This window comes from Diospyros lotus, chromosome 13, assembly GCF_014633365.1.
Source record: "Diospyros lotus cultivar Yz01 chromosome 13, ASM1463336v1, whole genome shotgun sequence".
Taxonomy (NCBI): domain Eukaryota; kingdom Viridiplantae; phylum Streptophyta; class Magnoliopsida; order Ericales; family Ebenaceae; genus Diospyros; species Diospyros lotus.
In genome coordinates, this window is record NC_068350.1 from 17690506 (window position 1) to 17834684 (window position 144179).

The 144179-nt window shown below is 37.7% G+C and overlaps 3 protein-coding genes and 1 long non-coding RNA gene across 4 annotated transcripts; 2 read left to right on the plus strand and 2 right to left on the minus strand.

Moving 5' to 3' along the window:
• Positions 1–3384: 3384 nt before the first annotated feature.
• Positions 3385–19203, minus strand: LOC127788287 (uncharacterized). The gene is made up of 3 exons (XR_008020312.1): positions 19013–19203; positions 16084–16241; positions 3385–4612 (listed from the first exon to the last, which is right to left on the minus strand). It is a non-coding gene; the product is annotated as an uncharacterized LOC127788287 (long non-coding RNA).
• Positions 19204–34236: 15033 nt separating this feature from the next.
• Positions 34237–40420, plus strand: LOC127789345 (ERBB-3 BINDING PROTEIN 1-like). The gene is made up of 10 exons (XM_052318308.1): positions 34237–34383; positions 34523–34640; positions 35169–35253; positions 35363–35512; positions 35603–35756; positions 39038–39253; positions 39344–39480; positions 39578–39669; positions 39814–39993; positions 40105–40420. Exons 2-10 carry the CDS (start codon positions 34550–34552, stop codon positions 40200–40202), a joined length of 1203 nt encoding a protein of 400 aa, XP_052174268.1. The 5' UTR covers positions 34237–34383; positions 34523–34549; the 3' UTR covers positions 40203–40420.
• A 13174-nt stretch (positions 40421–53594) lies between these two features.
• On the minus strand, positions 53595–115097 carry LOC127788817 (uncharacterized). The gene is made up of 24 exons (XM_052317446.1): positions 114651–115097; positions 114416–114525; positions 112464–112536; positions 112158–112219; positions 98821–98962; positions 98039–98257; positions 97891–97957; positions 94999–95398; positions 93205–93352; positions 92921–93081; positions 80993–81092; positions 69617–69691; positions 69387–69521; positions 67907–67996; positions 64358–64534; positions 64149–64253; positions 63908–64066; positions 63547–63591; positions 63215–63436; positions 55119–55225; positions 54970–55026; positions 54811–54871; positions 54470–54728; positions 53595–54004 (listed from the first exon to the last, which is right to left on the minus strand). The coding sequence occupies exons 1-23, from the start codon at positions 114789–114791 to the stop codon at positions 54567–54569; spliced, it is 3018 nt and encodes a 1005-aa protein (XP_052173406.1). The 5' UTR covers positions 114792–115097; the 3' UTR covers positions 53595–54004; positions 54470–54566.
• LOC127788818 (uncharacterized) lies at positions 56146–56361 on the plus strand. Its single transcript, XM_052317447.1, is given in 3 exon segments — positions 56146–56235; positions 56237–56306; positions 56309–56361. Coding segments are annotated over 3 exon segments (213 nt in total).
• Positions 115098–144179: the final 29082 nt, after the last annotated feature.

A 144179-nucleotide genomic window follows, 5' to 3' on the forward strand; every position in this document is an offset into this window, starting at 1 on the left:
ATTTAAGCATCACGACTAGCAAAAACATCTCCTCATAGTCAATACCATGCTTATGATAATATCCTTTCGTCACCAGTTGTGCCTTGAAGGTTTGCACCTTCCCATCAAGACCAATCTTTCTCTTGTAGATCCATTTACACCCTATAGGAACTATTCATTCTGGAGGATCCACCAGAGTCCAAACTTAGTTGGAATACATAGATTCTATTTCTGATTACATAGCCTTTAGCCATTTCTTAGAATTGATGTCTGACATCGCTTCATCGTAGTTAGTAGGATCAACATCTTAACCACTATCTCCATATAGGAACGCTTCTTGTATCTCATCCACGATAAAACCATATCATTTCGAAGGATGAGATACTTTACTAGATCTACGTGCCTCATGTGGAATGACACTACTAGGACCTACTATATTTGGATTGACTTATTCATTGGGCTCGACTTGTGGTTCAGAAGATACTTCTTCTAATTCTATTTTCTTCCCAATTTCATTCCCTTAAAGAAACTCTTTCTCCAAAAACGTGGCATCCCTACTGACCAACACTCTTTGGTTGGTGGGAAAATAGAAGTAATACCCTTTGCAATGCTTAGGGTAGCCCACAAATCTTCCTTTACTAGAACGAGATTCCAACTTATCTGTCTTTAGTTTCTTTACATTGGCAGGACAACCCCATAATCTAACATGCTTAAGACTGGGTTGTCTTCTGGTTCATATCTCATATGGTGTACTCTCAACAGATTTACTGGGAGCCCTGTTATGGAGATAAATAGCTATGCATAAAGCATAGCCCATAATGACAATGGTAGATCGGCAAAAGCGATCATTGAACGTACCATGTCCAACAAGGTATGGTTTCTTCTCTCAAAAATATCATTCAACTGTAGAGTTGTAGAAGGAGTTAACGGGGATAAAATGTCATTGGCCTTGAGATATTCATTAAATTCCGTACTCAAGTATTCACCACCTCAATCCGATCAAAGTATCTTGATACTCTTTCCAGTCTGATTTTCTACTTCAGTCTTAAACTCCTTGAACTTTTCAAAGGATTCAGACATGTACTTCATCAAGTACATATAACCATACCGTGAGAAGTCATCAGTAAAAGTTATGAAGTAGTGATAACCACTTCTTGCCATTACAGAGAATGACCCACATACATCTGTGTGGATTAACCCTAACAACTCACTGGCTTTCCCACTTTGTCCAACAAATGGTGACTTAGCCATTTTCTCGAGGAGACGGGATTCAAAAGTTGGCCCTCGTTCAAAACCTACTGGATCAATTAATCCTCTTTTGGCCAATTCGCTAATCCTTCTCTCGTTTATGTGGCCTAATCTAAGATGCCATAAATCCTTAAGGTCAACATTGTTATCATGAGAACACTTCTCGCTGCTACTAGATGCAACATTTACATCCCCTTATATGACACTTTCATGCAACTCTAAAATATAACGACCATTTACCATAATGCCCATACCAACCACATCATTACAATAATGAATCTAACATACATAAGGAGTAAAAGATAGTTCATAACCATCCCTTACATGTTTAGGAAATGACACTACATTCCGGGAAGCATTAGGTAAATACAAGCAGTCTTCAAGAGTTAATATATGCCTAGAATTAAGAATAATAGAAGTTGTCCCTATTGTTAATGGCACTACTAGAGCTTCATTTTCCACACGGAAGACAACTTCTCGCTTCTCAAGCAGCCTACTCTCAATGAGATCTTGCAAGCAAACACAAATATGAGAAGTGGCAAATGAATCAAGAATCCAAGAAACAGGAGAATGACCAATCGCATTGATCATCTCAATGACATAAAACAAAGATGTACCTGATGCCTAGTTCTCCAAACGCTTGACCTTTAAGCTAGAGAGAAAAGCCAGGTAGTTCCTCTTCCAATGTCCATCTTGTTGGCAATGGAAACACTTTCCTTTTGCCCCCTTTTATTTGTGCTTGCCCTTCAAGATGTCCTTTTACGAGGCCAACTTCTTGATCTTGAAAGAACTCTTATTTCTCTCAAAAGTATTGGAAGAAGCAATAGCGAGAATACCTTCTCTGCTTTTTCCATTCATTTCGGCCTGCACTATGGTTAAACTCTTTAACAACTCAGGAAGTGTGCACACAACATTGTTCATTTGATGTTTTAGAATAAACGAGGCGAATGAATTTGGAAACGATTCGAGAATGAGGTCTACTTGCAGATCAGCAGTCAAGCAGAATCCCAATGAGTCCAATTGATCAATTAAATTGATCATCTTAAGGACATGGTCCTCCACATTCGTGCCTTCTGCCGTTCTAGACCTAAACAATTCCCTAGATATCTCATATTTAGCTCATTCTTCATTCTTTCCATTCATCTCCCTCATTTGCTCTCACTGGCCACAGTCTCCCTTATAAGTGTCTTCAGAAACTAAGGTAAGGATAAACCTCTCCAATGACTCATTATTATGCTCCTTGAATCAACTTTTGATTCACTTAGCCAATCCATATAGCCGGGTCCAATTAAAATGACTTTATCCAATGAGTGCGAGAATGAGTTTGAAAAGTTTGCCTTAATTAAATTGTTGTAGAAATAAATGATTGTTAGTTTGATTTATCTTGCATAAACCATTTAGTTTTAGTCTCAAGCCAAATGGTACCTCCCACTCAATTTTTGGAATCCCACACTTCCCACGGTGGTAAACATGAATCCCAAAGGGGACTCGTGGCAAGTGATCGAGTTCTCTCCTACATGAATACCTCTCAACACTTTGGTGGTAGGTTGGGATACCCACATATTTGAGTAAGCAACTCATGCCTATCACATCTCATGTGAGGTTTGATCCACTAACCCATATGCCACCTATTCTTCAACGCTTTGGTGGTATGTTGGAGAGTGACATACATAGACAAAACCCATTATCTCAGCCAGTGATCCACTTGAAATGTCTATAACCTCAACACTTTGGTGGTATGTTGGCCATATCCGTGTGGGATAACCAGCATCATCTCATGCTTAAATAGGAAATTCAATCAACCCTCATGGAATGCACCCTCAACGCTTTGGTGGTATGTTGGGTACACCCCAATTAGGAGATGAATTCCTACGACGGTGGAGGGTCACGAAAAATCATATTTATCGTATCTAATATTTTGCACGTTTAGGAAGATTTTGGTCTTTATTTTAAAGGTTTCACTTTGCACATACATTTAAGTTTTTCCTTTATCTATCTCATACAAAAATAAACTTCATGCATTCAAAATAAATTCATAATTTATTTTCGAAGAATTTTCGCTTTGAGCATGCATTTAAGTTTTCCCTTTATGTATCTCATACACAAATAAACTCATACATTCAAAAACAAATTCATAATTCATTCTTGAGGTTTCATTTTGCAGATGCATTAAGTTTTCTTTTTATGTATCTCATACATACACTCATGCATTCATACAAAGTGGGGTGATCATGGACTTTTGCTAATTGATTAAATTTGAGCCTCAAGATTTAATCAATAGCATTTTGAGGAACCAAACTCTAAAGTGGGCAGCACCCATCTCATGCGAAAACTCCTTCGCGGCCTTCTTGCTCCCTTGTGTCACTAACTCTTGATGGCTTCTTCATTTTACAAGAAATTTATATTATACACTTTTCCTACTAAAATGAAAATTACAATGAGACTTATGTCTCATTACATTCCCCCAAAACATAATGAAAATTAATATTTACAGATCATTGAATACCTGTAACATTCATCCATTCATTCACACATCCACACAATCACATTGTGAAAATCCATGATCACCCTCCTGATTCAATCTCATTGAATATTATGGCGATTTTTAATTAGTAATCTTGTTAATGTGATATGCATCATTTTTTGAGTCACTGATATCTCATATCATGAGCATTAATCGGTTTTATATCATAGCAATTTCATTGCATCAAAATAATAACTGAAAAACCCAAAACAACAAAACTGTGCTTGAAACTATCGACAGTCTATACTGAAACTGTTAACAGTTTATGGGTTTGCTCTAAACTGTTGATAGTTTCACCATGCTGTCGACAGTTTACTAAGGCAAACGCCTAGAACTATCAATAGTCCCTGCATACACTGTTGACATTTAGATGCTGCAACTTCAAAAATAATTAGCAGACTCACCCGAAACTCATGCAAATCACACAAACAAATGCATAGGACATGGAAACGAGATGAGGCTCTTATACCACTTATGAGGAACACCATTACAAGGTGTACCAATGCAAGGGTTTAGCCATTTTCAAAAACATTCTTTGAAAACATCAAAGATAATAGCGGAAACATAAACAAAATCGACCTTGCGAGACTCGTTTCTCATGTCCATATGCTATATGAAAACTAAACCATGCCATAAGGGGTTTAGTTGGTATACCTTTCAACTCTTGAAGGCCGATGTAGAGGTTGAACTTCACTAGTGGCAGCAACTTCTTGTTCCAAGAACATCTCTTGAATCTCCTTTCGGTTAGATCGAACTGTCCCCCGAAATTACGGAGGGCCTATCAAGTCCACGCTCTAGTGAATGATCGAATCTCACCACTCTCCCTTTGTGTTAGACAGAGAGAATGTGGGAGATTTGGGGCTGAAACGAAATGGGTTCAAAACATAAATAAATGAAACTCCAAAACCGAAAAATAAACTCTATGTTTCAGTTTGTTACTCTAGGTAATGGAGTTAACAAGGAGCATGGATTGGAAGCAATGATTGAGGGCTTTAGTGAGCTCTGGAATGGGAAGAAAAACAAGCCTTGGGTTGAGAGAAATCTCACACAAAACCAAGCCAAAAGTTCTTCTTGTTTTCTTCCACATTCCTATATATATTATACCCATATAAACCCTAGCTGCCCAAAACCCTCATAACGGACAAGGGACATGGAGATTGGACTAGGGAACATAAAGGAGACCACAAGGACACATGTTGTCCTCCCTTCATTCACCCTTGCAACATGCCCTAGCCTTTCTGTTGCATAAGACAACAAAAGATTTTGCAATCTGACAATTTCTGGAAAAGAAACTGTCGACAGTTCCCTCAAGAATGTTGACAGTTTGCACCCATTGATGCCAACTTTTCAAAAATTGCATTTAGGCCTACTATTAACTCTTAATTGCACTTTCACTATCTTATAATGACACTGAGGCCCTCGTTAACTCTTAACGGCATGTCTGTCAACTCTTGACGATTGCTTTTCAATTAATAATCATTTAAACCCAGTCCGTTAACTTTTAACGGTAAACGTCATTAACTCTTAATGACGGTTTCAGCCTTAATCACTTAGTCAACCATTACACTCGGATATGCATGTGACATTCTAGGTTCATTACTAAATAGCAATCAGGAAACGTCAACTGCCTTGACATTGACCAAACACCTTTGGTTTACAACGAGAATTTCTCCATCTCCTCGAAGTACCCTGAAAGACCTTAAATGACAACTAGCATTATGTTAAGGCGATCCTACCAGTAATGAAGTCTTACTTCAGTAAAAAACCTATTTGAGCTTTTGATTCCTGTGTACTATAATCCCTCCATTAGTCATCATCCCGATCGAGTGAGAGTCATGAACTAATCAAACTCACTAACTCGATGACTATGCCAAAATTAGTGTGGTGAGATTGAGATGACACATCAAAACTCTTTCCCACATAGGAACACTTTCCAATCAAGTGTACCCTGGTCAGGGGTTTCTACAATCAAGACCACCACTCATTGCATATGATGTTCACCTCACGCTAGAGGTCGATGGAACCCATTAGTAATCACCTGCCTCCATATGCCACTTCATAGGGACCACACGGTGCATCTCCCACTCGTTAAACGGATGGTTCTTAGCAACGGTAAATCCCTAACACCGACACATGAGACAACTATGTTGCCTCTAGTCAAAGGACCAGTAACACAATCGAAGCCTGTGATAAACCATAGATCTTCTCAGCCATGTGATCTATCACTTACGTCACATTCAGTAAATGTTCTACTAACACCGATCCACATGTATACTATATCCATCTCATGGATTATGGCATGCGACTCACCATCATTTATCATTAGCATCTCATACTAACCAAATGTAGTATCCCATGTGTCAATCTGTACTCAACTAATCATAGTCCTCATATGAGAAGTCTAAGGACTAGGAATTATCATTAAGATATCCTTATTACAAAGGTCAATTATCACATTCTTAAGAATTGAGAATAAGATATTCAACAGGAAATCTAAGAACTCATTCATATATAATAATTTGAGAGTTATGAATGAAGATATGACCTCAAGATATTAAAACACATTTTGTCATATATATATATATTGCAAGAATTACATCATTAGTCCCATAATTATAAATGTTATATGCCATCTAAATCTACCATTAGGGCACCAACACTAACACCGACGACCCTTTGAAACTCACACCAAACCTCACCAAAAGCTCTAGACACACTCAATAAAATACAAGAGACAAAAACCCCTTATCCTTAACCCTCGATTCACACTCTAAAGCCTCAAATTTGAGGTTCAACTTGAAGAAAAACCCTCGGCCATCGACCTCTATTTATACCCAAAATCGAGCCCTCAAACGCCCTTTGCCATCACATTAGAGGTCTTTAATGCCCTAAGTTGCCTCAAATCAACCCAAAACTACCATCATTAGCCCCCAAAATCCGATTACAGAGGCTCAATTTTCTGTCCATGTCACGATCGAAATTTTGATCAAATTGATCGTCAACATGGCCGATCCTTAGCCGTAGACAAGTCCCAATGAAGCTATCCCTAGCCCTGAACCCTCTAAGCCCACCTTGGGAGCCCCCAACAGCCGCAATAGGCGATGGGAGAGGTGGCCGACGGCTAGCAGTGTTCACACTGCCAATTTTTTGAAAATTGCATTTTCGCCCCCCTCAACTTTCAAAATTACATTTTGGGCCCTTCTAAGCAACCCCTTGAGTTTCCAAAAATTCCATAATGAACCCCTAACTTTCCTCTTTCACATTTTATCCCCCAAGTTTCATTTTACTACTTTCGGCCAAGTTTTATAAATTACATTTAGGGCCAAAAGTATGCTTTGATCGTGAATCCCTCTTGTTTCATCCTGAAACCACTTCAGGGATGTTCCTTATGCAAAATTTGAATCTATTCAAGGTTCAATTGACTTTTCAAAAGCCCCTTACGATAATTTGATTTTTTAGTCTGAACCATAGTTGTATCGAAAACCATCTCTGATTCAATTTCTTTCAATGCTATAAATCATGCCTCGAGATGTTCATCAATGACATACCTTTTTCCTTAGACATCTAAGTTTCAGGGCATTCCCTGTAGTTGATTCAGTTACTCATAACTGTGAGAATTTACATTATAACCCCTAATCTTCTATTAATTCCACTTACAGCCCAAGAAAAATTACAATTGAGTCCTTTTAGAAAATTTTGGGTATTACAGCGCCCTCACAAGATCTTTGTTTCATCCCGAAACCACTATAAGGTTGTTCCTTATGTAAAACCTGAACCCCATCAGAGTTTTGTTGACTTTTCGGAAGTCCCTTACGATTATTTAATTTTTTTCAGGCTGTATCTTAGCTGTACCGATAACTATCCCTATTTTGATTGCTTTCATCATCATAAATCTTGTCTCGAGACGCTTGTCAATCATATATCTTTTTTCTTAGATATCTAAGTTCTAGGGAATTCCCTGTAGTTGATTCGGTCACTTATAAATTCAATTCTTATATCAACTCTAGTTTTTTGAACCACTCAAGAGTTAATTGTAAAATCTTATCAATTGAATCTTTTCAGCCCAAAAATTCGTAAAAAAACTTTCAAAATTAATTTATTTTATTTTGGGGTATTACATATCTTCTAGTATTCGTATAGTTCGCTTCGTCTGTCTGTCTGACTGTGGATAAAAGGTAGTACTAAAATTCAATTGAGTTCCCAAAGCCTCATGTAGCACTCCCCATAAATGGGAGGTAAATTCATTGTCTCTATCTAATATATACTGACCAAGATGCCATGTAATTTCACAATCTCTTCAATGTATAGTCTGGCTAATCGATTCAGAGGAAAAGTCTTTTCAATAGGGAGGAAATGAATTGATTTCGTCAATCAATCTACTATCATCCATATTACATTGTACCCTCTCTAAGTCCTAGGTAAGCTGGTGACAAAATCCATGAAAATGTGATCTCATTTCCATTCTGGAATGGGTAATGGCTGTAGCAAGCCAGTGGATTTCACTTGCTGGCATAATTGACACTGAGAAACAGGTTTCGCTACATCATTTTTCATGCCATCCCACCATAACTATCGTCTCAACCCTTGGTACATCTTCATCTTCAGGATCTCCTGTCTTACCTCTTCATTGTTAGGAACACAAATCCTTCCCTAATACAACAATTACTCATTATCCCTCTAACTATATCCCAAGGCACCAAATTTTCCCATATTCAATAAAAAGGTGGCCAACTTTCCATTGGTAGGCTGGGACAGCCAAATTCGCTCGACCCAATCTGTTTACACTTGCATAAAACCATAGGACATAATAGGTCTTAACCTCAGAGGAGGAGATAGTCAAGCTGCTCAACTGCTCCAATAATTGCCATTCTTATACCATTATAGCAGCAACTGAGGCTCCCTACCGATTGAAAGCATCCGTTATAACATTGGCTTTCCCCGAATGATACAAGATATCACAATCATAATCCTTAAACAACTCAATCCACCAACGTTGTCTCATATTCAACTCATTCTTATTCTACTCTATAGCATAAACCTTCTATACTGTAATAGAATAATCAGTAATCTGTGCACCTACTAACACGTGTCAGATCTCCAAGCATAGGCCTCTCTAGAACTTAACCACTTTCTTGGCCTCAATGGATACCAAATCTGAGGCAAACTGGGCTAGAGATATGAACTTGGACTCATACTGCGCTACCGTATTACTCACTTGTGACAACTTTATGAACTCATAGACTTTCTGCTCTCTCATCTAATTTGGAAAGAAATACCCATTAAAGGCTTCTTGAAATTTTGTTTGTGTGGGTTCCCTACCACAGTACTGTTGTCTCACTATCTCCCACTATCGCTCTGCATCACCCCTCAATAAGAAAAAGGCCAACCATACCCTCTAAGTGTCATCATTTCCCATTGAACGCAAATGCTTTTCCACAGATAACATCCAATTCTCAGATGCTGAAACATCCACTCCTCCATAAAATTTAGGGGGTCGGGGTGCTAGGAAGTCCTTAAGCAACTGCCCACCTATACCACTCTCCACCACCTGCACCATAGGATTAGAGGTCTGACCTACCTCCTGCTCAATCAAATTTCCTCTAGCTTCATGAGCTACCTGATCTCACCCCACACAGTCGGTTGTAACCATCTCCATAACTCTCTGCATCCTTGCTAGAGCTCCCCGCAACTCTGTCATCTCCTAGCGCCAATCTTTAATCGGCTCTCCTATAGACTCAAAGGCGGCATAAAGTATGGGTGTGGATTGTCCATGACCCCAACTCCGAGTCGGTGGCCTTCATCGTCGAGCACTCACGATCCTGCACAATCAACATACCCAACTTAAGTCCACATTCAAACCCATATACTTACTCATAATGCATACCCTTATCAAGACGTACATCAAACCATAAGACACATGATCCTACCCCCCACACCTATGTGTACAGGGACTCACCCTAAACCAACCTACTCTGATACCAAACTGTAAAAAATTGAGCCCTTCTCTTATATAAATATATATATATATTCATGCTTCCTCCAAATCACCTAAGTGCCCTTGGTGCCAAAACACTTAAATGAGAATTCCATATGTTTAAATAATAGTTTAAACATTAAATCAACACTATACAACATTTCCACACATACCTTAAGCCATTGTGGGTCCCACTACCATTTAAGTCAAATCTTTGATTTTTTCCACTTCCATTGCACATCACCTAAAAATATCATATATAATTCACCAAATTATTGCTCTAATAAAATAAAGATCTCATTCCAATATATACATCACTTGGACCCACCAACGGGTCATTAAACCAAATGATAACCAATACTCTCACCCATGCACGTAGGAAAGGGTGGAATCAAGCCATGAGTATAGTGAACGCAAAACACATGTATCTATGCTAAGCTTGTAATACCCCAGATTTGTAAATTCAAATATGAAGTGATACTTGAGGTTGTTAGGTTCTAATACTTGAGGAAATATGTCATTTCGAAGGATTATAGAAGCCTTGAGGGAAAAATTCAGTTTCTAAACCAGTGGCAAAATCATAAATATTGAAATTCGGGTAAAAGTGTTATTTACCTAAAATTATAGGGTATTGGCGTAATAAGTCCATTTTTCGAGGACCAAAAAGTACAATTAAAAATAGACCAGGGACCAAGTTGCAAAGGGTCTAAGTGCAATTACGTGAAAAGTTTGAGCCAAAACGTCGTTTCTTAAAACCTTAAAAATATCTCATCAAAATATCTTTTCTTTGCTTAGCCTCCAAGTGGGACACATGGCGCATTTTGGTTAGATACACATGGGCGGCAATGATGAAACCTTAACACTTCGCAACACGTGGCGGATTTTGATTCGTCAAGAAACTCTATAAATATAAAGCCTTTGTAACCTTTATTTGGACATTCTTCAATAGGGGAAAGAAAGAGATTTTGGAGAGGGGAAATGCTACAAAAATAGAGGGAATGTTCTGCCAAAATCGGGAGAAAATCGGAAGGAAACAAGGCTCGTCGGAAAGTTCATGTCTCTACTATTAAGCATGCCAAACATCATCAAAACTGCAAGGTAAGTTTGATTTCTTACCCTAATTAGGTATAGGAATGAAAGAGAAGCATGTAGGAAAAAATGGGGGTCAAATCGGAGTTAAAACGAGAAAGTTATGGTCAAAATACCAAAAAAAGGCGGAGCTGGCCAATTTTTAAGGGATGCGCGTGCAGCTCAAGCACCGACAAGGGGCTACGCGTGTGAACGCATTAGCCACCTTCCAGCAGCGCGTGAAGACGCGTCCAACCTTCATTTGACCTGAAATTTTCACTATTCTTTTCCTATTTTAAGTATCTACAACCCCATATAAAAATATTTGAGGTTTGGTTCACTAAAATGCGTGATTTCTGCAAAAACAACCCCTAGTGCTCGAAACCATGCTGAGAACAGTATTATCAAAGGGAAAACAATCAAAGTGAGTGTTTCTTGCATCCTTTTGCTACATCCCGATCATTTTGGCTTCATTGGATGTGGGTGTTGACTTGCATATCATGCATTTGAGGCTTACATGTCATATTTTCCCTTGGTTATGCATATTCCTTCTACTTTGTCATATATCATGTTTGTGTTAGTGATTGTGGTTAGTTGTTGGGACATCATGGAAGATCTCGTGCTCTTGCGGTGAGCTAAGGAGTGACTATGATGATCGCGGGGATGATTGCAATATCTTGGCATTGCTACCACAATGGTGGATTTCATAATGACATTATTGCATTTGCACGCATGTACTCCATTGTTTGATTCACTCATTTAAATGTAATATCTAACTTGGGTTGATACCCCTAGAACGTTCCACGTTCCAAGTTTATCAGAAGTATCAAGTGTTTCAAGTTCCAGTTCAAGCGTGGGCAAGGCGGTTGTGCTTGGCTAGCCTTAGGGTTTTTGATTTATTACGTACCCATGTAATTGTACCATAATGATGTGTTGTAATAGCAGCTAGGGTACTCAAGGTTGTAAGAGGTGTGTGTATGTGGGTGTCTTACAACTGTACCTACGGTTATGAGTTGAGTTATTTTTGGAGTATTGGAAGTCGTGAACATTTCTTGTACTTGTAAAGAAAATCTAATGGAAACCCCTTTATTTAACTTTGGTTAAGTTTGCAAGTTCAATACAGTGCTTCTATTAGTAAGGGCTTCCATAACACCCGTAGGTGATGTCTTCTTATATTTTACGTTGTTGTGTATTTGGAAAAGCGGGGCGTTATAAAGCTAATAACAAATCACAATGAACATGTATAATATAAGGCTTAATGCATTTTTTCGTCCCTGGACTAATCAAAAAAAGTGTATAAGTCAGGAACTAAAAGTGTATAAAATTATTTTGTCTAGGGATGAATTGTGCATGAATAGTGAGCACAATTTAGTTGATATCCTTAAAGCCATTTTTTTTATTAGTCCAGGGACTAAAAAATGCATTAAGCTGTGTGTGTATATGTGGTGACGTGGCAGCGTGATGGGGTAAAATTAACGTCTCAATTAACGTCGGTTAATTTAGAGACTAAAAGTGTATAAAATTATTTTATCCAAGGATAAATAGTGAACACAATTTAGTTGATATCCTTAAAGCTAATTTTTTTACTAATCCAGGGACTAAAAAATGCATTAAGCCTAGATATAAAGATGCATGTTCCCACATAACCATTATACATAGTCATTCAAATGGGGAATCTAAGTCCCACATGAGTACAGCCCTTGTGGCCCACTCGAGCTTGACACGAGTCTGGCTTTATAGCCAACCCGAGCTTTGGTTTAACACCGTAAGGGATATCTTAGCGGATCCAGTTTGCAGCATGCAACACATATCACATGTAATTCGCAAGACCATGCTATGCATCACAAAATATCATGCTCCCCACTCATCCCATGCATAAAATCCCTCATAATTTACATGTATAAGGCCAATCAAACTCTTATAATTATGGTTAACATGCATGAAAAACATCTAAGAGTAGGGAAACTTGAACCGAGAGGGAGAAGAGGGTAATTTAAACTTATAAGAGGCTTTTGAGCCAAACAAGGGAAATTTGATCGATAGATGCCTTGGCATGTATCGATAAATTACCCTTAAAAAAGCAATCTATCAACAAATTGCTTCCAATCTATCGACTAACATAAGCCAAATTCACCCGACTCCTCTACTTTTCTCACTCGAACCATGGCAAAGAGAATCAAACTCTTGCCAAAACCTCAATTTATCGAAAAGGCATTATTCCTAAGCAAAAATAGGGAGAACAAGTCCCTTTGGAAGCATTAACAAGGGGTTTAAACAAAGAGAAGCAAGTAAATTACAATCATGTAGGGGTTTTGCTCTCAAAACAAAGAGTTGGACAAAAACCTACTCAAAGGTTGAGATCCAAGATTTAAAACCATGAGAAAGGATTAGAACTTACCTTAGATTCCCTCTTTGACAATCCCCATCCTTTCTTTACCCTTAACACCACTTTTTGGCTATCAACATAGAGATTTTCATCTTTTTTTAGCCACAAAACAGAGGGTAAACAGAGTTCTAAGCTAAAGAAGAGTTAGGGGATGAGTTCTTTACCTTGAAACCCTTCCTTGACTGTCAAGCCCTTGAATTAGGGCGTGCAATTTGGTGATATGAGAATGCTAAAATTGATAGAAAAGAGAGAACAGAAAGAAAGAAGAATGATAAAGAGAATCAATAGAGAAAGACTTTGATTATTCATTTTCAAGATATCGCTCAAAGTGCCATAGGTCTATCTTTTATAGGACCTCTAGCTACCTCAACTACCTTCTACCTCCCCAACGGCTTCCATTAGCCGCTTATAGTATTTCTACTACTTTTTTATTTCCTTATTTAGACCCTAACATTCTACAATATTACACACTACTCCCTAGGGTCGTGACAATCCCAACCCCTTCAAACAATTCTTGTCCCCAAGAATTAACAATGAAGGCTATGGTTCAACCAATCCCTACCTTCTATACTTGTTGCCTTCGTCTCTTCTCCTTACTATTTTGTTTTTCCCTTTTGAGTATTAGAAGTGTAGCAGCGTCTGCCTCTAATTGTTGTGCTGCTGCTTCAGCCTTCCCTTCAAACACTTCAACCTGTTGTGATTCCTCTCTGATTATCACCCTGCACTCCCCTATTTTTGCTTGGGAAATATCTTCTTCTTCATTTTCCTTTTCCCCATCATAACCTTCCATATTCATTAGTTGTCTTGTGCCCTGATGACCAGGGCTATATTTGTCTCCACACTTGAAACATACCCCCAATTGCCTTCTTTGTTCCATCCAACCTCCTTTACCGCCATTATTATTTGTTGTTGTCTTTACTACTAGTTGATCAGGCCCTGTAAGCAAGGCCCCCGAACTCCCTCCCCCATATTGTCCGACCAACAGACTTGGCTCGTAGGGCACATTATGCTTCTTAAAAATGGCCTCTAAGGTCATTTCTTGCGGCCTCGCTTTTTCGGCAGCCTGCCCTACCGTCTTGGGTGTCAGCATCTTGACCATGGGTTGTAACTCCTCCTTCAACCCGCTAACAAAGCTTAATACCAGGTACTGTTCAGTGAGCCCTGGTTGTATGGTACATACCATGGATCTTAGCTCCTCGAATTTGGCTTGGTACTCCATTACAGTACCTTCTTGCTTCAGCTTGTTGAATTCTTCGATAACATCTATCATTTTCTTTTCCTCGAAACGCTCACGGAGCGCTTCCGAAAAAACTCTCCAACCCCCTTGTAGCCCTTCATTTTAGACCCACCCTTGGTACCAAGAATCTGCCACTTCATTCAAATAGCTAGCTGCTATAGTCACATTTTGTTCCTCGAAAATCTGGTAGAATTAAAAGAACCTTTCGCACCTCCTTAGCCACCACCTTGGGTTCTTTCCCTTGAACATGGGTATCTCTAGTTTTGGAATGGGTGCATGGCCGTGCGTTAACTGTTGCAAGTTTCTTCTCAGATTTTATTGAACTATCTGTTGTTCCACTTCTTCCAAAACTCTGACTGTTCCCAATTGATTGCCTTGATGCGGCAAGATCATCTCCGACGCTAGCCTTGGCAGAAATTCCAGCGACAACCGTAATTGGGGCAAAGAGGCCAACATATTTAACATATTGTTGATCATCTGCCCTTGTTGCTCTACCGTTTCTTGACACCTTTGAACCGATTCTTGGCATCTTCCGACTGCTTCTTGTTGCTTTTCTGATGTTGCTTGCATGGCTTCCTTCCACTCAGCTAGTTCTGCCCGCATTTAGCGCATGGCATCTTGGGTATGGGTCATACCAAATTCTAGGGCTTCCAACCTAACCTCCAGTTGCTTCAATCTTGTACCTTCTGCCATCTGCCCAGACTTCAATTCACCGCTTTATGCCACCTCAAGATTTAACCCACGCCATGCCTTCACTCTCGCCTACCCCAGCTATGGCCCACTTGATGCGTTGCTGCATAGGACGCAGGAATTTCCTTCAAGAATTACACCACTTCAAGATTTGATCGAGAACTGTTGTCCGTGCTTGCCTACCCAAGGCCAAGCTCCTCGCTTCCGAATTTCAGTCCAGACTGCTTGCATCCATCAGTTCCGCCTCCTCTTGGGTCGCGTCTTGCCGGGTCGTGAGTCTATCTACCCTTTGATCGCTTGCGACTACCACTTCGCCTTTAACTACCGTGACTGCGCTGGAGTTGCTACTGCTAGCAAGTTCTGATGTTGGTCCTCACCTTGATGGCTTCCGCCGATTACCCCGCAGCTGGTTCGTCCCAGCTCTGATACCACTTGTCAAGCCCTTGAATTAGGGCTTGCAATTTGGCAATATGAGAATGCTAGAATTGATAGAAAAGAGATAACAGAAAGAAAGAAGAATGATAGAGAGAATCAATAGAGAGAGAGACTTTGATTATTCATTTTCAAGATATCCCTCAAAGTGCCATAGGTCTATCTTTTATAGGACCTCTAGCTACCTCAACTACCTTCTACCTCCCCAACGGCTTCCATTAGCCGCTTACAGTATTTCTACTACTTCTTTATTTCCTTATTTAGACCCTAACATTCTACAATATTACACACTACTCCCTAGGGTCATGACATTGACCTCCCTAGCTGCCACTAGAGGAAGAGGACTGAAGAGAGGAAGAACCCTAGTTACTGGAAGAGGTCTCTCCCAAAGCTCCACCGCCTCAAAATGACGCTCTCTTTAACTTTGCTCCTTTTATACTTTCTAAACATTTTAACTTAATTTTATTCCCAAATTTCCAGCCCACTTAAGCCACTTAATCCCCCCTACTTATCCCTTAATTTTCCTTTTATTAATGGCCATTTACCTTATTTTTCAACATTTCCACGTTAGCCCCTTATGTTAACTTGTGGCTCCTCCATTTGACTTTGACTATTTAACCCCATTTGCTTGCTCTTTCTTTGGCTTGTCAACACTTCCACTTTGACTTCTTGACTTCCCTTAGTTTTTCAAGCCACCTTGCACCTAGCAAAATAATTCTTTAAGTTATTTGACATGATAGGTAATTCCTAAAAGTAATAACGTAACCATATCATATTAACAAGGCATTACAGGTAAGTACTAATGAACATGACAATGAGAATAATGTATGATTGTGTATAACATTTTCATAGCATAGTTGGGGCATATGGTCATGTGTGGATGGATGTGTTGCATGACATTGTTATTATTCTGTGCAATTATTATTGCCAATGGGCATGTATGCATGTGTACATTTTGATATGTGGTGGCGAGGCATGATTCGAAAGGCTAAGGTCAGGAGGTTACAAAATTGTTATTGGGAGTTTATTCCACTCCATTCTTGTTATTCACGCTTCTAATTCCTATTGCTTTTATTACCTTGTTATATGCTTGCTGAGCCTTGTGGCTTATTCTCTTGCTTTGCATCATTCTAGGTAAAGGCAAAGATAAGGCTGAGAATGAGTCTAGCAGGGGCTGATCTTTTATCAATAGATGTGTACAAAGCTCACCTAAAGAAAAACTCCTGGGGTATTTTGTGTTGAATTGCCGAAGTCATTGGGCTCTTATGCCTTTATGGTATATGTATGTTTTGAGATATGACTTGATGTATTAAAGTCAAAGGATGTATCTTTTGTTCCAGTGGAATGTATATGCATAATTATTACGTTATGATAATGTTTTCAAATGAAAGTTGATGTGGTATGTAACAACCCAAAGTTTTTAGACAAAGGGCAAGGCAGTTTCAATGGTTGTTCTTGGGGAAAATATGAGACTTAAGTGTGGTTTGGAGGAATTTCAGGCAAAAAAGCTAGTCCAGAGAGGCTTAAAGTTCAAAAGAGGTTTAAGTTAGGGGATTTTGAGTTGGCACGGGATGAATTTGGATGTGAGAAGCTGGGCATTCAGATATGTGCAGCCCCATTTAGATAGCATAAAGCCTCATCCAGATATGTGAGGCTATGTATTCAGATATAGGAAGCTTATTCGGATATGATTAAAGAGAAGAAGAGGAAGGCGTATTCGGATATGCCAAAGGTCAAGAAAAGTGCACATCCGAATGGTGGGAATGGCATTCGGATATGCCAAACTCCTTATTCGAACATAGGGAGTTGTATTCGAATATGTGAGATAGGGAAGGAGGAGCCGCATTCGGATATGGGGGAATCTATTCGGATACGCCAAGGGAGAATGAAAGACATCTGGATACCTCAAATCCATATTCGGATATCACTCACGAGGGAAGCAAGATAATATTTGGATGGCCTAAAAGAATCAAGATATGGGCCATGCGTCTCATTTTCTCACAATTCTTCCTCTTGCAGACTTTCATGGTGGCCAAGTAATGACGTAATGAGGTGTATTGATGGGGTGCCAGGGCATGAAAAATCTAAGAGGGCTAGTAAAATTAATGATGAAGTGAATTAATTAGAAGGATGGTGCGAGAAGGTGTGCGAGATCGTGAGGTGCAGTCGTGAGGAGGTTCTGGCAATTATAAATAGAAGCAGGAGGCTCGGCCAGGGAAGGGAATTACAGAAGAAGTCTCGTTGAGGAAGTGGGAAGAGAAGCCAGAAGAAATTCGAGGAAGAATAAGGCCCAGCCAGTGACGGCGATTAACCTTGTGCAATTAATTCACACAAACACATAGAAACAAAAGAAGAAAACTCGTCAATGTATAAGTGTGCATTGCAGCACAAATTTATTTACTAGATGGAAGTCTCGGTCAATTCACTGGGAGATGTTCATTAAAATAGAAATAAATGTCGTGATACAAGATGATTTGTCAAACCAATTCGTTTATTTATATACGAGAAATGAAAGTATAGAAAATTGAAATGGTGAGTGTGTGTGGATCAAGTCAGATCAATTAATATTGAAAAATTACTAAATTGGTACTAAAAACGAAACGTCTCAGATCAAGACAATTTCAGTGCCAAACCAAATATTTCCCAAGACTCACAAAAAAAGGTATCATCGAGTTAAATTAATTTTAAGATCTTTGCTATTGATTACGTTTCAGGATGGTGATAATTCTAATTCTAGCAACCGACATACATGGTATGTCGACTTTAACTTAAGTAACCACCATAAATCAAAATGTATATAAAGTACACTTAGACTTAGGGGTGATGATATTTTTAAGTTGGGCAACCCACATACATGGCATGAGGGTTTCGGGTTAGGCATATATCCCAATCCAAATTCAAGTGGTTGGCAAAAATCTAAAAATTAATTTTAATACCTCAACTTTCAATGAAGTTTAGCTAACTCGGGAAATTTTGGCATCAAACACTATCATTGCCTTGACTTGAGAATTATTAACCACACATCTTCATTTTTTAATGCAGGAAAATAAGTGTGGAAAAAATTAACTAACAAAAATTAAATGACGGGAATTTAAATAACAAAAATTAAATGATAGAAATTAAAATAGTTAAAATTATATTGTAAAAATTAAATGATGGTATTTAAAGGGCAGAAATTAATTACGATAAATTAAAATAGTAAAGCATCAACAGAAATTAATAACATGTAATGTACAACATAAAATAAAAGCATCAGAAATAATAACAAAATAGAATGTAAAACATCATCATAACTCTAATACAGAAATTTTTAACAGAATATAAGCAACCACAGAAAATAAAAACAGGAACAGTAACCTTAATACAACCATTAATAATAGAAACAAAAACAAAACAGAATTCTTCAAACTGGAAAGCAAACTTCATTCTACCAAAAATTAATCCCTGTCATGCGAAAATCAAAATCCATACTACCGTGCGTAAATTAAAAACCTTCCTATTCCGTGTGCTGTACGCTGCCCTCCTTACTATGCAAAAATCCCTGGCTGTGCGATACCTCCAGCCTTGCTGTCCGAACATTCCAGCCTTCCCAGCGCACTGTGCGTTCCATTCCCTCCTGCTGTCCGAGCCTTCTCCCCATGGTGTCCAAAGCTTCTCCCAGCGCTCCAGCGGCCCCCTCAATTTCCAGCGCACTGCTCATATATATACAAAGTTAACATCCCATATTGCCCTTGGATTTGAGTGAAATTACACCCTAGGGACCGCATATACGGCCACTGAAATGCTCCTTCAATTTCCATTTAATTACCAAAGTGACACTACATGCTTTAAGGCCACTGACGCATGGAACGTGCCCAAACTTCTGTTCTTTTAAGTCCAATTTCTGATTTTTTTTGGGCGCATGGGATGCTGGACTTTAATTCCAATTTAATTGTTGGGCTGCCTCAATTTGGGCTTTAAATGGGCATGCGGTTGGGCCCTTAAATGGGCTTCAATTTCTTCATTCAATTTGGGTTTGCACATGTGGGCTTTAAGATATTAAATTAGGCCTCCAAGTCCACTGCTTCCCTGCATCTTCAATTACATGCGGAACTCCAAGTTGTCTTCCTTTGATTTGGACTTCACGCATGGCTGCCAAAATTAATTATATGTATTTTAATGGATATATCGAATGTTCCTGAAGAAGCCAAATACTAGAACAATTTACCAAACTCATCAAATATGTCACTCCCATCGAACATGTCACTCCATGCTACTACATCTCAACTACTCCCAAGTTTCAACTAGAATGTTTGAATGTTTCACGGGCATAACCCAATTAAAAGATGAATCTTCTAATAATGGTTTAAAAACAAATACATGAATGCATGATGTAAATACATGAACAACATATGCCCTAGTGTAACTTTCCTGACCCATCAGCTAGGCACAGAACCCTAGGTAGCAAGGTAGTTAAAATCGAAATTTTAAATGGGATCGAAAAATGGTCTATAGAATTGGATTGTAAAATCGAATCGTAAAATCGTAAGATTTTAAAGATAATTAAAAATACCCTTTAATTTTTATAAATATATATTTATAATAATATAATTTTATAAAAAATAAATTAATATCATTTAATAACCCGATTATTCCTTATTATATCTCAAAAGATGATATTTCCAAAATATAACTCAAAAACTAGCATGTTGGTATATGCAATTTAGAGACAAAACATAAGCAATTTGGAGGTAAAATATAACTTAAAATTCTTTAGAGGATACTTCCAATGTCTTCTATCATATTTAAGTTACAATTTTTACTTGATTTAACATTGATTAAATCAAGTAAAAACTCAATTTGGGGTTGGGTGGTCCATTAATTAATTACTTGTATGTCTTGATTTACTTATACAATCAATATTAAATCATGTTCCAATTTAGAGGCAAAATATAGTTATTCGTTGCATAAGTTTCAATGTCAGATGCTGTATGACATTCACACGTTGGAAGCATCCTCTAAATTGCAACTTAAATCAATGGAGGTTTCTAAATCGTAAAATCGTTTGGGGGTCTTTGAAGCGTAAAATCGTAAAATCGTACACGTAAAATCAAGATTTTATAGGATTTTACCCCAAATTAGATTTTACATGGGATTTGAATCGTTTGGGGGTTTTCAAAGCGTAAAATCATAAAATCGTATACATAAAATCGGGATTTTAACAACAATGCTAGGTAGAATCCCTACTTGCTTCTAGGATAATCTTAACGTTGTTTCATTAATTGCCCTTGAAGAATTACGGCTATACTATCAGGGCGACATCCCATCCCGACACAAGTATTGATATGCCAATAATATCATGCCGAATGAAATATCATAACCATCGATGCAACAATATATGTACAGATATGACAAGATGTGCATAAAAATACATATAACTTAGCCACTTTCATGACTATCATGCTCAATATAGGCAAAATATAACATGTGTAACTTTTTGGGGAAAACCACTCACCTGTTGCACCAAGTTCAGAATACCTCGAAAAATGTGCAAAGCCTCGATTTGTGTGTCTGATCTCAATTTTCATGCCGAACTTAGAAATCACTTCACATCAAGTCCTAAAGCACCCTATCAATTCTTTTTATTCAAACAATCATTAAAATCTATTTTTCCATAATTTCATCTATTTTTCTCCCATTTTACTCTCTAATATTCCAAATAAATATTTTCTTAACTATTTTCCCAAATATTTTACCACAACAATTCATAATATTCTAAGAATTTTTAAAGAAAATTCCATAACTTACCTCGATGCTTTGATTTCACGCATAACGAGGTTGGTTTGCGCTGAATCTAAGAAACCCGAAAGGCAAACACAAAAAATTTTTGCACAAACCTCTTCTCCTTATTTTTTTATGATTTTTGGAATTTTTTTTGAATTTTTCCACCGCCGGACGTGCCCCCACACGCTCTGCCACGCGCCTCCTACGCATACTGCTGGCTAGCGAGTGTATCACACTCGCCAGTCTTCTTCCTTTCGCAATTCATCTGCAACCACGACTCGCTTTGATTTTTTGGCTTTTCCTTCTTCGTTTTAGCTCTGTTTCGCCTCCCATTTGAACCTACGCCTTCCTCTTTACATCTTCTATAGGATTATAGCTTCAAACTGCTCGATCTGAGCCATTTTTTAATTGGTTCAACACAGATTCCTACGAAACCCAATTTTTCGATGAAGCTTTGTATCTCCTTCAATTCTTGACGAAAATTGCTCAATTTTTTCAAAAATTATCCTCTGGACATGATGAACAAAAGCCCCTTATTCACTTCCCTCAATTTTTTTCTCAAACCCTCAGATTTGAGAGATTAATTTTTTCACACAATTCGGTCATTTCTTAAACCCTCTATTTATAAGCAACCCCGAGCCTCCAAATGCTCATGGCTGGCCAACCTAGCACCCTTAGCATTTCCACCTCCCCTAGATCGACCCAAAAAATCATCATTTGACCCCCAAAACCTAAATTCAAAATACCAAAATTTTAGCCAATAAATAGCCAAAAATCACGAAAAATCAACTACTATTGTGGCTAATGTTGGCCTAGGCCCAACCCAAGAGCATCCCCAACCACTTTCCTTGAGACCCCGTGGCCGAAAGCAACGGTCGATGGCCAGCAAGGTGGCTGGTCGGCCATGACAGTGTTTTCATGGCAAGATTTTACAAAATTACACTTTGACCCCTTAACAATTTTCACTTTTCACTTTACACTTTGGTCTTTTCCTTGAAGCCCCTAAGCTTCCCAATAGTGCCATTAAGATCCACAAGCTCTAAACCTTTTATTTCATCTCCGAACATTTAGGAATAACGTCATTTTGACTTTCCTCGAGCAAAATTAAGAAATTGCACTTAGGCCTGAATGTATGTTTTGACCATAAACCCCTTTGTTTTCTCCATAAATCACCTAAGGGTTGTTTCTTATACAAAATATGAATCTATTCGGGGTTCCGTTGACTTCCCGGAAGTCTCATACGACAATTCAATTTTTCAACTCGAATTACAATTGTATTTTAGTTGTAACGAAAATTGTCTCGGTCCTGATTTCTTTTAATTCTATAAATCTTGTCTCAAAACGCTCGTCAATACCATATTATTTTTCTTAGATATCTTGATTTCAGGGCATTCTCTATAGTCGATTCAGTGACTTTTTTAGGCTATTTAGATACCAATATTTCCCGAATTTACTTGAAAACTTCACTTACGGCTCAAGGTAAATTACACTTGAATCCTTTGAAAATTCTCAAGTATTACATCTAACCCATTTCAGAGATAATGAAATTGGCTTCCAGAAAGAAATTAAGATTTCTTTCGGGGAGGTGTTTTGATGGACCCAGAAAGGGCTTAAATCCTCTCGGGGAAAGGAGTTTGGCTTCTGGGAAAGGCTGTCACACAAAACAAAAGGTTTAAAGGCTTGTGGGGATGTTTACCCACAAAGGCCCTCTGATGCTCAAGTCAATATCTTAAAGAAAAGTCTCGCGAAAAGAATAAATTAAGTGTTTCAGAAAGAAAATTAGGGTTGGATTTTTCGATGGTTTCAAAAGTCCTCTTCTCATCACTGTAGCTTAGCTTTTATAGGGGCTTGAATCTTGAGATTTCATTGTGACACATGTTGAAAAGTCAAGTCGAGCACATATGCTCTCTATTGTCTTTTTCGGGAAGACCTGTCCTCGGAAGGATCATTCGGTTGCTCTCCCAAAAGGATTGTTTCAGGTGTTCTCCGTAACATCTCTTTCCGAGAGAAGCCACCCTTAACTTCATTAAGCTTAAATCTTCGATTTAGACAACTTGTTTCCGAAGGGATCATTTTTGCAACAAATCTCTCCGAGAGGGATGGTATAGCACATACATTCTTTTCTAACCTACATACAACATTTTCAAAACATATCTTTTATTCTTCATTAAGCACTTATAAGAAATATTCTCTAATGCCATATATGTTTTAGTATTTTCATAACTTTCATAAAAAGTTTTTTAAACATTAGTTTCACTGCATATAAGAACTTATTTGAAATTTTCTAACTGCATAGTCATTTCTCATTGCATACGTTTATTTCATATGTTTCAAACTAATTTCTATCTTTTCAAAAATGTCTCTTATATATTCTTTCTTAAATGCATACATCTTCATATTAATATTTTCATATATAAAATTACCAAATGTCTAAAGTTTTCTCAAATCATTTTTATAAAAAAATCTTATATATTGCATATACATTCATATGCCTATTCCATCTGCTACTACATCTGATATGCCCTACAAACTTGGAGAATCGCAAGACCTAAAAGTGTCGCGAGACATGAACATGAAGCCTAAAGGCCCAGCAGGTTGTAGGGGATCAAGGAAACAAGCCGAAGGAGCAAGAGGTCGAGCCGAGACCAAGTGAAGAGGACCCACTCGGTTATGCTAAGTGGGTATGACACTACTTTGGTTTTTTAGGCATAACTCTATCATACGAGCTCCGATTGAGCTAATTTAAAAGTCCTATGGAAAGATAAGAGAATTATCTACAACTTTCATGTTTTGAGTTTTGAGAGATTCATACTTCATCAAGGTTGAAATTAGGCTCTAAATTGATGCACCTGCATTATTAAGGCTCAGAGTCAAGTATTGAAGGAAGATGGATCTGAACCAAGACAAAAGGGAAAAAGAAGGCATGAACGAGTGGCCCCCCACTTGGTCATGGGGAGACCAATTTCCCCTCACTTTTCATGACCCATTCGGTTATGCCGAGTAGGTACGATACTGCTTTTCTTTTTCGGTCATAACTTTCTCATATGAACTCCGATTCAACTTATTCAAAGTCCTATGGAAAGCTAAGAGAATTATCTACAACTTTTGTGTTTTGAGTTTTGAGAGATTCGAGCAGAATCAAGGTGTAAATCGGGCATGAAGTTGAGGTATGAGAATCACTCAAAACTGAACCAAGGAAAAGGGCAAAAGAAGACATGATCGAGTGGCCCCCCACTCGGTCATGACCGAGTGGGCTTGGGCCAATCTCTCCTCTTTTCCTTCTCAGATGGGCCACGAAATCGTCGAAATGGGCCGCGAGATTCTTGCCTCGATTGTCGCACGTCTCCTCTCTCTCATCTGCTATAAATAGGAGACAATGCCTTCATCACAAGGTACGCACTCTTGAGTTATTGAAGTACTATTTCGCATTTTCTCTCGAGATCTGACTTAAGCATTGGAGGGTTTGTGCGGGGACCCCCACCCGCGTCCTAACAGTGCTCTCGTTTTATAGGCCACTCGTCACCTCAGGTCACTCGGTTATCCAAGGCCACTCGTCACCTCAGGTCACTCAGTTATCCAAGGCCACTCGTCACCTCAAGTCACTCGGTTATCCAAGACCACTCGTCACCTCAAGTCACTCGTCGCCTCAGGTTACTCGGTTATCCAAGGCCACTCGGTCACCTCAGGTCACTCAGTTATCTTTGGCCATCTAATTATCAGTCCACCAAATCATCAGATCTACCAGATCCACCAAGCCAGTAGCCCACCAGATCATCAGCCCTGTCAGACCATCAGCTCTATAGGATCACCAGATCTGCTCGTCTACCAAATCTAGTTGCTCGTTAAGATTCTCATCATTGAAGGCACGACTCCCAAGACTTTTACATCTACCCATAAGTAAAAATAGATTGTTGTATTTTGGCAACAACAATTGGCACCGTCTGTGAAAAATGTAAGACAAAAAGTCAACTTAAGAATGGAAAACACCCGTGGACATCGATGAACTCTCTCTCAAGGCGTAGAAACACCCCTACCACCACAGAACTCTCAACAACAGGGAGCACCTCCCATTATTCCCGATTCTCACCCACAAGGAGCACCTCCACCCCCTCATAATGCTCAATCCCAAGGAGGTGATCGCTCCGTTTCCCCGAGCCAGTAGGTGGGGAACCAATCAGCCCCACCTCCACTTAACATCGGCTCAGGGCCACTTCCTACTGATTAAGTTGGGACTTCACGACAGCCATCGCGTACGGTCCCGTGGGAAGAGTATGAAGCATTGAGATAGCAACACGTTGAGGGCATGCAGGCACTTCGAGACATGGCTGGTATACTCCAAGGTATGATGCCTGGAGGGACGTTACCCGATACTTTGAAAAAGGTTATGCCACCACCTGAGCCTCAGCCCGAGGTGGGAGCTGATTTCTATCAAGAGGCCACTCCCGATTCTCATTCCCGATCCCACTCCTCTTCGAGATGATAGATCACCACCACCAAGGAAGAATCCTCATTCCACGCCCCGAAGAAATGAGAGCCCACGAAAGGAAAACAGGGTTAGAAGCGCCCAAAGACAGAGATACCATGAAACTAGGGCCGGCAGGCCAACAAGACATGATAACCAAACAGCAACAAGTATACGAGATGACATGAAAATGGTAGTTGAAGAAGTGCTTGAATAAAAGAAATTAATCCTAGCCATGGAGGAGCAACAACGCAGAAAATGTCTATTTACTGCAGATATATTGGAGAAGCCACTGCCCAGAAAATTCAAAATGCCTCAAATCACCCCCTATTCCAACAAAGATGATCCCTATGATCACATTCAAAACTATGAGTTGTTGATGATATTGCACGGATGGGACGATAACATAATGTGCTTAGCCTTCTCCTTAACTCTATCAAGGCATGCCCGAACATGGTTCAACAATTTACCTGAGGCCTCTATCTCTTCATTCGGTCAGCTTAGAATGGAATTTGTTAAGGCATTTATGATTAATAGTCGAAGAAAAAAGGATGCCACATACTTGCTCAGTATTTGACAGGGGAACAAAGAAACTCTACGTCAGTATGTGGATAGATTTCGGAATGCCACCCTCAAAGTTCATGATTTACCAATTACAATGGCAGTGTCTGCTATGTTACACGGAATACGACTAACTCCCCTACAAGAATCATTATCTTTGGACCCACCAATATCCCTAGCAGATTTGTTTACAAAAGCAAATAAATACGTGCTCCATACGGAAGTTATGAGAGCTGTAGGTGGGAATGAGGACAGAAAGCGAAAAAGGAAGGAAAGCGATGTTAAAGAGGACTCTAGACGGGTTAGGGGATCAGATATCCCTTAGCCCCAGTTCCACCATTACACCAAACTTCTCCAACCTCAGTCGACCATACTTGCAGCCATCGAAGGGTTAGGTCTCATTAGTCTCCCGAAAAAGGTTGACCATCCCATGGGGAAGAATAGAGAAGAATATTGTAGATATCAAAGGACACGTGGTCATCCCATTGACCAGTGCTGAGAATTGAAAAATCAGATTGAGATACTCGTCCGAGAAAGGCATCTATAAAGATATGTATGGAATGAAGAAGAAGAAGGTAGGGAATCCCGACAAAGAGAAGACAGGCATAAAGGGCGAGAAAGGGAAAACCCAAGACAACAAGAGAGAGGGAGGGATCATAGCCAAGACCCTCCTCTAGATAACGACCTAATTCACCAAGCCATCCAGATTATTTCTGGACGTGAAACTATGGCAGGAGACTCATCATTTTCCCCTAAGACAAGCTACGAAGGGGCAAGCTCTTGGGGGAAGGTGGTCAATGATCATTGAAGCCCTCAAAGAGAAAACTGGGAGCAAAATTTAGACACATTCAAGAGAGCCTATGTTGAAGATCGAAAAACTAAACTGCTCAAAATTTTGCATAACCTGTGTATTTCGGGATCATAGGCAACAACATGACCCCAAAATAAAACAGTGGATGTACTCACGTATTTACTAAACCATTCAACTTTTTCATTGCATATTGCTTTATGAAAGTTTGTTTGCTATGTTTTGCTTCTAGGAAATAAAAACAAACTCAAGCTTGTTGTCCGGCTTATAGCCCAGCAACGAGGTAAAAGTACATTCAAACTCATTGCCCCGCTCACGGCCGGACAATGAGGTAAAAGTACATTTAAGCCCGTTGTCCCGCTTATAGCCCGATAACGAGGTAAAAGTACATTTAAGCCCATTGTCCTACTTACGGCCCATCAATAAGGTAAAAGGACATTCAAGCCCATTGTCCCGCTTATAGCCCGGCAACAAGGTAAAAGTACATTCAAACCCATTGCCCTACTCACGACCTGGCAATGAGATAAAAATACATTTAAACCCATTGCCCCGCTCACGGCCCGGCAATGAGGTAAAAGTACATTCAAGCCCATTGCCCTGCTCACGGCCCGGCAATGAGGTAAAAGTACATTCAAGCCCATTGCCCTGGGAACGGCTCGACAATGAGGTTAAAATACATTCAAGCTCGTTGTCCCGCTCATAGCCCGGCAACGAGGTAAAAGTACATTCAAACTCATTGCCCCGCTCATAGCCTGGTAATGAGGTAAAAGTACATTCAAGCCCATTGCCCCGCTCACGGCCCGACAATGAGGTAAAAGTACATTCAAGCTTGTTGTCTTGTTAATAGCCCAGCAACGAGGTAAAAGTACATCCAAACCCATTACCCCACTCATACCCGGTAATGAAGTAAAAGTATAATCTAGCCTGTTGCCCTGCTCATAGCCCGGCAACGAGGTAAAAGTACATTCAAGCCCGTTGTCCCGCTCATAGCTCGACAACGAGGTAAAAGCACATTCAAGCCCATTGTCCTACTTACAGCCCGATAATGAGAAAAAAAAAAAAAACCAACGCGACCTTGTTGTCCTACTCATAGCCCGACAACGAGGGAAAAATGAACTCAAGCCCATTGTCTTACTCATCGCCCGGCAACAAGTGAAAAGAAAGTGCAAACCTATTTTCCTACACACAACACCATAACTGGGAGCAGAATCAAACTCATTGTTCAGTGCATAGTTCGATATCTATGGAAAGCGAACTTACTAGTATATCTACCTCATACTTCTATAAAGGAATTGAAAATCACTAAAGCCCCGAAATTTAAAAGCACGGTGTGCAAACAGGCTCAAGAGGATGTGTAGAAGATGAAACAGCTAAAAGAAAAGTAATGTTCAAAAGTTTACAGGACAAGATACTTTTTCACCTGGAGCTCCCAACTAAAAGAGTAGGAAGCAATTGATATGCCTTGCAAACTTGGAGAATCGCAAGACCTAAAAGTGTCGCGAGACAGACATGAAGCCTAAAGGCCCAATGGGTTGTAGGAGATCAAGGAAACAAGCCAAAGGAGCAAGAGGTCGAGCTGAGACCAAGTGGGGAGGACCCATTCGGTTATGCTGAGTGGGTACGACACTACTTTGGTTTTTCAAGCATAAATCTCTCATATGAGCTCCGATTGAGCTAATTCAAAGTCCTATGGAAATATAAGAGAATTATCTACAACTTTCATGTTTTAATTTTTGAGAGATTCATACTTTATCAAGGCTGAAATTAGGCTCTAATTTGATGCACCTGCACTATTAAGGCTCAGAGTCAAGTATTGAAGGAAGATGGATCCGAACCAAGACAAAAGGGAAAAAGAAGGCATGAATGAGTGGCCCCCCACTCGGTCATGGGGAGACCAATTTCCCCTCACTTTTCATGACCCACTCGGTTATGTCGAGTAGGTACGACACTGCTTTGGTTTTTCGGCCATAGCTTTCTCATATGAACTACGATTGAGCTTATTCAAAGTCGTATGGAAAAGCTAAGAGAATTATCTACAACTTTTATGTTTTGAGTTTTGAGAGATTTGAGCTGAATCAAGGTGTAAATCGGGCATGAAGTTGAGGTACGAGAATCACTCAAAACAGAACCAAGGAAAAGGGCAAAAGAAGACATGATCGAGTGGCCCCCCACTCGGTCATGACCGAGTGGGCTTGGGCCAATCTCTCTTCTTTTCCCTCTCAGATGGACCACGAAATCGTCGAAATGGGCCGCAAGATTCTCGCCCCAATTGTCGCACGTCTCCTCTCTCTCCTCTGCTATAAATAGGAGACAATGCCTTCATCACAAAGTACGCACTCTTGAGTTATTGAAATACTATTTTGCATTTTCTCTCAAGATCTGACTTAAGCATCGGAGTGTTTGTGCGGGGACCCCCACCCGCGTCCTAACGGTGCTCTCGTTTTGTAGGCCACTCATCACCTCAGGTCACTCGGTTATCCAAGGCCACTCGTCACCTCAAGTCACTCAATTATCCAAGGCTACTCGTCACCACAGGTCACTTGTCACCTCAGGTCACTCGGTTATCCAAGGCCACTCGTCACCTCAGGTCACTCGGTTATCCAAGGCCACTCGGTCATCTCAGGTCACTCGGTAATCTTAAGCCACTTGATCATCAGCCCACCAGATCATCAAATCTACCAGATCCACCAAGCCAGCAGCCCACCAGATCATCAGCCCTGTCAGACCATCAGCTCTATAGGATCACCAGATCTGCTCGTCTACCAGATCCAGTTGCTCCTTAAGATTCTCATCATTGAAGGCACGACTCCCAAGAATTTTACATCTGCCCATAAGTAAAAATAGATTGTTGTATTTTGACAACAACAGCATCTATTTGTAGTTTAAGAAAATTATTTTCTTTAAATAATTTTATTGTATCATATTCTCATGATATTTTCATTATTTTTGAAAAATAGTCAAAACACCCAGTTCACCCCCTCTTGAGTAATCTTTCAATAATAATAATAATAATAATTACAAGTTGCAAATCCCAAGATCCAACCATAAAAAGGTTGTCGGAGACAGCCTAAGCATCTTTAGAAATGCCACCACCGATGTAACATCCTGCTCCATCCGAGGGGCGTTATAAATGCAGAATAAATAACTCATAAATTTTGGGGATATATTTTTTTTTCCACAAATATACTAGAATAGTGTCTGTACGTGAATAGTACACCAGATAAGTTTCAAAGAAAGAGATGTGGGTCACAAAGAGACACACTTAAATATCAAGTCTTTGCTTAGATAGAACTTTCCTAGACATGCACTTTCACTACACAATACTTCAATCCATAACTTCCTCGACAATCCCAATTACCTTCTCAGCACATCAAACTTAAAATCATCAAACTAAGACAGGTAATATCATCATAAAACAAATACGGAAGCTAGATCGAAACTTGATATGGTACATAATCGAAATCATCTTATACATAACATCAAAATCGTACCATCATCTAACATGACATCATCAAATGAAATACATATAATCTAAAATACATGCTACGATCCACCTACAAGTTGCCGTCAATCCTCGGCAATTCCTTTCCCTTTGGAATCGTTGCTTCCACCTGGAATGTTAGAATATTCTAGGGACAAAGTCCAACATAAGATGATGAATCATCTAAGTGAGAGTTCAAAAACATTTTCATGAATGTATGCAAAACATGAAACAACAGAAAATCATGACAAAACCCGGCCCAAGAGAATCCCACAACACTTAAGCCTAACCAAGGAAAATGCAATATCTCTAAAGGTAACATAACCACTTCGACATATTAGCAAAACACAGTCCTAGTCTAAGAAGGGCAACATCAATGCATGAACCCAGGAACCACCGCGTCATCATTACGTTCCCACTCAGAAGCTTCTGAAGCACGTCAACACAAATCTTGCCCACATGATGATCAACACCATCTCGGGAATCCACGTCCACCTCGGAAACAATACTATCGCGTAAGGCATCTGGGGTGGTGTCCGCTCGTAGCCCCGCCACTTACCTGTCCGGGATGGTGTACACTCTCAGCCCCGTCACTTGTCAACTCGCAAGGGTGGTGTTCACTCTCTGCCCCCGTCACAAATGGGCATTTTCCCTTGGCATGGTTCCTTAGCGCTATCACTTCAAGTGCCACATCATAAGTTGACATCCCATCCCATCCCATAAAAAAAACACGCTAATGCCACATACCATGATTCAATGCATCATATGAAACAACATTTCATGTACATAATTTATCGCACTAAATTCAATACACATACATAAAACATTTCGGGACATACTTGAACAAAACCAACCATCATAGGTTAAAACCATTCACATGTAACAAAACTTTGTATGGATCAAATCAAGTTTATAAGAGAATCAAAACCAAGTATTTTAGGGTAACACAACTCACAATAAACAAATTTTGGGGTTAGAATTGCTTATCTTTAACAAAATTCAGGGTACCTCGAAAAGCGTGCACTGTCTCGATTTGCGTGTCCGATCTCGATTTTTGTGTCAAGCTCAAAAGTCGCACCAATACTCAACCCTAGGGCTCAAAGCACCCTAATCATCATTTAAATATAAAAATATGATTTTTCTCACAATTTCTTTATTTTCTCCCATTTTTCTATTCAAAAATTCCAAATAAATATCTCCCAAACTGTTTTCTCCAATCTTTCTTCACAACAAATCATAATAACCTAATAACTTCAAAATAAAATTACTGAACTTACCTAGATGTTGCGATTTCATGCAAAACGAGATTGATTGATGCGAAAATCGGGAAAATAGAAACTCCAAATCCAAAACTTTTTACACCAACACCTAGATAATGATTTTCTTGGATTTTAGCAATTTTTTCCATGATTTTTCTCCCCTGAACGCGCCCTCACACGTTGCTTCAAGGACCGGCCACGCGCCCCCACTCGCGGTTTAGGCTGGCATGTGTAAGATATGCGTCAGTCATCTTCTTCATTTAGCTTCCAGCGAGCTGCATTCTGGCCTGGTTTTTTCGCGATTTCTCCCTCGTCCGAACTTCGTTTTGCCCCTCGTTTGAACCTACACCTTCATTTCTTTGCCTTCTACAGATTATAACTTTAAATCCCTCAAATGAAGCCATTTTCTGACTGCTCCAAGCTATTTTTCAAACGAGGTTTCGAATCTCCCTCAACTCTCAACCAAAATAGTTCAAATTGTACAGGAATGAAGCTCAAGACATGGGCAACAAAAGCCCTTTATCCACTGCTCTCAATTTTTACACAAATTTACAGATCTAAGAAATTAATTTTTTTAAGGATTTTGGCCACTTCTATTTATAGGCCTTCTCGAGCTTCCAAACGCTTATGGCTTGCTCAAGCGACCCCTTTGAGGCTTGTACCGCCCCTGGATCGACCTAATTGCTACAAAAAATTGATCAAAATGATGACTTTTGTTTCTTTCAAAATTCGGCCAAGAATTTGGTCGAAAATCTTCCAAATCCGGCCAGCTCAAGCTCCCTTGTCAGCCCAGAGCCAACCCTGATGCATTCCGGACCCATTTGGCTCGATTCCCCATGGTCGGTAGGCGTTGGTTGGCAACCAGAAGCTACTGGTCGTCCATGGCAGGAAGCTTCTAGCTTCAAGTTTGAAATATTGCACTTTTACCCCCACATATTTTGTCTCTTATGCCTTGGCCCATTTTCACAAAGTTCCTGAACTTTCTGAAATTGCCATTGAGTTCCTCAAGTCCTAAAACTTCCATTTCACCCCTAAAGATTCCAAAAAGTCATCATCTCGACCTCCTTCCAGCAAATTCAAAAAATTATACTTTGGCCCGAATCTTTGTTTTGGCCGCAAATCTTTTTGTTTCTTCCAAAAATCACTGAAGGGTTGCTCTACACACAAAATATGAATACCCTCAAGGTTCTGTTGACTTTCCGGAAGCCCCTTACAATTATTCGATTTTTCAGCCTATTCCATAACTGTATTTTTGTTGTATCAAAAACTAATTCTAATCCAACTTCTTTCAATGCCATAAATCATATCTCAAAATACTCAATACTGCCATATCATTTTTTTTAAGCATCTCGGCTCTAGGGTACTCCCTACAGTCGATTCGATCAATTTCTCGGGCTATTCTAATACCTATTTTTCCTCAAATCCATTTTTCTAACAAAATTCTTATTTCTTAATTAACCCAAAGTTCTTGAGTATTACAACCTGTAATACCCCGAGAGTCTAGAGAAGTTAGTATATATCGAGGATAGTGTAAGAAAGGAAACAATATCAGCTGGATACCTTTTAGGCTGAATGTTGGTAAAGAACTCCCAAGTTAAACGTACTTAACCTGGGGTAATCCAAGGATGGGTGACCCCCTTGAAAAGTTCGCGTAGGCCCATCATGGTAAGTTGTTCCGATCCTTCCTATCGCTCAATCGGGTCGTTACACAACCGATGTTGGGTTTGCCATTTTTAGCATTGTTAAACAACACATGCACAACATCGTCCAACTATAATTATCTTCAGCCTCCAATCATTATCAACCGAAGGCTTACCCATCAATCATAACAAAACTAACACCATGAAATCCAAGGCTAGAGAATACAACATAATGAATGCACCCACACTTCTTAGTCAAGCTGTACAATACCACTAATATTCAGTCTTAAACTGGACACTCGACCCCAAACCAAATGAATTCTAGCAATGTGTCAAGTGCTTAGGGCTCAAATCATTATCAAAGTATCAAAAAGATCAATGATAGTCAAATTTAGGGGTTGGCGGTATACCTGAAACAAAATTTTAATAAGTATCAAGTCCAACATTTTTTATGGCTCGTAGATTCCCTATGATGGTGCAAAGTTTATCGAGCGGTGTCGTTGTCCAAACGACTCACTACGTGAGAAAAGACTGGAAAAGAATAAAAATTTTACTTCTTATCGTCCAATGTTCTAAAGTAAATATTTGTAAATAATTTTAAAAATCATAATAAAATAAAATATATCTAAGTGCTTTTGAAATTTTAAATAACATGAAATAAAACAAAAAAACAAATACTATTTAAATATTAAAAAAGAAAGAAAGAAAAGCAAAACCCTAATAAGGCAAAGAGTGAGCGGCGCGAGTCCCTTATATATAAACACTGCCGAGAGGCGACCTGGAACGCTCGCATTTCGCTGAGCAGTATTCGCGGTGGTGTCGAAATCGTGACCTAAAACCCTACATATCTCCTCTACGTTCAAGTTTTCTGGTAAGTGGAATCTTTTTCCGCATCTGTGCTGCTTAATTGTTCTAAATTTTCAATCTTCTTTTGTGTCTTTGATAGGCTTCACTTTCCATTTCTGTGAATGATTTAATACAAAGTGTTTTGCTTTTTGGTACCGTCGTAGTGCGAGCGGTATACTGAGCTTGAACCGATGTCGGACGAGGAAAGGGAGGAGAAGGAGTTGGATCTCTCCTCTCCTGAAGTTGTCACCAAATACAAGAACGCCGCCGAGATCGTGAACAGTTAGTCTCTCACTACCACAGTTACTTTGTAATTTGTATCAGTATAGATAAGTTTGATTAAGTTTTGTAAGTACGCGTATGTATGTATGTTCGAGTATGTTTAGCTTAAAACTAACATGTTTTTGGATGTGGAGGGGGAGGAAAAAGAAATTGGGAATGGAATGTAGGTTCAGTGGTGTTCACTACTGTTATATTTGGAACTAGAGTTTACTGATGGATGAAAGTATATGGGATTTAGAATAACTTTAATTCTTTGTAATACAGAAGAGAGGGCTTTGATATTTCTCCCCCCCAAAAAACTTGGTTTTATTATGACCAGTAAAATCTGTATGAATCTCTCTTTTTCTCTGGATAAATAGCCCTGGCATGAATACAACTTGTTTCCATGTTCATTTTGGTTGGTTGCCCAGGCCTGCGTATACATACGTATATAAACAAGTTCATATATGTATTTTTTTCATGTGGCATGCAGCTTGATTTTTGATTAACAAATTTGAGAAGTTTATGAAATTTGTGATAATCATGCAGGGGCGTTGCAGTTAGTAATATCAGAATGCAAGCCTAAGGCCAAGATTGTTGATATTTGTGAGAAGGGTGATTCATTTATCAGAGAGTAAGTTCCTTTTCTTATTTAACATACACGGAGACATAGTTGAGTTTGTATCTCATGTTTTGGTGGCTTCTTGTGGTATTAATCTTTCATAAACATGTATAATTCACAGGCAAACTAGCAATACATACAAAAATGTCAAGAAGAAGATTGAAAGGGGTGTTGCATTTCCCACATGTATTTCTGTAAACAACACCGTTTGTCATTTCTCTCCACTTGCCAGTGATGAGACTGTGTTGGAGGAAGGTGATAAGGTGAAGATGTAAGTTCTCTTTGACACTAATTACTGAGTAGTGTGATTGAAGACTTAATGCTAGCGTACTGATAATGTTGTATTTTCTATTGGATGCAGTGACATGGGGTGCCACATTGATGGCTTCATTGCTGTTGTTGCTCATACCCATGTCCTTCAAGAAGGACCAGTAACAGGGAGGCAGGCTGATGTTATTGCTGCTGCAGTTACTGCTGCTGAGGTTGCTCTTCGGCTTGTAAGGCCAGGAAAAAAGGTAAATTATGTTTTAGGCCTGGTTTTGATTTTGCCCCAACTGATATGCTGATCTTTTTAGTTTTAATTATTGAATATTGAGGATCAATGATTGATTATTCGTCATATAAGATAAAGAAGTCTGTTGACTTGATTGAATTTGTAACCGTCTGTTTGTATTTAGATATTACTTGTAAATATTATATCTTTTACTTGGGTAAAGGTAGTGGATTTTATATGTCAGTGATCTTTTGTTTTTTAGATGATCATGATACTGCAATCATATTATTCTCTATGTAGTGTCCCTAGTTTTAAATGGTCTAGCCCCATTCTATTACTTTACACTTTCTGAACCATGGATTAATTGATGAGCAATTATAGGTTAGAACATTGAGTGTTGATGTTGGCAAATTTTTAATGACGCAGATAACAATTTTGTCAGAAACATTTGTGGACCCTGCAATTATATCATTTTTTATTTAATTTGCCTTCTAAATTTGGAAGAAGATGGTTTAATTTGTTATGCAATTATTGTTAAAAAGTTTATCAGCGTTCTATTATAAATTGTATATTCATTCACACACTATCTGAACCCTGGGTGGGGAAAAAAATTAATTTAAACAATAAACAATAATAAATTATGGTTTAGAACATTGATGGGTGTTGATGCTGGCATGGTAACGGAGATGGCCTTGAGTAGTAAATTTTTATCAGAAACATTTATGGATGATGGTCTTTGGATAGAAATCCATATCTCCTGCAATTTTTAGCCTCGTCCAAGTGTGTTATTTGACTTTTTTTTTAATCTTATTCAGTGTTTTTAAGTTATTTTAAGTTATAAGCTTGCCTTCTTGTTTGTATGGGTAAATATTAATTGGCATTGTTTGTATTCTCCTTTATGTGATTTCCTTATCCTTAAAAGACCAGCACGTGTTATCTCTGAGTATATCCAAGCACTAGGGTGTCTTATGCAAATCGTCCAAACCACTAGACCTGGTGAAGAAGAAAAAGAAAAAAATTTGGCAAAGACAACGAAAAATCAATGAAAATGCAAAAATATGAGTGCTCACTTAAGAAGTGAGTGAATTAGGTGTTTCAAAACTTTTTCGGTTTGAAAGTATTTTACACAAAAAAATTTGCAACGATAAGGGCTTTCCCATCGCTTAATGACTGCTAAATAAAGCTTGGCTAGTAGCTAGAGCAATAGGTAAAAGAACAGTTCTGCGTGTGAGCATCTTGAAGGTTAACTATTTATGGGTGTGGGACTATGTTGTTCTATTGAACCATGCCATATGTGATCCTTTTTTTTTTTTGTGTGTGTGTGTGATGGATACTAAGGGCCCATTTGATTTTATTGTCATTTTTAGTTTTTTGTTTACATATACTTTTTTGGAAAGACATTTGGTGCATTGTTTTCGTTTCCAAAAAAGTGAACACGGTTTGCATTTTTCTTGGAAAAAAATGGAAATACCATTTTGGTGTTTGTGTATATATATTTGTTTCCTGTCTATTAAGGAACCGCCCTCTTTATCATCACAATCTCCAATACCAGCCACACCCTCTTCATCAACCCGACATCCATCAACCTGCCATCTGTTTTTTAGGTGAGGGATGGTTACTAATTTAAAACATTTAATTATCTAAAACGTACACAACATTTTTAGTAACCATCATTTTTGGTTTTTATTTTTATTTAAATAGAAAATGAAAATGAATATAAAACAAACAAAAATGAACACAGGAAAATTGATAGCAAAATCAATCAAGTGCAAAATGTTTATTCTTGAATTTATTATTGGTTCTTATATACACTGGATAAAGTTGTATTGATGCTATTGGCTCCATAGTTTGTCAGATATTAGAATTAAGGTGTCTTAGCATGGATGTGGCTTTTTGCCTTATTATTCTTACAAATCTTACCACCTTCCCCTAAATGATGAAAATATGAATAAGTTATGGACTAATTTCCAGTGAAGCTTATAGTCATAGTTACTCTGATAGGGGGCATAAGTTTTATGTGATTATTTCATTATTTTGTGGCTTGTGCAATTTAATATGATACCTTCAATCTTTTCTGCTATTTTCAATGTGGAAACTGGAAAGACATTATATTCGTTCTTTATTTTCGCAACTTGTAAGTATGATAGGCTTCTAATTGTGAAGAGATTATAACATTTTGTAGGCATCTGCTTGAGGATTGTGGTTTTGTTTATAGAACTAGCACTGCAATATATAATTGAGGCAACTTTGCTGAGGTGATCAATCGTATGTTGATTTCCTCCTTTCCCTGTTGCCTATATACGCATGGCCGTGTTTGGGATATTTTGGGTTCATCTTATTGATGTTGATGCCTACTTCAGCATCTGCCGTAATCATGTTAAATGAAAAAAACTAAAAAAATCTGAGTCAACAAAGTTCTTTTTGGTCTTTCTCTAAGCATTCTCTACCATTGTGATGCAACTGAGAATAAGAATTGTGGAATGATTCCATAATTGCCTTAATATGCACCTCAGACTTTCAGTGCTACTATATGATGAATACTTGCCAGAAGCTATGGAGGACATTCCAAGTGAGGCTTTTGTCATAGTTACTGGTATCTTGCAACTTCTTTGATAGGATTTACATGAATAAAGCCTAATGAAGCAATTAAATGTTAGTTTTTTGGTTAGGGTCTGGCAGCTTGCTGATTATCATTGTTAATAAAGATTCAGTTGTTATGTGTCATCTAGCCTTATCAAAATGAATCTGCTGTTACCATTCCTGCCTTTCCTTTGGTCAAAATGTTTATGATATTATGTAATATTTTGCTTCATTAGGTGCTTATTCTTGGATGAATTATATTATTGATTGTGATTCGGTGTGGTATGCCTGCTGCTGTTTTTGTTTGTGTATTTTTATTTTATTTTCTTTGGAAAATACCCCCCCTGGGGGGGGGGGGGGGGGGATCTTTTCTTACTAGATTATGACTAAATGCAGAATTGTACAATTGAAGAGTTTATAGGAGGCACAATTCACAGGACAATTGCTTCATGGTTTGTGTCTTTGTTGGTTCTTTAATTTGTTTGTGCCTTTGTTGGTAAACAACTACTATATCGTGCTTGTGCCTCTATTTCTTAAGTCTGTTGACTGATATTTGACTTCTTAGTAAACATTAGTAGTTGTTGACCATGATGTGAGTTTATTTGGTTTTGTTGATCTTGCTTGTATTATTGTGGTTTCCAGTTGTGTTAATTGGTAAGAACTTTTCTTCTTATAGTGTTTTGTCATATCATTTAATTCAGCCACTGAATTTCTTATTGGCAGAACAAAGATGTAACAGAAGCACTTCAGAAGGTTGCTGCTGCCTATGACTGCAAAATTGTTGAAGGTGTCCTCAGTCACCAGCTGAAACAATTTGTGATTGATGGAAACAAGGTTGTACTCAGTGTTTCAGGCCCTGAGACAAGAATTGATGATGCAGAGTTTGAGGAAAATGAAGTCTATGCAATCGATATAGTAACAAGCACTGGCGAAGGCAAGGCAAGTAAAGATTATCCTTGTAGACCCGGAGATAAAAGCCTTAATATTTTTTGCCTTTTGTCCTCATTTTTTGGGTTATTGAACTTGCAGCCTAAGCTATTAGATGGGAAGCAGACAACTATCTACAAAAGAGCTGTTGACAAGAACTATCACTTGAAGATGAAGGCATCTAGGTTCATATTCAGTGAGATAAGCCAGAAATTCCCTATCATGCCATTTACAGCAAGGTGTGTTTCTTTTCTACATGTTCCTGTTAAATACTTGTCTACCCATTTTTCCTTTGTCATTTTCCCTAATTATATTGGCAAACTTCTTGAATGACAGGGCTTTGCAGGAAAAGCGAGCTAGACTGGGGTTGGTGGAATGTGTAAATCATGACCTCTTGCAACCATATCCCATTCTTCATGAGAAGCCTGGTAAGAACCTTGTGGGAGGATTAAGATATGCAGGGAACTAAATCATTCTACTGAAATCCAGCTTCCAGTGTTTTTTTCTTGGGGGGGTTTGGGTTGTCGATCTTCAAATTAGTGTTTCGTTTAGAAAGTTGGATGTTTATGCAGGTGATTATGTTGCACATATCAAATTCACCGTTCTACTAATGCCAAATGGTTCGGATCGCATCACCTCCCATCCCCTTCAGGAGTTCCATCCTACTAAAACAATAGATGACCCCGAAATCAAAGCCTGGTTAGCTCTAGGGACTAAAACAAAGAAAAAGGGTGGAGGGAAGAAGAAAAAAGGTAAGACTGACGGCTAACCAACCGCATTTTCTTGTACAAATTTGGTATCTGCTGCTGCTGCTGCTTCTGCTGCATCTTTTATATGAATGCAAATCTTTCTATACATTGCAGGTAAGAAAGGCGAGAAGGCAGAGGAGTCTGCAGAAGCTGCTGAAGAAGCAGCTATGGATGCAACAACGACAAACGGGGCAGAAGCCTCACAAGGATGAGAATCTAAATTTTGTGACCTTTTTATTGTTTTTGGGTTTTCAATTTTGGTTACGTGTATTCTGTTTGGTTATGATTTCAATCTATCAGAAGGTCGTGGCTAAATGATGTTGGATTCTAAGTGGGCGTTTACCAAATGCGTCGCCCCATGTACACAGCATGTAACCGAAACTCTATATGGCATCATTCTCAAAATAGAAAAAATTTGTTTACTGAAGAATTGGAAGTCGTAAATTATCAATTTGATTGGTAAAGATTCCTCAAACATGAATGTGGATGGAAGCCAGCAGCCAGCCAGCCAGCTATGGTTCGGGTTAACTTACTTGCATGTTCTATTTATTGGATTAAGCTATTTGTCGAGAAAGCTTCAGAGAAAGCTTTACAGATTTTTTTAATTTAATTTTTTATCTTTTTATGTTTCTGAATTCGGCCCATTTGACTCTCTCTTTCACTATTTCTCCCACTCTCTCTTCCAAATGGAGATGTCAAAAGGGTCAACTTGAGTTAACCCACGAGTCTTTTAAACGGGTTGGGCCTGATTTAGCTTTTTTTGTCGTGGGTAGGGCTCGGTCTGATTTACTCACCGCCTCCTGTAAAAGGTCGGGCCGTGTCGGGCCAGCCTAACGAGCCTACGGGCCTTAGCCCACAAGGCCTAGTGGGCTAAGCTCTGTGGGCCAACCCACAGGCCTTGGTAAGTCGAGCTCATTGAGCCCAACCTTTTTTCTTTTAAATAATTTTTTTAAAAAATAATATATATATATATAAATATCAAAATAATACATATATAAAAATTATTTTTTTTAAATAATTTTTTATCTTAAATTTTAAATATTATTTCATCATTTTATATTTCAAAATTTTATGTCTAGTAATTTTTCTTGTAAATAGATATGAAAAATAATGCACATATAAAAAGAAAAATATTTATTTATAATTTAAGTATATAAAAAATTTAACTTGAAAATTTTAAATATATTGATAATTATTATTTATATATATTGCGAAATGTAAAATTTTTAACATTCAATATCAATAACTAATAAATAGTAATATAGTTAAAAAAAATAAATAAATAAGAGATGTTGGGCATAACATAAAGTCCTAGCAGGCCGGGCCCATAAAGGCCTCATGGGCCCGGCCCATGAGGTCCCAACGGGTCGAGTCAGGCTAGGCCCTTAGATGGGCCAGGCTAGGCCAGGTCGTGGGCCCAAATTCTTTGGCCTGGCATGGCCTTCCCATGGGGCCCGGGCTCAAGTCGACCCGTTTGAACAGTGATGGGTCTGGCTATAGCTCAAGCTATCCCGAGCTGGGACGGGCGGCCTAGCCCTTTTGACATTTCTACTCTCAAATCCACCACACACATTCTCTCTCTCTCTTTCACTCTCTCAAACCCAACACTCTCTTTCTCAAACCATCGCCCCCCTCACCCCACCACCGCTGCGAGCATCGTTGTCACCATTTTTCCACCGTCGCGAGCAGCGTTTGTCGTCTATCGCCCCATTGCAAGCACCGTCTGTCGTGTCTCTCCCTCGGTCGCTTGCACCTCTTCGCTTGGTCTCCCTCACCATCGGCCACAGACGGTTGTTGCCCTCTTCTTCCCCTCACCGCCTCTTGGACTGCCATCGCCCCCCCGCTAGCCGCTCGCAGTGCCTCGCCCATCCCTCCCTCTACCGCTGCCGCACCTGCCGACCCCCCACTCGTCCTGCCCCTTCTCCCCCAATCTACCGTCCCCTTTGCCTTCATTTTTTTTATTTACTTTGTTATTTTTTTTTTCTATTTACTTTGTTATTTTTGTTATGCGGTGGTGATGATGTTGATGCTAATTTGGTGATCAGCATGATTTACTTTATGTAGTAAAAAAATTTATGTAATTAATTTTATATTGTGAAATTTATGTAATATAATTAATTTTATATTATAATTTACATTACATAATATAAAATTAATTATATTACATAAAATATCATGAATGATAATTTTTTAAATATATTACACAATATAAAATTAATTATATTACATAAATTTCACAATATAAAATTAATTACATAAATTTTTGTACTACATAAAGTAAATCATGCTGATCACCAAATTATAATGTAAATTATAATTTATGAAATTTAAAGAAAGGTTTTAAAGTTTACTCCACATCTTGATAGAATCACAATCTAACTGTTGTCGTTAAAAAAGTTTAAAACAATTTTATTTTCATAAGCTCATTTAATTTTGAAATATTCTCAATTTCACCTCCCAACCCAAATAAATCATTCTAATCTTCTTTGTGATATCATGATGCACAATCACAAAAAACAGATCTATGCCAGCTTATGGGTAAGGAGAAAATTTAAAGTAAAATTCTAATCTATCTTAATCATGTATTGACATTTGATATGATAGGACAAGAGAGTGGAAACAGTAATCCTTGTTCTTGAATGAAGATTAGAATTTATCATTAAAAATATTAAATTAAAAAAATTAACATACACAAAAATATATTAAATTTAACGGCTAATTTTTTTATTTTTTATTTTATTTTTAGCCAACACTAAAAAAAGCACTAAGCCATCAGCCACCATTGATTTGAGAAGAAAAGGATTAAAACGTACTAAAATAATTACAAACAAAATAATATTTAGACATTTCCATTTTCACGGTCTTCAATCATTTTTCGATAACATTCACTAGTGGGTAAATTGCGTTCCCCAGCCACATTATATAAACCTGATATTTCATAAGCCCAAACCCCAAACTCCTCACACAATCAAATAAACTCAAAATAAATCATATTCTTTATTTTGACGGCGTTGGGTGCGGGCTGAGGGGGCGACAGCGGTGTGGTGTGAGCGGCGGTAGAGGACGAATCGGTGGGGGTGTTGGGGGGGGGGGGGGGGGGCGCGCAACAGGCAGGGGTAAACAACAATGGGGGGGAGGGGCGAGGCAATCTTCGAGTGGCGACAATTGGCTGGAGGGGCCAACGGGTGGGGGCCAGCGATAGGTGTTGCGAACGGCTGGGGAGCGACAAAGAGGGGCGACACCGACCGGTGCTCGCGGCTGTGGAGGGCGCGACAGCCGGCGGCGATGCTCGCGGCGACCCGGGGGGGGGGGGGGCGGCGGATGGTGATATTTGGGCGGTGGGTTTGAGCAAGAGAGTATGGGAGAGATAGTGAAAGTGGGAGAGAGAAAATGGGGGAGAGAGAATGGGTGGGCATCTTGACAAAAATTTTAAAAAATAAATTAAATAAAATTCGGGAAGCCTTTCTCTAAAGGCTTCTCTTCCTATTTATTTAGGGTAAATTATATGAATCAAGTGATCATCATCATGCAAATAAAATAAAATAAAATTCCCACATATTAAACTCATTATAATGATGCTATCGAGGAAAATTCTAGTTTACCACTTCAGACACTATAATAAATGGCTCAATGCTTTCCTTTAATGAATGATCCTCTCTCTGTATTTATATCAAATTTGATTTTTAGTGGGTATTGAACTTATATTTTATGGTTTAAGTGGGTTCATCAAAATCATAGGACCGACGAAGCAAAAATCATAATTCCTATCTAATCTTCAATCTATATATAACAATCTTTTTAACATTACATTTTATCATTATTTTACCATACCAGCTGGTAAATCTCTCTACTCGTAGAGATGCTCACCCAGCTTGAATTTGAAGGCTACATCGATCGAGCCCGCAAAGTACTCTTACCTGGGAATCAGCAGAAGAAGAAGTGACCACAACTTTGCTTTGATCAGTTGGTGAGAACTGTAGAGCAAAGATATAACACAGTAGTCTTTATTTAAGCCTACAAAAGACATCTATTGACCAAGGAGTTGGATGAAAGAAGTCATGTAATTGCTCTTAATTTGCTAGCTAGATGAAATAAAACCAGCATTAGAGAAGAGAAAGCAAGGAGCACTTCCCTGAAAGCCGCCGGTTATCCTCTACTACAAATTAGGTAACTTCTTTTCCCCTTGTAGAGATAGATAGATATTTGAGCATCCAACTGCCGCAACTGATTATCTGTCCCAAGCAATACGCGACAGTACATCTTCAGTCAATTACAAGAAGATTAAGATGATAAATGCAACATGTATCATTCCCCCCCCCCCTCTCTCTCCTTTTCTCTTACACTTTTACAATCAGTTACAAGTTATTAAAATTTTACATAATAATTTACATACCAAATATAAAATTCTACCTATAGAATTCTAATATAATGAAAGAAATATAAAATTTTACATTAGTCAATCAATAGATTGTACAAAATTATGTAAAATTTTAATAATTTGTGACTGATTGTAAAATTTAAAAAATATGAGAGAATTTTTTAATGCAATTAAAAGTACAAGAGATAAGTTACACATAACCTAAGTGGAGGGGAATTTTATATAATTTACTCATTTATTTATGGTTATGGATGCATGCAGGCCAATGCAGATAACTAAGTGATTAGCTCTAACAATGCACAAACTTGGAAGGCAGCCAAACAAGGCCCAACAAGTACTATTTGTTGGTGTTTACATCTCCGTGCAAATCAATGCCCGCGTCCAAACCCTCTTCCACTAGAATGGGTAGATCCAAAAATTTATATAGGGAAAAGAATATAAAAATAATTTTAATTGTAAGCTTCTCAAGAAAGCTCATACATGATCAACCCCTGACTCGAACGGAGAGTCCTCTTCTAGTAGTGTTATAAAATTCTTGGTCATAATAATAATTATTTTTTTTGTAAAAAATATTTTTTAAAAAATAATTTAGCATTTTGTCAAATAATCTAATAAATGTTTTTAGTTTTTATAGGTGTTTGATGAATAATGAATATCAAAAATACTAAAAAAAGTGTAATTAGTACTCTTTGATTTTTAAATGTAAAGTAATTTTTTTTTTAATTCTACTCTTATCTCTTATATTTGATATTATTGTGTATTTAAAAGACTTAACTTTTTATCAAAAGTTTAAAAAAAAATGGTATTTGGTAAAAGACATTCATCTAAAAAGCTTATTAAGATGATTTAAAATGATTATAAGAGATCTCTTGCTTTCTATAAAAAAGCAAAATAGCATATGGTGACCTACAATGTTCAAAAGTTAATTTATTTTTACAGCCATTCTATCTTTAAATATTCAAGGATTATCTACTTTATGAGACAACCTAATATTTCCTAAGTGGAAATTGCAAAAAATAACACCCCCCCCCCCAAATATAAAATTCCTTTTTAGCCCCTTTTTACAAAAAAATATTTTTATCCCTTACAAACAAATAGTTGTAAAAAATAGCCACTTTCCCACTTTTGATCCCAATCTTTGACTTTTCAACTCCACAGTTTAATTAAAAATTAAAAATAAAAACAAAGATAATAAATTACCAAACTATCCTCAATACAAAACAAACAAAATGATTGAATTTCTATTTAACCCTCACAGACCCGAGAAACCCCGTATAATTATAATAATAAATTTTTAACTATTAAAGTATTATTATTATTTCTCAATACTAATCCTTATTTTTTAATAATTTAATAATTGGGTGGGTTACCCTTTTTTAATATTAAATATATATGTATTATTACGTATAAATAAAATTAATAAAATAATAATTGAAAATTATAAATATATATGTATTATTAAAAAAATAATTGAAAAATTGTTATTCAATGATTATTATTTTATTTTTCAATTGTAATAATAATTACAAATCATAATTATAAAAATAATTTTTCAACTATTAAATTATTATTATTTTCTAATAATTACTATTATTTTTAATAATTATTATTTTTTTAATAATTTAATAACTACTTGCGTCTCCAACGCACGTTCGGTACCCTCCCCTCGTTTTTTTATTATTAAACATATATATGTAATTATATTATATTGCATATATAATAAATAAAATTAATTAAATAATAATAATTGAAAAATTGAAATATATATTTATTATTACATAATTGAAAAAAAGTTATTAGTTATTATTATTTTACTTTTAAATTATAATAATAAATGCAAATCATAATTTTTTGCTAAAAATGGATTATTACAAAAGTCCCATAGTCCAAAAAACAAAAATTAAAAAATTCATTTTTCTCAAAAAATCAGATTTTGTGGGCCACAAAACCCGGAGCCAAGTTTGGATGCCCACAAAACTCGATTTTTTTTTATTAAAATGATTTTTTTTATCTTTTTTTTTCTTTTCTTGGCCATGGGAATTTTCCAAGTATCCAATAGTTCAAAAGATAAATTAATGTTTAAAAATTATATTTTTATTTTTGGGTAAATTTTATAATCATTACATCAATTTAATCCAATATTGTTAGTAGTTAGAACCATTAATCATCTATTGATTGTGTTTTATTATCATTCCATTATTTTTTATTGTGAAGTATAAATTTAATTAACCCAAAAAATGTAAAAAGACATCATTTTCCATTATGCAACTTTTATCAAACCCATGACCCCAAAAAAATTAAAAAAAGATCAAAAAATCTAATTTTTTAAAAAATCAGGTTTTGTGGGCCACAAAACTCGGAGCCGGGTTTGGTTGCTCACAAAACCCAATTTTTTTTATTAAAATGGTTTTTTTTATTTTCTTCGCCATGGAATTTTTCCAAGTTATCCAACAGACCAAAAGATAAATTATGGTTTAAAAATTATACTTTTATTTTTGGGTAAATTTTATAATCATTACATCAATTTAATCTAATATTTTTAGTAGTTAGAACCATTAATCATGTATTATTGTGTTTTATTATCATTTCATTATTTTTTATTGTGAAATATAAATTTAATTAAGTCAAAAAATATAAAAAGACATCATTTTCTATTGGGTAACTTTTAAAAAACCCATGACCCAAAAAAAAAATTAAAAAAAGATCAAGTTTTTTTTTTTTTTAAATCAGGTTTTGTGGGCCACAAAACTCAAAGCCGGGTTTTGTTGGCTCACAAAACCCGGAGCCGGGTTTGGTTGACCACAAAACTCGATTTTTTTTTATTAAAATGATTTTTTATATCTTTTTTTTTTCTTTTCTTAGCCATGCGATTTTTCCAAGTTATCCAATAGTTTAAAAAATAAATTATTATTTAAAAATTATACTTTTATTTTGGGTAAATTTTATAATCATTACATCAATTTAATCCAATATTGTTAGTAGTTAGAACCATTAATCATGTATTGGTTGTGTTTTATTATCATTCTATTATTTTTTATTGTAAAGAATAAATTTAATTAAACCAAAAAATGTAAAAAGACATCATTTTCATTTTCTACCGGGTATTACATTCCACCCCCTTAAAGAATGTAATACTCGGTATTACATAGTATTAAAAATAAATAAATTTGGATTATTTTGACAGGACCTCGGGTGGTCCAGTAAGGAAAAAAATCGATTTCGAGATATTAATTAATAAATTACCTAATTGACCGTAGGGATTGCCTTGGGACTTGGATGTCCAAGGAAAAGCGCATGAGATTGGTGATCGTCTCGAGATAAGGTTACTGATGCTGGAAGCAATCCGATCGGGAATAATTTTGGAAATAAATTTTGTATAAACTTGAATGGGTGTCGATACCGAATGGTTGCCGATATCAAATGGTTACAGGGGACCTCTGGGAAGTTGAGGGGACTCTAAGGGTGGTCCGATTTTGTGAATAAAACAACCCTTAGGTGTTTTTGGGTAAAATAAAGGTCCCGTGCAGGCACAGGGAAGAAATCGATATTCCCAAGTAAATGTTGACAACTAATTTTTGAGAAATCAAGTTATTGTGTGGCTTTGATGATAATTAATTAAAACTTGGAAGGTCCAAGTGTAAATATAAAATCTCCCAAGTGCAATTATTAATTTCTAAAGTGATTTTATTAAGAAATTTAGGGGTTAAATGTGTAATTTATATATATATATATATATATAACCGTGAGCTGCTACCAAGATTTCAAATTTTGAAATCAAAACAAAGAGGGAGAAGTGAAATCGGGGAAGAGAGAGCTTGGGAGAGCAATCGAGAGATCGAGAGAATGAGAGAGATGTTGAGAGAGTGAGATAAGGCCGGTGGCTGGAAGAAGAACCAGCGGTGAAGATGGCCATGGCCGACGCGGGGCATGCAAGGCGAAGCAGCGGGCTGCTGTGGCTCGCCTGGAGGCTCATGTCGGTGCTGATTAGAGCTTCAAGCAGCGCAGAGGTAGCCTAAAGTCGACAATAATAGCAGCTAGAAGCAAGGTCGATGCTAGGTGCGCTGGAGGTCAGCGATGGCAGCCATGACAGCTCAAGCGGCACGCTAGGCAGAGCTGGAGAGGTCGCGAGGAAGCTGGTGGCGACCATGGCAGAGGCCGGCGAGCTCGTTGGAGGCCAACGTGGCTGCTGGCTAGGTCGAAGGTGACCCGGTATGGTTGAGCTGCAAGCTCCCAGGCACGGCCATGGCGGATGCGCCGAAGCTACAACGCGCAGGGGGCAACTCACGGTGGCTATGGCAGTGCGCGACGGTGCTGGAACCGATGGCAGCGAGTGATGATGGCAGCTCCAGCGGGGGTGGCGATGGCACTGGAAGGCCAAGTGGTGGCTGGCGGGAGGCGCGGGCAGGTCGGCCGCGCAAGGAAGAAGAAGCATGAACAGTAACCGCGCGCAGGAGAAAGAAACAGGGAAGAAGAAAGAAAAGAAAAGAAAAGAAAATAAATGAGAAAATAAGGAAAATTCTGAAAAATTTCAAAACAACGGGGGAAAGTTTTGGAAATTTAATTGGGGCTAGAGGAGCGTGTCAGAAGTTTGGAAATAAAATTTTAGGCGCAAATGGCAGCTCGGGAGATAACGTCGGTGGACGTTTTTTTTCGAATTTCTCTCCAGATGAGTCGAGGTAAATTAATATTTTTCTTCCCAAATTATTTGCATTAAGCGAGTTAATGTAGATTAGTTATTTATTGGATTAAACCCTATGTCGGGGTTGTTTGGAAAATTATTGACGGCTGGTGTATGCCGTGGTTAGTGTTGTTTGGAGATAGTGTTGATGCGTGATTTTGCGGTGTAAGCAAAAAACGAAAGCGTTGGTTAATGCTTGATATGGTGGGGTTTTGCCTGTTTGTCTCTAGGTTCGACCTGGAAGGCAGTGATCCTAGAGGAACTTGAGATTCATGCTGGAATTCATGTCAAGGCAGGGATGAAGCTTCGAGCCAGGTAAGGGACAACCCTATGTAGAGGTGGCCTTGCAAGTTGGTAAATGTGTTTGATAATGTTTTTATATTGTATTTTCATGTAGTGATTAACAGTTGCGTGATGCGAGATCTAGTGGATCTATGGCCATAAGAAGGACTAGTGTTGTAAGGACTGATAGGTTAATGCCTCAAACCTTGGAGGGTTGTGAGGATGAGTGAGCCTAACCTCATTTGTATGCATTGACATATATAAACATGGTTATATTCATATTTACATGCATTATACCCTTACTGAGTCTTTGTGACTCATGAGATTTTACCTCATGTGTAGATATTGCAAGTCCAGATGCAAGCAGGGATGGCGCCAGGAGGCGGTTGTGGCAATTAGCCTTGTTGCCTGAGATGTGTTGTTGTGTATTCCCCTGAAATTTTTATATGTATTCATGTAATTGAATGTAAGCGATATTGAGCACTAGATGTATTTAATTGTTGAAATCATCGTAGTGTGATAAATGATTGTGAGATTGTTCGTGGTATATGGCTCAGTTGGAGAAGCCGAGTTTCGGACCGAGTAATCACAGCGAGGTATGTTCTCATAAATCCCCAATACTCAGTGAAGTGTTTGTTATGCTATCTTTATGCTTGGGTCACCTCTGGCTGGCTATGAGGCGAGCTGAAGAGAGGTGAAGCTTACTCAGGTTTTGGGTCTTGGTCCGCTGAGTTTTTCTTGTTTGAGTTGGGACCGATTCCTGAGTGGAGCGAAGGGAAAGACGAAGCCTAGTTCCCACCTAAGGCGTTTGCTGTTGAAACATAGTCCAACCCTTCAGTTGTGATTCGTCAGGTGAGTAATCCGGTCGATTATTTACCGGTGGTGCCCGTAAGTGGGAGCAAGTCGTTACAGTTGGTATCAAAGCCGAACCTTAAGCCTCTGAGCGCGATGGTGGGGCAAGCCTCAGCAAGGAGGCTGAGTCCCGAGGGGGGTGTGTGTAGGCCCCTATGGGGGGTGCGTGTAGGCACCTTAGGCGAATCCCACATCGGTCATGCAAGGGGGGAGATCTGGGACCGGTTATAAGGTCGCATGACGAGAACGTCATGTGCTTAAGGGGGGAGAATGTAATACCCCGAGAGCCCAGAAAAGTTAGTATATATTGAGGATAGTGTAAGAAATGAAACAACACCAGCTGAATACCTTTTGGGCTGAATGTTAGCAAAGAACTCTCAAGTTAAGCGTGTTTAACCTGGGGTAATCTAGGGATGGGTGACCCCCTGAGAAGTTCGCGTAGGCCCATGAAGGTAAGTTGTTCCGGTCCTTCCTATTCCTTGAACGAGATGTTATAGCAACTTTTATCAAACCCATGGTCCAAAAAAAAGAAAAATTTAAAAATATCAAAAAATTCATTTTTTAAAAAAAAATCAAGTTTTGTGGCCCACAAAACCCGGAGCTGGGTTTGGTTGCCCACAAAACCCGATTTTTTTTTATTAAAATAGTTTTTTTGATTTTTTTTTCTTTTCTTGGCCATGGGAATTTTTCAAGTTATCCAATAGTCCAAATGATAAATTATTGTTTAAAAATTATATTTTTATTTTTGGGTAAATTTTATAATCATTACATCAATTTAATCTAATATTGTTAGTAGTTAGAACCATTAATCATGTATTGGTTGTGTTTTATTTTCATTCCATTATTTTTTATTGTGAAGTATAAATTTAATTAAGTCAAAAAATGTAAAAAGATATCATTTTCTATTAGGTAACCTTTAAAAAACCCATGGCCCAAAAAAAATTAAAAAAAATCATAAAATTCATTGTTTTTAAAAAATCAAGTTTTATGGGCTACAAAACCTAATTTGTTTTTATTAAATTTTGTTTTTATTTTTTTTTCTTGGCCATGGAAATTTTCCAAGTTATCCAATAGTCCAAAAGATAAATTATTATTTAAAAATTATACTTTTGTTTTTGGGTAAATTTAATAATCATTACATCAATTTAATCCAATATTGTTAGTAGTTAGAACCCTTAATCATATATTGGTTGTGTTTTATTATCATTCCATTATTTTTTATTGTGAAGTATAAATTTAATTAAGCCAAAAAATATAAAAAGACATCATTTTCTATTGGGTAACTTTTAAAAAACCCATTGCCCAAAAAAATTAAAAAAAAAATCAAAAAATTCATTTTTTTTAAAAAAAATCAGGTTTTGTGGGCCACAAAATCCGATTTTTTTTTATTAAAATGGTTTTTTGATTTTTTTTCTTTTCTTGACCATGAGAATTTTCCAAGTTATCTAGTAGTCCAAAAGATAAATTATTGTTTAAAAATTATACTTTATTTTTGGGTAAATTTTATAATCATTATATCAATTTAATCCAATATTGTTAGTAGTTAAAAGACTTAATCATGTATTGGTTGTATTTTATTATCATTCTATTATTTTTTATTGTGAAGTATAAATTCAATTAAGTCAAAAATGTAAAAAAATATCATTTTTTATCGGATAACTTTTATTAAACCCATGGCCCAAAAAAAATTAAAAAAAGATCAAAAAGTTCATTTTTTTTAAAAAAATCAGATTTTGTGGGCCACAAAACTCGGAACCGGGTTTAGTTGCCCACAAAACTCGATTTTTTTTTTAAATAATTTTTTTGATCTTTTTTTTTTCTTTTCTTTGCATGGGATTTTTTCAAGTTATTTAATACTCCAAAATATGTTATACTCACGACAACAATTAGCCTTTATATGCAATGTGAACACAAAATAAAACAAATAAAAATCAAATCAATCCCTAGAGATTCAGTTAGTGAAATTGTTTGTTAGAGAGAGAATCTTGTTGAATGAGATTTCAATGAGATCGCTATGAATGATGGAGAATGTTGATTGACCCAACAAGCAAAAAAAATGAATGTATAATACATGACTGAGTTTGGATGGTTTAATAATGGAAAGAAAGAGAGTAACGTAAACGTTGGGAGATGAGAGAGAAATGAAAGGCAATATGAAAGAGACAAGGGTATTTTGATAAATGAGGCTAAGGGCAATGTGTGTTTTTTATTTTAAAATCTCATTAAGGGTATTTTTGGTATTTAACAGAAAAGTAGCTATAGAGCATAATTAGTTAGTTTGGATGATCAAAAACGTTTTTTTTCTATAAAGTGGATAAAAACGATTTTATACATTAGATCTAGGTTAATTATGAATTCCTCCCCCATTTTGATTCTTATAAAACTTTCATTTTGTTTATTTATTATTTTATCAATTTAAAATTAATTCTTTATTTATGAATGAAAGGCGGACAACGCTACACAAAAAAAAAAAAAAAAACTTTCAAATAAAAATTCATTTCAAGGATGTTGCTTTGGGGTTTTCAATTTAATTCTATTTTTAAATCAAATTTTAATCAATAATGATTGTTAGTATAATTATAAGATTATCTAAGTTGTTCATTTTAATTCACAAGATAAAGTTCTGAAAAGATGATTTTTAATCATGTTTTCTTAGCAAAATATATAAAGCCATTTTCGAAAAAAAATAAAAAACTTCAAACATTAAATTTAGTTTTTTCTTAAATAATAGAATAAATATGAATTCATTTATTTATTTCAAATAGATGAAATGATATTAATAACTCAGGCTCTGTTGGGAAGAGAAATATTTTAAATTTAAAACAAAAATTATATGTAAAGAGTTTTGCTCTAAAAAATTATTTTTATCTTATTTTGCTGTGAAATAATGCTTTTTAGTCCTTTGCTATGTTAAACTTACATTTTAAGTCTATTTTTAGAAAAAGAAAAAATCTAATTTTCAAATACGTACTGAATTACTAATACTAGCCTTGCATTTGCATGATATTTTACATACATTAAGTAAAGAAATATTTCATACAAAAAATGGTTTTCATTTTATTATTATATAAAATATTTTCTATAAATAAAAGCCAAATTACTGGGAGTTGTTTATCGCTATGTAAATTTTACATTTTAATATAAACCAAATGGAGTCTTAATTTAAAATATTTGTTTGAAATTATTGATTGATATAACAGTATTGTTTTAGTTATGTTGCATATCCATTAACCAAATGCGTTACTTGCTTTTAATGTTCATTAAAACCCAATCCCATTCCCAAGCTTAGTTACTAAACATTACTTTCATTAGCAACACATTCACCAAGCACCAGCAATAAAACACCACAGAGAGCATAGCAGCAGCAGCAGCAGCACGAGACAGGCCCGTAACCTCCTCGCAGGCTCAGATAGATACACGACGACAAAGGTAGTATCCATCTATCGGTGCTTTTTTAACTTGTACGTTTGAGGAGGATTCACAGTGCAAAACACAAATGCACCATCAAAATCTTTTTTCTTTTGGTTGGATTAACAAAGCTCAACAAGTCTCTCTTTTCCCTCTCTCTCTCCTCTCTCTTTATCACTCACTCACTCACTCACTCACTGCAATGCCTGGGTGCTTTTAGAAGTTGTCAAGCCCTGTGCCACACTGTCATATGGGATCCCGCTATTTACAGTTTGTGGCGCCAGGAAACATTTACTTACAACACTTGACAATTCATTCTTAACTACTAATGTAAGAATTGAAAAAGAAAACAAAATGAAAGAATTCAAAATTCCACCGCCAACACCAAATGTCAACCAAGGAAGCTTCAAAATCACCTGCAACACAACAAAACAATTACTTAGAATACATTTAAAAAAAAGCATGGTGGTATGGTGGTATCTTTCCCTTTTAAACAAAGCATACATACGGGACTGCAATCTGCCTTAGATCTAGCCACATGCATCACTTAAGGAAAAAGTTCCAACTATCCTTCACACATTAACATTATTATGTTTGAAACAGGAACTTTTAACAGACTTTATAGAGAGAATAAAAATAAAATTATTTAACGTATATATACGCATTGACATGCAAATAAAAATATTAACCTTGCCTATCTAAAGTTTTTCTTCCAAGATTCCTAGTGCCAAACATGGCTAAGAAGCATATCTTTCCCTAACTACTACACCATACAAGTGCACGACTGCAAATTGCATAAACTCTAGCCACATGCACCAAACCATGCAAAACCAAGTTTTGACACCATAAAAGCTATCATCAGAAATATGATGGAAACTTACCCCTATATATTCTCTTTCTGTAATATAGAAAATGGATAAATCGGAAAATTGGAGCATGGGCTGGCACCACCAGAAGATTTGGATACAGCAATCCAGCCTACGGCATTTTCAATGCCTGCTTTAGCTGGGTGAATGCCGCAGGATGCATTCTACCAATGGCCGAATTGAAAGAGTCCCCATGAAGAGCAGCACAAGTTTGAAGATTCTCTCTCACTGAGTTCTCTAAAGACAACTTGTTTATAGGGTCTGACAGCTTGATCTAATAAAAGAAATAAAATTTTCAATCATAATTTATTCTAATGTGATCATCTCAAATTCTGGATACTCCCAAGGATGCTCACCTGTCTTTTCTGGAACTCTTTGCTCGGAAGATGGGGTCTTCTGGGGCTTGAATTATCACTACTGTTATTTTATTAGGAAAGATGAGAGTTGTCAGTTCTATGGTAACCAGAAGTAAGCAGAAAGCATTGAAGAAGTTCGAACATCATATATGATCTAACCTGGACTCTTCCTCAGTATACTCTTCATTTCCACCCAATATTACACTTGTGCATGCACTAATGTACAAACGAAAATATGTTAGCTGCGGAGATTATCTGATGCATATTTATGAATGGACCACCAAACCAAAGTAAAGTGTAAGATATACCTTAGGATTTGATCCAGTTTATCGAGAACTTGAGGCAACCTCAATGTCAAAATTATGGAAAGGGCTAAACCAAATGCCTTTCTTTGGATAGAAGTTACATTATCAACCTGTGACCAAGCCAGAAAAGGAGAGTTTACTACCACCGCTACTACAAAACAACAATCACAAATCTTAATCTCATTAGTTGGGGTCAACAAGAGGGATAGTTGACCAAACAAAGAAAAAACACAAAACAATCAGCTTGAAGCAGATAATGAAACCAGAATTTGTTACTTTCATTGATGACTACTTTGTTGTACATGGCTCTGCTCAATAAAAGATCGCAGTGAATTGTTCTCTTTCCACTACATTTTGCAATCAGTTTAATTGTTCTGTGCATATTCTTCATAGTGATGTGCTAAAGAATATTTTTCTACAGCTTTACAAGCTTTTATATCTTCTTGGGGTATTGTTCACCAATCATCATACCCTTGTATCCCACAACAAACTAGGGTAGCTGAACCTAAGAATCGACGTCTCATTGAGACTGCTTGCACTCTTTTGTTACATATGCATGTTCCTCCTTTCCAGGATGCTGCAGTTCTCACATCATGTTATTTGATCAATGACATTCCCTCTACTGTACTTAATGGTGTCATTCCTCATACTTTGTTTTTCCTTGTGATCCATTGTTTACCCTCATTTGTCTTCCATACATTCTGCTTTTGTTTCTGCTTTTTCTTCTCTCTTCTAAAACAGATAACAAAGCCCTTTCTCATCCTAGGTGGCATCAAGCTATGGAAGAGGAGATGTCTACCTTATTGGATAATAGCATGTGGGACCTTGTTTCGCATCCTCTGGGGAAGTCCACTGTTGGCTGTCGTTGGGTGTTTACTGTCAGGGTTGGCCTTGATGGATCTATTGATCGGTTAAAGGTTCCATTGGTTGCTAAGGGCTATACCTAGATTTTTGGTTTGGATTATGGTGATTCATCATTTTTTATCTACATAAGCCAAAACCAATGTCACTGGCGATATCTCCAGCATAAATGTAAGGAGTATGCATAGCTGATATAGGATCTTCTGGAAAAGGATTTGATTCTGCAAGCGGTTCAGTACGAATGAAGTAATTTCGAACAGAAAGGATCAGAACTCGCTGATAGGAAAGGAGAGAAAAACAAAGCAATCCCAAGGGCTCCCTCAACCCACTGTTGATTGATAGGCAAAGCTCTTTATCATCACGTGCCAAATGCAACAAAGGATAAGTCCATTTTCCTTCTCACAAACAACAGGAGCCCCTCTCACCAGTTGCCAAGATTGTTTTAGTATGTTTCTTTCTATTGCTGCTATTGTCAGTGGCCTCTCTAGTAGCTGGACACAAAAAAAGACTTCGTGGTGATTTTCAGGAGGTATCTATGAACCTCATGGGTTTGTTGCTCAAGGGGAGTCTAGATTGGTGTGTGATCTTCAGAAGTCATTGTAAGGACTGAAGCAATCTCTTTGGTGCTGGTATGGTCGCTTCAGTACTGTGGTGCAGTCTTTTGGCATAACATCATATATAGTGATTACAGGTGGTGATGAGATTGGAATTTCACAAATGAAGAACCACTTGCATTCTCATTTTCAGACTAAAGGATTTCAGCAGGTTGAGATATTTCCTTGGTATTGAGATGGCTCAATTGATGTATGGCATTTGCACATCTCAGTGCAAATGTGCCTTTGATATCTTGGAGAAGACTAGCATGCTTGGTTCTAGACCTGTAGACACTCTTATGGATCCTAATGTGAAGCTAGTTCCTCATCAGGGGGAGCCCATATCGAATCTTGGAAGATATAGATGGTTGGTTGGGAAGCTTAATTACCTCACTGCCACCCAGCCTAATATTAACTTTGTAGTCAGTGTGCTTAGTCAGTTCTTAAGACATACTTTGTGACAGTCGTGGATATTTTGGTTCACATTGAGGATATCAAGGGCTCTGTTAGTATAAATTTGCGAAGAAAAAGATGATTTATTTTCTTACCGATAGCTGTACATCGTAGATACATATATATACAAGCAAGAAATCTCATCTAATCCCTGACTGAGTTGAATCTCCTACAAATCATCAATCAACCAAAAAGGAAACAAGGAAAACAGAGAAGATTGCCTAATTGTACATTCCCTAACTATACATTGCCTAAATAGAGAAGATTCGTGGCATTGATGCTGAAATATCCGTAAATCTACACTCCCACTCAAGCTGGGGTGAAGATATTGTTCATCCCAAGCTTGGAAGCATTTCTGTGATATCTACAACCTGAGAACTTGTGGGTGTAGACTAGCTTGATGACATTCTCTTCAAGTTTCTCTTTGATGAAGTGAGATAAATTTTCACATGCTTAGTCCTGTCATGGTGCATAGGGTTCTTGGCAATACTAATAGCAGATTGATTGTCACAACAGAGTTTCATAGGGCCTTCGGTCTTGACTTCAAGTTCTTCAAGTAATCTTTTTATCCAAATCCCTTCACACATACCATGTGCCATGGCGCAAAATTTTGCTTTTGCACTACTCCTATAGACAACTGATTATTTCTTGCTTCTCCAAGTGACAAGATTTCCCCACACAGGTGCAGTACCTGAATGTAGACCTTCGATTTGTGATTGAACCAACCCAGTTTGCATCACTATAGATTTCTACCTTTTGGTTGGAGCCTTTCCTAAAGAAGAGACCCTTACCAGGAGTTAGTTTCAAGTATTTTAAGATTTTGTAAATTGCCTCCATATATTCTCTTGGATCGCTCATAAATTGGCTCACAACACTAACTAAAAACCAGATGTTAGGTATGGTGTGAGAAATATATATAAGTCTACCAACTAACTTTTGATACCAGCCCTTATCCACTAGAGCACCCTTCTCTCCTTTTTCGAGCTTGGTGGTTGCTTCCATTGGGCTGTCAGCAAGCTTATACCCTAGCATCCCACATTCCCCCAGATCTAAGACATATTTTCTCTAAGACACAGAAATTCCATTGCTAGATCTAGCCATATCCATTCCTAGGAAATATCAAAGATTTCCTAAGTCTTTGATCTCAAACTCCTTGGCAAGCGCTCTCTTTAGACCAATCATTTCTTCTATGAAATCACCAGTGAGAATGATATCATCAACATATACAAATAAGATGGATATTTTACCTTCAGGAGACCTCTTCACGGAGAGGGTATAGTCAGCTTGACCTTGGGAATAGCCGTGAAGCTTCACCACTCTTGTAAACCTCTCAAACCATGCTCTTGGTGATTACTTGAGATCATATGGCGATCTTTTAAACTTGCACACTTGGTTGTTTGTAGTCTCAAAACCTAGGGAATCTTCTTCATATACACTTTTTTTTTTAAGTTACCATTTAAGAATGCATTTTTCACATCAAGTTGAAACAGTGGCCAGTATAGGTTTGTTGCTAGGGACAAGAGAATCTGAATAGAATTGAGTTTAGCCACAGGAGCAAAGGTCTCTTGGTAGTTAATACCATAAGACTATGTGAACCCTTTCGCAACAAGGCAAGCTTTACATTGTAATATCTCTCATTTTCCTTATATTTAATTGCAAAAATCCATTTGCATCCAACTAGATTTTTCCTTGAAGGCAAATTAGTGATCTCCCAAGTCTAATTCTTCTCTGAGGCACGCATCTCATCCAAAACTGCTGACTTCCATGAGGGGTCTTTGAGTGTCTCTTGGATGTTGGTGGGGACTTGAATTGTATCCAAATTGCTAACAACTACGTGGAAATTTGGTCAGATATTCTTGTAAGAGATGTAATTATGAAAGAGATGTTGAGTGCATGATCTCACTCCCTTCCTTAGTGCAATTGGCCAATTCAAATCATTCTCAAGTGCCTCACCAGGAATATTTTCAGAAAATGTGTTGCCTTCATTCATTGAATCCAAATTGGTCTCATGGTCAGGTTCGATTAGTGATCATTGTTTTCCTTGATTTTGAGGATTTGTTCTCCTAGAGTAGACATGAAGCTCTTTATTTGTTGGCAAGTCTACTGCAATAGGATTAGACTCGAGAAGATTTGTCTCAAATTGAGACGGAAGCTGGACTATTGTGAGAGGTTTAGTGACACCAGAAATGGCAGACAAGGATGTAAGAAGTGTACTAAGTAGAGAAAGTCTCAACATCCCAAGATTGACATTTATTTGTTGACTCACTCTCCTCCTAAATGGTAGGATTGGGATAAAAGATTGATTTTCAAAGAAAGTAATATCCAATGAATGGTAGTACCATCTAGTGAAAGGTGAGAAACACTTATAACCTTTTTGATTTGGTGAGTATCTCAAAAGAATACACTTAAGGGACTAAGGGTCTAACTTTCCACGATTATGAGGATCAATGTGGACAAAAATTGAACAATTGAAGACTTTAAGTGGAATGGTGGGCACAAATCGAGAATGTGGGTATACAATGAGGAGTGCTTGGAGTGGAGTTTGGAATTCAAGGACTCAAGAAGGCATCTGATTAATCAAGTAGATGGTTGTGAGAATGGCATCCCCCAAAAAATGTTTTGGGACATTGGTCAAAAGGATGAGAGATTGAGCAACTTCAAGGAGGTGTCTATTTTTCTGTTCGGCAATACCATTTTGTTGAGGGGTGCCAACACAAGAGCTTTGATGGATGATTCCTTGGATCAAAAAATAATCACCCAAGATAGAGTTGAAGTATTCATTTGCATTGTTTGTTCTCAGAATTTGAATTTTTGTATAAAACTAAGTTTAAATCATGATGATGAAGTTTTTGACGACTTGATCAACCTTAGATTTTTCCTTCAGAAGGAATATTCATGTTGATCTAGTGTGGTCATCAATTAAGGACACAAACCATTAATACCCCAAAAGATGTTTTGTGTGAGAGGGACCCTATTCATCATTGTGAATCATAGCAAATGGACGAGACGGTTTGTATAACTTCTTTCAAAACGAACTACGAGTATGCTTTGAAAGTTGACACACCTCACATTGAAACAAATTGGATTTTTATTCTTAAACAACGAAGGGAACAACTTTTCAAGGTATGCAAAATTTGGATGCCCTAAGCGAAAATGCCATAGCATGGCTTGATTGTTTGAATTTGGAATAGAAGCATTGATGGAAGAACTCTAAAAATCTAGATTACCAACTTATAGAGCTTGTCCACTAGGAGAGTTATTGCTTGTTACTAGGTACAACCCTAAACACTAGCTAGCACTGCCAATCATCCTCTCCAAATCCAAATCCTGAAATTCAAACAAATTTTTGAAAAAATTAGGGACACAATTATAATCCTGAGTAAATTTGTTGATGGATAATAGATTACAATCTAAATTGGGAACAAACAACATCGAGTGAAGGAAAAAATTCTCAATCAACTTCATTGTTCCTTCTCGATCAACTTCACTGTTCCTATTCTGAGCACTTGGGATTGTTCCATCAGCAATCCAAACAATCCACTTCTCTCGACAAGGACTGATTTTAGTGAAAAGTCTTGAGTCTCCAGTCATATGGTCTGAAGCTCCAGAATCTACAATCCACACATTTGAATGCCTTCTTTTAACATTTAGGGCATGAATGACATTACCTTTATGAGCCATAGTTCCTATTGCAATGATCGAGGAGGAGGGACTGCTTTGTGGCTGGCTAAAGAGTTTCTGAAGCAACTCCATTTGTTCTTTGCTAAAGAGAGACATCCCAGTCCTTTCTTCCAAATTCACCATGCTCCCCCTGCTTTCTCTTCAATTTGTTGGCTTCATGTCCTCTAGTTTTCCATGTAAATCCTAGCACTTATCCTTCATGTGGCCAAGTTTATGGCAGTGCTCACATTTTGGTCGATCCATCTTCCAGGCACTTTGTGCTCCTCAACCTTATCCAACTGGTGCCAATGTTGGTAAAGGATGTTGAAGTATTGAGTGACAATGAGGTCTCCTTGCCCTTGATCATGAAGAACCCACTCAATTTCGAACAACTCAAATGTGTTCTCGATGTGCAAGTACGACTCCCTTACAGCTTTCCAAATCTCTACAGCTATTTCGTAAAGGAGAGAATTTTCTCCAATCTCATTCATCATGGAATTGAGGAGCCATGACATCACCAGGTTGTTTTCCATCTTCCACAGCCGATACTTTGGATCTTCCTTCTTTAGCTGCACAACTTCACCAACCTTTCCTAGAAATAAAGATTAAGACTAAGTGGGACTGTTGAAGGTAGTTTTGGACATTCAGTTTATGGCTGGTGATGGTGAATGATGTGTTATCACCGGCTCCCATATGACTCGGGATGATTTCCAACGATGAGGAACCCTTCTCATCGGCCATACTATTGCTGGACGAAAGGCTTTCAAAGGTGGCTCAAAGACTAGCAATAGTGGAGGAGGCTGCACGATGTTGGATAGGGGCTAGAATGAACAAGAACAATGATGGTGGACAATGCCGGAGATGAGCAATGGACTTGGGAACAGTCTCTGGCTGACCAGTTTCTTTATATTGATTGGGGACGGAGGGGATGCTAGTGATTAAGGCCAAAAAAGACAAAGGAACAAGAAACCTAAACCTGATTTGATACCATGAAGAAAAAGATGATTTTTTCTTACCAATAGCTGTACATTGTAGATACATATATATACAAGCAAGGAATCTCATTTAATCCCTAACTGATTTGAATCTCCTACAAATCATCAATCAACCAAAAAGGAAACAAGGAAAACAGAGAAGATTGCCTAACTGTACATTCCCTAACTAAACATTGCCTAAATAGAGAAGATTTGTGGCATTAATGCTGAAATATCCGTAAATCTACAGTTTGTTATTTGAGAATTGTGTTCACATACAGATTACTAGTTGTACAAATGCAGACTGGGTCGGCAGTCCTCAAGATAGGGGTTCTACTTCAGGCAACTGTGTTCTTGTTGGAGGCAATCTAGTATCCATGGAAGAGCAAGAAATAGACAGCTGTGACAAGGTCCAGTGAGAAGTCAAGCATTGGGCTATGGCTCTTGCTACATCGAGCTTATTTGGCTTAAGCAACTCCTTAAGGAGTTAAGATTTGGAGATCTAGGGCCTATGAATCTCATATGTGATGAACAAGTGGATCTATTGCATCCAAGCCAGTCTTTCATGAAATAACTAAACATATTGAGATAGATTGTCATTTCTTGAGGGAAAAGCTGCTTTCTAGAGAGATCACAACACTTCTTTACTCAGATCAAATGATCAGTTAGCTGATTTGTTTATTGAGTCACTTTGAGGATGAAGGGTTGACTATATATGTAACAAGCTAGGCACATATGATATGCATGTGCTTGCTTGAGGGAAGTGTTGAAGAATAGAATATTGTACATAAGTAGCATAGAATTAGTGTTCTTCACAAGTAGTGTTAGGGTCTTTATATGTAATATGACCTAACTAACAATTGATCCATTTCCCATCCATTCTCCCTTTCTCTTCCTCTCTTTCCCTTCCTCTCTTTCTGTGCTTCTTCATTAACATAGCTTGGCAATGCTCAACTAGCTAACCCTATTTCCGAGATCACATATTTCTAATTTCGCCTGCTAGTTTCCTAAACTATATCAAGTGAGCCTTAAATAAGGACATATATCCATACACTCATCTATTGCATAATATTTCACCAATATGGTCCTATGGAAACAGATGATCTCGAGTCGAGCATCTGTCCCTATTTTATTTTTAACAGATGGCAGAAAGGGCCCACTGCTTCCTAAAAAGTTCAAAATTTGTGTTTTAAGCAGAAGAAAGGTAACATATTAACCATTTAGTTTTGTGAAGAATAATATTCTCATTTGATTAAAATTAAAGCAGAAAGTCATCAAGCAAAGCAGGTTGTACTGATGTGGTATAACATGCATACAAATCAGGTGCCTTCCAAAACCAGACCAACTATAGAAGACCCTTCTTTGTGAGTAAACTATATATCTATTAATATCTTATAATCACAGAGGTCTAATGTGATATTGCATGTGATTAACATAACCCCCCTCATATGCAACACCACACTTTTACATACAAGTAGAAACTGAAGCAAACATAAACACAAAGCACTGTCATTAAGTCTCAAAAGTAATCTTGCTAGCGTAAACACATTCTACTAACCTTGTCTAGCCATATGTCAACCAGACAAAGAAGTATGTTTTCATCAATTGAGAATCCTGCCTTCTGGAGGAGTAACAATAGTGATGGCTCTGATGTTATCTGGGCTAGAAAATTGGTATTTGTTACCAAAATCCTAGCCAGGATGGCTGCTGAAGATGCCTTCACAGCTGTCTTTGAAGGATCACGGTCATCACCTCCAGCCAAGCATATAACAATTAATTTCTAAAAATATCAACCAAACAAAAAAAAATTAAACTTCCAGTGATAATGCCAGGTAATGAGCATCAATATTAAGAACTTTTGAAAGAAAGCAAGCAAAAAACATAATTAACCTGAATAGTGCTGCTAATCAAGGAAGGCACCTCCATCGGGAAACACTGTAAATAGTGAAGAACACATTTAAGTTTGTTTTGAACAAATAAAAGCCTGCTGCTGCTACATCTTTTGTTTTAACCTCAAAAGAAACCGCATGAAGGGGAAAAAATATAATGATGTTATGCAGTCTATCATACTATCATTATAAATAATACATTTTCAAGCACAGTCTAGAAAAGTGAACAATCCTCCGTGAAAAACGGTGAAACTTAATGCAGTGTATAATAAATGAATCCATAGTGTCACTTTCCATTCTATATCGAAATGTGCAAAAGGTCAAATTTCAGTACTCGTAATTGCAAGTCAGAAGATAATTACCTGAATAAGAATTTCAATGACAGGAAGAATTGAAAGCAAGCCCCTATCATTAACATTGCCAACAACCAGATCAAGAAGCTTAGCAACGCCAGAAGCATGCAAACCGAGAAAATTATTTCCACCCAGAATGATGTAGCTTTCAATGATATTTGCAGCAACCTATACTTTGAATTGCTTAAATGTCAAATTATATAGAGTGCAAAGATAAAACTGGATAATTAAGTAAGGTACTTGTGTAGACCTTCAAGTGATCAAAACTTCTTTCCAGAATTTCCAGCAGGCAAGGGAAATAACCTAATAGCTCAGGCACCATTGAAGGGGCATGAGAAAGTGTGGCTTCCCATAACTGCACGACTATCACAAAGCATTAGCACACATATCTAGAGATATGAAAGTGATCTTTTATATTCTCTTAACAAGAGGAAAGCAGAAGAAGACTGAATTATTGACCAGCATGCTGTCTTCCACAAGTTCATCTGGGCTATCCACATCAATCCCACTTCGCAGAATGGGCAGCAGCATGTTGTAACAAATGGGTGACTGGTAACCAAGTGTGACCACAAAGTTCTTTAGAGCACTGAGTAGCTGAATTTGCAGAAGGCTCTCTCCAGATGATTCCTCCCAGGCCTACGTTAAAAGGTACTTATAATCAAATTCAAAGTGAGAACAGTTTGTAAAACCAGTGTTTACCAGAAAATATAATGACTAAATGGAACAGCAGTTCTGAAACATGGTACCAAAATGGTGAATTTAGTGATCCATGACAATCCTAAACAATATATCAAAGCCTTTATCCCATTATGTGGGGTCTAGGTGATATAAAGTTCATAGATTTATTTCCTTAAAAGTTTTCTTAGGAGCAAAAGAATCAAATACCATGAACTAAAATGTAGGGAAGGTTTTTGACAACAAATTTTAAGAGAAAAACTTGTCCATGTTTTGAGAAGTGTGTTTTAATATTATTAATTTAAACACAGAAAATATACTAATTTGTATTATTTCATTAGATGTTTAACTGCTAAAAAAGATACTTCAGAAATATGCTAAATTCTAATAGTAATAAGTACAACCATAGCTATCAGTACCATACCACAAAAAAAGGTACCAGATTTGTCAATGGTACGAAATGATACCAATAGGAAAGAATAATGCTAGGAGTCATGACTGATGACGGTGACATCAGATGCCATTGTCTCCTTTGCCTAACACTTCCTTCAATGAGAATACGACACATGATTGATGACACCGTCATTAATTATGACTCCTAGCATTACTCAATAGGAAATGGTATTGCAGTTTCAGACATATTGCTGTAATAAATTAATAAAATATATCATAGTTATCCGTATCATACTAAATAAGGTACCCATTTTGACAATTGGATAAGAAATAAATAACATTCGCAAAATTAAGAATATTAACTATGGGAAATTTTTTATAGTAAATAAGTTATAGACTAAATGAAATATGCTTTGTCATATCAACAAAATAACATAATTCAAACTAAAATATACTTAATGTGTAAATTTGATATATTATATATACATATATTTGTAATATATATGTATGCGTGTGCAAATATAAAGTTGCACTTTATAAACTCTCATACTGCTCACTGCAGAAACTCTAAATATAATATATTTAAAACTTTGGCAATCCAAAGTCTCAAGAAATACTCTGTGCAGTCAGACTACAGAGAAAAGAAATATCTCTGCATTATACAGAGTTCAAACACAAAAACAGTATATAATACTGGTAGATACTGTTCAGTAGTGCCAATACTGACATTTTGACCACAATATCATGGCAGAAATTTTGTTTTTCATTTATTTCGGAAATGTAGATAATAGTCATTACCAAATGGAATTCATAGGCATGCATACAACATTATTCCTAGACTTCTACATCTTAGAAGAATATAGGACTGCATTCCTGGTTCCTGTAACATGTAGTGAACTGATCTATGTTCTAGGTAACAAAAGGTAACAAACACTCTTCTTCCAATTTAAATGGTCCCATTTGAAGGAAAGAACCTAGGGAAGTAGAATTTTCCTCTTAGACCATTAACAGCATACTACCTCTGTATACCTTAACTCTCCAAGCTCTCTATGTCACGCCCCACTAATTTTGGCATGCCATGATTCTATAAAGCAATGAAGCTGGGAGGTTATTTTGGAAGATTCCAGAAGTTTCTAGTTCCTTCAAGGGTATTTTGCTATTTCCTGGGCATTCCAAGGGGGTTTAGGTCTTCTAGAAGATTCTAGGTAATTCTCCTAAGCTCCACACATTTTGGTAACACTTGTTTTTGTATCTTAGTTCTGTTGTATTTTCCTATGTTTTGGATTATTCTTGTATTCGCTAGAATGTCAATAGCATTGGAGGGAAAATGGTAGTTGGTAGAATGTTCTAGAGTATAATTAATGAGGTAGGCCGGGAGATGCGTTTAATGTATTGAGCTCTATATAAAGAGCCAAGTTCTTCATTTGTATTCATTTGGAAATTGAATCAAAATCCAAAGCTTCTCTCTCTAAAAGTTTCCTTTCAGGTTTTGTTTTCTAACTTGTCTTCTAAACACGTGTGGGCGAAGGTAGGCTGACATAGATGTGGGAGCGAACAAGTGAGGTGTCGGTCTTGGGTAGCTATGGTGTTTTAAGTCTGGGCCCATGACATCTCACTATCATAAACAAGCCTCCATAATTTTAATTACTTATCACTATTCAAAATGAAGAATTATTTTCTTTACTACCCCTGTTGTGGCAGTCAAACAAAATTCTACTGATGTATTAATCTATACCATTTCCTATCAATTGCAATAAATTTGTCATTAGTTGCTACTTGTATTATGTATTCAGTCATCCTGCCAGGTCATCTTGTGCCTGGTTTTATGGTTTGCAAACTGCAACATTCTTGCAAAGCAAGAAGCTCAAGTAAAATAGTGATATAGGACCTAACGTCACCATGCCACATTGTTTCCAATAATTTGTTAACTTAGTGGATTCTGTAGGATTAAATTGATAGGGTAATGAGATTACATAAATATAAGATGATTTTGTATTTTGAATATTTCTTGAAGGTAACTTAAAAACCATTTCAAAATTCAAAGCCAACCATCTTCCACTCCCTCTCTTCACAATGAGAAAGGTAAATAGGTAAACTATAAGCCGTTTTTATAGTTTTAAATGCTACATTATTTATTTCTAAACTTAAATATGTCATATACTTTTATCGCAATAAAACAATAAAATGGATCATCTCATGGGATTCTAGTCTACATATTTTAGAAATTTCTCCCTATATGTTGTCCATTTACTAAAATAAATGGAATAATATCATAGCATGAACATCCATCCATGACTTATGCTTAAAAGCATAACTCACTGTGATTTTGGGATTACTTAGTGTAGGTTCGAGTCTTGTTGATCGCATGTGGAAAGCATTTTCCAACTTCTCTTGAGGGACACACCCACCATGATGCGTGGCGGGATCTATGGCCTTGCATGCTATGTGTGGTTGATGCAGTGCTTTGCCCATCATACATTATGGTGGGGTTTGTGTAGGCACTGTGTGCCTCTTGTGGCTGTTGTGAGGCTCCGCCTGCCACGTGGTGGAGCTTTGCCTGGCTCATATGGATGGGGTGGTTTGCATGGGCCCACAAAGATTAGTTAGGTTGAAGGTTCGGACACCCCATGTTACAAATAAAAAAGAAAAAAAAAAAAGAGTTATGCATAAATGGCCTCTCGCTATATTTGTTTTGCAGTAGCCAAAACTTCCATGGTCCAAGGTTGAGATTGGCCATACAAAAGGTAAGCCAATGAGTCACTATAGGCTTAATTACAAGTTCACCATCTATTGTTATATAGACTTGTACATCATGCTCCATCATTGTGATAAATCAAACTGATTTAAATCTTTTCATAGGAATGTCCACGTCACCCCTAATTTCATAAATTAATTTGCACAAAAAGTACAAGAAACCATGCATGAATTTTCAAACAATACCTTCTGAAAAAATTGCACCAACTTGTTTGCATATGGAATGATTTCACCAATATGTGCAGTAAGAATCGATATTGAATTTAAAACTTGAACCTGAAAATAAGAAATGAGAATAAGTAAGTCAAAGTTGTCAAAACAATAAAAAATCTGGTCATTTCCAATTTACAAGAATAAAGGAGATGTTCATGGTTGAAAAAATTATAGAGAAATTAAGCTAATGAGCCACAATATGAAACTTTGCAAAAGGATAATTGACCGAAGATTTAAAGAATAAAATCAATTTCATTTTATGCCTGGTAGGCCAACAATAGAAGCTTACTTCTAACTAAAAAGTCTAATAGAAAGGTCTAAAACAAGAAGATTTACGTATGGTCCTTATGGACTTTGAAAATGCTCCGACATAGTCCCAAAGAAGTTATGTGAAAGGTATTGGAGAAGAAAAGTGTTTGGATTGCTTATATACAATTAGACATGTATTATTAAGTAGAAATATGTGATAGAACTTTTGGAGGAGATATTGAGGCTTCTCCAATTACAATTGGATTTACATCAACAATCTGCATTGAGTCGTTCTCTTTGTTATTGTGATGAAATCACAAAACACATCCAACAAGAAGTGTCTTGGTGTATCTTGTTTGCAAATGATATCTTCTTTGTGAATGAGACTACTACCGACATGAATAGTAAACATTAATCAAGGAGAAACACAAATATTTACGGATAATAGTAAATAACTTAATGACTAAAACAACATATCAAGCCTTTAACCCATTATGCAGGATTGACTAATCTAATGACTACATCGACTAATTTTGTTAACCAAAAAATGCCATCTCCTATGCTTTTCCATGTTTGTCATGATATTATCTAGTCCAACTACTTTAATATTTTTCATCTTTTTCATAGCTCAATATATTTTCGTTTGGACACATATCTTTGAAGTAAATAATTTAATGACTATTTGGAATAATTTTATTAACCCAAAAATGTTATCTCCCATGCATTTCCATGTTTCTATCGGGATATTATTCAATCCAACTGCTTAACTATTTTTTATCTTTTTAATAGCTCAATATATTTCATTTTGACGCATACATTTATAGAATATGAAATTCCTATCATCTTCAAAGTAATTAAGATGCCCAAAATAAGATTTGTTTCTCCACCTTCATTGAATAACTTTAAGAAACAATACTTCCATCTCTCTTTCATTGCCCCCTTATTTATTAGCAACTTTTGATTTTTGTCCTTCCTTGCCTTTCAATTAGTTCAAATCCATTGTTTTTTATCTCTTGCTTTAGCTCGACTTATATATATATATATATGTTTATATATCTTTTCTGATATTTTGTAGCAAGTCGACAATACAAATTTTCATAAACTTTTGACTTTGCTTCAACTGCCTTATTTATTTCCTTTTTTGACAAAATATAAATATTCAAAAACTCATGAACTAGGATGTGAAACATTAGTAACAATTAACCTTCGAGTCAAATTCCTGGACTTCCTCCACTAGTTTAAAACATAAATCCCAACATATAGGAAGAAGATCAGAAAAGTCTGTCTCTGAGAAGTTTGCATCTTCAACCAGAAAGCATAGAGAACGAGATGCTGCCAGCTGCAATATAAATGAACAACTTTGGTGATTAAACAGGAGTGAGAAATGAATGCAAATATAGAATGCTGAACAGCAATCGTTTCATATGATTTTACCCTGACACAGAGGTCTGAGTCCTGAAGCAATTTGATCACGGCACAGTATACCGGTCTCCTGGTGTCATCTTTAATCTGCAAAGGAAGTAAACATAAAACGTAAAATAAAGCATACATTTTGTATGAACTAGCAGTGTTGGCAAAAAGACTTGCATTTGATTCAACATTGAGGATTACAACGAAAATGTTACATATAAATATCAGAAAACTCGGCCCTATTGGCAACAATTGGACGGATGCTTATAGGAGTTAACAAAACAATAAATGATGTGTATTGAAAGCTTTATCAACAAAAATATATAATACGTATATATTTCAATTTAACACTGTAATACCCCAAACCCAAATCATATGGTGGATATATCATCAGCAAAACATCCTAAATTCTTGCATAGCAAGAACATGATAAACCTCATAAAATAAAATGTGGGTGTGCATGATCAAAACTCTTGATCTGCATCATGTGCGCAGAAAAACATTCATAAAAGCCATATTAAGTCCACAGCAATGTCTTAAGCACTCTACAAGTCAATGATTCTGTTGAGCTTAAATTAATTAATTTTTTGCTCCTTCCGATTATTCTTCACGTTCTCCATCCAAGCATGGACCAAATACCATTGAACAAGAAGTTTCCTCTTCCCAGTTGATGTGATTCTTTACTGTTATCCCCCTCCCAACACCCCCCCTCCCCCAACAAAAAAAAAAAAAGAAGAAGATGGTAGTAGAATTAAAAATTTAATCTTTAAACTAAAGTTATGATGATGTCTTTTGATTTTAGATGAAGGGGGCTCATTTGATTGAGAAGATGAAAATATGCCTCCACCACTCTTTAGATCTCCCTGTTCCATGTTTTCCATTCACGTTATGCCACATGGGCCTAGAAAATTGGTACACAACAGTAGTTAACCGATTAATCAAGGACCAAAAGTCCTCAACCTAATGAAATAGGATCTGGCCTGTAAATGGCTAGGCCATCTTTATAGCAGGAAAGAGGTTAGCTTGGCTAGAGGCGACTCTTGTATCAGGCCAAATATTCACAATCCTGGTTTGAATTCATAATGGAGCTAGCTAACACATTCTACAAATTTCTAGCAGCAAACAATTGTGAAGCAGCTTGAAGATGCCAGAGGTGGAAACACATGCAAAGATGACACGGGGAAACAGTATTACTGCACCAAACTTTGGTTCAGCGAAACATGGGAAGTTAGACCTTAAAGAGTTAAGGTCACAACCAGGATTTAATTTCCAACATTATAACAGCTACAAGTACAAATTCTATAGCAGAATTGACTGCACTTCTCCGCACAAATCAGAGAACATTAACAATCTTCTTTCTTTGTTATAACAGTTCACTTAGGATCTTGCACTTTGCACCATCTTAAATTAAGCTATTTCAGTTTGCAGTTTTACCATTTCCCTTCAGTTCACATTTTCAGTTTTTAACTTTTGTAACTAGTGTCTAGCATTGGGTATTCTAGGAACACGGTAATGCAATAAAGCTTTGCTCATGTTTACTAAAGTAACTATTAATTTCAACCAGACAATAATAAATACTAAATAAATCCAAACCACGAAGTCCTTGAGAATAGAAATACACATCAGACTCCCATTGACAGATATAACTTAAAAGAGGAAATTTAAGGCAGTTGTTGATAGTAAAAAAAGAATTATGTAAAAAATATAATACCCTTCTCTCTAAAACTAAAGGTTTTAAATGAGAGAGATGGCAAACCATTCAACATGATATCAAAGCAGGAAAAAGGTGTTGTGTTCAAACTTTACAACAAACCTAATATTTAAGTAGTTGCACATATTTGACCCAGTTATTTAGTGAACTATAGCCACATGTGAGGGGGCATGTTGAGAGAAAAATAATAATAATATAAAGCATAAAATTACCCATCTAAGATTTTAGTTGAGTTGGTAGTTTATATCTCAACATTTGATCAAGCAGGAAAAAAGTCCTTGCTGGAACCTCACCACTAATTAAAACAACATATCAAGTCCTAATCCCACTATGTGGGGTCAGCTACATAAACTCTAGCTCACCAATTATTTCTATCTATGGAACTATCTTATATACCCTTAGAACACATACCATACTTAGAGTCTCTCAACAAGTTTTTCTTTCTCCTCTTTTTCTAAAGATCTGTTCAACTCCATTCAACGTCCTCCTAGGAGCCTCTATCAATCTTCTTCTCACAAGACCAATGCAAGACCCCTCACCTTAATTCTCAATTAAACATTTGTTTCTCTTAATAATATAGTGAAAAAGTTTTCTTTTAGTAATCTAATTTATTCACAAACTGTGCCGGTAACTCAACTGGATAATACTGCACAATGGAAGTCAGAGATGGAGAATCCTGTGGTTCCCCGTCATCCAGTCATCAGAATGTATTCGAGTTGTGTAAGTCTGATTACGAAAAGCTAAAAACAGTCTAAATACATTAATATGAATTAAATATGATCGAGTCAATACAATAGGAGATATTTGAAAACTCAGTCAACCAGACCCTCAAGATTCTGAATTTCTTCTAAATCCAGGAAATCAACCCATATAACTGGAGGTATACTTACTTCCATTTTGGACAACAATTTTCCGATATCTCGATATCTCAAAGACGTGTTCTAAAAGAGTTCTTAAGGAATATTTGGCAAATTGGGACCTCACATCTTTAAAGTTAACGATAACTTGAAAATTCCCAAATTTGTCCTTGAAACCAAATTCCAACTTTACATTCTCAAGGATTTTTTTTTAAATATTTTTATTCAATCTGAATAGGGGTACTTCCTTATTTCCATTTATGTATTAAGTAGATGCCCACGTTAATGTACAAAAGCTACACAACCAAACACTCTAGGAATAAGGCCATTGGAGATGGAAAAATGGGAAAAGAATTGTGAAAGGATTTGCAGTGGACTTTGTGAATTAAGATTTCTTGAAGGTAACCTATTTAGGAGATGAGCAGCAATCAAAATAGTTTCCCCCCATTACTGTTTTAGAACATTTTTCTGAAATAGAAAGGCTCTTGTGATGGTAAGAAGGTGACCATTTTTCCTAACAGCCACCCCATTTTGTTGAGGGGTGTTGACACAAGGATCCATGAATTATACCTCTTGCTTGAAAATAGGGAGAAAGGAATTGATTGAAATGATCCTTACCAACACCGAATTGGGTTCCAACCATATTATAGAAAACTGGAAATATGGAGCTCATTTCTGATTTATTTTTCAAGAGGTAAATTCAAGTGACACAAGTGCAATCATCAATAAAAGACACAAACCACTGAGTCCCAATGATATTAGAAATAACTATGAATAAGAGAAAATGGAGAAGAATTCCTTTTCATGTTAGGTGGAAAAGTCTTATCACAAGGATCCATGAATTATACCTCTTGCTTGAAAATAAGGAGAAAGGAATTGATTGAAATAATCCTTACCAACACCGAATTGGGTTCCAACCATATTATAGAAAACTGGAAATATGGAGCTCATTTCAGATTTATTTTTCAAGAGGTAAATTCAAGTGACAGAAGTACAATCATCAATAAAAGACACAAACCAGTGAGCCCCAATGATATTAGAAATAACTATGAATAAGAGCAAATGGAGAAGAATTCTTTTTCATCTTAGGTGGAAAAGATGCTCTTTTATGTTTTGCAAGTTCACATATATCATAATCAAAATCCTCTCCAACTAATCCTTTGAACAATAAAGGAAACATTAGTCTAAAAACACTAAAAGATGGATGACCAAAATGAAAATTCTGTAACCAGATTCTTTCTGTACATGACTTGGAAGACTTGAACAAAAAAGATAAAGGTGAAAACTTAGTTGTCCTAACTTGCCCACTAGATTTCTCAAGATAGTAAAGACCATCTCTCTCTCTAGCACGTCCAATCATCTTCCTCGTGCCCACTTCCTAAAGCTCACAATAAGAAGGATGAAAAATCACACTGCAGTTAGTGTCTGTGGTGAGTTTTTGGATTGAGACAAGGTTAGTAAACAATTTTGGTACATGTAGGACATTTCATAGTATGAGAAAATCATTGATGTAAGCATCTCCTTGGCTGGCTACTGTTGTTCTCATGCAATCAGCAATGATTATCTTTTTATTACTAGGACATGGTGTATATGAAATAAATTTCTGAGAGGAACACGTCATGTGGTTTGTGGCCCTAAATCAATGATCCAAAAACTTGGGAGGGTCATATCTGAGGCATTTAGAGCATGAGAGAAGGAAGAAATACTTGAAAAGGTTAAGGTACAAGTACCAATTCCAGTTAGCTTCTCTAGGGACCCAAGTAACTATTTTAACTTTGTAATTTCTTTCTTATTAAAATCAGCCAATGATTCTTGAGAATCCTCTTCCCCAGTTTGCCATGTGTTTGCCACAAACACATGCTCCTGTCTTCTCGATTTTCCTGATGATCCTTTGTTCTCAACTTGAGGCTTACCACGGAGCTTCCAACATTTTTCTATGGTATGTCTAGGCTTTTTACAATAAGTACACCATAGGGTGTCTTTGTTTGACCAAGATCCATCTATTTCCTTTCTAACCTCACCTAATTGTTGTTTTGAACTAGGATGATTCATAATCACTCTTCTTGTCATTCGAGTTGAACCATCTGTTGTAGGAGTCTCAAGCATAACTCCCTTCTTCCTTCCTCAGCACGACCAATAGTTATGGTCTCATTTAGAGATTGCAAGTCTCTTTTTCCAAGTATTTGTACCATCACTCATCAAACTCAATGTTCATTCCAGTGAGAAATTCATAAATTATATCCTTCTCAACAAACCTCTTGAGAAGAGATGCATCCTCATTGCATTTCATTTGAATACACTGATAATGATCCATCTGCATTTCTCTTGATATAATATTTGCAAAAGATTGGAGTATTCAGAGATTAATCGGTTCTCCTGCTTTGTATCTGAGATTTTGGTTTTAATCTCATAAATCTGGGTAGCATCCCTGTTGAAAACTATAAAGAAAAACAAGAACACGGCTGGGATTGGGAAATCTTGGAAGAAAACTGTATTTCTGTATATTTCATTGAATACTCCATGAGGAGTTTAAATAAACAAAGGTTTCTAAAATCCAAGAATTTAAAATACAAACAAAACTATTTAAAATACAAATACAACAATAGATTTAAGATATAACAAATATCCTAAATTTTAGAGGTAGATAAGATCCTATCTCCTCCTATAATTTAGGGAAGCTAGAGCTTTATCTTAATCATAAATTGGGGTGTTATCTCGACCATGATATCATCGTATTTCAACACTCTCCCTCAAGCTGGGAATGGATATCTACCATTCCAAGCTTACATATTAGATCCTGAAACCTCTTAACTGCCAGACCTTTTGTGAATACATCAACTACCTGTTCCTCGGATGGAACATAAGGAATATGGATTAGTTCTGCATCCAATTTTTCTTTTATAAAGTGTCGATCTATCTCAACGTGTTTTGTCATATCATGCTGAACAGGATTGTTTGCAATACTTATAGCATATTTGTTATCACAAAATAACCCAATTGCTCCTTGAACTTTTATCTTCAAATCTTCTAAGATAATCTTGAGCCGTTGCAACTCACATATTCGAAGGGCCATAGCCCTAAATTCTAATTTTGCACTTGATCTGGCCACAATACTCTGTTTCTTACTCTTCCAGGACACTAAATTCTCACCTAGGAATACACAATACCCTGTGGTTGATCTTCTATCAGTAATAGACCCTGCATAATCAGCATTAGTAAAGCCTTTAACATCTAATTCCCTTCCTCTTCTAAACAATAAACCCCTACCTGGATTAGTCTTGAGATAGCCAAGTATCTTCCTTATAGCTTACATGTGCTCCTTGATTGGGTTATGCATGAATTGGCTCACAAGACTAACAACAAAGGTAATATCAAGTCTAGTATGAGAAAGATATATCAATCGGCCCACTAACCTTTGATATCTCCCTTTTTCAATTGGTTGACTATCAAGATTCTGCCATAGTTTTCTATTAGGTTCCACTGGAACACCAGAACCTTTGCCTCCAGTAAGCCCTGTTTCAGCAAGTAGATCCAAAAAATATTTACGTTGAGACAAGAAGATACCATCCTTAGAGTAGGCCACTTCAATGCCAAAGAAATATCTGCGGATACCAAGATCCTTGATTTCAAACTCTTGGGCTAGATTCCATTTTAGCAACATTTGTTCCTCCTCATCATCTCTAGTCATGATTATGTCATCCGCATATACTAGCAAGGCTGTAATTTTCTTTCCCTTGAGTGCTTCATGAAGAGTGTATGATCACCCCGGCTTTAACTGTATCCCATAGTCTTCATAGCCTTATAGAACCTGTCAAATCAGGCCCTTGAGGACTATTTGAGCCCATAGAGGACTTTCTTGAACCTGCATACTTTTCCTTTTTCTTCTTCTAGAAATCCAGGAGGCAACTCCATGAAAACTTCCTCGTCTAGGTCTTCGTGCAAAAAAGCGCTCTTAACATCAAACTGTTGCAATGTCCATCCAAAAAATGTAGCCAAAGAGATTAGAATTCTCATTGTTGCCATCTTTGCCACTAGAGCAAATGTTTCAAAATAGTCTATGCCATAGGATTGGGAATATCCTTTGGCTACTAACCTAGCCTTGTACCTTTCCAATGTTCTATCAGCCTTGCATTTTACATTGAATACCCATTTGCAGCCTACTGGCAAAACCCCTCTTGGTCGTGACACAATTTCCCAAGTCTGATTTTTCTTTAAGGCTCTCATCTCTTCCATCATGGCTTGCTTCCAATTCTAATCTCTTAGGGCCTCTTCTACTAAGTTAGGAATGACAATTGAATCCAAAAATGCTAGGAATCCTTTGTGTTTTGGGGACAATCGGTGGTAAGACGAGAAATTAGTTAAGGGATGTTGGGTACAGCTTTTGATCCCCTTCCTAATAGCAATAGGAAGATCCAAATCATCATAACTTGGGTTAGAAGGGTTAAAACAGTCTAAAATAGAAAGTAGGGAGTCATTTTCTGGGATAGAAGGTTGTATAAATTCCTTACCATGACTAGGATCAGATGGTGGTGCTTGTTATGGATCCAAAATAGGCTGTCTTCTTTTGAAAACATAGGGAGATCCCTTGAAACGACTTGGAGGCTGCTGGCTGGACTGCAAGTTGTGAGATTCAAGAACAATCTTCTCACTACTGCTGTTTGGCTAAGATGAGAGAGGCCTAGAGTTGGATGGAGGACAAGAAGAGAGCTGAAAGTTAGGAAGTTGTGCTTGAGGGATATCAATCAGTTGAAAAATATCCCCAACCGCCTGGTCACCATCCAAATACTCCTCCTGGTGACCAATTTGGTGTGAAGGAAAAAAAGGTTGGGATTCAGCAAATGTAACATCCTTGGAAATATAAAATTTCTTTGTAGTTGGATAATAGCATTTGTACCCCTTTTGGGTAGGAGAATAGCCTAGGAAAACACACTTTAGGGCCCTAGGATCAAGTTTGTCTCTATTTTGCTTGGGAATATGAACAAAAGAAACACACCCAAAGACCCTAAATGGAAGAGGAGAATGCAGACTTAGATCTGCGTAATGAGTAGATAGGAGCTGAAATGGGGTTTGATGGTTTAGGATTTTTGAGGGTACTCAGTTTATCAAGTAGACTGCTATAATAATAGCTTCCGCCCAAAAATTCTTAGGCAAATTATGATGATGTAGGAGACTTCTAGCAACATTAAGAAGGTGTCTCATCTTCCGTTCTGCCACTCCATTTTGTTGTGGAGTGTGGACACAAGAAAACTCATGAACTATCCCTTCTTGTTGAAAGAATTGGTGCAAATGATTATTAACATAATCCTTTGCATTATCAGTTCGGAATTTCTGAATTGAGCAATTGAATTGAGTGGAAATTAGCTTATAGAAATATAGCAAAATGGTGCTAAATGCAACCTTATCTTTCAATAAGAAAACCCAAATCATTCGAGTACAATCATCAATAAATAAAATAAACCATTGAGCCCCCGAACAATTTGGTGTTTTAGAGGGTCCCCAAAGATCGGAATGAACCAAAGAAAAAGGTTTAGATGACCTCTTATTACTAGGTGGATAGGACACTCGGTAATACTTGAAAATAACATAGACATCACACTGAAATCACTAAGGTCTAGAGACTGAAACAAGGAAGGAAACATGGTTTTTAGAAGAGGAAACGGAGAATGGCCAAGCCTGTAATGTTGTAGCTAAACATGTGCAGTGGGATTAGATGTAAACTGAGAGAATCCAGCAGCCTTAAAAGATCAATTTCCAGCCGAAGGATAGTCTCCCTTTTTCTCTAGAAAATACAGCCCATATTGTTCCCTAGCTGTACCAATCATCTTCCCGGTCTTCAAGGCCTGAAATTCACACACATTAGGAGAGAAATTGGCATGGCAGTTTAGATCATTAGTAAGCCGATGGATAAACACAAGATTGGTGGATAGGTTTGGCAAATGTAGGACCTTTTGAAGGGTAATATTTGGGCTGAGGATAACTATTCCTTGACCTTTAATGAAAACTGAAGTTCCATTAGCAATGGTAATCTATTTAGAGGTTACAATAGGCTCATAAGTGTCAAAAACCAATGGATCAGGGGTCATATGGTCAGTGGCTCCTGAATCTAGGATCCAAATGTCATTCTTATCAGTTTTAGACGCATTAAGAGAGACCGAATGTAAACAATTACCTTACTGGGCAAAAACACAGCTTCCATCATTGATGGTCTTAAGGAAAGCCTTAAGTTTGTTAATTTCCTCACCATCAAGTTGACCAAGATTAGTACCTAGCGCTGATTCTGCCTTACAAGTTGTCCCTCCTTCCTCATGCTCCTTGGCTAATATGTAGGCCTACTTTTGTGCTACCATATTTTTAAAACCTCCCATCTTCTTTAACACAGCCTCCATGCCATGGAGTTTGAAGCAATGATCCCGACTATGCCTAGGCTTGTTGCAGAAACTACACCAAAGCCCTCCACGATTTTTGGCCTCTGTTTTTCCCATTCTGAACCGTGTCCCATCCTGTTTTGCAATGACCATGGCTGATTCTTCTGTTCCAATGCCACTAAAAATGACTCCCCTTCAATTTTCTTCACTCCTCACCATAGCAAAAACTTCATTCAAGGAGAGTAGCTTCTCCCTACCAAAAATCTAAATCCTCACTTGATCAAACTCATCATTCAATCCAATTAGAAATTCCATAATCCCGTCTCTTTCAATAATCCGGCTAATAGTGGCAGCATCAGTACTGCATACCATCTTGATCTCTTGATATTGATCTAGCCCCAACCAAAGCCCATTCATCTTGTTAAAATACTCGGTAACAGTTAGAGATGCTTGTTGAGTACTATTAATCTTTGTTTTGATATCAAAGATTACCGAAGCATTATGTACTTTGGAATAGGTCTACTTAATGGTGTCCCAAATAGCCTTAGCATAATTTAAAAACATATAGTTTTTATTGACCTCAAGTTGCATGGCATTCCACAGCTATGACATGATAAGGGAGTCCTCGATATCCCATACCAAAAAAAGCTAGATCAGTAGTCTTCGGAGGTGAAGCAGTGAGGTGTCCCAACTTCCCTCGTCCTTTGAGGAAGGTTCGAACAAGCTGTGCCCATTGGAGGTAATTTTTACCATCCAATCTGTAGGAAACGTGCACTCCAGGCAGTTCTCCACTGCCAAATCCAGAGCCGATGCCGGCACTTCCATTTGTACCGGTAATCAAATCCGGTTCTGACTCACCAGTGGTTAGGCAGGGATTAACTTCTGAGATTTCTGACATCCTTAGTAATGAAGGAACCAAGAGAAGGCAATAAAGGCCTAGGAGAGGAAACAAAGAAGGAGAGAAAAGAGTGCAATGAAGGCACGGTCAGGATCTAAGAGCAGAATGAAGGCTCTGATACCATGTTGAAACTTGTAAAGAACAACAAGAACACAGCTTGGATGGGGAAATCTCGGAAGAAAATTGTACTTCCATATATTTCATTGAATACTCTAGGAGGAGTTTAAATAAACAAAGGTTCGTAAAATATAGGAATTTAAAATACAAACAAAACTATTTAAAATACAAATACAACAATATATTTAAGATATAACCAATCTCCTAAATTTTAGAGGTGGATAAGATCCTATCTCCTCCTAAAATTTAGGGAAGCCGGAGCTTTATCTTAATCATAAATTAATGCTTTATCTCGACCATGATATCATCGTAATTCAACAATCCCAAACTTTAGAATATGTCCATTTAACGGCATCCCAAATCTCTTGAGCTGTACTTAACAACATGACCGTGTCACTTATTTCCGACAACATAGAGTTCCATAACTAAGACATTACCATAGAATCTTTTTCATCCCAAGCCTCAAAGGTAGGATCCCCTTGCTTAGGCCCAATACCAATTAAATGACTCAACTTGCCTCTTCCCTTCAAGAATGTGTGAACCAACTAAGACCATTTCAAATAGTTTTTACCATTCAGCCTATAGGCTACTTAAATATTTTGCAATTCCCTAGTTGGAATTGTGATCTTGTTATCTTCACCAAAAGGTGCTGATGTAGGTGCCTCAAAAGCACCACTAGATTCAGTTGACATGGACATCGTCACTTGATATAGATCACTTGATCTCTCAGGTGATTATGTAGTAGAATATTGTCCTTGCAATAGTACAAATTTGCAAGACTCAAAGCACGAAGAAGAAGAAGAAGAATGCTCGATTCCCAAAAAAAAACCTACAACCCTGATACCATGATAGAATTTGAGTAGAAAACTTATCCATTTTATTCCAAGGATAAGTCTAAATATATGCAATTTTGGAGAGTTAACAAACCACTTCCCTAAAAATAAGACACTAACTTAACCACCAAAACTGAAACCTTGGAATTAGGGATAAGAGGATAAGTCCACTAATGGATCAGCAACTAGCCACTAAACTACGAGTCAATTTGACAATTTTGACTGCAACCTCTTGCTCAAAGATAAGATAGGAAGATAGGATAGGATTACACACTTATCTCTCAACAATTTTCTATAGGAATTGTCCTTGTTTCCTTTATCTTTTGGCCAGAGGAAGATATCTTTTTTTTCTTGGTTTCTTTTATTCATTTTCTTGATAAACAGTGTATGGTTGTACATATGTACAAAGCTTTGCTTTTGTTGTCCTCTCCCTATATGAACTCTAGATCAAACTAGAGAGAGAGAGAGAGAGAGAGAGAGACCTTTATAACTTTAAAAGGCAACAAGTCACTTATACACAATGAAAGAACAAGACAGAGAAAAAGAATAGGTTACCACTTCATATGAGAGTTCCAACAAATAGAACTTTAACAATACTATAGCCTATCAAGGTACATACCTCAGAAACCCATTGGCCGAGAATTAGTGCAACTTTCCTATGGATGATTCTCATATTTGGATTATCATTTGTGAGTTCTAGCGATAGAGCACCATTGAACCTACAAGATAGTTCCAATAAAATAAGTGACAAACCAAAAAGTTACCAAGAGAACAACGTTAACATAAATGGGGATCCAATTAAGCATCCGCCATAAATAAACATATGTAATCACGGCAATCATTTGCCCAGGTTAACACTACAAACTGCCATTTTATTTAAGATATGGGACCAGTGTTTTGAAAAGCATTAAGCACAATTAAGCGTTGAAGGCCTATGGAGCTTAAGCGTAAAGTTCAAAGCGAAGCATATGCTTAATCAAAGTGAAGCATATATAATAAAATAAGGAGTATAAACTTTTATAAGCATCAAAATATAAACTACTAAAAAAGCAATCATTAAAAGAAACTAAGCATAAATAAGAGCTGCAAATTTAACAAAAGATGAGATACCATTTTTCATTTATATTCTATACCAATTTACAAGTTCACGCAACCATAACAAAAACACATAGGGGACATATAGAAGGATACAATTGGGCAGCTGCTAGTCCTGATGGACCTTGGAAGACAAACTAGTTTGATTCTTGATTGAACAGATCTGAATATGTTTGTAGAGAGCAGTAGTTCTATTTGTCTTGTACAAAGGAATATTAGCCGCAGTTCTGTCAAATGTAGTTATAGTTTTGTTAAGTTTGTTAGTTAGGACTTGTTCACTTGTCTTCGTACAGCTGTCAATGTTACTTGTAACCCTAACAGAATCAATTGAGTTCACAATCTATAAATACTCAATTGATTTTATGTTTCTAATGACAATAATCATTTTTAGCAAATCTCAATTTCAGTTCTCTTTTCAATTTTTCTTTTTCTTCATAGAAGCCCTCGCTTCATGATATTAGAGCCAACAACCCATGTCAATGGCTGGAAATCAGGAACAATCAGGTTCTTCTCAAAGTCAAACCTGCTCCTTTTCTTCTACCTTGAAATATCATCCATTTGAATAGTCAATGAACCAAAAAAGTGTACAGGCAAGCTTTAACCAAATTAAGAATGAGACTCACCCATACAGGTCCACTACTTTCATTGCACTTCTTTCCTAATTCCATCATTACTTTCTAAAAGATTGATCAAGCTTAAAATTACAGGGCTGTCTTGCAACACTACTCACAACAATAGGATAGTACACATTTCAGATTAGTTTCATGAAAATGCTATCCAAAGAAGGGGAAATGGATCTAACTTGATTCAGCATCTAGTAGAAGAAAACACTAATATCTGCATCTGTCAATTGAACATTCAATCTTATCAGCTGACCCAAACCAAGAACTAAGGGATAAAATATGGGAAAAGAATTGTAGAAAAAGATGAAACAAGCTGGAAAAAAACTGCAGATTCTTGTGTATGTATTCTCGAGTAGTGTGAGGTATTTATACACAACACCCAAATGATCTCCTACATTCTAGGAACATATTTGAATATGTTTAAAAAAAGATAAAATACAACAATAATAATTAAATAAAGAAAAAAAAAAAACTACAGAGATGTCTTGAATTATTTGTTGCCTCAGTGTTTTCTAATCTCCAAATCAGTTTATCACTTTATCATTTTCATCTCTTATTTTTTGGCCATAAGATTAGGAGACAGATCCAGCTGTTACTCGAGTCATCCTTCAAGTAAACTGTTCATAATTTATTTATTTTCACAATATCAATATCTTTGTGATATTTTCAACACTCCCTCTCAAGCTAGTGAGTGAATATTCTTTATTCCCATCTTATATGTAATTTCTTCAAGTTTAGTTGTAAGAAGACCTTTTGTAAAGACATGTGCCCATTGATTATCTAAAGAGACAGTATGGTGATGAGACCATTGTCTAATTTCTCTTTGATGAAATGTCGATCAATCACTATATGTTTAGTTCGATTATGCTACACTAGGTTATGTGCTATACTTATTGTTGGCTTGTTGTTACAATATAACCTCATAGATTCTGCTCCTTTTAATACCAAATCATTGAGAATGATTCTCAACCACAATAACTCACAAATTCCATGAGTCATTGCTCTTAGTTCTGCCTCAACACTAGATCTGGATACTACATGCTGTTTTTTACTCCTTCATAAAACAATGTTTGCTCCAAGAAATATACAACAACCTATAGTAGATCTCATACCCTTAACCCTCGATCTGCAACTATAGGGTTAATTCCAAGCCCTCTTAACGTGAACACTAACCTTAGCGCAACAAGAAATCCAACCCTAGGGCAAAGGAGACAACTTGGATTATGCTACAAGTGTGGGGATAGGTTTAACCCCGGCCATCAGGGTAAGAGGCAGTTGTTGAATATGGAGGGGTCAGATGGGGAAAAAGAAGAAGAAGAGATGATGGTGGAGGAAACAAAAAATGTCCAAGAAGAAGTACATGGGGATAAAGGTAGAGAGATCTCCTTCCATGCATTAAAAGGAGGCCCAGCAAGAAAATCATCAAGGTGAAAGGACAGGCGAGGAGGCTCATGTTGTTGATCGATAGTGGTAGCACTCATAGCTTCTTAAATAAGGCCACTGCCACAGAGTTAAGAGTGTAGATTAACAGCCACTAACCCCTTTCGATGATTGTAGCAAACGGAAGCAAAATTGTCAATTCCTAAGGGTACGATAGTCCACAATTTTGTAAGTTGCTAGGAGTTATACCTAAGCAGTTGGTAGCATCTCCTAGTGTACATTCCAAAACATTAGAAGCAGCCGAACGATTATACATGTATTGTGGCCTTAGCCACCGAGCATGCATGAAAAAGAATTTGATCTGATTTCTCTCCCCCCCCCCCCCCCCCCCCTTCGAATTCCCTCAGGATTCTCTCATCAGAATCCTAAAATACCCCTTCTCAACTCTAAGATGTTGACAACTGGTACTAGAGCTAGGCGGTCATTGGCTGAGATAGATTTACAGGCAAGCAAATTGGACCCCATTTCGATCGAAAATATCAACCAATCGAGTTGGGAAGGATTCCGACTGATGGAGGCAAGTAGGACCGAAGCCAGGGAATCCAACAGCCTAGGCGAACGAATTAAACACCCACCGATTGGAAATATTAATGAATCAAATTGGCTAGGGGTCAAACCAACGAAGGAGGAGACAAGGTGAGCAACCGAGAAAAAGATGGCAGAAAGCACACCAATGAAACAGTTGGAATCGAGATTGGATACCTTGGAATTAGGCCTCCGACAAAACCATGAGCGAGTAGACGAGAGGCTAGAAACGATTGAAGTAGAAATTTGACACACCCAAGAGGAAGTAAGCCACATCTGAGCAGATGTGTCGATGATGGAGAGGAACATTCGAAAAGAGTTTTCGGGGTTGAGCCAGCAGTCGAGTGCTACCCACAAAAAATGCTTTCCTAACAGCCTAACGCAAGCTTGCCAGTGGATTTCCCTCCACGAACCACGAAAGCACCCATCTTTCCTGGACCAAGGGGTCGGCCAAAAATGGACAAGTGAATGGAGTATGCTATCGAAGGGTCTCTTCGAGGATGCCTGACAAACTAGAATAATCCTCCTACACTGAGACTCGAAATCCTAATGTTTTAAGGGGATAAACCTCGGTGGTGGATCAAACAATGTGCACATTTTTTTTTACCACTACCGAATAGCAGAAGGGAACAAGGTAAATATGACAGCTGCCTATTTGTATGATGTGGCAGATTCATGGTTTTAAGGGTGGAGTGAACAGAGAGCGGAATGGAGATGGTGTAACGTCCCAGCCTATTCAGGGCGTCGTATTTTATGCTATGATTTTTTTTTTTTTTTTTTTTACATATACGAATCATGCTAAAATCCTTAACATATCTTATAAGAATAACACTCCCAAAATAGAACTAAGGAAATGAAATACTTAAACATAAGCGGAAGCAAGATCAGAACCTTAAGAAGTCTTGAAAATCATAACATACATTAGTTCATACATATTGTTCACCCAACAGGTAAAACCATATGACAAACAGTTATAAACTAAATACAAAATCATTTGATTAACTGGTCCTAGCCCTGGCATAGGGCCCACAAAACCTCCATCATACTCATGCCTCGATCACCTCTTTGCCGCCCTTCCGGCCGCTAGTCTTGCCTGGAACGTGGAATATTCCAGGGACAAATGTCCAACATTAGAAGATGAATCTTTTAAGAAAGGATTAAAATAATCATGAATGAGTGATACATTGACATGAACAAACATATGCCCTAGTGTAATTTCTCTGGCCCATCAGCTCGGCACGGAACCCTAGGCAGTAATCCCGACTTGCTTACGGGTACGCTTAACGTTGTTCCATCAATTGCCTTTGGGAAATTCTGGCTACACTATCAGGGCGACATTCCATCCCGACACAATTATCGATATGCCAATAATATCATGCCGAATAAAATATCACGAATAACGATGCAACAATAGATGCATAGATATGACAAAATGCTCATACAACTTAGCCACTTTCGTGACTATCGTGCTCCACATAGGCAATCATATCATATATATATGCTTTTGGAAAAAATCACTCACCTTTTAAACTAGATTCGAAACACTTTGAAAAGCATGCACTACCTTGGTTTGCGTGCTAAGCCTCAAAAGTCGCACAATCACTCAATCTTGAGCCACAAAGCACCCTATTAATCATATTTATTTAAATAAATATCAAACCCTATTTTTTCACAATTTATTTCTATTTTTCTCCATTTTTTCTTCTCTAATATTCAAGATTAAATATCTACTCAATTATTTTCCCAAATATTTTTTCACCAAAAATCCTAAAATATTTTTCTAAGAATTTTAAAAAAAAATTCGAAATTACCTGGCTGCCACGCGCCCTCACGCACCTAGGGCATGAGCCGCGAGTGAGGACTAGCGCGTGTAACCCACGCACCGAACGTCTTCTCCAGTGCCGATACACCAGCGATGCTGGTTGATCTTCCTGGCTTGTTTTATCTTCTTAGTCGATCACTATGATGTGTTTGGATGCTTGAATGGACCATCGGAGGTGCCTCAACTGGAGGTTTAAAGGTTCGGCCAAGGCTACCGCCCCCTTTTCCGACGAAGCCTCGAAACTTCACGAAAACCCTCCAAATTTTTCAAAAATGATCCTCAACAACTCAAGAACAAAAGCCCCTTATCCCTACCCCTCGATTCATCCCAAAATGAGAGCAATTTGAGTCCTAATTTTCTGAAAACACTTGACCGAACTCTTCCCTATTTATAGTCGAATTCGAGCCTCCAACGATCACTCTCATTTAACCCAAGACAACTAACACATCCACTTGCCCAAGATCGATCCAAAAACCCTCAAAAACAACCCCCCAAAAACCCGGTTACAGTGGCCCGATTTTCTAGCCATTTTTCGACCATGTTTTCCATCAATATGGCCGGTTTGTCGGGCAAAGAACGGCCTAGGCCCAACCTTGAGGCCCCTCAGCCCATTCTCTCGAGCTTCCTGTGGCCGAAATCGGGGGTGTGGCCAGCAACTTGGTCGGCCATGGTTGCTCCAAGTTTTGGAAATTGCACTACAACCCCCTCTAAATATTTGAAATTGCATTTGGAACCCCTCTGAGCAACCCCTTAAGTTTCCAAAAATTCCATAATGACCTACATGTTCTAAACTTCTCATTTGACCCCCGAAAATTCAGAAATAACATCATTTCAACCTCCCTCAGGCAATTTTAAGAAATTACATTTTGGCCCGAATTTACGCATTGATTGCAAAACCCCCTTGTTTCATCCTGAGACCATTTAAAGGTTATTCCTTATATATTATTTGACTTCTTTGAAGGTTCCGTTGACTTTTCGAAAGCCGCTTACGTTAATTTGATTTTTCAGCCTAACCCGAAACTATACCAAAAACTGTTTCTGATCCGATTTCTTTCGATATTAAAAATCATTCCTCGATATGTTCGTCGACCCCGTACCCTTTTTCGTTGGTATCTAAGCCCTAGAGTATACCCTGCAGTGGATTCAATTAAATTTTCGAACTTTTTAAATACTAATCTTCCATGAAACTCACTACTTTTCTCAAATTAACCATTCCCGAGGCAACCCAAACTTTCTAGGTGTTACAAATGGCCTAAGTTTGTAGAGGAACTTTGCCTCGTTTTGAGGAACAAAACATAACTGATATTGTGGAAGAATTTAACAAATTAAAGCAGGAAGGAGTTAAAGCAGGAAGGAACAACAAAAGAGTATCTAGAAAGGTATGAGCAGCTTAAGTCAATAATAAGACAAGCTCACCAGACGTTGGATAAGCATTATTTGGTGTCTAGTTTCCTCAATGGACTGAGTGATGAGCTAAGGCCGATGGACAAAATCTGACCTATTTCAGTAAGACAAGTGGCTGAGAAGGCTTGTTTGCATGAATTATCATTGGAAACATTTGTTAAGAACAAGATAACATCAAAGGGATACGGGGGAAGTAATTGGCAGGGCAGTGTAAGGGGAAATTTGAAGGGCAACAACTTACCAATTGTCATAACCCAAGGACATAATAGCAATTAAATAATAGATGAATTTCTTTTAGTAGTATTGTAACAGCCTCCAACTGTATTGATTTGAATAATTGGCAACCCTAATGGTGCCAAACTTAGCAACCGGATCAGTATATAAGATTGATCCAATCTTATTCAAAAGACAACCATATTATTAAATGAAGTCTGATTTTCAAACTCTCTCAATTCCCCCCCCCCCCTTCTCTCTCTCTCTCTCTCTTTATGTGTGTGTGTTTTTGTTCTTCCCTAATTTCCTTGCCATTTCTTCTGATTACCTTCCCCATTCCCTTCCAATTATCTCTTAAACCCTAGGTTGAACCCTAAGTACGCGACAATTTGGTATCAGAGCAGTCATTCCTCGGCTGTGAGTTCGAAAATTCAATAGTTGTCCGATCCAATTTTGAAGTAATCAAGCCAGATTTGAAGCAGAGCAAATCAGTCATCTAAAGCAAATTTAGGCTACCCTTAGCGGAAGCAATTGAGTTATGGATTTTGGTGATTCCGGTAGATACAAGTGAGCAAGTAATTCTCACTAGGCTACACTTAGATCCGGCCGTCTTCTTCCTAGCCGGCCCAAATCTCGCTCCAACGCCAATATCTCATATCTAGTTTCAGATCTTGTCATCTGCTCACGACCCCTCGCTATCAATCTGTCCCTTCGACACCGTTATTGGCCTGTTCTTTTCATCATCGGGCTAGCTCCTCTGTCAGTGTCATCTCCTTAGTTGATCAACGATCTCTCTTCAGTGTCGAAGCATCACCATAGTCGGTACGACCTCAGATCTTGCGCTTGTTTCTCCTTCCAGCACGGCTCTCGGATCAGTGCACCCTCAAGTCTCACGCTTGTTTCTCCTTCCAGAGCGGCTTTCAAATCTCGTAGCCTCTTCTTCGGATATGGTGCATCACCCAGATTTCGCATCGCCGCTACATCGCTGATTTATCATCGTCGTCACCGTTATCGCCTCCTTTCTCGCGGTCGTCTTCTACAGCAACGGCCCACATGCTCTCGGAATAAACTACATTTGTAACAAGCTTGGCACATATGATATATATGTTCCACCTTGAGGGGGAGTTTGAGATTTAGCTTATGTCATGACACATGGCTTATGGCATGACCCATTGAGTTTTTGTATATATATAGGTGTACAATCTATATGTTTGATGAGGAATGAAATTTCCTCCAACTAGGATTTCTCTCTCTAACAGTTATCAAGGAGGAGCAAAACTTGGTCACAAACTCTGATGCCATCCAACTCCTTACTGAGGTACAATTTCCTAATGCCTTGCACTTACTTTCTAGGCCTAATTCCCTACCAACCCCAAGACCACTTAACCATTCCATACACCTCAAACCAAATTCAGAACCTACGAATATCAGATCTTATAGATATATCCCCCCGATATGAAAAACAAAAATAGAGAAGCAAGACAAGAACATGATAGCCACATCCATAATACAGCCCAACCAAAGCCCATTTGCTTCACCCATTCTCCTTGTCAAAAAGAAAGTTAGCACATGGCAGTTTTGTGTTAACTACCACCAACTCAATGCCAACACTATTAAAAACAAATTTCCTATACCCATTATTAAGGACTTGCTTGATGAGCTATCCAGTGTCACAATTTTTTCCAAATTAGACCCAAGGGCCGAATATCACCAAATTTGTATGAAACCCTCTGACATTCCAAAAACAACCTTTAGAACACATCAAGGGCTCCACGAATTTACCATTATGCCCTTTGGGTTCACGAATGGCACGACCACCTTTCAAGCCTTGATGAACCAAATTTTCAACCCTTATTTGAGGAAGTTCATACTCATTTTCTTTGATGACATCCTCATCTACAACCCAAATTTTGAGCAACAACAATCCCACCTAAGAACAGCCTTTGAGATCCTTAAATCTAATCATCTATATGTCAAGTTATCGAAATGTATTTTTGCTGAGCAAGTGGAATATTTGGTCTATGTGATATCGGGTAACAAAGTCAGCACTGATCCCAAAAAAATAGCAGCCATGGTGGAGTGGCTTAGACCTGCAGCAATCAAGGAGTTAAGGAGGTTTTTTGGGCTAATAGGGTATTACAAAAGATTTATACAGCACTATGGTGTGCTTAGCAAACCCCTAACAGAACTGCTCAATCAAGACAATTTCCATTGAAACCCTAAGGCTGAAGTCGCTTTCTCGGCACTAAAAAAGGCTATGAACCAAGCCCCAATTTTATTGCTGCCAGATTTTTCTAAACCCTTTGCAGTATAGACATATGCTTGTGACAATGGTGAGGGGACTGTACTAATGCAAGAGGGGAAGCCATTGACTTATATCAGCCAGGCTTTGGCCACAAAACAATTAGGGTTGAGTGTATATGACAAGGAACTCATTGCTGTGTTGGTGGCAGTCGAAAAGTGGAGACACTAACCGGAACCCCTTTGTCATCAAGATAGCTCATGAAAGCCTCTGATTCTTATTACAGCAAAGGTTACAAACTCAACTACAGAGGAAAGGACTTTCAAAGCTATTAGGGTTGGATTATACCATTCACTACCGGAAGAGGAAAGAGCTGCCAATGCTCTCTCAAGAAGGGAAGAAAAGGGAAACTGTCAGGCCATCACTGCTGTTGTGCCAGATTGGATGAAGGATATCGCCGAAAGCAATGAGCAAACAGATTGGCTAAAGGACCTACTAACTCAATTAACTATCCAGCCAGCTGGGAACCTAGGATATAAACTCTCAAATGGGCTGATCAAGTTCAAGGGAAGGTTGGTAGTGGGAGATGACAACCTGCAAAAGGAAAGAATCTTAAAAACATTGCATGGCTCACCTTTGGGAGGCCACTTAGGAGTAAGAGCAACCTACTACAAAGTGAGACAAATATTTTTTTGGCCCGAACAAAAGAAGGATGTGGTGGAGTTTGTGCTATCTTGTGCAACCTGCCAACACTGTAAGCATGAGCATGTTGCCTATCCGAGTTTACTACAACCATTGGCCCTTCCCGAACAGGCCTGGGAAGGAATCTCAATGGACTTTGTAGAGGGACTACCCAAATCTAAAGGGAATGACGTGATTTTGGTGGTGGTGGACAGGTTAACCAAATTAGCCCACTTCCTCAGTTTAACTCAGCCCTTTACAGCTCAAGAGGTGGCCCAGCTATTCCTAGATTCAGTAGCAAAAATCCATGGGGCTCCAAAGTCTATTGTGCCCGACATAAATAAAATTTTCATGAGTACTTTATGGCAGGAGTTATTTAAGAATTTGGGGGTTGGGCTACACATGTCTACAACATACCACCCAGAAACCGATGGCCAAACAAAGAGTGTTAATCAATGTCTAGAAGCCTACTTGAGGTACATGTGTTTTGCCAAGCTGAAAAGCTGGAACAAATGGCTATCATTGGCACAATGGTAGTACAACTCCAACTACCACAGTGCTATTAAGAGGTTCCCCCCCCCCCCCCCCCCCCCCCCCCCCCGCGCTGACCAGCTATGACCAACTCCCGAAGCTCTATAGCTACAGTGGAACAATACTTGCAGCAAAGGTAGGAAATTTTGACAGTGCTCAAAAAGGAACTTGCTATAGCCTAAAATCGGATAAGCAAACTGCTAACAGGAGAAGTAGTGACAGAACATTCAATGTAGGAGACAAGGTATATCTAAAGGTCAAAAGATTCCTACAGCATTCATTTTCAGCCACCCCAACTTCCAAGCTTAGTCCTAAATATTTTGGGCCATATCCCATCAAGGCCAAGGTGAGAAAAGTTGCTTACAGGTTGCAACTCCCAGCAAGGGTAAATACTCATCCAGTGTTCCATGTATCCGTATTGAAGAAGTAAGTGGAACCTAATGCAACTACCAGCCCCAGTCTACCACATGTAGATGAAGATCTTGAGGAAGTGGTTGAATCTCAGGCCATTGTGGACAAAAAGGTGATATACCAAGTCACGGTAACCTTGACCCAAGTGCTAGTACAGTGGACACATTTGCATCTAGACCATACTACTAGGAGTATCTGCCAAATATACTACAACAGTTCCCAAGGGCAGCCCATCTGCTATAATTTCTTGGGGACGAGATTTTTCAAAGGGAGAGGAATGTTACGACCTTAGGGGCAAATTTGTCTTTTGGTTGTTAGTGCATAGACTACTTGTAACTGTTAGTTACTGCTATACTTGATTGTACCCTTTCAGTTATGCTTCACAACTGAAAGGAAGAGCCTATAAAAGGCCCATGTAAGAGGATGGGAATTATGTTGAGACTAATAACAAATTCTTTCCCTCTCAAATCTCTTTCCCTCCCTTTTCTCTCTCTGAAATTCTCCCTCCTTTCTTTCAAACTCTCCCTCCAATTCTAATTCTCTTCCTTAATTCCCATAAACACCAAGCCTCAGCCTAGAGGCTTAACAGGTGCATGGGATGCCTACAAATTACACATGAACCAAGAGAATAAAATCCTAGTTGATGCATCCACATTCCAAAAAGTTGGTTGAGAATTGTCAAAATAGGGCATGCATCATAAATAACCAAACAAATCAAGTTACAACTTACAAGTTATACCCATTCGTGCCAAGGCAACACATAATTTGAAGTAGGACAGATCTGGTATTCTGAGAATACTCACAGATTAAACGCTTATTTAGTGTTAGAAGACTAGGGGAAAATTTTGAAAAGGTTATGGTTTGGATATATAATAGGTTGGTACTTGGTAGGCAAATTAGAGGCAAAATATGGCTAAAAAGATAAACTTTGACAGATGAAAACAGGTCTGGAAGGAGGCTTACGAAATAAGAATCAGAAATTGATTTTTTCTCCTTTTTTTTTTTTTTTTTGGTTTGGGGGTGGGGGGGGGGGAGTTCCATTAGCATCAAACCCAGGGTTAGAATTCAATCACACAATTTATATAAGCATAACATGCTTGGAGAAAACTGCAGTAATTATTCCATTCACTAATGAAAAAGAGAGATTAGATTGGTATTTATAGAGTTCTAGTAATGCTACTCCTACTGGGTTAGGAAAATCCTTTTCCGCAAAATTAAGTCTACAAATAATAAAACTAGGAAAATACTATAAATAAAACCAAAACACTGTAAACAAAACCTAAACAAATAAATAGAGCTAACACCCTAGAAAACATTATGTAGAATGACAAAATTACCCCCAATGCATAAAACCTCAAAACTAGGCTTAATGAAGCTCCCGTGAGGGTCCTTTGTCAACCAAAATGTCCCAAATCAATGTCTGGGCCTAAGAACCAGTTTTAGGGTGCCTTTTATATGTCATAAGAGGTTGTAGCCAACATCCTCCATCACAACAACAGAAAGCTGAGTAAGACAATAAATTCATAAATATGGCAAGTAGAAGCATAGAGAAGAACACACCATTCTTTGAAGCTCAGGTAATTTGAAAGCTCATAATAAACATATGCAGCAGCACCATAAGCAGCATCCTTAAGAAGTAATCCTGGAGTGATTTCAGTGACTGAAGAAGGGCAACTATTCATTGCCTCCTGAAGAATTGAAACCACAACAGGTCCTAGCAGCTGAAGAATACAATGAAAAATCAGATGGGTACACCTTTCTCCATCAAGGAAACCTTTAATGGATATATTAGATTAGAACGTCACTGAGAACCATACAAATTAACTACTAGAGAGAACATCTACCTGACTATGATTTTCAAACAAAACAATGTATAGAGCTTCAGCACAAGGCCTCAATTTTTCTGCCCACAACATCGAATCCTGCTCATGGTGAAAAGATTCAGGGTTCTCGTACCATGCCTCCAAATCAGTTGCTGTTAAGACAAAATACCTGTTTTGGCATAAAAATGTAGGCTTAGCAATTTGATGATCTCATAAAATAAAATGAAAAGAAAAATGATGAACCCTTAAATTTCAGAGGATGAAGACACTATCCACCCAGAATTAATAGTTTTTACAGCACAGTAAAACTTTATGACACTGAGTAATCAAACTGGACACCTAAATTCAAACTAACACTTAGCAAAGGTGCCATGGTGTATGCTATTTGCAGACGACATAGTGTTGGTGGATGAAACAAAAGAAGAAGTGAACACTAAGCTTGAGTTGTGGAGAAACAATTTAGAATCTAAGGGATTTAAATTAAGTAGAAAGAAAACAGAATACATGGAATGTAAATTTAGTAAAAATGCAAGAGTGGATGATGTTATAATAAAATTAGAAGACCAAATCTTACAAAAAAAAGACCATTTTCGATATTTGGGATCAGTGATTCAAAAAGATGGAGAAATTCACGAGAAAGTCGCACATAGAATTAAGACAGGTTAGCTAAAATGGAGAAATGCGTCGGGGGTGTTATGTGATGGTAAAATCCCATTAAAACTGAAAGGAAAATTTTATAGGACAGCTATAAGACCAGTCTTGATGTATGGCTCAGAATGTTGGGCAGTCAAATACCAGCATGAGCAAAAGACGAGGGTAGCGGAGATAAGGATGTTAAGATGGATGTGCAGCCATACAAGAAAGAATAAAATTAGAAATGAAATTATTCGTAATAAGGTAAGAGTAGTGCTAATCGAGGAAAAGATGAGAGAGACTAGACTAAGATGGTTTGGTCATGTGAGAAGAAGACCAAGAGACGCTCCTGTGAGGAGAGTTAATGAAATGGAACAATTAGTCAAAAAAAGAGGTAGAGGCAGACCCAGGAAGATTTTGGGAGAGACATTAAAGTTTGATATGAAGTGTATGGATCTAAATGAAGATATGACAAAAGACAGAAATACATGGAAGTCTAGAATTTATGTAGCCAACCCCACATAGTGGGATAAATGCTAGATATGTTGTTGTTGTTGTTATGTTGGAACTCTTGGAAAATGTATGGCAAACCACTCCAAGAACTGTTGCAGTAAGAACAACTGAATATCTCCAAAACAATGGGTTACTCATATGTGGCTACAGATATTTCTTTTGCATTAGAATTGGAGTTGCAAATCTTAACAAAATCAAAACTTTGAAACCATGAAAAAGATTAAAAAAATTCTAGAAGTCCAATCTTTTGCCACAAATATAAACCAATTTATATCATAATAAGGATTTTATGGTACCTGACAGGGGAGAACCTCCAAAAGCACAAGAAAACATATTCATTGGAAAACAAGAGTGAAGGCTCATGCAGTGACAGGGAACTGACTTTGGAAAGACAAGACCAATGATAAGATAGAAGCAACTTTTGGGCCAATCATTGACATAACGCAAGAAACATGGGAAACCAAGAATGTGGACTTGAGAGATGGATAATGTCTGAAGTTTTGTGAGCAATCTAAGCCTTCCAAGCAGAATAAACACACTGGGGATAATGGCCTTCTAAGATTCAATTAGCATGCATTTGATCCTTCTTACTGATGTCTAAAGCAATACACACAGATATCTAGTTCATGAATAAATGAATAAACCAATAATAGGTCAGCTTTCTATTACCTCCTTATCAGCACATTGCACAATAGTACTATACGATCACTAGGCAAAAGGGAAGTAACAACACCAGCAACAACACTAGAAACATTTTTCTTCATCTGCTCAAGGGTAATTCCATTTTCATCCATCACACGACCAGTCAAACTTGGCTTGTATTCTTTACATTCCAGTACAGATTTAACCAACTTCATGCACTGAATGAGGAATTGTTCAAATGAGACTATATCCGGTTCAGGGTCTGTGATCTTATTCAAACAAAAGTCCATAACGGGCGGAAGAACACTTTTATCACCAAAGGAATAAGGATGTCTGCTCTGCACTGCAACTAAAATTTTCATCATTTTAGTGCATGCCCTCGTCAAGAATTCCCAAAATTTAGGATTATGTTCCTTGAAAGATGAATCTGCAGTTTAAGATATAAGATTAGAAGATTGCAAATTTCTGCAACATAGCTTAGTAGCAACCTTCCTATCATGATTCTTTACATAAAAAATAAAGCAAGCATTGAAAGAGACGAAGACCTATAAAGCAGTTAGACCAAATAAAATACCAATAGAAGCATGGCATTCATATGCATTGGAGAAGAGGGAATTTATTGGCTAACGAAATTATTTAATGTGATGTTTATATGAAAAAAGAATGTCAAATGAGTAGAGGAAGAGCGCTTTAGTGCCTATTTACAAGAATAAAGAAGAGGCTCAAAGTTGTGGAATTATAGAGAAACCCAACTAATGAGCCACACTCCAAGACTTTGAAGGTGAGTGATCGAGCAAAGATTAAGCAAAGAAGCCAAGGTATCTAAAACCAATTTGGTTCATGATAGTTGCTTAACAATGGAAGCTATATACTTGTTAAGACACCTAATAGAAGGTATAGAGACAAACTAAATTATTTACATATGGTGTTTATGGATTTAGAAAAAGAATATGACAATTCCTAGAGAAGTCTTATAAATGGTTTGAGAGGAAAAACATAGTCTAAATAGCTTATATATAGGTTATTAAAGACATGTATCATAGAGCAAGACTATGAGTCAAAACATATGGAGGAAATACTAAAGCTTTTCAAATTACAATTGGATTACATCAAGGATTTGCATTAAGTCCTTATTTCTTTGCCCCACTAATGGATAACTCACTAAACATATCTAGGGAAAGGTGCCTTCATGTATGCTATATGCTAATGACATTGTGTTTGTAGAGATATAGAGATATGGAGATATGAAGGCGTGACATTAAGCTTGAAATATGAAAGAACACTTTAGAATCTGAAGGTTTTAAGTTAAAGTACATTGAAAGTGAATATTTGAAATTTAACTTTAGTAAAAATAAATAAATAAATAAGTGTGAATAATGTTACGATAAAATTGGAATATCAAGTCATACAGATTAAAAAAAAAAGACAGTTCAAGATATCTTTGATCAATCATCCAAAAAAATGGAGAGATTAATGAAGATGTTATCCATAAAATTAAGGCTGGATTATTAAAATGGGAAAATACATCCAGTGTTTTATGTAATAGTAAGATTCCATCAATTAAAAGAAAAATTTTATAAGAAAGCTATAAGACCAATTCTTTTGTATTGCATAAAATTTTGGGCAATAAAGCAGCCATATGCAAAATATGAACATAATGGAGATGAGGATATTCAAATGATATGTAACCATACAAGAAAAGGATAAAATTAAAAATGAGGTTATTCATAATAAAGTTGGAGTGGCTCCTCTTGAAGATAAGATGTAGGAGACACAATTAAAGTTGTTTGGCCATGTGAGAATAGGACCAATAGAGATCCCTATGACGAGAGTCAATGTAATGGAACATGTATTTAGTAAAAGAAGTGGAGGAAGACGAAGGAAAACTTGAGGGGACACTCTATGGCATGTTATGAATTGAAAGGGCCTTATAAAGATAAGGCCATAGATAGAAATAATTGGCGAGTCAGAATTCATGTAGTCAACTGCACATAGTGGGATTAAGGTTTGATTGGTTGATGTTGTCGTTGTATATGAGTATATACATAATATATATCAATGTATTTAACTCCTTAAACATGGAAGTTCCACTTTCAAAACATACAAACTTAGCCAAATGCTTTACAAGTAAGGATGGGTATTATCCGATGTGGCCTTTGTTAAAAAAGAATCTTGGGTGGGTAAGACTGGTAAAGAACAAATCTTCAGTGTTATTGGTATACATTTCTCGCAGGCTCAAACCCCATATTCACTAGGCACTAAGACCCTCATCATGGATAGCAACAAACCAATTAAAAAATAACCTCTTTTTTTTTTTTTTTAATCAGGACAAGTTGCACCAAGCAATAACCTTGTTTTATAGAGAAACAGCAAGTGATAATTTTCAATCAGGAGTCAAGACAAGTGCAGAACGTTTGGATGAAACTGTTAGTTGACTGCTAAGCTAGGACTTGCACTCAATGGAGATTCAAGAATCTACGTCAGATTAATACTCTCATCTTTTAAGAGAACAAACTCAGCAGCCCCTAGAAGTAAATCTTTTACTTGAAGGTGCAGCTTAAAAATGTTAAGAGCCAATTCACGTACAAGAGAATGACATAGCAGAACTGAAAAATCAATTTCAGCAATTTTGAAGTACCATTTACCAAAAACTGTCAGATGTGGTCATTAAAAATTTTGTTAAGGGTGATCCCCATAATAATAAAAAAAAAAAAAAAAACACTTAACAGGTGAGAAAGGAAGTGGGGATGAAGGATACTGAAATGTTTACTGCTTTTTTTTATATATTAACAAAACAAAGGAATAAATAAATATTGCCCATGTATATCAATTGAACATTGAAAGCCAAGTAAAATAATGAGAAAAGACTGCAGAATAGAATCCCGAAACATAGAAACAAAACCAGGACAGGGATCTCACAATATGGAAGAAATGACTGAATGGCACTCAAAAGAACAGGAGACACCTCCTTGACTGGCCGTACCTCCTGAAAATAGATTCATTAAGCTCCAGAGCACAAGAAACCTAAACCCCAAGAATCTAAAAGCAGAATTAACCAAATGGATACCTGTATTGATTTAGCATCACTTGGAAACCCAGAAAGTATCAATTGTCGTATTATTTTTGCACATAAAAGCCATCTTTCACATTTAAGGTAAAGATCATCATGACGCAGCTCTGAAGTATTCGAACTCAAGTTCTGAGCAAGTAGGGAGAAACCATGCAGAATGGTCTGCAGATCACTCTGCCAGAGGCGCCAACTATAATCAAAGAACTGAGATGATATCTGCCAAAAGAACATAAATTAAAAACTTGGAGTGCAAATGATTATGATTAAAGATGAACTACACAATAAACTTGTGTCTCAAGCATATATATCTTGTTGGATAATTCAGGTCTGAACACATGCATGGTGCCAAAAACTCCATAGACCAGGATGTATAGGAATATTATTCCCAAATATTTTGAAATTAGCTCTATAACTATCATGAGAATATTATGCCCTAAATTTTGAGATTCACTAAAGCTATCATTCTAATCTAAAGATATCAGTTATAAAGAAGGAACTTAGTTAAGTTGAATAGCATATCAGGCACAATATTCATTGCACATGCATCAAAGATGAGCGTACAAATTTTGAACTGAGACACTAATAGTCAGAATGAAGTTCTATGGCAGAAGTTAGAATGTTGGAATTATTAATAAGTATAACAAGATGAAAATTTTCCACAACATAGAAGACCTCCCTACATCACCACTTGATGGTAAATTCTATGAGAACCTGCATAAAATATATGAAAAGGAAAAATATAGAATTAAATTTAACAAAAATGTGGCAAAGGCCTATACCTCAGCAAAATTTTTTTGATCAGAAGTAAGACGTTTAGTAGACAACTCCTTCAACGTTCGGAAGAGAATCATAAAGATCCTGTGGGAAGTAAGAGTATCCGCCGGCTGAAGCTGTTGAGCTAAAACTGAAAAGAGATCCGGCCTGAACAAGGTACCAAGTTGGGAGATCAGCATGCATAACCAAAATAAATTAAAATAGTATTAAGCTCAAGAAATGGAAGAAATAAGCAAAATAAAAATTATCAAAACAAATTCCATATATAAAAAGGAAGAAGACCCAATAACTATACAGGTAATCAAGTTTACTACAATAAACTCCCATGCCAACAGAAATTTAAGAATAAAAGAGAACGTTAAACTCCCAAAAATGAAAATCAGCATCAAACTTGCTCATCAAGTTTAACTCTTTCTAAACCTATAGGAAAAGAAAAATCCACATTTTAAGATCAGCAGCTCCAAAAAAATCATATTTTATAAACAGATGCACAATCTCATCCACTCCATCTGTTGCCAATCATATCAATGCCTTAATCATTTTTATTGTTTTGAGCAATCAAAGTATATAAACTAAAAGGTACCAAGCCATGCCATCCTTTACAAACAAGAGAATGACATTAATGAAAAGAACTGAATAATTCTTGCTTACTTTCATATGTGCACGAACATGTGCTCTTATAGAGGAGAAAAGCTACAACATAAGGAAAACTACAACACATAAGAAAGGAAAAAATACATATATACATTCTTAGGAAAGTTTCCTAAGTCTGAATTAGGAAAGTATCCTATTCCAGATTTAAAAACTTCTAAAAACGTTTTCTTTGACCAGCGTGATTTCTTTGATAATCCTTTGAGAACCAACACTCCCCCTCAAGCTGGTGAATGAATATCTATCATACTCAGCTTGCCTATTTATAAAGTGCCAATCGATTTCTATATGTTTTGTCATGTCATGCTGAACAGGATTATAAGCAATACTAATGGTTGATTGATTATCACAAAACAATTCAATTGGACCTTGAATCTTGATTTTCAAATCCTCTAGGACAATCCTTAGCCATAGTAACTCACATAGACTAAGGGTCATAGCCCTAAATTCTGCCTCTGCACTGGACCTTACCACAATGCTTTGCTTCTTACTCCTCCAAGACACAAGATTTTCACCTAAGAACACACAATACCCGGTTGCAGATCTCCTATCAGTGAGAGACCCTACACAGTCTGCATCTGTGAAGCCTTTAATATCCAATTCAGCCCTTATTTAACAAGATACCCTTGCCTAGTGTTGCTTTTAGATAGCTCAAAATCTTTCTTACTACCAGCATATGCTCCTCAGCTGAGCTGTGCATGAACTGGCTTACTAGACTGATAGAAAAAACAATGTCAAGCCGAGTATGAGAGAGAAATTAACCAGCCAACCAGCCGCTGGTACCTTCCCTTATCCACTGGTTGACTGCTAGGGCTTTCCGTAATTTGTTGTCAGGTTCCACTGGTATGCTAGCTCCTTTTCCTTCTAGCAACCTTGTTTCAGCCAACAAATCCAATACATACTTGCGTTGGGATAGAAAAATTCTAACCTTAGAGTAAGCTACCTCTATTCCTAAAAAGTATTTGAGGGCACCAAGGTCTTTAATCTCGAATTCCTGAGCCAAATTTTCCTTTAGAACTTTTTGTTCTTCTTTATCATTCCCAATAATAATTATGTCATCCACATACACCAGCAAGGCAATTACCTTCTCTTCTCCTGAGTGCTTAATGAAGAGGATATGATCATCACTGCTTTGATAGTATCCCATAAACCTCATGGCCTTAGAAAATCTGTCAAACCAAACTCGTGGGGACTGCTTGAGTCCACAGAGAGCCTTCTTAAGCCTGCATACTTTCCCTAAATCTTCTTTCTGGAATCCTAGAGGTAATTCCATGAATACTTCCTCCTCTAAATCTTCGTGTAAGAAGGCATTCTTCACATCTAGCTGTTGTAACTTCCATCCAAAATAAGCTATTAGTGATTGGAGCATTCTCACAATTGTCATCTTTGCCACAGGAGCAAAGGTCTCAAGATAGTCTATGCCATAGGACTGAGTATAACCCTTAGCCACCAACCTAACTTTATACCTCTCCAGGGTTCCATTAGCATTATATTTCAAATTAAAGATCCACCTACAGTCTACTAGATTGACTCCCTTTTATCTAGGGAAAATGCTATTGGTACACCTTTGTGTACTCCTTAGGCTATATAAAGGTGTACCAATGACAAAAAAGCCCCCCATGAGGCGCATGTGAGGCACAAGGTATTTTAGTCATAATACCCCCTTATGTAGCCCAAGATGTACAAAATGGTTGTACATCTAGCATGATTCTTTATCTAGGTACCAACTCCCTTGTTTGATTCTTATTTAATGCTCTCATCTCCTCCAGCATAGCTTGTTTCCAATTCTTATCTTTTAGAGCCTCATCAACTGACTTAGGAATAACAATAGCATCCAATGCTGTTAGGAAGCTTTTGTGTTTTTAGGACAGATGGTGGCAAGAAAGAAAATTAGCCAATGGATATTCAGTACAGCTTCTAACCTCTTTTCTAACAACAATAGGGAGGTCCAAATCATTAGGAATAGGGTTAGATGGAATTGAAACTGATGGTTGAGTGAATGCTATACCTAGACTGAGGTCTGATGCTTATGCAGGTTGAGGATTCAGAATGGGTTGTCTTCGCTTGAATACATAAGGAGAGCCCTTAAACTTGACCGGAGATAGTAGTTGTTGAGTTGCTTGCTCATTGCAGCTTCAGGAGTGGGTAGGAGGTTGAGGAGAGGGCGTAGGAGTGGATGTGATAGGTTGAGGGATAGGCTAATCAATCTCTAATAGCTCACTGGAGCTTGATAGTACTAATCCTAAGTTAGTAAAGACATCACCAACACTCTGGTCACCATACTCCACAGTCTACTCCTGGGGACCAACCTGAAAGGGGCCAAAAAAGGGTTTAAATTCAACAAATGTTACACCTTTAACACAGAGAATTTCCTAGTGGAAGGGTGATAACATTTGTAACCTTTTTTAGTAGGAGAGTAACCAAGGAAGACACACCTTAAGAGCTCTAAGGTCAAGCATATCTCGGTAATGTTTGGAAATGTGAACAAAGGGCACACAGCCAAACACCTTAAGAGGAAGAGGAGCATGCAAACTTAGGTTTGGAAAATAGGAAGATAAGCATTGGAAATGACTCTGGTGGTTTAATATTTTAGAGGGTACTCGGTTAATTAAATAGGTTGTTGTTAGGACTGTCTCTCCCCAGAAATGCTTGGGAACATGATGATGGTGGGAGAAGGGCTATAGCAACATTAAGGATATGCCCCATCTTCCATTTAGCTACTCCATTTTGTTGTGGAGTGTCACGGATCGGGTCTTATTACAGCAATTTTGTTTTTCTTAGTGGCTGTAGCTCCTTTATATTTCCTTTGCATTTCCTTTACTATTTGTAATTTCGATAATTCCTTTTCTTTTACTACGATAATTGGGAATATTTTTGTTAGAGAATGTAAGAGAGAGAGAGAGAGCACATGTTGGGTTAGAATAGGACAAAGGAGACGGTTGCAACCGTTTTGGGGAGTGATCTGTTGTGGCAGCATCACCCTAAGGTCCTGTAAATACTCCCCAAGGCCTCGGGGAAGGATTATCGAAAATCAAGGAAGATATCTTAGTTCTCTCTCAATTTCTCTCCTCTCTTCCCTCTATTCAACTCCTTTCTCCCTATTCTTCTTCTTATTTCCTACCGTGGACTACTGATTCACACTGAACCAAGAAGTCCGCCATTGTGTCTGCTTGGCAATGACAATATTGGTATCAGAGCACTGGTCTTGGCTGGAGTTATTAGAGGATTCTTCGATGGCAGAAGGTACTCGCATGAAGAACTATGAGTCGCAACTACAGCAGTTTAGCTCAACCTTGTCCGAATTCCAGAGTCAAGCAGATCGACTAGAGCAGGGTTCGAAGCACAACCACGAAGCAATCCTGACCATGGATTGCAAGGTGGAGAGCTCAATCGAAGGACTAGAGAGGAGGCTCAATGGTGCTCTATCTCAAATGCGTGAGGATAACGCAGAAATGAGAGCAGAGTTGGGGGCTCAATTACAACAGTTTACGGTCATATTCACTTGCCAGAACACGATAAGATTGGCTCCTGATTTTCCTCCAAGAGATAGAATATAGCCCATATTACCAAAAAATAGAAGAGATAGAGTAGTTGGGAATAATGAGATTGGAATTGAACTAGAGGAAGATGTAGATAATATGATAGAATGAGGTAGAGAAGGACAGAATCACCCACAACAACCGGGATTCCCTATGCCCCGGTTGGAGATTTCGATATTTGACGAGAATAACCCCCGATGGTGGATCAGCAAATGCGAGCGTATGTTTGATTGGTATAATGTGCCAAGGGGAAGAAGGGTAGCATTGGCCTCCATCTACTTCAATGACCTAGTAGACGCTTGGTACCAGGGGTGGACTAGGGTCAGGGATAACCCTGCATGGGAAGAGTTTGCTGATAGGCTGTGTAAGAGATTTGGTGAGAGGAGTATGTCGAACATTATTGAGAAGTTCAACAAATTAAAACAAGTGGGGGAGGTGAATACCTAATTGAGGAGGTTTGAGAAGTTAAGGTCCTTGATGATCAACAACGATCCCCATCTCTCAGAAGCCTACTTTGTCTAGCTTTCTGAGTGGTCTTAGTGATGAATTGAGGCCTACGATGGAGATGATTAGGCCTAGGACAGTGGAACAAGCAGCGGAGAGTGCAAGACTACAAGAAATGGTGGTGGAAGCCTTAATAAGGAAGCAAAGGCAGTAGCATCAAACTCTAACTATGGGGACCTCGAGTTCAAGGGTGAAGAACTACAACCAAGAATGGAATAGAGGCAACCAGGGGGTAAAGAATCCCATAGGATTCAATGCTGGTGGGAGGTATAACGACACGAGAAGGCAACCCCGCCTTTGTTATAAGTGTGGGGATAACTATTACCTCGAGCATTAGTATAAGCACGAGTTACTGTTATTAGAAGGGGATATCGGGGGAGCTGGAAGAAGAAGGAGACGGAATTGAAGAAAGTGGAGAATTTGGGGAAGAAGATAATGGGGATATCTCATTACATGCATTAAAGGGAATGACTAATAACAAGATAATCAAGGTGGAGGGTAGGGTTAAGGAAAGTAACTTGTCGATTCTCATTGACTGTGGAAGCACTCACAACTTCCTAGACGAATGCACTACTAAGAAACTGAAATGTCCACTCACGGGCACTCAGCCCTTGAGTGTGACCGTGGCAAATGGGAGTAGGGTGTTGAGTAATTCAGCTCCTGGTTTCTGTTGGGAAATGCAAGGAGAGAAGTTTGAGGCAGACCTTAGGCCACTACAACTAGGAGGCTGCGATGTGGTTCTAGGAGTTGATTGGATGAAAGGGGTGAGTCCAATAAGCTCTGACTTCAATAGGATGGAAGTGTCTTTCAATAAAGAAGGGAGGAGAATGACTCTTACGAGGGGAAGAGAGATCAGGGCTTGTAAACTGATGATTGAGAAGAGGTTACACAAGCTATTCAGGAACAAGTGGTGCCAATTGGCACAACTATTTTCAATTGTGGCATTAGATGAAGGCTTGAAACAGGTGATGCAAGGAGAATTACAACTCACTGTCAGCCACCAACAAAGGAAGATTGAATAGGTACAACCTCAGCACCTTGTTGATGAATTGTTGTTAGAATTTAAGGACCTCTTTACTGAACCTACCACATTACCTCCTACCCGATCCTTGGACCACCTTATCAACCTTAAGCCTAACTCCGAACCCATAAACATTAGATCATACCGTTACTCCCCAATTCAAAAAACAAAGATTGAGAAAATGGGGAAAGACATACTTAACCAATCATTCATAAGACCTAGCCAAAGTCCTTTCACCTCACCCGTCCTATTAGTCAAAAAGGAAGACGAAACATGGCGCTTCTGTGTTGATTACCGGCAATTAAACGCCTTGACTATCAAGGACAAATTCCCCATACCCCTAGTGGAAGACCTAATTGATGAATTACACAATGCCAAGTATTTTTTCGAACTAGACCTTCGCTCAGGCTACCATCAGATCAAAATGAAGCCTGAGGACATCCATAAAACTGCCTTTAGAACACACCATGGGCACTTTGAATTCTTGGTGATGCCCTTTGGGCTCACCAATGCTCCTACAACCTTTCAATCCCTAATGAACCAAATTTTTGAACCTTATTTAAGGAAATTTATACTTGTATTCTTTGATGATATTCTTATGTATAGCCCCTCCTTAGACCAACACCTTACTCACCTAAGAACCACCTTTGAGGTCCTTAGAGCTACCTAGTTTTTCATCAAAAGGTCAAAATGTGTCTTTGTTCAAAGTCAGGTGGAGTACTTAGGGCATTTGATCTTGAGAGAAGGAGTGAGCACTAATCTGAGAAAGGTGGAAGCCATGTTGGCATGACCCAAACCTACCACAGTGAGAGGATTGAGGGGGTTCCTGGGCTTGACAGGTTATTATCGCAGGTTTGTGAGGGGATGTGGGGTCATTAGTAAGCCATTAACAGACCGCCTAAAGAAGGGAAATTCTAGTTGGGGAAGGGAAGCAGAGGAAGCATTTGAAAGACTAAACAAGGCCATAAGTAGAGTGCCTATCCTGGGATTACCCAATTTGAGCCAACCTTTTGTGTTGGAAACTGATACGTGTGGAACGGGAATAGGTGTTGTATTGACGCAGGGTGGTAGGCCAATAGCATTTTTTAGCCAAGCCTTAAACAAAAGGCATCTCGGTCTTAGTATATATGAGAAGGAATTTTTTAGCAGTTCTATTAGCAGTGGATAAATGGCAGCACTACCTAGAAAATGGGAGATTCATAATCAAAACTGACCGTGAGAGTTTGAAATTTTTACTACTACAAAAATTACATACTCAATTACAAAAGAACGGGATGGCCAAAATGATGGGTTTGGACTATTCGATACAATACAAAAGGGGGAAGGAGAATGTGACCGTAGATGCCCTTTCGAGGTGCCATGAGGAGGGAAGTACTGCAGCCATCACCACAGTAATTCTGGAATGGTATCATGAGATGATAGAGAGCTATGAAGGGGATAACAGGTTAAAGTAATTCTAGAGAGACTGATTGTAGACCCTAAGGGGGTAGAGGGGATATACACTGGTGGAAGGGATGCTGAGGAACAATGGAAGGATTGTCATTGGGAACCATGAAGGACTCAAGAGGAGAATTCTACAAACCTTGCACGAATCTCCCTTAGGAGGACATTCTAGAGTTCAGAACACTTACAACCAAGTGAAGCAATTGTTCCATTGGACAAGGCTAAAGGCAGAGGTGAGGGACTTTGTGTTACCTTCTGACACCTACAAGAGGCGTAAACACGAAAACGTGGCCTATCCCAGTCTGTTACAACCGCTGCCTATACCTAATCAAGCTTGGAAAAGTGTATCTATGAATTTCATCGAGAGGCTACCTAAGTCAGAAGGTAAGGATAGTATTCTTGTTGTGGTTGATCATCTAACTAAATTTGCCCATTTTACAGGGCTGGCTCATCCCTATACAACCCAAGAAGTCGCCAGAGTATTCATGGACCAAGTGGTAGCAGTGCATGGGGTTCCAAAAGCCATCATTTATGACAGAGATAAGATATTCACAACCTCTTTTGGCAGGAGCTTATGAAGACCTTGGGTACTAAACTAAAAATGTTGACTACCTATCACCCCCAATCGGATGGGCAAACTGAAAGGGTGAATCAAGTTATGAAGACATACCTAAGATGCATTTGTATTTTACAGCCAAAGAGTTGGCATAGGTGGGTAGCCTTAGCTCAATGGTGGTATAACTCCAACCACCACTCCTCTTTGAAAATGTCCCCATTTGAAGCAGTATTCGGATACAAACCTCCCCTCTTGCCGGCAATAGGAGGGCAACCTACCACAGCCTCGGTTGAAGAGTATTTACAGCAAAGGAGGGTGGTCCTACAACAACTCAAGCAAAAGCTAGAGTCAGCCCAGAATAGGATGAAGCAATGTGCCGATAAGAGGAGGAGTGACCGGGAGTTTGAAGTATGAGAGAAGGTATATCCAAAGCTAAGGTACCCTCATCTGAAATCCATCGTCCCAGGGTCTATATCTAAGCTTAGCCCAAGGTATTTCAGGTCGTATCCTATAATAGCTAGAGTGGGAAAGGTTGCCTATTGTCTGCAATTACTCGAAGGAACACACATGCATCCAATGTTCCATGTATCAAGGTTGAAGAAATCAGCAGGGGCAGAATAGGTGAGTCCTGCATTACCCTCTCTCCCTAAGGAAGTGAATCAAGGCAATGAACCAAAGGCCTGGCCATATTGAATAGAAGGGTGGTTTACAACCAAGCAGCTCCTCTTATACAAGTCTTGGTAAAATGGAAAAATGGTCCACTACAAGGTATGGGACTTGTCCCACATTGGAAGTTTAGGCTCCTAGTGTGGGGTTTATAACCTCTTGGGCATCCTCCCCTTAGCAGCTACCTTTTGAGGATAAGTTCTACCCGAGGGTTGTAACAGTGGTATCAAAATCGGCCCCATGGCTACTAATGCAAGCGAGCAGTGGCGGAGGTGATGCCAGCATTACAGTGTTTGCCCGAGACTAATAGTGGCTAGTGCACAGCCTGTCGTCGTGGGCGCCGACTTGTGGACCGTGGTGCAGGATATAGGACTTGTCCTACATTGGAAGTTCAAGCTCCTGGAGTGGGGTTTATAACCTTTAGGACACCCTCCCCTTAACAGCTAGCTTTTGAGGGTGAGTTCTACCCGAGAGTTATAACAAACTATGGGAAGCAACACTTGGGAATACTTGCCTAGTCTCCTTCAGCAATTTCCAAGAGTTGACAGTCTCCTTAGCATCTCTTGAGGACAAGAGGCTGCTAAGGGAGGGGGAATTGTCACAGACCGGGTCTTATTACAGCAATTTTGTTTTTCTTAGTAGTTGTAGTTGCTTTATATTTCCTTTGTATTTCCTTTACTATTCGTAGTTTTATTGTTGTAATTGAGAATATTTCTGTTAGAGAATTAGTACGAGAGAGAGAGAGAGAGCACATGTTGGGTTAGAATAGAACAAAGGAGACGGTTGCAACCATTTTGGGGAGTGATCTGTTGTGGCAGCTCACCCTAAGGTCCTGTAAATACTACCCAAGGCCTCAAGGAAGGATTATCGAAAATCAAGGAAGATATCTTACTTCTCTCTCAATTTCTCTCTTCTCTCTTCCCTCTATTCAACTCCTTTCTCCCTATTCTTCTTCTTATTTCCTACCGTGGATTACTAATTCACACCGAACCAGGAAGTCCGCCATTGTCTCTGCTTGGCAGTGACATAGAGTATCTATGCAAGAAGATTCATACACAATGCCTTCTTGTTGGAAAACTAATGCAAGTGATGATTAAAATAATCTCTTGCATTATCAGTACAAAATTTCTATATAAGGGAGCCAAATTGAGTGGAAATCATTTTATAGAAATAGGGTAAGAGACAGTTCCAATAGCAATTTTATCTTTTAACAAGAAGATCCAAGTCATTCGAGTACAATCGTCTATAAAGGAAATAAACCATCTAGCCCCAAAACAGTTAGGTATCTTCGATAATCTCCAAACATCAAAGTGAACTAAGGAAAAAGGTCTAGAAGACAATTTATTGCTAACTGGATAGGACACAAGAGCGTAGCGGAGATGAGGATACTAAGATAGATGCGCGGCCATACAAGAAAAGATAAAATTAGAAATGAGGTTATTCGTAATAAGGTAGAAGTAGTGTCAATCGAGGAGAAGATGAGAGAAACTAGACTAAGATGGTTTGGTCATATGAAAAGAAGACCAAGAGACGCTCATGTAAGGAGAGTTGATGAAATGGAACAATTAATCAAAAAAAGAGGTAGAGGCAGACCCAAGAAGACTTTGGAAGAGACATTAAATATGAAGTGTATGGGCCTAAATGAAGATATGACAACAGACAAAAATACATGGAAGTCTAGAATTCATGTAGCCAACCCCACATAAGTGGGATAAAGGCTGGATATGTTGTTTTTTGGATAGGACACACGATGATGCTTACAAATTACACACACGTCACACTGAAAATTACTTCGATCTAGAGTCCTAAATAAGGTAGGAAATATGCTCTTTAACAAGGCAAGAGGAGGATGACCAAGCCTATAATGATGCAGCCAAATGTTGGCAAGATCTGAGGTAGACTGGGATGAACAAGCAACCTTTAGCTAACTCCTTTTAGGACAATCACTCTCCCTCTTCAAGTAATATAGCCCGTTCAGAGGTTGGCAAGATCTGAGGTAGACTGGGAAGAACAAGCAACCTTTAGTTAACTCCTTTTAGGACAATCACTCTCCCTCTTCAAGTAATATAGCTCATTTTGTTCCTCAGCAACACCAATCATCTTCCCCGTATTCATAGCCTAAAATTCACACATATGAAGAGAAAAGATAACACAGCAATTCAAATCCTTAGCGAGCTGATGAACAAAAACAAGATTAGTAGACAAGTTAGGTACATTAAGTACCTGTTTGATAGGAAGAATGGGGCTAAGGTTGACCCTAGCCCTATCCTGTGATGGGAACCAAGGTTCCATTGGCTATGGTTATCCGTTTAAAGGTTTCTAGAGGCTTATAAGTTTCAAAAACATTCAGGCTAGGGGTCATATGATCAATGGCTCTTGAATATAGGATCCATATGTTATTCCTATTAGTTTTTGAGGTAGAAAAAGACACAAAATGTAGACAAGTACCTTGTTGAGCAAGAGAGCAAGTTCCATCCTGAATTATCCTTAGGAAATTATTGAGTTTGTTGATTTCATCTACATTCAACTGATTAAGATCAGATCCAGTGGTGGATTTTGTCTTATCAGTGGAGCCTCCTTCCTCCTGCTCCTTGTTCGAGAGATAGGCCTAGTTCTTTGAAGCTAGATTCTTGAAACTTCCTATCTTGCTTAGAACAGCCTCCTTCCCATGGAGTTTAAAGTATGTATCTCAATTGTGCCTAGGTTTCTTACAGTAAGTGCACTACAGCCCTTCACGATTTGAATTCTTTGTTTGCACTTTTGATTTCCCTATTCTAGGTCTTGCTCCCTCTCCTTTATTGGACACTATGGCTGAACCTTCTAAACTAGGTTCACTGAGCATGGCTATCCTTTGGTTTTCTTCACTCGAACAATTGCAAACACTTCATTAAGAGAAGGCAATCTCTCTCTACCAAGAATCTGTACTCTCACTTGATCATATTCTGTATTAAGGCCTGCTAGAAACTCCATAATTCTATCTCGCTCAAGTATTTGATTAAGGGTGGTAGCATCCTCACTACACACCATTTTGATGTCTTGGTGTTATCCTAGTCTTCCGTCTCACTTATTCAAACACTCAACCCTCAAGAATAATAGGAAACTCTCCACACGTGAAAGAGAAAACAAAACATGAAAACAATAGAAAATAGATGAACACACACACAAGAAGACACAGAATTTATCGTCGTTCAGTTCCCTTGAAAGGAAACCTACATCCAGACTGCCTTAAGTCTCTTCTCCACTATCTTGAATCACAGGAACAATTTCATGAACTACAGAACACTCTCTCACAGCCCTATCCTCAAGCAACACAGAGTTAACACGAGATTACAAAGCACTCAACAGCTTTTCTCTCACACAGCACATACTCACATAACTCTCTCAAGATAGGATGAAAACCCAAATGATAAAAGAGACCTCACAATCCCCTATTTATAAAACATAAGGGGCAAACCAAACAAGCCATAACCGGCTATTACAACCTTGGCTATTACAACTAACTAACTAACTAATAGAAAAAACTAACTAATGAAATATTGAATACATCCTTAACATAAATGGCCTCCTGAGACTCTCTAGCTAATCTAATACAAATGATTTAACACTTGGTAATGATCAACTTCTAACCACAAGCAATTCATCTTATTATTCATCTTATTATAGAATTCTATTACAGTCAAAGACCCCTATCTAGTGCTAATCTTAGTCTTAATTTCAAATATCACTGAGGTATCTTGAACCTTAAAATAGATTTGTTTCACTATATCCCAAATCTCCTTTGTTGAGGTCAAAAACATATAACTTTTACTTACCTCAGGCTGCATAGCACTCCATAACCATGACATAATTAGGGAGTCTTCAATATCCCATGCAATGAAAGTCAGATCAAACACCTTTGGAGGGGGTGCAGTCAAGTGACCAATCTTCCCTCGGCTTTTGAGAAAATTTCTCACTAACTGGGCCCATTGTAAGCAGTTCCTACTGTTTAGGCGGTAGGAATGATGCATTCCAGGCAGCTCTCCGGCTCCGGTTGACTTATCAACTAGAGTTGATTCTCCAGTTATCATGGAAGGAACAACTTCAGAAATTTCAAACATGTTCACTAGAATAATCGGCTGAACAAAAAGGGAGCAATGAAGGCTTAATCAGAGAGGATGGGAGAAAGAGCAAGAACGTGCAATGAAGGCACACAAGGGTTTAGGAACAATAGGAAGGTATCGTTGGCTCTAATACCATGTAACGAATTGAATAATTCTTGCTTACTTTCATATGTACACAAGCATGTCCTCTTATAGAGGAGAAAAGCTACAACATAAGGAAAACTACAACACATAAGAAAGGAAAAAATACATGTATACATTCTTAGGAAAGTTTCCTAAGTCTGTGTGGAATTATAAGAGCTACCGATTTGTTAAAGATAAGGAAGGCGAAATTCTAGGAAAGATAAAGCAAAGAAGATAAGGCAATTTGAATATGATTAAGTTTAAATTTGTATTCCTAAAAATTAGAGATAGTTAGTTTGTATTTTAAATAGTTTAAGTATCTTGTAAATAGAATAGACTTCTATAGAGAGTAAGTGTCTTATATCCATGTATTTATACACCCTTTGCCGAGAGAATGAAGTTAAGTTATTCTTTTCTCTCAAATATTTTCTATAGTCTGAATTAGGAAAGTATCCTATTCCAGATTTAGAAACTTCTAAAAACGTTTTCTTTGACCAGCGTGACTTCTTTGATAATCCTTCGGGAACCAACAATTAATGCTACCCCAATTTGAGAAAGATGAAATGTTGGCAAAAGAAAGATTAATAGATCACTAGAATGGTTGCTCACAAGCCTAAAATGCAATAGAAGTTTCCCTAACAAATGAACTTAATCTCAATTTAAGCTACAAAGGTGTGTTGATCATATGCAAACCAAAAAGTGCAACTTAACAGCAATGACAAAGAAAGTGAAAGCATACCATTCTCTGGGATAATCAATCCGAGCAATTTTTGAGATGAGCACAGCCAATGTAAGTGCAATCTGTATTCAGAGAAAGTGCAAGATACAGGAAATTAGCCAATCTAACTTCCAGGCTTAAGTAGGTTGATTAACACCCTCCTTTTAGGTGGAATATAATGAAAATTGAACCATTCCCATCAATTCCATCAAACAATAGTCATATTTGTTGACCAAAGCCAACAAATAGTTATCTCCTTCCTACTCTATCAAGGTGTCAACATGAATAAGAACAATTGAACTTTCAACAAAATTTAATTAGGCACACCTGATAGTTCTCCTCTCTCAAGTATGACAGAAGTTTTTGTCTCAAATGTATTTTCTCTTCATTGCTGATTCCCCTGCACAGGCATAAAGAAGACTGCAACTTAGAAATTGATGACTTTTGGATGCCAAGATGTGTTTTTAGAAAAAAGAAAACTAAATGTTGAATATAATAGGGAATAGAAGTAGATTGTGAATACCCCACATAAATTGAGAATTAAAGAAAGACCCCATGCAACAAGTTCAAGATACAAATAAAAAATAAATACTCCGTCCATCCGAAAAGGATAGTTTAGTTAGACAAAACACACAAATCAATGAAACATAATTAATACTAGGGCTAACTACCCTTTCTGGTATACCAAATTCCCCCTAGTACACACAATTACTTTACAACCCATATACATAAAAACAAGAGTAAATTGATTATTTAATGAGTTTAGATCATTTAAATGTGTATACAATTAACTAAGGGTAGAATGGGAAGTATAAAATTGAATATTCTTTGAATTTCATAAATTGGACACTATTTTCTTTTCTTTTTTTTCTGTAAATAATTGGACACTATTTTCGTCAAAATAAAAAAATAGAAACTTGGACTATTATTTTGGTTTGAGTGAGTAAAAATATAAGCAGTAAAAATCAGAAGATTCAATGATTATCAATTGTATAAGCTTTAAAGGGACGGGACCTGTTAAACACCAACAAGTAATGTGGTTTGAGTTGAAACTAAGATTGACACATCTGCTACATTGTTACAGGCACCGTTTGATCAAATCATTTCCCTCTTCAGTAGTAACCCCATGGCATACCTGCATGTCCTATTTGGAGCATTTCCTTGAAAAATACTGTGATTACTTTCTTACTTATCCAAGTAAAAGAAAGATGAAAAATAAAAGACAAGGCCATTACCTGCTTAAGGAAATCAACAAATTCACTTCATCTGAAATTAGTTAGTTTCTTAGACAAATATGATTTCCTAAATTCATTAGAATGTAAGCCTAGACAACAACATATCATCCTTCCACACCACTATGTGTGGTTAGCTATCATTTAAATCTAGAACAGTACTATTCAGGGATATATTCCTTTCAAAATTCTTTTTCTTACTTGTAGATGACTTCAGTAATTAGTTAGGCAATTTATTTTACTCTGATAAATTGTGCAAGCAATAACTTTTTATGCTTTTCTCTCTGTATATTCAACATAGTTTTGAGAGTGAAAGTGGGATCAAGGTACTGGCTTGGTTATGGGAGCTAGTAATCTAACTGATATACAATGATAAAATTGGGGGCAGTTCTGCTTGAACAATACACCTCCAAACTACCCACAAATTAGCATTAGATTTTTGCTTTTTTGGATACATCACACTTTGCAGGAAGCAAACAAAAGTTATCTTATTCCAACGCCAGATCAGTTTATTCCTTTGCAGCTAAAATTCAAGCAGGTCCATCCCACTCCATTGAAAATTTAACAACAACCAAGTCAGCGATTATTTGCAATTTCCCCAAATAAAATCACAGTTTCTACTGGACTATAAACAGTTGCAGTCAAATGACGTAATTCAATCAGTACAACATTAACTGTTCATCACTTCAGTCACGCCCCTTAAGCAAACATCTGGTGTACCCAGTTTGCATATAGGAGTAGCACTGAAACCAATGATGCACACCCCAGGCAGGACATAATAATCTGGAGGACTCCAATTTCAGAATAATATACACTAACATTCAATTATTCTACACGAAGCGCCTGACCAGAAGGAAATCATGGAACATAGTTCAGCAAGTTTATTAACCAACTGAATTTAATAAGCTTATGCTTATTCCTGGAATCAGCGTCATTCTCTTAGCAATGTACTATTAGACAGTATAGAAAACACTGAACTTGAGCTCTATGGAAGGGGGAAACAGACATGATTAAACCAAATACCAAATAGAGAGAGAAACATCTCACCCGGAATCACGCCGGTTCCTCCAATACTTATTGAGGCAGTTCTTGAAGTACACAGAAGCGAGTAGCCGAACATCAACTTGCGCCGCCAAATCCCTCGCAGTTATAACTTCCTGCACCATCGCAGAACATCCATTCCGCATAAAACTCACATTTCCCCGCGAGCGCCTAAATGCCCGCGGCATTTCACTCTATTGCATGTGAAAACCCTAGGAAAAAGAAGGATTGGAGAGATTACCATGAGCAGCGAGCAGAAACCGGGCCGGCTCTCGGACTGCGCAAGAGCGGACTCCGCCGGCTTGCGCAAGCTCTGGTCACCGCTGAGCGAATTGGCAAGCAAATTGTACATCGCCGGCAGGTCGGAGGCCGAGAGCGCCATCACTCCGCCACGAAACTCACCCAATCAATCAGCAATCGGAGTTAAGAATTGAGAGAGACAGATCGGTGAGGTCGAGACCTAATGAGTTTGTGCGTCCGGATTGAAAACGAGGTCGGTGATGGTGATGTGTCGCAGATTGGGAAGACGAAGACAAAGATTAGAGTGCGATGAGAAGTGATCTTTTTCAAGCGGCTGGCTCTGGCTCGCTTCTTCTCTTCGGGGAAGAAGCTTCGGGGGGTGTTGAAAGGGCCAGCAAAGGAATAATAAATAGCCTACGCGCGAGAGAGACAGAAAGAGAGATAGAGAGAGAGAGGTCCTCGTGGTCGTGGGTTTATATATGCCCCTGGCCCTGGCGCTGTCGCTCAGAGACTTGGAATTAGAAAGTAGTCGCCCATTTTTCGCTTAAATTCCCCAAAATATAAATTTGGCTTAGTAACAAAGCTTCCAAAGGACAAAAAAATGGTGAGTATAATCTTCAAGACAAATCAAGTAATTGGATTAGGATAAGATAACATTTATATCAGTAAATCGTGAGTTCAATTTTTTATCATATATAGTGAGATAAAACCTATATTTACGATTTACTTCATCTATTAAAATTAAGAATAAAAGTGACGGAACCACATAAGAGTGATAATCCTAAAATATGATGAGTATGATACTTTCAAAACACAATTGACAATTAAGGACTCTATTGATGGGCAAACTAGTAATGAATAATGTTGTTTGACACAATAGTCTTTCATTTGATATTTGTTAGAAGAGTGAAATTAATTATATTAGAGATGTTAATTTCTCACATCAAAACGGGATAAACAAATACCACCCTTGGTATTAACTAATCCCATTTATATGGGGTTAGCATTTTGGACAATTTTGCCCTTTGTTGTAAACTTTTATTATCACAATCTCTTTTGTGATCAATTTGTTACAAATATAAGATAAGTCAAAATATTACACTCCAATACAATATACACATCATATACTAAGTAGATATGGTCCATGTACCCAATCTAATTTATTAGTGAACTTGAGTACAACATACACATCGTATACCAAGGTTCATGTACCTAGTCTAATTTATCAATGTCATCAAGTTCTAGAAACATGTTAGTGAATTCAACAATCTTTAAATTTTTTTATAAATGATGATGCGGTGGCCGATCACCCTCTTCTGCCTCTACTAGAACACCTGCAATGGAGGTGGGGACTTATTCCCCCGGTTCACCTCCGACGATCAAGTCAGATTACCATAATCGTAACTGCCCCCGAAGAGTTCGGGATATCTCCTGTCTCCATGATTCTCAGCGAGATGGTTAATCCCGAAGAACTCGGAGAATCCTTGCCGAGCAACAAGCCAACTAGCGTGGCGATACATATCTGCTACGTGTCCCCCCTAGACCCAAGCAAGATAACGTCAGTGAAATACCTCTTTAACGGACACGTGGCACTACTGTCAATGGTTGCATGTCCGGGGTATTGTAGTAATTATGGACCCGAGGGTATTCCCCTCATCAATAAAAGACTCTAGTTTGTTCAATACGATAACAACACTTATTTTGTGAGACTCCATCACCATGGCTTTAGTTAATTGCTATGTTGTTTTACCCATCTCAACACTAGTATTTTAGTTATCTTGACGTCTCTATCATTCAAATTCTCATCGATCTTCAACTTCTTTGGTTTTTTTGCAAAAATTTGTCTTCTTGAGTGACATGATAGGTATAGTGGAAACCAAAACAGATAGAGACATGCCACCAAAACTAGCATCAAACAAATGTGTTGCAACACCCTCCTACACTAGGAAAACATCAATCTTTGTATCAACCATAAGATTTTTTGAGGAGCACATATCCTTGAAATTACCTTGATCCTTTCTTTTCATGTTTTTGAATGTTATGAAAACAAAATTGTGTACTATTGCTCTTGGGCAATTGATAAAAGATGACTAGCATTTCAAGACTATAGAGGATTCCATCAATTTATTACGATGATATTGATACCTTGTCCTATATTCTAACATGATCCTTTCCATTGGTAGCTTATTTTTGTGAAAAATGACCATTAATGCTTGTATCATGTGGTTGTGTCATGTAGTATGCACATGCAATGTATAAAAACAAATTTCAAATATGCAAGTCTTATGGAATAATAATGTTATAAACGAACTCAGGCATTTAGTTTGCTTTAATAAGGAGTGAGATAATTTATTTTTTTTTGACAAGTAGAAGACCAATTTTATTAAAGTAACAAAGATAGTCATTATTATCATCCATACAATGTTGAAATCCACCAAAAGACCTAAAACCACCTTGAACATAAAAAAACAAAAACAAACCCCCCCCCTCCCCCACTAAAAAGCATCTTGCTCATAAAAAAAAGTATAACTACGTAGAGAGATGGAATTATCACATAAAATCCACCCTTATTTCTCTTCAACTCAGGGGCGGATCTAGGAATCTATGTTAGGAGAGACTAAAATTTTAAAAAGTTAATATAATAAAATTCTCATGTAAGCAAAAAATTAATACAAGAAATTTTCACTAAACTTGTGCTCGACAAGATTTTGAAACAAAAAATTTATTTACAACTAAATATACATCTATTGTGAGAGTAAGTTCTTTTTCAATGTAAAGTATCATACAATCAGCAAGAAAATCATAATTCATTTTGTTATGAAATGGTTGAATTTGGTTCACTTCGTTGCTATTGGGTTTCTCTCCTAGTGCTAAATTGAATATGGAAGTTATTATTTAGCTTGTTTGAAAATAATGATAGAATTTGGGTAGATTTGGTCTTGGACTTATGATGTTTTACTTAATAAATGGGTTATAGCCAAGAGTAGAGAGCTGCACATCACAAATTTCGAGGTAGGTTATAATTTTTTTGGGCTTGACTGTTATTAATTTTTATTTTTTTTACACTGAAAAATTGAATCTAATAGTTGGTTGGGCAGCTCACTAGTAGAACTTCCATGTGACCATTCGAGAGGATCCCTTACTAAGGCCAACTTCAATAGGGTGTCAACGTGCTAATTAAGGGCAAGGTTGATTTGCATGAGCCAGAAGTCTATGAAAGAATGAGCTAAGCCCACGTATCTTTTGAAGGCATTGAATCAACATTGGATCTCGAGTATCGCATGTGCCTTGAAATTGATGAACCATCAGTTGGGAATCACTATGGGCTATGATCTTCTGGACTATGGGCTTCTTGGTGATGTTTAGGCTAGTGATTAGGGCTCCATACTTTGTTGTATTATTGGAACTTAAAAAAGTGAACCGCAATGAGTACTCAGGCACTTCACCCTTAGGGGATATGAGCATGACACCAACCCCACTTCCTTGAGCATTTAAGGCCCTATTAATGAATAGCATCCACTTAGAGGTTGATGTTGTCGTAAAGTCGGGAGTATGAATACAATCCATTATAAAGTCAATCAGAACTTGCCTTTTGATAGCTCTTCGGTGCTCAAAGTGTATGTTGTACTTGCTAGATAGCCCATCTAGTGAGTTTGCTTTAGCATTCTGATCGCTGAAGGATCTGGCGCAATGGTTGATCAATGAGCACAATGATCGTATGAGACTAGAAGTATGGCCTTAATTTCTTTATCGCCATAATGAGTGCGAGGGCCATTTTTTTATCATAAAGGTAACAAGTTTCATCCCCTTACATTACTTTGCTCCTGTCACTACAAGAAAAGTGACTTTTAGTGATAGCCAAAAGACATTAATCACAAATACAACTATTAGTAGCGGTCAAAAAATATTTGTCACTGAAAAGACCTATTTAGTGGCAACCGAAAAAAATTGGCCACTAAAAATCTCTTTATTTGTGACGGCCACAATTTGTGGCCACTAAAGGTGGTATAATTGTGACAACAGACCATGTTCACCACTAAAAGTATGGGACCCCTCATGTTTATTTGTGATGACCGACATTGGCGACCACTAAAATTGGATTATTTGTGATGGTCACAATTGACGACCACTAAAGGTGGATTATTTGTGACAGCTAGGCATGACAGCCACTAAAATCTTGAGAGGTTGGCCAGTTCAAATTAGCTTATTTGTGAGGGGTTGACATTGGGCGACTATTAAAAGATAATTAGTTGTGATGGCTACTAGTGGTCGTCATTAAAAATAGTGGGCTCCTTATGCTTATTTGTGAGGGCTGGCATTGACAACCACTAAAAGATAACTATTTGTGATAGTCATAAGTGGCGCCCACTAAAAGTGAATTATTTGTGACAGCCAAACATGGCGACCACTAAAAGCTTGAAAAGTGATTTTACTCCAAGCTTATCTGTGAGGGCCGGCTTAGGTGGCAACTAAAAGCGCATTATTTGTGATGACCAAAGCCGGCGGCCACTAAAAGTATACTTATTTATGACAACCAAACACGACGACCACTAAAAGCTTCTATCTAACTTTAATTGCAATATATACTTATTTGTGGCTGCTAGCTCTAGCAGTCACTAAAAGTAAATTATTAATTAAAAAAATACAACAAATGTGACATAAAATATAACATATAATTAATAATTAATAAAAAATATTTTTATTCTTAATAACATTTTTCTTCCAATATACTTTTATAATTAATAATTAATAGTATACTTATTCTTAAAAAATATATTTTATATTCTTAAAATATAAATATAATTAATAATTAAAACAAAGTATGTTTTTATTTCAATATTCTTAAAAAGTATATTTTTTACTATTATAAAATTTATAAAAAGAGAAAAATATATTTTATTTATTTTTCTTTTCCTTCAAAATATAAACAAAAGTTATATTTTTCTTTTTTTTTAAATATTCTTAAAAAGTTATATTTTTATTATTAATAATATTTTTTTCCCTTCATCTCCCTCCCTCATCTCTCTCCCACCTCCTTAATTGATTTCCCTCCATCTTCCTCCCTCTCTCCCTCATCCCTCCCGCCCCATCGCCTCTTCCACCTCCTGACTGCGTTACCCTCTTCTTCGCCTTCTTTGTCTCCGGCTTTGGCTCCTTTTTCGTCTCCTTCTCCGGCTTTGACTTCTTCTCCTTCTTCGAAGGTCTTCGACTTCGGCTTTGGCTCCATTTCTTTCTTCTTCTCCTTCTATGTCTCCAGCTTCGGCTCCGTCACAGTTCCCTCAACTAACATTGTTGCATCTCTATCTCTATCACGGCCTCCAGCTCCAACATGTATCTCTCTGATTTTGTTACAATAGAGAACATATTTTATTTGGTGCTTAGTTTTACTCCCCCTTCATGGATTTATCTCTAATTTTATGCTTCATCGTACTAGTAATTCATTGCAAAAGGCATTTTGAGTTCGTGTGAAAGGAGTTTCTATTTCACCCACACGCTTGTTGGATTAATCTAACCCTAAATCCCTTTCACTCTCCAATCAATCATCACTTGTCATCTGTTTGATTAATACTATTTTTCTGATTACATTACTTCTGTGCATTTAAAAAATTACAATGATTACCTTAGTTTGGCAATTTGCTTATTCCACTTCAACGAGTAAGACTTTTCATTCAAGATTTTAATTATTTTATTTGTATTCATGCGTACAATTAATACTGAAAAAGAATACATACAAAATATCTTAAATCCCACCCCTATTAATCTGAAGGAAAAATGAGATAAACCATCCAAAATAAAGATAATATATATAAATCCTAAGTTTGGTAGATAATTACTCAAATATTCTATCATATTTTCACCAAGAAGAATGATTGTTATTGTAATGACCGATAAATCGAAATTTAATTTAATTAGTAGTTTAATGCGTTAATTTAATTTAAAAGGGGATATTAATATATTTTGATAATAACAATAACACTAATAAGAATAAGAATAAGAATTAAGAGGTTGTTGTACGATCCTACATATTTAATGTATAAGTTAAGGGAATGCATTATAATAAGGCTAAGGAATTGGAAGGTGAGGGTAACGTGAAGTGCTGGAATGCTAATTTACATAGCAGCCTCAAGTTACCATTTAAGATTAAAGGGATGCACATATCTAATTGAAGGAGTAGCTAGCAGGGACAACAGTCGCATGCAAGAAGGGAGGTCAGGTCGCGGGATTGAACATAGGGGGGTGCATGCGCTGATTTTGCTGGAAAATTATTCCCCAGCCAACTGAGGCGCCAAATGACGCCGTATAGAGAGGGAGGCGATAGCGTCTGCTGCCCACGTGGCGTGCCCTTAGCCTTGTAATTGTTGGTGGCATTTAAGCCACCAAATAACTCATTAAATAGCCCATTTGAGCATTAAATCGACAGCCAAATCAGAGGAAAATTAAAGCAACGACAGAACGCCCGCGAGCAGGGGAAATCAGAGGAAATTAGGATTTATTTTTGGGAAATCTCACTTTTAATCACAGTTTGAGGATACCAGGTAATTCAAGAAGCTGAGTAATAAATTCTGTAATGTTAGAATTCCATTTAGAGGCTAATTTTATTAATTTTGGTAACACTATACGATGTTGTAGTTTGTATAATTTTTCCTGCGTTTGGACATAAAAAGCATAAGAATCACTTCTTTGAGGCAAGTTTCCTACTCCTTCTACGAAGTTCCTTCTGTTGTGAGTTTATTTACCCTTCCTTCGTTCGTTTCGGTCATTTTATTAGTTATGGAGTTATGAACCCTTTTGGTGTAAATTAAATTTAATAAGCTATCTTTTAGGATTTTATTTGTTGGTTGCCTATGGGGGTTTCTGCCACCCCCACGCCTTTGGAAATGATGCCGAACTCATTTGGGGATTAGGTTCTTAGATGTTCAGATAGTTATGGATTCTTTGACTGGGAATAGGCTAGAGTTGTTGAGTAGTGGGGGCAAGGGTCGACTGTTGGGTGACATTGGAGTTGACTATTATACGATTTTTCTTAGGCTGTCATCCGGACACTCCTAGCCACTGACTGTCTACCGGTGACAGGCACTACTGACTAGCTCTGTCATTATGTGTTTACTGAATGACTTGATATATTCTATTACTGTTTCATAGTTTTGGTATGCACATGGGTACGGGGTGCATGTTGGGGTTTTCATGTTCTGTTTATGCTTGGGCACGAACATCCTAGTACTGTTAGATTGCACCTGGCACGGGCATATGCATTGCATGTGGTTTACTATGTGGGTGAAGCATTTGCCTGATGTTTGGATGTATGGGCGCTAGTGTATCTAGTTGATGCTTACTACGCCTTGCATCTTATATGCGCATTGCATGGCTACTATACGTTCAGCAGTCTCGGACGGGAGTACCATTCCGATGGAGCCTAGGGCTCAGTTATGCAGAGGCTCGGGTGTCGAGAGCACCGACCCGAGGAAGTGCGCACAGGTTCGTTAAAGACTTATGTTGCCTTTCAGGGCAGCGATAAGTTGGTATAGGACTTGGGCGTCGGGTGTCTTGTGTGGGCCCCAAGGATCGGTATGTGCTTTCATTATGCTATACTATTGTATTGTAGTATCTCATGGCTTATGTGTATGTGTGGGACTATGTCTAGGAAGTTCATTCTTTCTATTCAACTTTTAGCCTTTCTTTTATTATAAACTTGCTGAGTCTTACGACTCACCTTGCTTTTCATCATTCCAGGTAAGGGAAAAGCTAAAGTTGAGGGTGAGGATCACAATACCTAGCAACCCTATCGGTATGGTGTACAGTTAATTCCCCCCCCCCCCGATTGTCTCTGATGTTTTGATAGGATTTTATCCCTTTATTTTTTACTGTGCCAGGTCATGCCTTGTATTTTCTATTTGTTGGCACAGGTGTCTGTATGTATTTATATACTACGTGACCGCTGTACTAGAGGGTACTTATGTGCATGCATGTATATAGCTTTACTTTTGTTGTTTTATTTCTTGTGTAAGCATGCTAGGGTATTTCCCATCTTGTTTTTCATTCTTTTCCCTTCCGTAAGCGCTCCCGTTTGGGTAGTCTAGGTGGTTGGGATCTCCGAGCGAGGGTGTTTACACTTGTTGGTATCAGAGCATCGTTGAGTCAGTTTTGGGGGACGAGTACCTGTACACCAAGGCTACTAGGTAGAGTTAGGGTGTTAGGTCGTGTCTTTAATTTCAAAATGCATTCTAATTATTCTTGGTTATGAAGGAATCATGAATACACGTCGCGGACGAGGTAGTGGTTGACCGCCAGAGTGAGGTCGAGGACAGTCTATCCCTACTTCTGAGGCATCGGCAAGTGCATGAAATGAGGGACATCTAGGGCCTCTTGATATACAAAATGCATTGGCAGGCATTTTGTGGGTCGTGGATGTATTGGTGACATCGCAATTACAACAGGAGCGTAATCATGACGGTGGGAACAATATGGCCCAGGCATCACACTTAGGTATGCCGGGGGCAGATGATAGTTCTGGTGCTGCACTACTTAAGGGTTTCAAGGCACTACGCCCATAGAGTTTAAAGGAGGTGCAGACGTGACAGAGGTAGAGGACTGATTGTTGGCAATAGAGAAGCACCTAAGATCGATAGGTTGTGCAGAGGCACAGAGGGTTCGACTAGGGACTTTTCTTCTACGAGGAGACGCCAAGCACTGGTAAGAGACTACCAGGCAGCTATCTGGTGATAGGGGGCCGACATGGGCGCAGTTTGTAGCAACATTCAATGAGACTTATGTTCTTTCTTGGGTCCGAGAGCATAAAGTTTTTGAATTCATTGAATTGCAACAGGGGAACAAGACTGTCACTCAATATGAGACAGAGTTTGTGGCCTTAGCACGTTATGCCTCGAAGTTGGTGACCCCTGAGTCTTGTAAAGTTAGCAAGTTCTAAATGGTGTTACGAGCTGAGATTCGCCATGCTATGACCGGCATTGAGGCACCAAATTTTCCTACAATTGTCCAGCGAGCTCATGCAGTTGAGTGGGATCGACTGGAGCCCGACAGGATCAGTTAGTGGTGAAGGGAGCAGGAGGCAATAGTAAGAAGAGGATGTGGGGCGCAAGCTCTAGCAAGAGTTCAAGGGGATTTCCACAATGCAGGCAGTGTGGATAGAGGCATCAGGGACAGTGTTGGGATGTGCGCTGGGATGTGTGCTATCGATATGGTCAGGTCAAGACATCATCTGCTTTCATTGTGGACAGAGAGGCCATTAGCCGAATGTGTGCACACAACCAATGCAGTTGGGAGGACTACGGACTGGAGGAGTAGGACCCAGGCCAGCCTAGAGGCAGATTACACCGAGGGCACTTGGATCAACAACACCATTACCCTTACCGATGGCACAATGCCCAGGGCCCACAGATAGGCCACATGTGCAAGGGAAAGCATTTGCAGCGACAACAACTGAGGCGACTGAGGGCAACGATACAGTTCAAGGTATCCTTTCTTTCCATAGCCATGATATGTGTGCTTTATTTGATACAGGTTCTACACACTCTTTGATGGCACCACATATATTGCATAAGATCCCGATCCCGTGTAGCTCATTACTATATGATTTGTCTATTACGACACCTGGAGGGATGGTATTATTGGGAAGTGAGATGGCCAAGGACTATGAGATAGGGATTCATGATCAAGTATTTTTAGGGGATCTTGTTGTTCTGGCTATTTAGGATTTTGATTTGCTATTGGGTATGAATTGGCTCTCATGACATTATTGCCAAGTTGACTGTCGACGGAAGGTGATTTCGTTTGAGTACCCAGGGAGACCAGTTGTTATATACTGGGGTGTGAAGCCAGTGGTAACTATGCCGATGATATTAGTTATGCAAGCTGAGAGACTTATACGGTGAGGGTGTGAAGCATATTTTGCATTTGTGACCGTGGTAGCTAGGAAGAAGAAGGAGTTGATTGCCTACCCCGTGGTGTGAGACTTTCCAAACGTGTTCACAGATAAGTTGCCTGGAATACCGCCCCACCGGGAGATTGATTTTGCAGTCGATCTGATACTAGATAAGCAGCCCATTTCCAAGACTCCTTATCGAATGGCTGCTAATGAACTAAAGGAACTCAAGGTGCAGCTACAAGATCTTTTGGATAGAGGTTTTATTTGACCGAGCACATCACCATGGGGAGCCCTAGTATTATTTGTGCATAAGAAGGATGGGTCTATGCGACTATGGATAGATTACCGACAACTTAATCAGGTAACAGTTAAGAATAAGTACCCTCTACCTCGTGTGGATGATTTATTGGATCAGTTGCGTGGTGCGTCGATGTTCTCCAAGATAGACTTGCGGTCAAGTTATCATCAAGTGCGGGTTAGAGATGAGGATATTGCGAAGACAACATTTCGTACACGTTACGGGCATTATGAGTTTGTGGTCATGCCATTTGGGCTGACCAATGCCCCTACAGTATTTATGGACTTGATGAACCAGGTGTTCAAAGAGTACTTGAATTCCTTTGTAATAGTTTTTATTGACGACATCCTAGTCTACTCATCAAGCCCTGAGATACACGAGGTGCATCTGAGAATGGTTTTGTAGAAGCTCAGGGAGGAGCAGTTGTATGCAAAGTTCTCTAAATGTGAGTTTTGGCAGACCCGAGTTGTATTCTTGGGACATGTGGTCTCAGGTGAGGGTATCTCAGTAGATCCAGAGAAGACTAGAGCCGTGATGGATTGGCGGAGGTTGATGACAGTGACAAAGGTTTGGAGTTTTCTCGGTCTTACCGGGTATTATCGAAGGTTCATAAAAGGCTTTGCGCGATTAGCATCACCTATGACGAAGTTGATGAGGAAAGCCGTTAGATTTATTTGGGACGAGTCTTCTGAAAGATCCTTCCAGGAATTAAAGCGGCGTTTGACTTCGCACCAGTACTGACGATACCCAGGAGCTGTGAGTTATTTACTGTATACGGTGATGCTTCATATGCAGGGCTATGGTGCATTTTGATGCAGGACGACCGAGTGAATGCTTATGCGTCCAGACAGTTGAAGAGGCACGAAGAGAATTATCCTACCCAAGATCTAGAGTTAGTGGCCGTAGTGTTTTCTTTGTAGATTTGAAGGCATTATCTTTATGGTGAGAGAGTCCAGATATACACTGATCACAAGAGCCTTAAGTACCTCTTTTTGCAGAAGGAACTAAATATGAGACAACGTCGTTGCTTGGAGCTACTCAAAGACTATGACTACGAGATCATCTATCACCCAGGTAAGCTAATGTGGTAGCAGACACTTTAAGTCATCGTAGAGCATCTGTTGCAACTATGATGGTGCAAGAATGGTTCTTATTGGAGCAGATGAGTAACCTTACGATCTTAGTAGCATCGGATAATCCTACCCTTTATTGTGCTGTCATGAGTGTCCATTCAAATCTAGAGGATCAGATTTGGGATCGATAATGTCAAGATGTGGAGCTTGGCGAGATCATGGTTGACATGGAGACGTTTGGACCATTGGGGTACAGCCAGAGGGACAACGGTTTGCTATTGTTCCGTGGACAAATTTGTGTGCCTAATGATAGGGACATTAGACAGAAGCTCATTGTTCTCCCTATACTATACATCTTGGAGCGACAAAAATGTACCAGGGCTTATGACGTCAATAATTGTGGAGCGGCATGAAGAAGAGCGTAGCAGAATTTGTATCGCGATGTTTGGTGTGCTAACAAGTCAAAGCTGAGCATCAAAGACCTACGGGACTGTTACAACCTTTAGCTGTTCTGGAGTGGAAATGGGAACGCATAGCTATGGATTTTGTCTTAGGATTGCCACGTTCCAGCCGGGGATTTGATTCAATATGGGTGATTATGACCGGTTGACTAAATCATCACACTTCCTACCTGTCAAGAAGACCTATCCTATTCACCGACTGGCCAAGTTATACATCGACGAGGTGGTGAGATTGCATGGAGTACCGGCTAGCATTGTATCAGACAGGGATCCTCGATTCACCTCATGATTTTGGGAGGCGTTACAGAGTGCCATGGGGACCCAGTTGACTTTCAATACAGCCTTCCACCCTCAAACCAATGGGCAGTCGAAGCGGACCATACGGACTTTGGTGGATATGCTCCGAGCCTATGTATTAGATTTCCATGGGAGCTGGGATGACCATCTGTCGCTAGTGGAGTTTGCCTACAATAATAGCTTCAAAGCCAGTATCAAGATGACACCTTTTGAGGCATTGTACTGGCAACCATGTAAATCATCACTTTGCTGGACTAAGGTTGGGGAGCGAGCATTGCTTGGACCAGAGTTAGTAGAGCTGTTTTATTTCTTATGTATGCATGCCAGGGTAATTCCCGTCTTATGTTTCATTCTTTTCCCTTCCGTAAGCGCTCCCGTTCGGGTAGTCTGGGTGGTTGGGATCTCCGAGCGGGGGTGTTTACAGTTACAATCACACATTGTTGTCAACTATACTGTTATCTCCCAGGAAATCAACCATAATTATTTCAATCACATTTTCACCATTATTATTATTATTTAAAAATATCCAATTTTTAGACTAAAGTACAAAACATGTGATTTCACTATGGATATAATCTCCTAACAAAATTAATTCTTTGATATATACTGAGCAAATCAAATGATCAGTTTTTAGATTAAGTTGCCTGTTTGGCTTTTATTGCCTGATTATAATTAGCAAGAACTATGGCAGTTTGATGAATCTTAATTAAAATCTTTATTCTAAGTTTTTGCTTTGAATTTGATTAGCAAATGCAAGAGAATTGAATTGTTTGTTCTAGCTATGAAAATCAAGCCAACAGCCAGCCCTCATCAACTTTCCATAATTACATGCTTTACCAATGAATTATTCTAGAGCAACACTTCTTTTTGTATTGTGGTGGGCGTAGTAGGGATTGAATGGACCAATAATTTGGGATTAAGTTATTCTTATTCCATGTTGTTTGGGAGTGGAAACCATTAGTGCGTGCTATAGTTATTTGTTTCTTCCAAACGGCTTTTGCTAATTTCTTTCTTATTTTTTTTTCCCATTTTTCTTTGCCCTCTATGTTTGTTAGTTTGGTGTCTTCATTACTTTGTCTAGTAGTATTTATGTTTTCATGCTTTAGCTTTATGCATTTGGATAATTTCCTTAATTTTTTGAGTTGTAACCTCAACACTTTTTGTGATTGGGGGTGTCTTTGTGTAGGTTTGTCTTTTGGTTTCTTTATTGAATCTCTTAGTAAATAGAAAAAATGAATATATGTCATAATGTCTTTTAATCCCCTTTTTTTAATGTAAAATATTTGTTCTTAAATTATGAATCATTCATATTCAATTTCCAAAATTTAAATGATAGGGTAAAAAAAATCAATCTTCCAGACTCTAGACACTACAAGAGTTTTGATTTTTTTCGGCAGTGAGAAAACTGCCAGTAAAAGTTTTACCAGCGGTAATTATAACCGCCGGAAATACCTCTGTCGGAAAAGGTTTCCGGCGGTTTAAAATCGCTAGAAAAGTTTTTACTTTTCCCAGCGGTTATTAAACTGCCAGGAAAAGTATTGCCGGAGGTTAAAAAACTACCAGCAAAGTCAAATAATTGCTGGCAGTTTAGGAAACCGCCGGCAAAGATCAATCGCCGGCAAAAAACAAAAAAACTGCCAGCAATTTGAAAAAACAACATTTTTCAAAACTATATAACAACTAATAATAACCTATATAACAATCAATAATAACTTGTATAACAAAAAACCATCAACAATTTTAAAAGATTCACCTGCTACACACAATAAGTATAACAACTGTATACAATAAATCTATTTAAGTACAATACATTTGATCATTTAAAAAGATCGATCTTGTCTCGTCTCATTACACATTACCATTCAAAAGCACATACAAATCAACCCTAAACTAAAACATGTCCAAGTAACGTCAAACAACCCTTGATTACGCCACCATGCCATTCTCCAACCAAAATTGCATATCATAGTTTTTCGATCTGCATTGGAAAACAATAGATCCATTTAAGTATGCATATTAACTATGAAATTGCATAAAACATGTCCAAAATTGCATAACAACTATATACAAAAACACTTACATCAGAGACCTTTCACGGTATCGTAGTTTTACTGTTATTAGCATCCCTCAAGACACGCATCCCAGAAAATTGTCGAGGCAATGGATATAAAGGCTTCAACACTTTCTGAAACCTTTATATGGTTTTAAATAAAGTCTCCTAAATAAAGTCTCAAACTATTTATTTAGGAGACTAGTTTGAGAGAGTTACAGAAAAAGAATAAATAGTTTTGGATTCTTTTCTACATACTTGTGGAAAGCATATAATTTATGTAAACTAGGAAATTGTATAACAGGAAACCTAGAGATCAACTATTGTGGGATTTTGGAACAAAGTACATCACATAAAGACCTATTAAAGTGATGCATAGATGATAGAGCCATGACCTATAGGAAACACCAAATGGGGACCAGACATATTCCTACTATTGTATGTTTATATGAACGTTGTTGTGATCTATCAAAATAAAGAAAGATAACATAAATATGGAGGAAGGCTTTGGCATCCAGTCTGACCAGCACACCTATCAAATTAAAAATAGCCACACTCATGTAACAGAGTGTTGAGCCACTTAAAACAACATGTTGGCAAACTAAATCCAAGATGAAATCAGGATATTAAGTAAAATGAAAGAGACAACAGTCCTGTACAGCTAGAAGGTTAGTATTGTGCATAAAGTCTTCAATGCAAGCAATAAAAGAATTTAGTTCAGAACCACACAAACAATAATGCTGTTGCAATAGATATGAAACAAACACAAAGCAATAAAACTTGATAATCTGCATAAAAATCATAAGTTGCAACAATTAAAACTCGAGAATATATAAGATTCATGTCTGATCAGCTCTTTGTTGCATGGCAAAGACAAAATAACCAACGGTAAGTGGCATCCAAGCTGAAACAGGCAACAACTAAAGGCAGCATTACCTAAAAGCACCATTGGATTCTAACTTGAAGGCTAGCATCCACCAGATCATCATATATAGGAAGTTTACTTACATGTCTAGATATCTAGAAATTTTACTCACATTTACGTGAGTGCATCAAACATCAAATTTGTAAAAATTCAGAGAATAGTGAAATCATTTCAAGCAGTCAAATAACATGTTCTCTAATTAGCTAAGTCATCTTATTAAGTTTTTAAGAACAATAAATATAGAAATGGTTAAATGTATGCAAGTATAATGTTGAACGGACTATCAACACATACAAGTTTCCAGTGCCAATAATACATGGTATAGGAACAATTGCAAATATTACTTAGTATATAATTTTCTCCTTTTGTACTTTAGTTGATCTCCGAGCACCCACTGGGTGGTGATGAAGGGGAATGAAAACTGAGAATCAAAGTTTGTAACAATCAAATTAGTGACCAACCTACATTCTGGCAGCTAATAATGATAATTGTGTATGCATGATGCAATTTAGACTAATAGTTTTGACCTATCAAATTTTCAAAGGTTTCACAGTGAATCAAAAAAATAAGAGTTACTACAACATAGAATTGGAGGTAAATGGGATGTAGGGCTACCCCAACTTTTAATCAAATTTTAGCTTAGCAAGACCTTGATAATATACCATCCATCATTTAAATTCCCTATATATTTAAATTGGATATGCACATATCCATTGCTTTCACCATAACTTTGCTAACAAACTTAATTGACACATATTAACAAATTAATGTCTAAAACAAAAAGAGAGCATATATAACAAGTAGAAGTTTGAATATGTAAAACCGATTCCGTAACAAAATCAGGAGATTAGGCAGGGAACGAGACATTTGGGATCAGTTACAACGGAAAAATTCAACTATGAGCTTGTTTGGAGGAGAATAGGCAGAACAAAATTGAATAAATCCGGATCAAAGTATCCAAAGATTCCAGAGGAACTCAAAGATTAAGCCAAAAAAAGGTACATTACGAATCAGTTTCAAAGGTAAAATTGAACTAAGAGCCTGTTTGGAAGACATTATGCGGACCAAAATTGAATAACAAATCCGAAATTAAGATATCCAAAGATTTAAAATGAACTCAGAATTGTGGATCTCAACCGAAAACATAACGCGATTTCTCGAAAAAATGAGATAACCGAACAAATGAAAAGGAGCAACAGCGTACATAAACTGAGATCGCCCAAGGAGCCGTTCTCTTTCAAGTACTGGCGAGGGCGAGAGAGACTGAGAGTGAGCGAGCGAGGGCGAGGCAAGCGAACGAGGGTGATCGATGGCGAGGGAGGTAGCGATTCAGTGGCGAGAGCGAGCGAGAGATGGATAGGGTTTGTAGGGTTGGAAGAGAAGGGGTGAGGGGAAGATTAATTTGGGCAGCAGCGTGCGCCCGAGGTATATAAATCATATCCCCGGCTGTTTTAAAAATCGTCGGGGATGGGCAAACATTACCGGCGGTTTTAATAAAATTGCTGGGGATGTGTCAACATAACTGGCGTTCAAAACCGTTGGTTTTCAAAACCGTCGATAATGGATCAACATCACCGACGATTTTAATAAAACCGCCGGGGATGGGTCAACATCACCGGCGGTTTTCAAATCGCCGGGGATTATGGTGTTTTCCCGACAGTTATTCAAACCGTTGGGAAAAGTTCACCGGCAATACCCCTTCTTCTTGTAGTGAGATTTATGCTGGCGAGATGCCTTCATGTTGAAGGCCAACTCAACCTGCTGGAGTTTTTGCCATAGATTATTCACTAAGACTAGTTAAAAAACTACCTGAGCAATTTAACACAATATTTATCAAGTCCCTAACTAAATTACAATCCCTAACTAAAAAACCTACTAAGGTACAGGTGAATTCCCCATTACAGTCCCTAATTAAATTACAGGTAACTTGGGATTATGAGTTGCTGATTTTAGTTTAGTTTATAAATATGGAGATTTCTTATAGTCTTTTTCAAAACAACCAAATGAAATATTGTTTTTCATTTCAAGGATTCTTAATTTCAAGCTAATTTCAAGAAAAAATCTTATTGCTATAAGCTTTGGGGCTACTAATATTGTCACCATTCTTATTTCTCTTGCAATGTTGGTTTGTTTTCAAATTGTTGCGTTATTTGGGATTGTATTTGCATCGTAAAAGGTATGTATCACGTGAGTCATGGGGATTTTATCACTCCCTCTGAGTGGTGAAGATCACCCTAATTTATGTGTTTATTTGTCTATTATGTTTATATCGTCTAATGGATGTTTAACAACTTTTATAAATTTTACATTAAGTTTGTACTTTACATTTGTTGTAGTTTCCTTTATTAGTTTTTTGAATAGGAATATTAATTTTTTTATTAATATTTATTTTTAATTAGTGTGATGGATAGGAGTTGGATGCAATTGGATGACAAATTTTGTAACCAATACTTGAATGGAGTTAATGATTTCCTTGAATTTGCGTTCAGAAACCCACGCATAGAGGGAAAAATTCGGTGTCCTTGTGTGCAATGCAACAATACATATTTTTTTGGTCAAGATGATGTCAAGTTTCATTTAGTTAGGTATGGAATAGTTAAGAATTACATTAATTGGTACCACCACGGGGAAGATATATTGGTTGAGGTAGAGATTAGTGATAAGGATGATGACAACAATAAAGGAATATTATTGAATTCCAATATCTTAGTGGTTTACAAGTAGTACTATTCAAGTGTGATTGAAGAGATGTATACAATAAAGGAAGAGGAATCAAGACAGATAATTACGAGTTCACTTTCTTAAATTTTGATAGATCATTATAGATTAATGAACCATTTATACTTGCTTGCCAAGCTAAACAGGTGTTTTATGTAAGGGAAATGGGGAAACCTATTTGGTATGTTGTTCAACGATCACAACCTTGGGACTTTTATGATATGGATGCCTATGAAGCCACTAGTGATGAACTATTTCAACAAATTGATTTGTCAAACATTGGCTAATGTTCAACCCAAGATGCAAATCTAAATGATTGTGAGTTTTCATGCCATAGAAGTGACATTCCGTTAGCGATTGCATTTGAAGAAAGGATATCAAGACAACGAAGGAAAAGAATGTATCATTCAGTCAAGGGAAAGAAAAAGACTAGAGGAAGAAGGAAACAAAAACCAGTTTTAAGTGATGATGATTGATTATATATGTCTTGCTTACTTAGTTTTGATATGTTTCTTTTTTTTTTTCCTCTATTTTTCTAAAGCTTAGTGTATTTCAGTGTTTCTTTTGTCTTTAGTCACTTTCTATATATAAGTGTATGTTGTAGCCAATGGAGGGTATAGTTGAAACCAACGAACAAACTCTTGTCACACCACCTAATTTTGACCCATCTACAAGAAAAAAGTTGTGTTGGTAAAAATAATTAACTATGTTTTAATAGCTTGGTTTTCTCATCTGTAAAATGATAAAATAATTATTAGTTTTTATTTATCATATATTTATTATATAGGATCATTATCATCTAATGCAAGAAAAAGAGGTCGAGGGGAAACAAAGAATAAAATACTAACATCTTTGGCTCCTGGTTAAAAATTGCCATTGGAATTCAATCATTATGGTCAAGCTATTGGATCAAATGCTAATGCGTTTGTAACTCATATTGGCAAGATTGTTAAAGTATGTGAAGATGCACTAATTTCTTGCAAGCGTTGGGAAGATGTTCCACAAGATAATAAAAATAAAATGTATTCTTATGTACAAGTAAGATTAGTAATTATTCTATATCATACTTATATGATATTGTATTAAATCATTTGTCATAACTTATAACGTTTCAAACAACCTTTTCTTTTAACTTTTATAAGAGAAATTTGAATTTGAAGAAAATGAAGTAAGAAAAAATTGGATCTTTAGAAAGATGGGAAGTGCTTTTGCAGACCATAAATATAGGTTGAAAACTGACTATTATGATGGATATGACAATGATGATGGTCAAATTAAGTTTGCTCCAACAATAGTCGACCAAGGACAATGGAGACAATTTGTCAATCGGTTGAGCTCACATGAGTTTCGGGTATACTATACCCTTTACTTTTTTTATGCACAAGTCATTTTAATTTTTTAAAACATGATTATTGTATTTGATCTTACATATAGGTTGCTTGTGTAATACCCAAGAAATTGAGATTATTTGAGAATAAATGTTTTATTAGAAAAATGGCATTTCGAGAAAGATTGGTATCTAAATAGCCTAAAAAATTGACCAAATCAACTGCAGGGAGTACCCTGAAGCTAAGATGCCAAAGAAAAATGATGTGTCATTAATTAGCATCTCGAGGCATGATTTATGATATCAAAAGAAATTAGATTGGGAACTATTTTCGGTACAGCTAAAATGCAGCTGCCATTTAGGCTACAAAATCAAATCTTCTTAAGAGACTTCTAGGAAATCAATGGAAGCTTGAGGGGCTTCGGTTTTTCATAAGAAACAACCCTTCAATGGTTTCAGGAAGAAATGAGAGGGTTTAGAGCCAAAACGAAGATTCGGGCCTAAGTGTAATTTTCTGAAATTGCCAAAGGGAGGCAGAAACAATATTTTTTCGGAATCTTCGGGGCTCAAATGGATGTTTTAGGACTTGAGGGTCTTAAAATCAATTATGAAAAGCTCAGGAGTTAAGTGAAATAGGCCAAAGTAAGAATAGCCAAAATTAGAGGGGCTAAAGTGCAAAAAAATAAAAATCTTGGCCATGGAATTCGACCAGGCCACGAGTGGTCATCGAAAGCCACTGAGCTAGCACGAGGGTGGGCGGGGATCACATGGGTGTGATCATTAGTCGACAAGGGCCACCGTGGTGGTTGGAATTTGAAGAAAAAGCCGACTAGAAAGCTGGTTGGATTGTCACGCCCTACAACTCGATTTCATGGTCGGCAAGGGCTGCTTCCAGGCCGATCTAAGGGAGGTGGAGACTGTTAAGGCAATGGGTCAAGTGGCCAAAGGTGTTTCGAGGCTCGAGTTTTTCTATAAATAGCAATGGCTTGGTCGAAAGTTTGAGGGAAAATGGAGCTTCAAATCGAGGCCAAAATCGAACGAATTGAGGCAAAAAAATAAGGGGATTTTGCTCCCTAGGCCGAAAGGATTCTTTCTGGTAAGTTTGAAGGATTTTGGTGGCTATTTGAAGGGTGTTCGAGGGTCGCTGGAGGTGGGAGGCGGACGGTAGAGCCAAGGTTTGGCCGGCCGTTTGGACGTCTTCTAGTGATCTTTTTGAGGCTCAAGTAGCACCATGAGGATCAATAATTAAGAGAAAGAAGATGGTGTAAAGATCCAGCTTCACCGGCATCGCCATCGCCAGAGAAGACGACTAGAGCGTGCCGGCCACGCGCTGCCATCACACGTCACCAGTCGCCCTAAGCGCGTGTGGACGCATGCGGGCGCGTGGGACCTCCTAAAAATTTGGAAAAAATTTCAAAAAATCCAGAAAAATATTTTATGCGGGTTTGTGCAAAAAGTTTTGGTATTTGCCTTCCCAATGTCTCAATTTTTGCATCGAACAGCCTCATTTTGTGTGAAAACACAACATCCGGGTAAGTTCAGTACTTTTTTCTTTAAATTTCATTGGATATTATGAATTATTGTGAAAAGAAATTTGAGAAAATAGCCTCGATGGTATTTATTGGGATTTTTAGAAGGAAAAATGGAAGAAAATGAAGTTGAATAGGATAAATTGGAAAATGGTGATATTTAGTGATTAAATATGCTTTTTATGATTGAGATGATCGAGGAAAAGTGATTGGTGCAACTTTTGAGAATTGTCACAAAAATCGAGGTTGGACACGCATATCGAGATAGTGCATGCTTTTTAATGTATCCTAAACTTTTGTCAATGGTGAGTGATTTTCTCCCAAGAACTTATATTTATGATATGATTGTTATATATGCATGATATTTATGAATGCTATGATCATTTTGTCATATTGCATGGAAAGTCGTGATATTTGCATGGCACGATATTATTGTCATATTGATATTTGTGCATTGGAATGGGATGTCGCCCCTAGAGTGTAGCCGTAATTCCCCAAGGGTGATGATGGAATAACGTTAGGCTTATCCTGTAGACGTTCGGGATTTGCCTAGGATTCCATGTCGGATTTGCTTATCTTGTAAATGTTGTTCATGTTATTGCATCATACATTCATATATATGTTTTTAGACTCTTACTAGAAGTTTCATCTTCTAATGGGTCATGCCCCTGGAACATTCAACGTTCTACTTGAGACTTGCAGTTTAGGCAATGAGCAGGTTGAGATATGACGGCACAAAGAGACGTGTCCGATGGATTCAACAGGTGGTTTTGGTAATCTGTCTATCCGAAAATGTTTTAGATAAGTTGGGAAATGGCTTGGTATTTGAGATATCATTTGATTGCACCTAGGTTGTTTAGATGTTATCTCGGGAAACGTGTCTCCATGTATATTTGAAGATATGATGTAATGGTACGGATTCTATATTTATGAATATAGTGAATTGTTTATGTACCATATCAAGTTTCGATTATTGCTTTTACATTTATGATGATTATCTGCCTTAGTTTATTGATTCTTATTTTGGTATGCTAAGGAGGTAGAATGGGATTGTTGGGAAATGATTTTATTAAAAAAATATATATATCCTCGAAATTCCTAAGCTATTTAACGCTCGGGAAAAGCGGGGCGTTACAGCTTGTGCTCGTAATAAGTCTAATCGGTCAAAGTAAACAATGACTAAAACTATAGGCACTAGAAGTTTTGCTTGAGTTAGAGCTGAACAGGTATAATTTAAGTCATTTATACATCTTTCTCATTAACATTTTTTTTTTTGTTGATTAACTTGTTTATTTAATACAAGCTGAAATATTACCACACGAACCGGCTGTATGGGAAATGTTCAAGGTGACACAAGAAAAAAACGGATCAGTGGTTGATTCCACGTCAAAAGAAATAGTAGTAAATTTTATTTTAAGCTGTTTATGTTGTTATTGTGATATACATTTTAGTATTATGTTACAACATATCTATTTTATTTATTATCAAATTTCAAGACAAAATTCAATCTTTAGTAACCCAAACCCAAATAGCTGATGAAGAACCTTCTCAATCTCTTAATGAAAATAAATTTTTCTCTGAAGTAATGGGAAGAGAAAGACATGGACGTGTTCGTGGGTATGGATTTAGACCAACTCCTTTTTCTGTCCTTGGAAAGTTTCCATCTCGTCATGAACTTATTACAGAACTAAAACAAATGCGACAACATAATAATAGTTTGAACTGTTTCAATGCTACTGTTCCGGCATTACTATTCCAGTTTGGTTGGGTTAGCCTTGGGTCGGGTCTTGATTAGTGATTGTATCATTCACCTCTACTTGAGAAAAAACTCAACCTCAAATTTTGATTCGATTATGACAAATCCACGTCTGACAAGTACAAAGAGAGATTAGCCACATTGAATGATTGAAAATACCCATATGATTAGGCAAATCCATAACATAAACATTATCGTTGATCTTCTTTGTAATCTTGTAAGGACCATATTTGTTTGGCTTGATCTTGTTTAGCTTTCTTGCTGGAATCTGTTCATTTTTCAAGAATATCATGAGTAATATACCAAATTGAAGTAAATAATTATATCATTATTACGTACAATATTGCATATTTCATGTCGTTGAGATAAGTCTAGAAGACAATTTAAGGATTTGAAACTATTGAATCAATGGAAGGGAATACCTGAAATGTAAATATCCAAAGAGAAGGGTATATCATTGAAGAACATTTCAAGGCAAGATTTATGATGCCAAAAAAAATTAGAATGGGAATTGTTTTCGGTACAGCTGCCAAAAGAAGTTAGAATGTCTAAGAAAATCAATCATCGTAAGGGACTTCCGAAAAAAAAAAAAGAAACCTCGAGAAGATTTAAGTGTTGCATAAGGAACAACTCTGAAGTGAGTTCGAGGCAAAACAAAAGGATTTACGATCAAACGTGATTTTGTATAAGTTTCGGGCCTAAGTATAATTTTAAATTCTAGGGTCATAAGTGATATTTTTTAAACTTGTTGGGACAAACGAAGAGAATGGAAATTATGGGTTCAAACGGTAAGATATCAAAGCTTAGGAACCTTGAATAAGGGTTAAAATGGAATTTGGAATTAACAGGGGGTCAAAGTGCAAATTTTATAAAAAATGGCCATGGTCACCGCTGGCCAGCCTTTGGTTGCCGTCGGTAGGGGTCGCCTCAATGTCATGGAGAGGTGAATAGTGTAAGGTATGGGCCAAGGATGGCAGTTATTTAACGTCGGTAAGGAGGGGTATGGCCGAGACTTGCCGAAAAATGGTAAAGGGGTGTTCGAAGTACATTTCAGTGATTTGAGGCTATCTAGGGTCGTATCAAGTAATAAAAATTTGGATTTGACTAAGCACGGCTTGTTTTGGACCAAAAATTAGGTATAAATAGGGGTTAGGGATGACCGAAAGTTCAACAAGTTTAAACTTCAAATTGCTCGTGTTAGAGAATGAATCGAGGGTTCTTGATAGAGGGCTTTTGTTCCTTGGGTTGAAAGGATCGATTCTGAAAAATTTGAAGTGATTTCGTATTGGTTTGAGTGAGTTTCAAAGTGTCACCAGAAAACGCGAAAGTCGTCGGAGTTGGACTATTATTCGGCCGATTAAGGGCCTTCCGATTGGTTTTTCAAGCACCCAAGGGGTACCCTAGGACTGATTCAATGAGAGCTCCATAGAGGTGTCATCGGATCAGCCATCTAAAGTCGTCGCCAATCCCCGTCGTTGGAGAAGTCAACTGGAGAAAGTAAGAAAAATAAAAAATAAAAAGAAGAAAAATTAAAAAAAAACCAAAAAATTCTGAAAAAAAATTAGAAAATTATTTTGTGAATTTTGGTGGAGGAAATTCTGGAAAATATTAGAGAAATTATTTATTTTTTAATTTTTAAGAAAAAGAACTATGGAAAATAGAGAAAAATCTAAAAAAATTCTAAAAAAATCCAAAAATTAGGAATATTATTTTATGAATTATTGTGAAGAAAAATTTTGGAAAAACCTTGAGGAGATATTATTTTGAAAAAAATAAGATTTATAAAAAATAGGAGAAAATAGAGAAAAAAATATGAAAAACTTTAAGAAAATCAGAAATATTAATTTTCTTGGATATTTATTGATCAGGAGGAAATTTGGCTATAGGATTTGGAGATTTGTTGTAACAACTCGTTAGTAGGTCTAAAATGATTATGTTGTGTGATAATTTTGGTATTTATATGAATTATAGTGTGAAAAATATTTTGTGTTGTAGAGAGGGGAAAATGAATTAATTAAAGTAATGTTAAAGGGCTCAAATGCATTGGGCCACATGGATAAATAAGTCTTCAACAAAAATGGGCTAAAATGGATTGAGTTGCTCGTTTGGGCCTAAGTCATGTATTAGTGTGTTGTGTATTTAATTAATGGGTTGGGTCAAGCTGAAGAATAAACCCTTTGGGACCTTAAGTGAGTTAAACCAATTAAAATGAGTTGGAGAGATGGGTTGGGCTTGAGCCTATTTGCAAAAAATGTGTTTTAAATTAAAATGAAATGAATGAATTGTAAAATGACCATTGTGGGTTTCATGAATGTATTGGAGGAGAGAAAAAGTCAAGGGTAATTGTGGAAATCCATAAATAGGGAAATAAAGAAAAGAGGAAAGAAAAAGCAAATGATGCAAAATGGCCAAATATAAGCATGAAATATTATGTGTGTGTGTCTGTGTTGTGCGCGCGCGCATGAAGTAGGGGCAAAAAGGTAAAAGTATAAGGTGGTTGGCAGTCCACTTGTTCCCCTTCACCTCTCCATGCCTTTTGTTCATTCTTCCATTTCCCAATCCCTCTCTCTCGTGGCTTTCTTCTTCTTCTTGTTGGGAGCTTCAAGGTTGTAGCTTGAAGGAGGCTTCTTCTTCTTCTTCTTTTTTTCTTTCGGTTCAAGCTTCAAAGGCAAGTTTCTCTTGCACTTTCTTTTATTGTGCAAGTCTTCATCTTTTTTTAGTTGGAATGTCAAAATATGTTTTTGCTTTTCACATTCTTGTTGTTAAAACTATTTTTGTGTTGGTTGTGTGTGATTATCTCCATTTTTTCCTCAAATCTTATGACTAGTCTAAAGATTTAGTCTCATCTTGTTGTTGGTCTCATTGGGCTTGTTCAACCCATATTTTCTTCAAGGAATGGCAACTTGGGGGTTAGGAAATCATCCATGGGGTTTTTTATGTATTGCTGCTCGTATGTCTCATTTTTGGGTTCATTAAAGTCGACTTCGTAAGGGTAGGAGTTGACTGTTTTGTGTAAAAGTCGACTCTATAGGTTAAGCTCTCGACTGGGTAAACTAAGTTGATGTGAAAGTCGACTTTCCAATTCCAAGAGTCGACTTCCAATTTCAAAAGTCGGTTTTCTATTTCAGACTGCACACCTTGTACTCTTTAAACCATAACTTTCTTTCCCGATATTAGAATTAAGATCTTTTTTTTTTTTTTTTTGTTGCGACCCTAACTCAATAAGTATAGGATTTAAACCACTTGGACAACTATTGAGCCTATGGGATTCCTTTGAATCATAGGCTTGATTCGTAGGTTTCTCTTTCCTTAAAAAATTTGTTCAATCTTAAATTCTGGAATCGAATACTGCCACCTTGACTTGGTTATCGATATTATCAAATAGTTGCACTTAATTGATGTGGTTAAACCTATTTAAATGTTGGATTGTGTGAAATAGCCATGAATCCTGATGGGCAACAATTGATAGTGTGTGAATGTCACTTGTTATAACATCATTTATGGTTGTTTTGCATGGAATTGTGTTACTATATTGCTTTGCTATGATGTTGGGTCATGGGTTGCATTCATTGGGGGGTCGTGCTTTGTATGTGTTGGGAGTGCGAGCATTGGCATGACACGGTTGGCCTGTGAGTGTCGACTTGTGTATGTTAGGCGAGCATATGCATTAGAGCATTTGTGTGTGAATTCCTATGTGGATATAGCATGGCTTCATGCTTGGTTTATGGGGGCCTTGCCATTTCGTTAATGCTGCAAGAGTCATTGCATTCCTTATATGCTGCATTGCATGGGGGTACTAGACCGGGAACCGTGTACTAGCCAAAGGCTGGGGGTACTGGGTCGGGTACCGTGTACTATCCAAAGGCTGGGGCTACTAGGTTGGGGCCACCAGATGGGTGATGGTGATAGATGTGATATGAGAGCCTTAGGCTCATGTTATTGTTTTGGTTGCCTACTTTTGGCTCCTGGCAAGTTTGTATACCAGTTCTTGGGTGCTAGTATCTGCATTTTATGTGGGCCCCAAGGACCCCATGTGTGCATCTATGCATTTATGTTATGGTTGGGTATCATGTTATGTAACCACATTGCATGGATTTATGTGTCATTTATGTATATGATATTGACGTGTGTTTCCATACACGACATGATATGCATGATGTTCAGGGAAAGTCTGGTCATATCAATTTTGAATGGTCATTCTCTCGGACTTCCTATGCTAGCAGGAAAATCTAGGAGTGGGTCTTGACATTTGCATGAATTTTGAGGTCAGCATGTTCTTCGAGAAATACCGAAAAACGAAATTAAGGTGAGTGGTTCTACAAAACTAAATTTAGATTTCATACAAAAGGATATGACTTGAAAGTGGTTTGACCTTAAACTCGATTTTTATGTAAATAGTTTTATCATGTTGACATGTCTTATTATGTTATACATCATGTAGAGTGCATTCACATGTATCGATGATGGAATATGCATATGCACATAATAATATTATTGATCATGCATCGCATAGGTTTGAGACAGGTCGACATCGCTGCTCTACTAAGGGTGCACCCATATACCTAGGCCTCGTAAGGAGGTCGTAAAAATCGAGAGTAGCATTAAGGTGCGATTAGCTCAAACGAAAAGAATGAGGACATTTTGCATTTGTGTCCATTCACGAAACATGATTATTGTACCCTTAGATGATTCATCATCAAACTTGGATTATGCCCTTGGAATATTCAAAAATTTCAGAAGAAGATGTAGCAGAAGCAGGCACGAAAGAGACATGTGACAACACTTAGCAAGTGCATTATTTTTTATGATTATCAAATTTATGTATTTAAGTTTTTGCTACTTGGAATTTTGAACGTTTTGAAAGTCATTGATGTATGATTTGATTTATGGCAAATGTTAATATTAGGTTTGATTCTTGCTTCCACTAATGATGAAATACCCAGTCTAGCGTATATGATGTATGATAATTTTTCATGCTAGATAGGTACATGGGATATTTTGGAAGTTTGTATTATGATAAGCTTGTTTTATTAGAGAGAAAAAAAATATAGACCAAAATTTCCTAAGTTATAACACGCCAGAGAAAGTGGGGTGTTACAGTTGGTATAAGAGCAAATTAGGTAAAAACCTAGTGGACAATGATCCAATGAACACTAGTGATCTAGTGATAGCCTTAAGAGATTAGAATCACGAAGATTGAGGTTTTTGTAAGATAGCGTTTCTAATGGGATTTTTGATGAAATGTCTAAATGGCTAGAAATTTTCTCGAACAGGTTCTAGTTGGTCATTGGGCTAATTGAATTAACACTAGGGAGCTACATCCTGAAGAAAATATCTATGAGTTTTTAGCAAAGATGGAGGACATCATTGAGGATATACCACCCAGTTATCATCAATATCCTGAGTTAGTTCCTTTCCAGATAGATTTTCTGATCGGGGTCCTGGAAAGAGAACTGAAGACCTTTGTTGAATGGGTTCGACAGAATTAAAACTTCGACCTATTTTTCTATTTTTGTGATAAACTTCGTCAACTGTTAAACGAACTGAATGAAGAAGTAATAAAAGAGGAATTTTCATGATCTAATAGGAAACCATGTTTTCAGATGGTAAAGACTCTCCGAAATTTTACAATAGAACCAATGAGGCCAAATCCACAAAGAGATACTAACAACGTTTCTAGAAATAACTCAAGTCAAGAAGATAGAATGAATGGGAGTCGGTTGGACCAGATTGAGCGAATTATGGGAGGCATGGTGGGGGTCATGCAAGGAATGCAAATCTAGGGGGGACGTACATCCAGTATGTTGTACTTATATCGCTGAAAGAACCCGTCCATTTTCCAAAGAAAGCTTGGAGCCAATCCCAATGAAAGAGAATTTCGGATCGAACAATCCGAGAAATTGCTTGACCACCTTTATTGTGGTGAAGATGAAAAGGTTAATTGTGCAACCTTTATGTTATAAGATGAGGTCAATAGATGGTGGAGGAGAATGAAGACGACGATGCTTGCTCAGGCATAAGCGAGAACACAGTACTTTAGTTGGGAACGATTCAAATAGCTGTTCAATGATAAGTATTTTTCCTCTTAGCCTGAGAATGGTAAAGGTGAAAGAATTCATTGATCTAAAGTAGTCTAGAGATATGATGATAGCATAATATGAACATACTTTCACTCGATTAATCAAATATATGAGTTAGATGAGAGAATTAAGGCGCAAAATGTTTTGGGAGGATTGAAGCTAAGGATCCAAAAGACCCTCAGTAATGTGAGTACTCGGTCCTACATCGATGTAGGCTGCAGGCAATGACCACTGAGGCAAATCTAAATCGGACTAATTCTATCCAAGGAGCAGGCCAGCAAGCATCCAACTCTAGGTTGAGTATAGGAAAAAAGTTGGATCCCAAGAAAGCTCAGTTTAAGCCTAGTAAGCCCTATTTGAAATGTGGCGAGCAGCACCCTGAAAGCCATGTAGACAAGGGATGAACAAGTGCTATAACTGTGGGGAAGAAGGACATTTCAACTGGAATTGTCCTAAGAAGGGACCTATTTGCTACAACTGCAATCAGCCGGGACATTTGTTAAGAGATTATCCAAAGCTAAAGCAAGTGGGACAACTTCAGGGGCCAGCGAGAAATTCAAGAACTTAGGAGGGAAGAGTATTTAACCTGACACAGTAGGACATGACTGAGGATCCAACCGTCATTCAAGGTACCATGTTTACCTCTAATTTTCCTATGCATGTCTTGATAGACTCAGGAGGTATTCATTCATTTATTTCACATGCTTTAGCCAAAGTGCTAGGGGAAGAACCTAAAAATCTAAATTGTCATATTATTATAGCGACCCCTATGGGGAAATCCCTAGAAACCTCGTCAGGGTACCAAAATAAGAATATCTAAATAGGACAATTTGAGTTCTTAATAGACTTAATTCTTCTTGAAATCCAAGAGTTCGATGTGATCCTGGGGATGGATTTCCTAACAAAGTACAATGCCACGATGGATTGTCGAGCTAAAATGGTCAGTCTCAAAAATGGAGACTCGATTATTAAATTTCGCTGACAAGGTAGGCCAAATGAAAAGAGATGGATCTCTGTCTTATAAGGAGATAAGATGTTGCAAAAAGGAGCCTATGGGCACCTAGCGCATGTTTAAGAAAAGATAGAAGACCCCATAAAAATAAAAGACGTGTTGGTATTTAGAGAATTCAGGG

Bases quoted from the DNA above. Each gene is read 5' to 3' on its own strand.
- LOC127789345 (XM_052318308.1), top strand. From the start codon at position 34,550: ATGTCGGACGAGGAAAGGGAGGAGAAGGAGTTGGATCTCTCCTCTCCT. The intron at 39,254-39,343 runs GCAAGTAAAGAT...TTGAACTTGCAG, and splicing joins CAAGCACTGGCGAAGGCAAG to CCTAAGCTATTAGATGGGAA. The intron at 39,670-39,813 runs GTAAGAACCTTG...ATGTTTATGCAG, and splicing joins CATTCTTCATGAGAAGCCTG to GTGATTATGTTGCACATATC.
- LOC127788817 (XM_052317446.1), bottom strand. From the start codon at position 114,791: ATGGCGCTCTCGGCCTCCGACCTGCCGGCGATGTACAATTTGCTTGCC. The intron at 114,526-114,650 runs GTAATCTCTCCA...GCGATGGTGCAG, and splicing joins GTTTCTGCTCGCTGCTCATG to GAAGTTATAACTGCGAGGGA. The intron at 67,997-69,386 runs GTTAATTGTTAC...TCTTATTTTCAG, and splicing joins TCCAGGAATTTGACTCGAAG to GTTCAAGTTTTAAATTCAAT.